Source organism: Callorhinchus milii, unplaced genomic scaffold (genome assembly GCF_018977255.1).
Source record: "Callorhinchus milii isolate IMCB2004 unplaced genomic scaffold, IMCB_Cmil_1.0 Scaffold1, whole genome shotgun sequence".
Classification (NCBI taxonomy): domain Eukaryota; kingdom Metazoa; phylum Chordata; class Chondrichthyes; order Chimaeriformes; family Callorhinchidae; genus Callorhinchus; species Callorhinchus milii.
Window position 1 is genome coordinate 83,870,052 of NW_024704742.1, and position 144,179 is coordinate 84,014,230.

The following is a 144,179-nucleotide window of genomic DNA, read 5'->3' on the forward strand; positions in this document are numbered from 1 at the left end:
TAACTCGGGCTTGTTGTGAGCCCTTGATCTCTCTGTGTCACCATCAGCAACCGAACTTTCAGATTCTGTGCTCCTAACTTCTGGAACTCCCTCTCCCCTTTCCCCCTCTCTATCTGTCCTACCGTAAAATGTATCTATTTGACCATATCAGTGGTCGTCTCTCCTGCCTGCTTGTTATTGCAAAGTGCTCCAAGAAGTCCTACATGAAGTAACAACAACAACAAAACGTCGGGAGGATGATCCAAGGTGCTGGACAGTCAGTGTTTTGGACCCGAGCTGGGGGTCAGGATCTGGGAGGGTTGAGGGTAGTGGGGGAAGGAGGGTGATCGAAGTTAAGGTCGAAGAGGAGAGTCTTGAGACAGATCTTGAAGGAGGCAAGGACGGGGGTGGGGAGGCCAGGGAGAGGGACTGCGGGATGGAGTTCCAGAGGGTGGGGGCAGAGTAGCTGAAGGTCTGCCCGCCAGTGGTGGGGTGGGTGAGGTAGGGGATGTGAAGCAGGCCGGAGGGAGCGGGCAGGTTGGTAGGGGAGTCAGATTTTGAGTTGAGTGAACCACCTTGAATGTGCTACATCTGCCCAGTAGAAGACCACAATTGCCCTTAATGTCCCTAAGGAGAGATGAAATGGATTAGTTTCCTGCTCCTGATGGTTATCTATTGACTATTGAGGTGTGTGGGTTAGGACAGAATGGATTAAGCATTGATGGCCATCGGTTAAATTCATTACTGACGCGTGCTGCACATCGAATGTGGTTGCTTTTCAGAGCTAGAAAAAGTTCCTGCTATGTTTGAACACACTATACACTACACAGTTGCCAGAATGAGGAAGGGCACTGTAACAAAAGAATGGGAGCTGATGCAAGGTTGGTGTTCGATAAACTACCATATGGACTGGAGGTCAGTGAAGAGGAAATGAGGGAAGGACAGAGTTTAGTTGGGCAGTGATACACTTGCTGTGTTTTGCTCCTACTGAGTGACTCGGCTGTAAACAGCTATGGATTATTAGCTTTGTATTGAATATAATGAATTATACATCAAAACTTCTCATGTTTCACATTTTTTGGTAACGAATGACTAATTTGTGACCAGCAAAGTCCCAAAACAACCATGGAGTGTGACAAATTTTTCTGGAAGATAGTTTGCTAGGACACTGGAGAGAAACACTTTTTGAACAGTACCATGAGATCTTTAATGGCCACTCGAACAGGCAGTTGGACCTTGGGTAAAAATTGCATTGGAAGGACTCTTGACTGCAAGTGCTGCATTGCAGTTTAACCTAAGACTATGAGCTCAAAGTCCCAAAGCGGGGCTTAAAACCACAATCTTATAACTCCGAGGCAAGAGCTCAACCATCTGAACCAGACTGTTGTTATCTGACTTCTGTTTCTTGCACAATTTTACTGTTTAAATTAATGCCAAAAGTGAATGAATAAATCAAAAGCTGACTTCTAAAGGGTAGTGTAAGTTGTATTAAACATATTTACAGTATTCTATTTTTTAGGTTCCATAATGTCAGATCGCATGTTGGATTTTTTAAAGAAATGGTGCATTCCCTACTTCTGAACCATAAATCGTACAACTTTATGCTTCAGAAGTAGGGAATCCATTGTAAGGATTGGGAATTCTATGTTTTGACATGAAATAATAATCTTTGCATTTGATTTAACACCTGCCTGAGCTTCACTTCACAAGAAATTACTGGCAAGTACTTGTAGGGAAATGAGACAGGTAATTACCTATAACAATGCCCCACAAATAGCCATGAAGTAAATGACCAATTTATGTAGAGAATTGCGGGCCAGAATATTGGTAGAAACTACCTTTCGTTTTTTTTGTCATGGGACCTTTAACATTTGCTTGAATAGGTAGTGGGACCTTAGTTTAGCATTTCATACAGCATCTCTCTGATGAAGAACCTAGACTGTGAGTTCAAAGTACCAATGTGGGGCTTGAGCCCCACACCACCACTTTCCAACCCAGAGGTGTACTAGTATTAGTAAATGATACTAACTGAACCAAGCTAAATTGTGCTTTTTTTCATCACTGCAGTAACAATTTACATTATGCAGAAGAGCACCCTCTACTTTTATATTTCCCATATAAACTTTTCTCTAGGACCTTTGAGGTTGGTAGTTCGAAGTCTTTGATTAAGACAGTTTTGTGGTGTTCACTTTGAGGTTGCTAAATCAGACCAAATGGTCTATTTTCTGAGTTTAAGGGGCCGAGTGGATCTCCATAAAATTTTTTCAACATAGTGTGTATGTTGTTATCTTATATTCTGCCCACAATAATAATAATCCTTGCATTTGATATAGTTCCCTATCATCTCATTGAGATGTCTCAAAGTGCTTCGCAGGATATACTATAAAGTAGATTGTTCTTCCTATAATTGCCTTTGTTGCTCATTGATTCATTTCCATAAAATGGTGGTATTACCAATAACCTTATTTAGTAAGATGGCAGATGTACTGAGGGAAACAAAAGCAGGCTTCAGCTTTCTAAAAAAGCAATCCATGTCTTGAATCGTGAGCTTGTCTCACAGAATATATCCATTTCTTGTATTAATCGTATCAAGTTCCACCAGCACAGACACCTGTTCAAATGAACCTTACCTGTAAGTTAGTCGTTTAACCTTTTGAATTTTATGTGAATTTTCAACTCAAAACATCTGCACCATCTGAACTCAACCTGACTTATTTTGTTCCCACATACGTCATTCACTCTACGAGATAAATTCTGCAAGTACCCATCGGGCTTCTTCATGTTTTCAGTTTCTAGCTAAGCGATGGCAAAATTCTCAAGCCGGGCAATTAAAACATTGTTTATAGAACTGCCACATTTGCAACTTAAAAGTGTCAACAACAGTTTCTTTTTATAGTTCTCGTTTAATGTCTCTAGTAAAGGGGCACTGATTATTTCACTTCAATTGTGATATTGCTTTAATCCAAATGATTTTAGCTTATCAAATCCCCTCAGTTGCTGCTTTCCTTTTCAAGCAGAGTTCATCCTCTCACTGAAGATACCTGTTTGGTTGCTTCTAGAATATCTTGTTGGCACAGAGAAGTTGAGCCAAATGTCTGTTTCCGTACCATATCATTCTGTGTAACTCTTTGTTCCAACTGTGAAAGGGGACTTAGAGCAGTCTTTACTTTGGTTGCAAACATTCTGCTGTATGAAGTGGATTTGAGAACATTTAAGAAAGTGATTGCTGATGGAGATTGAATGGTAGAGTGCACAAAAGTTCCCATTTGCCTCTGGAACCAAGGTTGTCAGGGGAAAAAAATCGTCTTTAAGAGAGATGTATGTGTCAGCCTGGCTCAGTTGATCTCCTGCCTCTGAGTCAGAAGGTTGTGGGATCAAGACCCATTAGGACTTGGAACAAATGTAATGTCTACTGACACTCCAATGTTGGAGGTGGGCCACATTGATGGAGTTGCCATCCTACGAATGAGACATTAAATCGTGGTCCCAGGTACCTGTTCAAATGGAATTTAACAATTCCTTGGCTTTATTCAAAAGAGAAGGGAGTTTTTCTCAGTGTCCTGACCAGCAACCCCCAGATAAAATTGGTCATTCATTTCATAGCTGTTTGTGGAATATTGATCTGAACAAACTGGTTCAGACACAAAATACACATTTAATCCACTTTACAGTATATAATGTGAAGCATTCGAGGTGTCTACAACATGATGAAACCCTGTATCAAATGCAAGGGTTATTATTTTGAAAATCCATAAAAATAGAAAATGTGGAGGACCCTATACTTGGAAATGGTTCTGATAATCCTTTGATTCTGCTTCAGAATCGGAATAGAATCATGTTGCCAATTAAGCTTGTTTTGTCTGAAATAATGGTTGAGCTGGAGTTTATGCAAAACTGATTGAATTATACTGAAACTTGGTACATTTTAGTCAACATTTCATACATTGGACTGTCCCCAAATATGCTTTATTCATATTTTTCTACTTGCATTTTGTTTGTCTCCTGTATTTTTAGTTTCTGTCATATATATTTTGTATGTTTTGCCCACTGAAGCGCTTTGAGACATTGTGACACGTGATAAGCCCCTATATCAAATGCTAGGGTTATTATTATCATAACCTGTAAAGCACGAGTTTATTGTATTTGTGGAAACTAATACAGTATGTGTTTTGGTATACATTCTTTGGGTTCTGAAATTTAGTAGGATTTGGAAAGATTTGAAAGTTTTCTTTGGTGCAAGAAAAATCGAGTTTGGTAGGATACTGGTGAAACAGCAACATTGAGATTTGGCTGCTCCAGCCTTGTATAGTTCCCAATTTATTCAGATGATTGGAATTTCCCTCCTTGAGCTTATTGTTCGTCTCATGGATGCTTCTCTTTTTAATTTTGATACCAAGTATTTATTTACTCTACAAAAACATTCCATTTCCATGCAAGCTATAAAAGTGGAATGTGAAGTGCATTTGAGCAGTCTCAATCTAGTTCCAATATTATACACAACTCCACAACATAAATCTGTTCATACTTTTCACTGATTGCCATTTCTCAGGGAGGTTAAGGATGGTTGGTTTGGGGAATGGAAGCATTGGCACTGTTGTACTATACTACAGCTGAAGTAAGTTAAACCTTTTGAGCAGCATGGATAAGCATACTCGGTTGGACAATTTGTTGAAGGTTGTCTGCTGACAGCCCTACTTTACTATCATAGCCAAGATATAACCTACCAATCATCAGAGTATGGACTTTTTATTGTATTGCAAACCTGGCGTTTAAAGGAAAATGAAAACGGAGTAGGAGGACGAAGAGCCAAATGACCTCTTTCTGTGCTACAAATTTCTAAGAAGAGTAAATAGGCTTTAAAGTTTGAAACAAAGTTTTAAGTGCAGGTTCAAAGTAAAAACAGGGAGAAAAATAAGGGATAGGAAACCATTGCATTGAATGCAGATGAAGTATTCACATTTTTATTTCAGCTTTAAGGTCTTATTTAAGTAGTGAACATATGGTATTATTTGAATATCGATTAATTTGTTAGAGGGGTTTTCGATGTAAGGTGAAAGCTTAGAAATTGGTCAGGCTATGGAGAAAGGAGTTTCTATAGATCTGCTGGCAGTCTTAGGATTAAAATGTTTTTGTATTAGTATATTGTTCAATGTCCTTTGACATCCAGCTGGCCAAAGGACAGCTGATGCAGGAGTGCTTGATGAGTGGACTGGGTTCGTGAAATGAAAGTGTTCCATTCTGTGATCCGTCACTCACCTTGCTGAGCATTTAAAAATGTACAACATACAACAGGACAGGGAACGTCAAAGTGTATTTCTATTTCTTTAAATTATAATTGTTTTAACACTGCTGTTTCTTGAATCAAGACAGTCACTGATGTGATAAAGCTCTTTCTTATAAGGCGCATTGCTTGTTCATTATTGCCTAATTATATCCTTGAGTTCTCTTCCATGTGGGCTATTATGTGGTCTGTGTAATATTATGTACGATGTTCTCCTGCAAAATAAGGTGACTCGGGTGTGTGTAAGTAAGTGAATAGTCAAAAATTGCTGCCTCGGGCTACAGAAAGTCTGTTGAAATATTCTCAGCCTCAAAAATAGTTCATAGAAGAGCTTGTAAAGCTCTCTGAGATGTTATCGTTTTTGAAAGAAGCTATATAAAAAGTTGTGTTCTTGTCAGACACTATTGCTCATGGTAAAACACTAGTTCATAAGTAGTCCTGCAGCTAATTGTCACACCTCATGATTTCCCTGGCTGAGATTAGCAAACACAGTCTATTTCAACAATCTGGGTGGTTTAGTACCACATTTCATCATGGTATATTTACATATTTTCTGAACCATCGAGAAAGCCTCCTTTGTCCCTATTTTACGTGCAAGATTTTTTTGTCTGTTAGCTTTCCTGTTCTATGTACAATCATATCATATTTGTCTCTTTAAATTCTTGCTGTGTTTGTGACTTTTGGTAGCTATGAAAACAAATAAACTGGCAATAAACTGAAGTGTTTCACCTAACCAGTGAGGAGAATGGTGAACTAGCTCTGATAAATGAGTAGCGAGCATACATAAAGCATAAATGGTTTGAGAGGACAGAAGAACAGAAAATAGACTTTGCATTTTCTCCTAATTTTCTTTGCTCCCTTGAAGGTGTCTGATTTATTTTTGCTTGTACTACTGTTATATTCCATGAATACTGGGAATCCTTTTAATTCCTTGTCCAAACAGCTATTTTCATTGTGTTTGGGAGTGGGTGTTGGCAGTTTGGGGGATTCAACTTTAGGTGCATCATAGCCAAGTCTAGTTTTGCCCATAAAAGGGTACCTTCCAGAGGGAGATTCCTGGATAGCAATTGAACCAGAGTAGGAACCCTGTCGATTGCAGCTTCCTGACCCAGTGCCTCAAATGCTTTCTTCTGCAATCAACTAGCTCAAGAACCTGTGACATTTTATGTGTGGCCTAATGTAGATACTTTTTGAATTGGGATAGTAATTTTCTTACTGTGAAAATTGTGTTTTCATAGAGGTAGAACATGTATGTTAAAGAATTGCAGAGCTGCACATTATACAAATGCCTTTGATGACTGGAAAATGGAATGAAGATGCTTGTGTTTTTCTCTATCATTGGTTATTTTCTTTTGTATGTTTTTAGGGCATTAAGAGAGAAAACATCGATAGCAGTAACTTCAAAGGGCCGTTATGGTCTGGAGGAGGAGAGGGCGACAGTATGTACCTCTACCCGTCGGCGATCTCTGCCCCGGAACCTGGGTGGTCTGACGACAGGAGTTACTGAGTCCATCATGATTCAGGCTTTAAGACAAGAAGAACAACAGCGAGCAAGGGAAGAAAAGAGGTGAGATGACTGGTAGCACTTTCCAACTGAACTATTTTAGCATAAAAGATGGAGTGGATAAATGCCTTATTCAGAAGAGTATCGCTTATACTTTTAGTATGGCGTAATTTGTAGGGTAGTGTAATTATGAATGATATATTGTGGACTGGTAATACAGAGGTGTTAGCACTTGTCTTAGTAGGAAAATTCAGACCATACTGATGCCATATAAATTTCCTCACAAACCTGAGCAGGGTTCTGAGCCCAACAATTCTTATGATCCAAAGATTATCTGTAATTTGATGCTAAATTGAAACCCATTGAGAGAAGTTACAAGAATAATTATGGAATATTACAATGGTCAAGTAAGGGTTTTCATTCAGTTTTATTAGAATTACAGTGTTGAAGTATTGGCTGTGCTATACCAATCTAGGCTCATCGTACTTCTTAACCTCTCTGCCGCCTTTGACACTCTCGATATTCGCCGCCTTTGACACTCTCGATATTCTATTCTCCACCGCCTTTCCTCTCAGCTCCACCTTCACGGTTGCCTTTGCCTGGTTTCATTCTTGCCTGGCCTAACGTCTCCACTTCATATTTGCCAATGGCTTCTCCTTCCACTGCACTGTCACATGCAGTGTTCCTTCTGGCTCTATCCTTGGTCCTCTCTGAGATGTCATTCGTAGGCATGGAGTTAACTTCTACATGTATGTGGATGACACCCAACCCTATTCATCTCAGGCACTGACAGCATCACTATATATGGATGCACACTTCACCTCACAAAGTCAGTGAGGAACCTTGGTGTCTTGTTCGACTCACAGCTGTCCTGTAAACCCGTGCCTTGACCTGTTCAGCTTTCTTCCAACTTTGTAACATTGCCCACCTCCACCATTACCTCTCCCCTTGGGCCACTGAGACTCTAATCCATACTTCTATCTTATTATTATTATTATCTTGTCAGGCTTGATTGCAGCAACTCTTTGCTCCCAGACTTCCCACCTCCACAATCTGCAAACCACTTAGAACTCTGTGCGCTCTCCCGCATTAGGCTTTGCGAGTTTATCGCCTCCATCCATGCCGAGCTCCACTGGCTCCCAATCCCCCAGAGGATCGAGTTCAGTATCTTCATACTCACTTCAAAATCCAATCAAAGTCTTGTCGCACACAACTTCTGTGACCTTCTAAAACCCGCCCTACCATGGGCAGTCGGGCCTCCAGCCCTTCTTCCCCCACTCTCGGAACTCCATCTCGGAGTCCCTTCGCCTCGCCCCCTTACCTTGCCTCCTTCAAGGTCCACCTCAAGACCTTCCTCTTCGACCGCACCTTCGGTCATCTTCCCGGCCCCACCCTTCCCGAATCCAGCCCCAGCTTGGATGCAAACCCTTGACTGTCTGGTGCCTTGGATTTCCTTCCTACGTGAGAGGTGTTATATAAATGCAATTTCTTGTTGTTGACAATGTTCAATGCTGACACTGGGTGGAAATTATTCCCATTCTCCTTCATTAGTTTCTTTCACATTGACAAGAATGTGTTCACCAACATATCTATTGCTTTGCTTTGACTGTACTGTTTTGGGAATTTCCATGATTTTACCACAAAACGTGCAATATAAATCGGGTTGAGTTGGCATGAATTTTGCTGGCAAGTATCCTTGGCTGCAGGGTAAATGTGATGGCTGTGAATTCACAATTTGCTTACCGGTTTCCTTTAAAAATCTCAGGCAGTCAATTGAACCATTCTGGAACCTTTAAGAGACATTTTTATTGTTGAAGAGCAAATCCCATGGCCAGTTCTTCATAATAACCACGATACAAATACCCAATTTCTGCAGAACACAGTGTACACAGTGTAAAGATATGTGCACCTGTCGAACTAGGACCATTTGTGGAGTCCTGTAACTTAGTGATTAGAGCACTCGCCTCACAAGCAAGAGGACCCCGGTTCTCTTCCTGGGCAGGACAAAATGTTGAGCAACTTTCCTTACTGGACATGCCCCTATTTACCTAGCAGTAAGTTGGAAACGGTTGTTAGTCGATTGGCGAATCGCTTTTCCGGGGGTAATAATCCCTTCAAAAATAATAATAATGTGGTCACTCAATCCACGATTGTTTGATGGACACTGCTGTGCGCAATTGGCTGTGGCATTTTGCACAGAATGTACAATCAATTCACCTTACAGTATGTTCGGTGAATCGCTTTGAGATGCCTTGAAGACGTGATAAGGTGAAATATCAAATGCAAGGATTATTATTATACCAGTTAGTGCTTTAGCTCACAGAATTGAGGGGATGTCTACACCTCAAAGCTCAGTTGACATGTTAAACATGCTGATCAATCATTAAAAGTTAATTGAATTAATATGGGACCTACCTGCCTTTGTTTTGCCAGGAGTGCCTCCTTGGAGGCAGATCAGCTACAGAATATCTCCTCTTGTTCCTCTTGGAATATGTATTTTAGACATGATGCTCATTATATCGACCTTACAAGTGAAAGACTGAATAAATTCATTGGGAATTTAACCTGGAATATTCTGGTCACCTTTCTAGTGTTTGACAGTGCTTGGAAAAATGTTATTGCATAAAACTTTCATTGAATATCACAGTTTAAACTGTCCCCGGATAGTGATAAATTCTTTGTAATTTCACATATTTCATCGTGTGGGTGCCACCGAGTCCAGGTACCTTCCATACTTGTTTTTTACTGAATATCATCACGTCTGAATAAGGCATCTTATTAGACATTGTAAAAACTTTCTTTCATGTCAGCTCGAACTTTTCAAGTAGTCAGGCAGCATCTATGGAGAAAGGAAAGTGAGTCAACATTTTGGATCCACAACTCTTTGTCAGAACTTCATCAGGTTCTGACAAAGGGTCGTGGACCCAAAACGTTGACTCACTTTCCTTTCACCATAGATGCTGCCTGACCTGCTGAGCGTTCCCAGCGACTTCTGTTTTTGTATCAGATTTCCAGCATCTGCAGCATTTTGCATTTTGAACTATTGAAATGTTGTTTTGAAGTTATGTATCACTTTTTTTTATGGGTTTTAACTTTGCAGTCTTAACAAAATTGATGGACATATTTATAAAAGTTTTCAGTGTTTGCCAATTGGCTATGATCACGAAGGTGCAATATTTGTTGAGTATGAGAACAAAGCTGAGTATAGTTCCATAGAGCCCTGATAGTGAGGATTGGCAGGCTGGACAGCAATCGGGGAGGGGGTTGCCGCATTGCACAGTTTTCGCGAAGGGGGGATGGGATTCGCTGATTAATGATGAGGAGCAGCAACTCTGACTGATTTTGTTCCCATAGCTTTCTGGTGGCGAGGCAACATTTAGCAGTCTTTCCTGCTACTCAGTTATGAATGGCAAGCTACAGTGCCTGAGAACGTCAGGGTCTGTATGGCTCCATCGCACACCAGGCTGTGGCTTTACAAACAAAACCATACGAAGAGAAGCTTAGTCTGCTAATTAAAAAAAACTCATCATGCCCTTCAGAGCCAGTGCTTCTCTACTCGACACCTTCCCAGATGATCCAGTTGAGAATTAATGTGCCATCTGGGGAAACCATCACTATCGCACTGTGCAGTTGTACAGATTTATGTCTGTCTTATTGGGTGTCAGAAAAAACAGTTGAAATTAGTTTTTTCCTAACATTTAGGAGGATAATATAAGATACACTGCTCTGTTTTATATTTTAATTGCTGATCGCGAGGTACTAGCTATTTTATTAGAATTGAAAACATCTCTTGCCGTGAATTGCCCTTATTCTGAGCAGCTCAATAAACAGACACGGAAGGGAAAAAGCTGCTATAAAAGCTCATTAGTGCCATATTTGCCAGTTTTAATGCCTTAGAAACTGCATACTAAGGAGGTACACAAAACAATGGGGCATTTTGGGTTTCTTCTGAAGCAGATTGCATTTGTTAATTTTGTGCTTCATCAAATGTCATACATTTCCCAATTTGAGAAAGTTGAGTTCTATTTTTAATAACTTAGGGCAGTGATGGGCAAAAGATTAGAGGGGCTTGACACTGTCAGGTGGTGGGAGGGGTTTTACGGCAGAGAAGTAAATAAAATATCCTTGCTTTTGATATAGTGTCTTGATCGTTAAAGTGTTAAAGAACTTCACAGTTAGTGGCTTTCAAGAGTAGTGATTGAGTGTGGCTAGGTCACACAGATCACCATAAAGTGAAGGACCAAGTTAGTGGGTGGGGGATTGGCCAGCATACAGTGAGAAATTCCCTTCTTTTTGAAGTGTCACAGGATCTTTAACTTCCTCTTGAATAAACAGACAGGACTTTGGTTTAACATCTCATCCGAAGGATGGCACCTCTGACAATACAGTATTTCCCCAGTATAACACTAGAGTGTCTGTCAGGAGTGAGCTCAACATCGCAATTTGAGGATGACAAGCTGACGAGAGGTAAAATATTCCTCGCGAGAGAGAGAGTGTGTGTGTGTTGGTGAGAGATACACAAACATCACATACGGGAAACTAATTCTTGACTTCTATTTCAGAAACTGCAAGAGAGGCTGGTAATTTGGAAGAGTGTAAATGACAAGTTTGTGGGGTGTTGCTCTCCTTTGTTCCCACCAGATTTTCAGGGTTCAGGTTCAGGGAGCTTGTGATGTTCTTTGATTCTTTTTCATTAATTCAAATCATGATGAAATCAATGCTAGGCATTAAGCAAGACAGATGCATAGTTTTAATTATGAAACAATTGCATAAAAAATGAAAGGTTAAATGTAATTATTTTTGTGGATAATTGCGTTACACAGCCCAGTGGAACTCTTAGTTCAGTGGGGATAGATGGATTAGAACACTGTGTCAGATGCACATCTGTCTAGCATGCCACTCACTGTTGGATTTTAACAGTTGTGGCAAGAAGTCCTGCTTAGATATACATTTATGCTAGTCAAGCAAGCCTTTAGTCAGAATTAATTACAGTTTTATTATGTATGGTTTTCAGTTTATTGGAACATAATGCATTATGGAACTTGCCGAGTTTCCATAATATCAGGTTAGAAACTCTCAAATTGTATAAAGTATTTAAATGCAAAATGGAACACGGGGCTTTGTTTTCTTGCTTTTTGAAATTTTCATGGGGATCTCGATTTCTCCTATTATTGTTCTTCATGAATGCAAGACGACAGTGGCGCAAACTGCTCAAATGACATCTAGTGGTAGAATTACGTAGTGGTAGTTTTGTTCTGTTTGCCATCCAAGGCGTATCCTTTTGATTACAAAAATTGTAACCAATCACAAATTTTTTTGATTCTTGGGATGTCCTCCCGACTTGAAAGGCGCTCTATAAATGTAATTTTGTTGTTGTTGTTGTTATCTCTCTCAGTACTTATAAGCTGGGCCAATAGAAAAGTGTGGAAGTATTTGCTGAAAATCGGGAGGAAGTTTAGCAAATTTTGCAGGAAATTGCAGGGCTGGTTGGTGCTGTTGAGGTACATTTTATTGCCAACCTACATTTTTTCACCTTATTGATGAAAGCTAAACATGAGGAAATAGCAAAATAGATTGTTGCAAAAAAATATTAATTTCTTCTTTAACAAAAACTGGTGGCCTGGAGATCCACCAAAAAACAGATACTCAGGATCAGTGTCCTGACTATGTGGCTACAGGAGCTGATCACATCCTGACTCTCATGGCACAGCAGCGCACACCGAGAGCCAGAGAGAGATACGCAGACACTCAGAGACACTCACAGACAGAGACCACACATTCTCAGAGACACACACACACACTCATAGACACAGAGACGTACATACACAAACAGAGGAGAGAGAGATACACAGACACTCACAAATGCATAGAGAGAGAGAGACACAGATAATCTCAACAGTGGGGCCACCGAGTGGAGCGAAGCCCATTTCCCGTTTCCCATTTCCAGCGTCTGGAACCTCCTCGCCCACAGTTGAGTCAGGAAAAGAGCCAGCAGAGGCCAGGGGCCAGAAAGTTACTTTATTAGTGGGTTTATAGGGGATGGCAGTGTTTATAACAGATTCCGCAAAAAAAAGCGGCCTTGTTTTTCTATTGACCCAGCTCATCAATACCCTTTTTCTTGGTCACTACCAACTTCAGTTACACTCAGCTTTACTCCTTCTGAGTCTATTCTGTGGCATGCACTGTTTACATGGGTAAAAATGATCAACAACAACTTGGATTTATATAGCGCCCTCCATGCCGGATGGCAACTCAGAGTGCTTTACAGTAACAGATCCCGGGGCTGAGCCGGGGGAGGGGGAGGAAGGTGACCAAAGGCGTGGTCGAAAAGAAAGACCTGAAAATAGGAAGAGAGGAGGGCGCGAGGCGAAGGGAGAGAGGAAGGGAATTCCAGAGAGCCTCGGGGCATAGTGGCTGAAGGCACGGCCGCCGAGGGTGGAGCGGAGGACTCGGGGGACAAGGAGGAGGCCAAACCCGGAGGAACGAAAGCAATGGGCATTGTTCTGAGGAGAGAGGAGGTCAGAGAGTTAGGGGGCTGTGGAGGAATGGAGGGATTTGAAGACAAGGGTGAGGATCTTGAAATCAATCCTCTCTGGGACAGGGAGCCAGTGCAGTCTGGTGAGGACTGGGGTATCGGGGAGCGGAGTTTGGTGCAGGTGAGAATGCGGGCGGCAGAGTCCTGTAGCTCAGTGGTTAGAGCACTCGCTTTGCAAGTGAGAAACCTGAGTTCAATTCCAGGCAGAGGGCGAAACCTTGGGCAAGTTTCCTTACTCCACACGCCTAATAATAATCCCTCCAAAACAAAAAACAATAATAAATTGGTCATTTTCAATCTACGACTGTTTGTGGGACATTGCTGTGCGCAATTGGCTGCCGCGTTCGCCCACAAATATACAGTCAATTCACTTTACAGTGTGTTCTGTGAAGCGCTTTGGGACGTCCTCCCGACGTGAAAAGCGCTATATCAAATGCAAGGATTATTATTATTATTATTATTATAATAATAATAATCCTTGCATTTGATATAGCGCTTTTTACATCTTCTTGACGTCTCAAAGCGCTTCACAGAATAGGCTGTAAAGTTTTGAATAATCTGGATTTTATGGATGGTAGTGGAGGGGAGGCCGGCGAGGAGGGCATTTGAATAGTCCAGCTGGGAGGTGACAAAGGCATGGACCAGGGTTTCAGCGGCTTTTGGAGTGAGGTATTGGCAAAGGTGGGCGATGCATCGGAGGTGGAAGAAAGCGGTGCTGGTGAGGGACCGGATGTGGGGGAGGAAGGATAATTGGGGGTCAAACCTGATTTCAGGGGGACAAGGGAGTTGAAGGTGGAGGAGAGGCGATCATGGAGCAGCTGGACGGCTGCTTCAGGATCTCCCTGGGTGGAATGCCAGAGAGATAGGATGTTTGATGATGTTAGGGCCTTTGTGAGGGTCTCAGGGGGAAGCCTTTTCCAAGGACGGTAGAGGATGGTTGAGGACTTGGTGGAGGAGAGAGGGATGTGAGAGGAGAAGGAGATGAGGAAGTGGTCCGAGATGGCCTTGTCCACTATTCTAAGGTCGGAAATGTCAAGGCTGTGGGTGATAACACGGTCAAGGGCATGACCACGGTTGTGGGTGGGTAAATTTATGTGGAGGGTGAGATTTAGGGAGGAGGAGAAGAAGGCAGTGAAGTCGGCAGAAGTAGTGCAAGGGGAGTTTAGGTGGAAGTTGAAATCGCCCATTATGAGCAGGTGTTCGGAGCAGAGGGACAGGGATCAAGCTCATACTAGCCCAGAGCAACAATAAACAACAAAAAAAATTACATTTGAGAGGTATGAGGGTGGCTGAAAGCACGGTTGAAAAGAAGGGCCTTGAGTCGTGCCTTGAAGGAGACAAGGGAGGGAGCAAGGCGAGAGGATTGTGGGATGGAGTTCCAGTGGGTGGGTGGGGGCAGAGAGGTTGAAAGCCCGGCCGGCGATGGTAGGGCAGGTTGGGCGGGAGACATGGAGTAGGCTGAAGCCCGCTGAACGGATGAAGCAGACAGGTTGATAGGGGGTCAGCAGGTCAGAGATGTAGGAGGGGGAAAGGCCATGGAGGGTCTTGAAAGTGGGGACAAGGATTTTGAATTCTATCCTCTGAAGGATGGGGAGCCAGTGGAGCCGGGCGAGGGTGGGGGTGATGGGGGGTCATGGAGACTGGTGCGAGAGAGGACACAAGCTGCAGAGTTCTGGATGATCTGCATCTTGTGGAGGGAAGAGTTGGGGAGGTCGACAAGGAGGGAGATTCCATAGTCGAGCTTGCGGTGACAAAGGCGTGTACGAGGGTTTTGGCGGCTTGAGGGTTAAGGCAGTGGTGGAGTCGGACAATATTGCGGAGGTAGGGGAAGACAGAGCGGGTCATGGCATGGATATGAGGGAGAAGGGACAGTTGAGGGTCGAACGAAACGCCAAGGTTCCTGACTGGCTTGGTGAGGTGGGGTGTGCATCCGTGGATGTTGATGCTGCCGATGGCTGAGATGCAGAGGCGCTGGCGTAAGCCAATCAGGAGGGCCTCGGTCTTGTTGACATTCATCTGTAGAAAGTTGGCTCTCATCCAGGACTTGGTGTCCAACAGACGGTCTGTCAGGACATCAGTTGTCCTGGCATCGATGGTGGAGGCAGAGATAGAGTTGGGTGTCATCCGCATACATGTGGAAGTTGACCCCATGTCTGCGGATGATGTCACCGAGGGGGAGCATGTAGAGGTTGAAGAGGAGGGGACCGAGGACAGAGCCCTGAGGAACACCACACAAGACTGTGCGGGGGCTGGAAGAGAAACTGTTGGCAGAGACAAATTGGAGATGATGTGAGAGATAAGACCTGAACCATTCAAGGACAGAACCTTGAAGGTTGAGATGAGGGGAAAGCTGGTGGAGGAGGATGGAGTGGTCCAAGGTATCGAAGGCAGCAGAGAGGACGAGGAGGAAACGCCTGGAATCACTCTTCAGTCTCCCACAAAATAAAATTTTAAAAAGCGTTTAATTCCTCCCTCCGCTCAATGGACACCAGCCTGCTTCATGTCACCTGCCCTGCCCACCCCACCATAGGAGGTCGACTTTCAGTGTATCCGCTCTGACTCTCTGAAATTTCATCCCTTTGACTTGCTCCCTACTCTCATTTCCTTCAAGGTCTGCCTCAAGACCTTCCTCTTTGACCACACTATTGGCCATTTCCCCCATTTGCCCCCACCCTATCTTTGGGGCATCCTCCTGCCGTGAAAGGCTCTATATACATGTAAAATTGTATTGTATCTTAGACTGCTATTGATTCCTCTGACTGCTAGATATTTTTTATATACGTATAGTGGCTTGATTGACAGCTTTGATTTTTTAAAAATTATAGCATAATCATCTGAAGTCCACAATTGATTGTATGTGCTGTTTGAGTAAGGCTGTAGTTGGTACAACTGAATAAATATTGCTAATGGAATTTCTGCGCGGTTTGCTGTAAATTGAGCTCAGTCTTACTAATAAGGAAAGAAACTGAAGCATTGTTATTTGTAATGGAGTCTTTTTCTCAATTAGAATCCAAAATCCCATTTGCAGTTTTCCTGTTTGTTAGTCTCATTGGTATCAATACATTATAAAATTGGAAAGCTTTTTCTAATTTAAAAAAACCCACTGAGATATAGAGGATATGTTGCCAAATAAAGCTATGTGAAGTTCTATGAATAAGGAAAACAAGTTACTGGGATTATTCAATAGAAAGCTACGTATTTAAATCTAAATACACTGGAAGCCGCTTAAGCCGGACACATCAGAGCTTAAGCGGCGTCCATGGCGAATCAAAGTTCTTCCCACCCAGCAGAGGAGCTGCAGTGGTGCCTCCTCCCTCCCATTGCCATTCCTGTTCCTCCGCCCTTCACTGATTTACAGTCTTTACCTGCTTGTGAATGTCTGGAGTCTGCTGTCAATCATTCACAACGTGACTCCTCCCATCTCCATCCCAGAGCCGCTTGTGGTGAGTGAGTAAACACAGCGGCGACCAGTGCGGCATTTTGTCCGAATTAATCAGATTTTTATACAAATTAACCGGCATATTTAAAACGGGTAAGAGTACTAATGGGTCGGGTGTCTTGTCCTATTTAACCGGTATCTGGGGTTAACTGTCATCCAACCGAAGTGACTTCCACTGTATACACAGAAGATGTTAGAGGTTTACTCTATTTTCACTAACATCGCAAACGGCATTTGCAAAATGTAGCACTACAATACACTTTAAAAACACATGTTCTGTTTGTAGTAACACCACTTCCATACATTACAATATCTACATTCAAAAGCAAATTTTCTCAATGAACTCAGACTTGTCTCATAAACTATCCAATGACAAGTTCCTTCCTTTACACATATACATTTATAGTGTACGCTTCAAAAATTATCACATTTAAAATAAAAATGATAAATGTGGTTTTGAATGTGGAAGCAGTTGATACTGCAATAATGTACAGAAGTGATGTTACTACGTAAAAGGCGCTGTATAAATTTGTAAATAGTACTATTCAGAGCTAATGCACTGTTTTCTGAACCTAGGCTCTTGATTTTATTATGTGTTTAAATTATTTGCGTGAAGCATGTAAGATTTGGAAAATTGACACAGAAAAAATGTTATATAATCAAGTATATGGGTAATTATAAATTTCTAATTTCAAATTAAAACTAAAACTTCAATCCATAAACTTTTTGACAGTGATGTTCATCGTGCATGCCTTTCAGAGTCCTACAGTTGAATTTCTGAAACAGATTTTCTGATTTAAAAACAAAATAGACGATGGCAAAGTAAGTGAAGCTGTTGTTGTCCACAAAAGTTTTACATCTTCTCTTGACAACTTGGCCATGAGTGGAAGTAGCTTCTAGGAAGGGAGTGCCCTATCAGTTTATTCATTGGTGGTTTTCTGACTATAGATATTAAATGTTAATTACAAAACCCACACTGAACCAATTCTGCCATGCTTGTAGACTCAATGTAGATGAGATTTATTTGTTGTGCATTTTTAAGTGCTTGGCAGCTTTTGACATTTAAATTTAAATGACACAGCTTGAAGTGCACAAATATTCACATCCAGTGTCGCTGGTAATGAGTGATCTACTTCACCGGGCATTCCACTCCACCGTAAAGATTTTGCTTAGTCTACTTTCATTTATTTCTTAGTTTTGTACTTTTCATTGCAATACTGCAAATAGTTGGGTTCACGTCACAAGAGAGGTTTGGATAAGAAGGCCCTTCAGAATACCCACCCTATGTCGTCTTGTTACAGGAGAGGCCCCCGTACCCCCACCCCCATGTCCTCAGCCCGTGTCCTCAGCCCCGTGCCTTGTGCTCCCTAGACCCAGCATTGTGCACCCCATTACCCTGTGCAGCGAGCACCACAGACTTCGAAACTACACTTTCTGATAGTCTGTTACAGTCATTCCTGCTCTAATTGCACAACTATATACCTGTGAAGCCCAAGCATATTGTGGTGGCTGGAATGATACACACTCCTCCAGGTTCAGCCAAACCAGAGGACTCTACTGGAGATCTGGAAAGAAGTGATTTGGCAGAGTAGCTTAACATCCTGTTTGCTTTGTTTAAAAGTGTCAGTCTGGCTTAGTTGGAAGCACTCTCGTTTCTGAGTCCGAAGGTTATGAGTTCAAGTAACCATATTGGGAACATAAGCTCATATTCTAAACCAGAGTTGGCCAACTTGTGGCCTTTGAGCTGCATTACTCATGCGTAAAATAGTTATGTGAGTGTCTGAGGTCTTCGGGCTGCAAGTTGGCCATCCCTGTTCTAAGATGACTCTTCAATGCTAAATAGAGGTCCCGTCTATCTGTTCAGGTAGATGTTCAAGATTCCATAGACCATCCCATTCAAAAAGAGAAGGGAGGTTCTCCTTGTGTCCTGGCTAACAATCTCCCAGGTAAAATTGGGCATTGACTTCATGCCTGTTTGTGGGTCATTGCTGGGTGTAAATTGGCTGCCACATTTGCCTACAAATAAACGTTTACTACATTTTAAAATGAATTCTGTGAAGCCTTAGATCTTTTGATGATGTGATAAGGTGCCATTTATAAGCTCTTTCTGTTACGCGCTCAATTTTTCTGCTTAAAATTTTCTTGTTGGTTTGTATCTCACCTTATTACCTTCAGTAATTGCATTAAATATACACAATGGGGTTCTCTGGTTTAATGAAAAATATAACACTGATGCATTACGGCTTCTGTGTATTTGATAGATATATTCTGTGTATGTGCATTATATACTTTATTTCTAAACTACTGAGCTTTGTTTTGTATCTTCTAAATAATTCCACTGTGGCAGTTTTCATTCATAAGTAGGCAGGCAAATGTAATTTTTTAAAACTCGCTTTGGGAGTGTAATCCGAATACTGATCAAATATTGTTGCCGCGAGCGAATATTGCTTTGAATTCCTTAAGGGATTGCACATCCAAGTGTAATACAAATCCTCAATGTTATCTTGATGGAAATGCAAAATGGTATGTAGGTTAGGAACCAGGAGTTTTTTAAAAATCCTTAGAATCTTTAGTTTGTATTTTCACTCCTTGACCAGTAAGTGAAATGATTGTAAGAAACTTGTTTTGTAGATGAGTAGCAATCTCCATTAGTTTATTTATATAATGTGGGTGTTTCTGCATTTCTAGATTACGTGAACAAGAAAGGAAGGAGGCAGAAGAGGCTGTCCAAAAGGAGATAGAAGAATGGGAAAAGAACCTGCGAGCCCAGGCTGAGCCCAATCGCATGGAAACACTATGGGAAATCCCATCCATTGGTCATTTCCTTTGTTTGGCTCAGCAGATCCTTAATTTACCCGAAATTGTTTATTTTGATCTTGAACGCTGCCTTCTACTGCCACAGTGCAGTTCTTTCCTTGCTAAGATAATGACGTCTTTACTGGGCCCTCACCATCGCCGAGCAACTTTACACCGGAGGCCACCTTTGTCTTACAAAATGTGGGAGGTGGCTCTGAAACAAAGAGTCCAACATTGGTATGTAATGGTTAGCCATGCAGAAAATCCCAATCTGCAGGCTGAGAAACTTGGCCTTAGTCCTCAGTTTTTTCAGGTCCTTGGAGAAACTAGTCCTTTGGAGGTCAAAGCTTTCCACGAGCTAAACTTTTACAAGCGTGTTTGGTTGCTAAAGGGCTTGAGTGATTATGTGTATGAAACCCAGAAAGAGGTACAAGATGCAGTTTTAGGCCAGCCCATCCATGAATGCAGGGAGGTGGTGCTTGGGTATGATTCTCACGAGAATGCCTATGTCCATTTCCCACAGTTCTGTGGTGCAGACTTGAGAATTTACAAACAATCTCCTCTTCCACCCCCACAATTTCCTATTCCGCCTATCAAAATATACAGGACGTCACAATGGGCATCGGGGGAAGTCAAAAGTGGTGTGCTGTCACAATGCCACCCAAAAGATGTCAAAAAGGAGGCCCGAAATACTTCTCCTGGCAAAAGAACACATTGCTGTAAGAAAGCCAATAAAGGTGTTACCTCCAGTGATAGAGAAGATTTCAGTGTAAAGGTGGAATCTGACACCCAGTTTGTTTCTCAAGAAGGTAAAGAAGAAATAAAATTAAACTGTGAATGTAAAAACCATAGAACTTCTGGTGTGAAGAAGGAAAATGGTGGCTCTTGTAAGGAAAACGTGGTGAAACCTGCAAGTCCTGGAGAAGTTCTAGGATACGGAGAGCCTCTCAGCCCAGGAGAGATTAGGATAACGGAGAATGGGGAATTCTGCACTGATGACCCCGGACTAAGGAAAGGTATGAGACCATTGAAAGAAAAAGCAATCAAAAGCTGCAAAGCGCTTGTTAATGGAAGCCATACTGAAATTCTTGATGTAAGCTGCCTGGTTGGTAAAATAAATAATATTTCCACAAAACATTTCTTGGGAAAAACCGAGGATCTTGATATGGTAAAACTGCATGTGAAGAAAAAGAAGAAGAAGAAAAAGAAACTGAAAGATTCACAGTCAAGGTCAGGCATGGTTTGTCAAAATCCATCAAAGATTCAGAAGTCAGGAATCAAGAATAAGTCGTTACTGATAAAGAAAACAAAACACAAAAAGCACAAATCTGGTTAGTGATATCTCTTTTTCCCCTTTAAGATACTTTCTTTTCCAAAAGTAAATTAAATTAACAAATTTAAATAGTTTGAAGTATTTTTATTAAAAAAACTTGAATGCCTGGCAAATGAGTCTGGTGCATTCGTTGTCTGCAACTGCGCCTATCTTTCATATAAATTGCGCAGGTAAAGAATATAGATATAGAGGACAGACCATTGAATTTGATATTTATTTAGATATTCATTTGAGTTGCCCCAGCAGTGCATACATTACACCTGCGAATCCACGTTGATCTTTAACAAATGATGTATGTCTCTGTGAATTATTGCATAGATAAATGAATAATTCATATTAAAATTGACTGATTCAGCTTGAAACGGAGACCTGGTTAAGATGACATCACTGGAATTTGCATTGCTTAAAGTTAGTGTCCAGTCGAGCCTTTTTGGTGTTTTGCAGTGGCTATTATTGCTGCGGCAGTAAAGTGCAGGTGCTGATACTCAATCGCTAAGTTTTCACTTTGCAGACTTTCATTCCGCACTTCTGAATGGGCGGAGGAGAGGGCGGGTGTGTTCAGTTCAGTGCATTCCAAAGAACGTTTCATCATCCAAGTAACACTTACAATAGTAATAATAATGAAAATAATACAAGTAGCGAGATAATGTCAATGTATCACGTAAACATCAGAGACTTGTATTTGCAGTCACACCAAACGATGACATTGAAAATTGGAAGATGTGCCTGAATATCAGATGACTTTGCTCCTGACCATTGCTCGTATTTCAATACCAGCCCAGTGATTAGCAAAGCATATGTCAGAAATATTTGCGCTGATCTCATTTTCACTACAGTGGAAATGTTACTGGTTGCAGCATAATGGATAGAGCTTGGGAGATAAATGAGTCAGCCAGGGTTCCCACACTTCATTGCTACCTGTTGCGTATTTTTTACCTCAGAAACTGCAGTGCATACATCTGTTTGTAGACATCTGGAAATAACTGTGTCGAGCTCAATTGTGGTGGAATAACTTATTGACATTATCAAGGATTATACTTGAAGAATGGCCACTTGTTTCAGATACTGAAGTACTAACGGCAAGCATGAAATAGTAGTACAAGTCCTGTTCCCACACTTTTTTTCCTGCTTCAGTGTACTAACCAATAACTAAAACACGTGTAAGAATGATGAAAATTGTATTTAGAAGTGCTTAATTGTATTCAGTACAAATGTTTAACTGTATTTAGACGTCCAGAGAATCGATGTATGTGAGCGCCATCATTTTAATGGCAGATAATGATCCGCCACCTTGTTCAGTGCAACATCTTCCATAGCATGGATGGAGTGACAAGTGAAATGCATCTTTAACAGCTTGCTTCAGCTTCTCCGTAGTCTCATATCACTTTTTTGTAATGGCATAAGAGGACTTTGTGGACACCTTATATATCAGCATCAGACAGAAAGTGAGAAAATGGGAGGGGGAATTCCTTAGGATAAAGCAGTATTAGATAACTAGGAAATTCAATATATTTCAAATATTTAAGCACATTACATGTGATTTGCAGGCCTACTTAATGCTGTAGTGATTTGTTAGAGAAATTTTGGATCAGTGGTGCTGAAGCAAAGTCATATTTGTATGAAAATCACTTTAAATGGTCTAGAGGCAGGAAATAACATAGCTCCCATTAGTAAACTGACATATTTGTCAGGTAGAAACGTTTTTGCTTTATAAGATTGAACAGCAGATGGACAACAAATGTTTTCTTAAATGTTCAAACCATTTTTTTCTATTGTCAGTTAAATAATCAGACTTTTAGTAGTGTAGTTACAGTAATGTTTTAGTGTGGCTCTTGATTTTCAGCTATTCACATGAGGTGCCAAAGATATAGGGGTATTTCCAGCGCCTTGGGTCATCCTCCCAATGTGAGAGGCCCTGTATAAATGCAACTTTGTTGTTGTTTTGTAAATTCCAGGGTGGAAACACAAAAGCAGATGAACTGTTTTAGTTGTAAACTAAATAACCTGGTCATTAATCAGGTATTTTTGTATAGAACAACCTTGAACAGAATGTACAGTAATAAAAATAAATGCAGAGTTTAAGTTGGGCAATAAAGAGATCTAATTCTGCAGTGTTCATTTTAACCCAGCAGGTGGCAAAATAGTCCATCTGCATGTGTGACTAGGGCATCAGAGGATGTGTATTGAGTACTGCACTTTCTATTGCTTCCCTGTTTTCCTTTACAGTGAAAATACTTGTTTGAAGTTGATTAAATTTGTTTTTATAAATTAAAACAAAACAGAGTTACATAGTATGATACGGCAAAGAACCAGGCAGTTAATATTTTTGGCCAGCTGCATGTCCAGACGTTATGAAAGATACTAATAGCAGTCACCAGTACAAACTGCAGACTATTCAGCAAGGCTGACACTCCAGTGCAATGCTGGAGGGCATGCTGCATTGTTGGAGGTGCCGTCCTTCAGATGAGACATTAAACCGAGGTCTTGCATGCCTGTTCAGGTAGACTTTAAAGAATCCATGGCACTATTCGAAAAGAGAATCGAGTTTCTCCTGCTGTCCTGGTATTCTTTTCATTTCATGGCTGTTTGTAGCACATTGCTGTGAGCATATTAGCTGCTGTGTTCGCCTACTAAATGCAGTCACAACACTTCACAGTATATCTTGTGAAACAATTTGAGATGTCCTGACATGAAACGCAGTATATCAAATGACAAGATTTTTATTATTATTTACTCATTCTTATGGCTTTGATATCAACATCTGGGGATGAATTATTGCCACCATTTGATTCTTATATAGGAACATCTTCGCCTTCATCTTTCCTCCGTCCACTGCTATAAGAAAGCCACCCCCTGCTCCCATTCCCACACAGCTGTCGTCTGCCCTGCTGCTGCTTCTCACTCCTCTCCTCCGATCGCTACCTCATGTTGAAAAGTACATTATAAATGCAAGTTGTTGTTGTTGCAAACCTGTGTTATCAATCTTCGGCACGATACTCTCCTTTCCTAAACATTGTCACTACCCACCTTGTTGAAAATAAACTCTTCACTTGAGTTCTGACGAAGGGTCGTGGACCCGAAACATTGACTCACTTTCCTTTCCCCATGGGTGCTGCCTGACCTGCTGAGTTTTCCCAGCTCTCTCTGTTTTTGTTTCAGAGTCCAGCATCTGCAGTATTTTGTGTTTTCTTCACTTAGAGTCCCATCTCTAATTTGTACTTCTCCAAGGTGCTGGAATGCGTTATCACCTCCAAGTTCCATTCCTTCCTCGCCCATCATTCCCTATATGAATGCATCACTCTGGCTTCTGGCTTGCCCACAGCACCAAAACAGCCTTGATCAGAGTCGCACACACCATCCTTTCTTATTTGCGGTGATCAGGACTACCTCCTTATCCTCCTCAATCTCTCTCCTTTTCACACTGTAGATCACTCCATCCCTCTCCACCATCTCTGCTCCTGGTACATCTTCATAGCTCTGCACTTTCTGGTTTAACAATCCCAGTGTTTTAGCTTTGTCTCATTTATTATGGCTTTTCCTCCTGCCCTTGCATTCTCACATGCCCCAGAGTATCCTCTGTCCCCTTGTTTACCTAATCAACATGCTTCTCCTAGGTGACATTTTCTGCTGCCACTTCCATATTTACATTGGTATCTAACCCTGTCTTTCTGCCTCTACTGGACCGCCTGCAGCCTTGCACAGCTTCTCATTTCATCATCTGTGGAGTCCTGTAGCGTAGTGGTCAGCGCTCTCACCTTGCAAGCGAGAGGACCTGGGTTCGATTCCCGGGCAGGGAGAAACATTGGGAAAGTTACCTGACTCTACACACCTCTGTTTACCTTGCAGTAAATAGGAACCCGGTTATTAGTCGATTGGCGGATCGCTTTTCTGGGGGAATAATTCTTTCAAATACAAACCCCAAAAAAAATTTGGTCACTCAATCCACGACTGTTTGTGGGACACTGCTGTGCGCAATTGGCTGCCGCATTTTGCCCACAAAATATACAGTCAATTCCTTTTACAGTATATTCTGTGAAGTGCTTTGAGATGTCTCAAATACATGATAAGGTATATCAAATGCAAGGATTATTATTATTAACCTCAACTTCATTACTGTTCTGACAGACTACCTATTTGACGTCCGAGTCCTGGAAAAACCTTAACTTTCTCCAATTAATCATGCTTTAAGTTGTTCTTCCTATGTGAAAGGCACTATATCAGTGTCCCAAATCTGTCCCCTGAATGTGGACAAGTTCTACCTGACTTCTTGTTCATCTTGGGCACATGCAGCGACAATATTAACACTACACGATTAAGTACTCTCTCACAGAGAAATCATAGTTCCGGTCTAACTGAGGCTGTTGTAATTACGAAGACAGAATCGGTCGGTGGTTTTCCACTGGATTTTTAATTACAGAGTCCGAAGGTAATCACAGAGATGGTAGGTTTTACAATCAGTGCAAATTGTTTTCTTGTATAAGTGTTTGTTTCAATCATTTTCTTTTGGAAAATGCACTGTGTGTATCTGTATCATTTAATTAAATTATGCAAACGAGTCTTCATTTTTATGTACGATGGATGCCGGAATATTCTAGACATTTTATAATTAGTCTTTCTGGTTGTTAGGAAGTATGTGTGTCTCCATGACCTCACCCCTCCCCATCTCTGCGATTTCTTCAACCCCACCACCATGGCTTCTCCTTCTGCATAGCCTAATTCATGTCCTCAGTCCTGATCTGAGCTTTCAGCTTATCTCTCTTCCTCTCCAAACCCCTCCCTCTGGAACTCTATCCTGGAATCCATTCATGTATCCCACTCCCTTTCCACCTTTAAAGCTCAGCTGAAGGCCTGTCTTTCGATCACCTTGACCCCACATCCCCAAGGTCAGCTTTCCAATCAGCTATGTAAAGCACTTTGAGACATCCTCATATTGTGCAAGGTGTTATATAAATGTAAACTGTTGTTGGAAACTTTGATCCTATCATTATATTTACAGGAATAATTTGTGACTAAAAATGTATATCGTAGAAATTGAGAGCTCCGGTTAGCTGAATGTTCTTGCTTTTGTCGATCTTCCCAGGAAAGAAGCCAGATTCCGAAAAGACGGATGAAAAAAAGAAAAAAGTGATGCCACCACCACTGCCTACAACCCCACAGTTTCAGGTGTGTGTACCAGCAATAAGAATAATCCACAAATGAATGTTTAAACTTGAAACCTTTAGGGTGTATTTTTGTGGCAATGGAATTAAGTCTCCATGTGACACACCACACCCCAAACGAAAACAAATCTTGTTGGCGGGTGAATTACTTTTACTGTACTGGCCTTAAACTGGCCCACACCAATTATTCTGCCTGCAAAATGATGCTGTTGACAGAGAGAAGGTGTGTGTCTGGGGAGCGCGGGGGAAGAGGTGCATGTGCTTTGAACCTTTGACAAACTCTTAAGAGAGCTCTCAGTGATCTGCTCCCATTATTTAGTTTGAGAAACTAGGTTCTGCACATCAATTTGCATACTTTTCCAGGCATACAATTTAATTGTGTTTATCAAGGACTGATTGCCCCGCTAGTGTGGATCAAAGCACGGGGCAGGGGTTGTAAGGTGAGGCAACTGGGTGAAGTACAATGCTGCACTAATGCCGCATTGAGTCAAATGTTACTTTATCTGCAGCGGCAGACACAAGCGGACACTGGCAGTAATCACAAATGTAGATTCCTTATATTGAAAACAATACAATCCCAATATGCCTTTGTACATAAATTCTGTATCACTGTCCTGAGCAATGATGTCACACCTTTGTTTCCTCAAAAGCTTACTTTCTCATTGTCTTGGTGGTTTTATGCAACATTACATGAAGCTTCAGTTATATAACATCCTTCTTTCCACCCCTACCCCAATTTTTGTGGCTGCAGGAATTGATTGCACAAAACCAGGAAAGTATAAGTGTTGATGTGAAAAAGTTTACCTTTCTCCTAATGCGTCATCCATAGAATCCTGCCAACTTTCCGATTCTATGAATTGTGCAGTTCGAGCAAGGCAGAGAGAGAGAGCTGTTGCTTGCTTCACATTAACACTTATTTTCCTTCCAAAAGACTATTTGCACTGCTCGCTGTCCATCATATCCCTGTTCATATGGATTGACTCCAAACAACATGATTCGCAATTGCATCTTAGACTTTTCTTCCCATTCGTGCCTGAGAAAATATGCATACAAAATGTTATATCTTTACTGATTATTATTAAAGAAACGAGCAGTGTTTTGGGGTTTGGCTAGGAACTTGATTATTCATGGAACAATAACAAAATTAAGTATTTTTTCCTATAGCTTGTTTGCACTAGTCTTGATGAACTCAGGGAACTCATTGCCAAAATGGATGTGGAGCTCAAAGAAATGGAAACTAATAAGAAGAAATCTGTAAGTAGCCAATTTTCCCTGGCCTTAACCATAGGTCAAAACTTTTTCCAAATCTTTTTGAAAGTTCTACTTCAAATTAGATTGTGGAAAATGATTTTTTTGTTGTGTGGTCATTGTATTGGAGTGAATCGTATAAGTAGGTCAGCGTGAGATTTAAAAATTCAGTTGTGCCATGCAACATATTTCTCCGAATAATTTTCCATTTAATTCCAAATCCGTTGTGGATGTTATTAGAGACAGCCAAAACTGTGTTACATGCAAATAATAGTATTAACTCGAGTGGACGTTTTCAAGATCCACAAATCCTTTGTTGTGCCACTCCACTTTAAAATATATCCTGTGCAATGCTTTAGGACATCCTCCTAATCTGAAAAACGTTATATCAAATGTAAGGATTATTTATGATTATTATTAATTTCCATGAGCACTGGTACTGTATCAAACCCAGAATATCCTTTGCGTGTTGATTACGAACTTCAGTTGTAGCACTTAAAGATAACTTTGTGTGTAACTTTTGTAACTTCATATATAAAGCACCGTTTTTCTGCATGTTGTCTTCTGTTTTCATTGTGATAAATTATTTCTGTTGTACTATATGAATTAAATCAGGGTTTTCTATGTATCCTTGGTAACTAAGTCGACACATAAATGTTCTGCATTTTGAATCACAGTGAATGCAATTGGCCTTTCACTCTTTGAGATTGATAAAATGAATACAAGTTGAAGCTGCTCTGGCCAAGTTTATGCGAATTTAGGCCAAGACCTTTATCCATTAGGCCTCTGGAGAAGTTCTTGCAAATGTTTCATGCATAGTTCTATTTTGAATAACAAAGTCTTGTGTACAGTACCACAGATTATTGAGAGTCAAACTTAGTAACAACGCAGCACTTTCATAGACATCTGCAGGTACATAGATGACCAAACTTGGGAGTCGGCTGTAATTGTGATGGAATGCTATATTCTGATCAGTTGTTGGTATTACTTTGTTGGTATATACAGATATTGTTTGTTTTTATTTTTGTTTTTAAACCACAGGAGAAATGGTTTTACCGAAGACAAGCTGTAAAAGAGCTACATAATACATTGGGACGATTGTTAAATGAATTGTTGCCGTGGGAACAAAAGTTGATCAAGGCATACCTGAGAAATAGGTAATCAGTTTACAAGGCTGTTTTTCCTTTTACCTCAGATGTGATACGGTTCCACGGCCGCCCCTCTAGTACCTCGTTCAAGTGATCATTCTTCATTGGTGAACCTACAACAACAAACAACAAAATTACATTTGTAAAGTGCCTTTCAAGTCGGGAGGAGGTCCCAAGAAACTTAGTTAGCGAGTGTGGATGGGCTTTTAAACAATGGGCACGACAGCCAGCCTAAACCATTTTCCGCAAGCACACTTTTTAGCAGAAAACAGTGGTTCATGCGTTGGTGTTTTATCCACTGAGCCATTGATGTTTTTAAGCATGACAATACTTAGCAAGGAAAAAGTATATGATGAGAAGCTTGTTTAGGCCTATGAATAAAATACCTACACCAGACTTAAGTATTTCTATTTATTGAATGTGTGATTATTTGTGGAAAATAGACTTTTTGTGGTATTTAATATACTTGAGCTAAAAAAAAATTTGATAAGGTGAGAAACAATTTCAGGAGGTGCTTTATTTAAAATCCACTTAATTTAAAAATAGCAATTTTCATTTGGGATGTTGGCACCTCAGTCCTAACGTTCAAGCATTGCCTGCAAAATGCAGTCACAACACTTTGCAGTATATCCTGTGAAGTGCTTTGAAGACATTCTCTAATGTGAAAGCCGTTATATCAAATGCAAGGATTATTAACAATGATAAGTAGCAATAGTTTCCAGTGTGCTATTCAGGTGGTATCTGGCAGGCAGTGAGCATTGCATAGGTGTTAAATAGAGGCTCACTATTGGAATGAGATGATTAGTCCGTTGGCATAACCAACCAGGTAAAGTGATCAGAACTCTTGCGAGTTTTCCCCTGTATATCTTTTGTTTGAATCAAGATGATATAATTGAAGAATGACTTTGGGGAACTAATGAGCTAAGAACTATGAGGGAATTGAATCACGGTACACACAGCTGAAACTGCCAGTTGTTAATGGTAACAATTTGATGTTAGTTCAGCTCCTTTATGCTATTGTCAGCAAATTCTCTGAATCATTACCCTAATGGTAAAAGCACGTGTTGTTCAAATAATAATACTCCCATTACAAAGAATTTCAATCATTCAAGTTTATCATATTCTTTATAAACACTTGTTTTTAATCAAACCAAATGAGGAGTTTAATAGAGATCTGCATCTTGGCAGGAGAAAAACAGGTGGTAGTATTGGGTGTACAGGAGGACTGAGTTAGAGTGGGATTAGGGAATAGAAATTAACCCAGTACAACACATTAGGTGAATTTGACTGAATGCTTAATAGGTTAACAGATCATACTTCAAGAGCAATATAAAGTCTTTGTGTATACTGCCAGTCAGGAATCAACTTGCACAAATAACAGGATTTATAAATGATTTCTTTCTTTTCTAGGGCTCGAATGAAGAAAGACTTTGATGATTTTAAGAAACAGCCTGATCATGATGTGTTTGTTCGAGAAACCTGGCCGATTGAGGAACTGGATGGAGAGCTTATGAAAGATGTGTCTCCAAATGAAACTGGGTCCCCTACATTTGCAGACCTTCCTGATTTGATGAAGAGAGAGTACTCAGAAATGGGTAACTTTTTTAAAAAAAATTAGCCATTGCAGTGCTATATAAGTTGTATTCATCATGTATTCTCTTTCTTACCTTCTAAGTGGTAAGCACACTGGCATTCCTCCGCCACCCTCCCGTTTGCTAAACATAAGGAGAAAATACTAATGAACATTTTTTTTTGCCATCTTGTATCCTTTTAATTGGGTAAAACAATGACTATCATTTCAGTGGAGCCTGTTCTCTTAAGACTAATAGGAGTTGGTATGACGACATAAATGTAATCTGATGCTTATCTACTTTACTGTACACTATGCAAGTTATTTATGATTGATGTCAGGACTAAAAGTGTGCTTAAATTCCATTCATATTTATCATTAAACCTATTTGATATCTTTCAGATGACATAATGCAGTTAGACATGGAGCTATCTACAGGAAGAGCAAGACCTATAAGAAGAGAAAGTTCCAGCAAAGAAACAGCGAGACAAGTTTCTAAGAATCTTAAACGGCAAACTAAACAGTGTAATGATCCTGATGAATGTTGGAAAGAACCTTTTCCTAGAAAAAAGACCAAACTAAGCACAAGTGAAACTACTGCAGACCATAACGCAGGGGACGTCGCATTTGGCTCAGAGTCTAGAAACCAACCGATTGAATTAAAATCTCCAGGGGTAGAGCTTCCAGCTGAACCAGGTAACTCAAGCAAACCAGCTGAACGGTGCATCAAACCAGAGACTTTTAGAGGAGAAGTGACGAACGTATCCAGATCAACTGTACAGAAAGGGACCAAACCCATTCAAGCCTTACTCGCAAAACATAACGGGAACAAAGTGACCTTAACCAATCAGATGTCCTCCTCTGTGAGTGAGGAGGTGGCCAACTCTCAAGAAAAAAATCCAGTTACGTTGCAGTCAAGTCCAGCAAAATCTCCATTACCAGCACTTGTTTCTACAAAAGCCCCTTTGCAGATGCTTTACAAATTGCCCGATGGATCCTGTGTGCCAATCGATCTCAGTAACAGTCAGATTAAGCTTGCAATGCAACCTATTATTGACCCGAAGACTGGAGAGAGGATTATGCAGCAAGTACTCATTGTGCCCAAAAACTTCCTAGCCCAGCGGCAAGACAGCAAATTGGTTGAAAAAGAAAGTCAACCAAAGGCACTAAGGGATACGGAAAAACAAACTTCACTTGGCTTTCAAACTGTTAATATATGTCAGTCTCCTTCAGCAGACCTTCAGGCTCCATCAGCTTTTAAAGCTCAATTACAGACAGCTAATTTAATACAGAGTAGGGGCATTGCCAGTATAGGAGCAGTAACAAGCTCTCTTAGTCGCCCAATAACAGCCGTATCATCATCCACGCCATGTAACTTTTTGGCATCATCAGCAACCATAGTACCACAGGGTAGGATGGAAACACCTCAAGTTATGGCATCTTCGGTTACTAGCTCAAATACAAGATGTGGTCAACCAGTAGCTATTCAGGCAGTAAATATACCCAGGCCAGTGAGCAGTACTAGTTCAGCTCAGACCTTCAAGCCACAGCAGCTGATTGAGTCAACTGAAACAAAGCAAGAACTTAAAACCGTGTGCATAAGGGACTCTCAGTCTATTTTAGTTATGACACGTGGTGGTAACACAGGTGTTGTTCAGGTTCGAAACAACTGTGACCAAACCTCACCTAATGCTGTTACTCCAAGGCCAATATTTACTTTTTTACCAGATGTTCAGAATTTTGTTTTGTCAAAGACTACATCGCCCTCGTCATTGCCATCTCTTCTTGTTCCAGGACAATCTTCCTTGACAAATTTTTCTCAAGTTCCAGTTTCCAGTCCCATTCCATCAGTTCCATTGGGCCTAAAACAATTGACTGGGGAAGGAATTAAAGTAGTGGGACCTTGCAAGTCAGTAAATCCGAGAGGAGCTGTACAACTGGTAAATGCATCTGTACACAGGCCTATTCCTTCTGGATTGTCAACTGCTTCAGAGAGTTCAAACATGACCATGCACAGCAGTACTTATAACACCATGAATTTAACAGCTGGTCCTTCGTGTGCATTATCAACTGAAGGCCTGGTCCAAAATAAGGTAGCAGGGACTCAAGCGCCAACGTTGCAAATCTCACTTGATACCGCAAGCGGAAAGCAACTATTCTTGACCCAGCCAGAACGCAGTAAGCCTGTAGGGAGCACTTTCTTGAGCGCAACTACAATACCCAAACTTTTGTTGGTTAATAATCCCTCTGTTGTTGCTCCCTGTAACACAAGTCCAGTCAGCATGACAGCTCCTTTGACATGTACAACTGCTCAACCTCAAAAGTTAGTCTTTGTGAATCCAACAGTAACTGCAATACCCACATCGCCCACTTTAACATTATCAACAAAGTCGCCCCAATTCCAGCATACACCATCGAACACAACACAGATATCACTGAAAAACACAGAGCAATGCCAGTTAATGCTTGTGCCCTACACCGGCGATTCCCCAATTAAGGCTGTTTCGGCACCTCAGGTAAAGGTTGCTCCTAAAGGATCAAATCCCAGCCAGGTTGTGAGAAACAGCATCCAGAAAGCCCCAGGAATCAGTGTTGTGCCAAATACATCTGCAAAAGGGGGAGAAAGGTTATCTGCAAAGAATATAGTATTACCAGCAACTTGTATTTGCAGTTCAGTAGCAGTCCCTTCCGTTGCAATAGGAAATCAAAGTGTTTCATCTTTTACGACAGGAATCCGAATGTGCGTGAGAAATCCATACACAGTGACAACTGCTACAGGTGCAACTCCTTCAACGACTACTTTTGCAACATTTGGTTCACTTCCCACGGTTGTGCTTAAGGGAAACGAAAGCGTGCCTGGGACTAATCGGGGAACATTAAATCGGCTTCCTTTTGCTATTTCTACAGTGAAAGCAGAGCATCTTGCTTCCTCGGTCCTTTTTGCATCTGCACAGCCAAAGAACTCACAACAGTCACCGACTCCTCTCTCGTTACCAATCACAACTGCTTTACCAAACCCAATCACAGTCAGTTCAAAGATGGTACCAGCGAGCACTCACACAATAGGTACATCTTTCCCCCCACAAAACGCACTTGTTATGAAAGACAGCAGTCAAACAGTTATTCGATTTCAGAATCCAAACACCACAGGTCCATCACTAACAAATACAGTTGCAAGGTTTCCATCTGTGCAGGGAACTCCTCGTCTGAGTGCACCAGCTTCCTCCAATCTAATGTGTGCTGCAGGTTTAGGGTCAACAAAAGCACGTCCAACAATGGTACACAACATGACAAAACCTCCGATAACGACTAATACGGTCCCTGCAGCTTCAGCTTTGATGTATCCTGCAGGTACAATACCAACTTCTGTCACCAAAGTTTCCGAACCATTAAATGAATCTTGCATACGGCAGAAAATAGTCATCAATACGAGTACCCCCTTGGCTCCAGGAACTCAGATAGTCATTAACAATCATAGATTTGTTGTTCCACCACAGGGCCTTGGATCTGGTAGTCATGTCCTGTTGATTTCCAATACACTAAAACCGAATACAACCCAATCAGTAAATCTCAATCCAGGATCTCAGGCAGGAACTGATGTTACATCTGCATGCCAGAAGGGCGTTGCCATGTCTGGTGGAGCAGACCGTTCTTTGTCCACTCTGCCTCCTTGTGTTCTTCCACCCGAAAAGTTGCATCAAAACATGTGTGTTCAGAGTGGGGCACAAGCAGTGGCAGTTTCTAAATCTGTTCAGCTTGCAACATCATCAACAATGATCAATGTCCCTGTGGCAAGACCTTCACTTCAGACTACAGTAGACAAAGTCCAAGCTCCTACAATCCAGAGTACTACAAACCCTATGTCAGGGAGTTCTACAGTTCTTCCATTAGGCACTTCCTTCAGTAAATTGCTAGTGAGCCCTGAGGGTGCAGTTTTAAATTCTATTAATACTGTGGTTAATCCCATTGCAAATGTGGTGTCTCCATCTTCTCTGACCCAAGTTTCAGGGAGTCTAAGCACAAGTTCTGCTGCAGTCTTCTCTACATATAAAGCATCTGAAGTACTCGACCCTTCTAGAACTGTTTCAGCAGCTTCCAAAGCTTAAATGACACCCAGCACATATCCAAACTATGGGGACTGAGAACCTTGAAAGGAACTGCATCCATTCTTTGATTATGCCTTGGTTTTAGAAAGTTGTGACCTAGGTTTAAAATAAAGCTGTTGAGATGTCTGAGAGGCACAAATATTTATTTAGTTTGTTTACCATTGTTAATTTCATGTTGAAAGGATGCTTTTTTTGTGTCGTACCCGTGAGATCTGTGTAGTTCAGTGTACAGAAACAATGTTGAAAACTGTAAGGCAGCACATTTGAAAGGACTTGTAAATTTCCCTCAGTTTATAATTTCAAGAAAAGCATAGCAATTTTAGTTATTGCTTCTTGTGCACTCAAAGCTTCTTGCACATTTACAGCACCACCTGTATCAATGTCTACATCTTTGGTATGCTACAATATTGTACTTATGTGATTTTTAAGAAATGTGTAGTCCAGAAAAATGAACATAAGACTTGTTTATATGCTATTGCTTTCTTTTTTAAATATTTAACATAGAAAACTTCTGCAGTCTGTTGTACAGTTGTAAATACTTTTGAACCCCAGCAAGTTGTACTAAAGTGAATGTACAAAACATTTTGCTAATTTATTTGTTTCTTGTTTATATAATGTATAGGTTTTTAAGCCATTTAGTAGCTTTTAAGGACCAGTGTTTAGGAAAATGCAGAAAAGTCTGCATGATTAAAAATGTGTGCAATTGTTATTTATGTGCCTCGTACATTGTTTTATTCTAACATTTTTTATCAATTTTAATTCTATTCAGAATTAATTCTGTAGAAATAATCGGTAACATACAGTTCAACTATTTGGTAGGTTGGGTTATGTATATCCCTTGTTTCCTTAATAGTTGAATATTGGAGAAAGGTTGCTAAAGCTTATGACAAAGCTGTACTTTTAATCGTGTAAATGCAGTATCTCCAGAAGTGCCTGCACTTAGGTACAGGAAACCAGTCAATGAAATGTGCTGAGCATGGCATATAGGAAATTTTTTTGCCAAGGAGTGCCCATCAGATTTGATAAAAATATAATGATACCAGATAAAAATTGTGTATTCATTGATTGAACCTTGTAAATAATATAGCTCATTTTCCTCGCAAGCGAAAGGACCTGGGTTTGATTCCCAAGCAGGGCAAATCATTAGGCACGTTTCCTTTATACACCTATGTTTACCTAGCAGTAAGTAAGAACTTGTTTGTAAGTTGATTGGCGGATTGCTTTTCTGGGGGAAATAAACCCTTCATAAATAAAAATAATAATAATTTGGTCACTCAATCCACAACTGTTTGTGGGACACTGCTGTGCGCAATTGGCTGCCGCCTTTCACCCACAATATATATAATCAATTCACTTTACAGTATATTCTGTGAAGCGATTTGTGACATCTCGAAGTGATAAAGCACTATTTCAAATGCAAGGATCATATTATAATAAATTGCAGTGGATCAACTCTGAAGGTACTGTTCTGACACAGACAGTTTGCTGCTCGGCTATATTCTCGCTACTTTTCTTATCTTGGCACCACTGGAGACAAATGCTGAATAGATGTATACTTTCTGCAGCTAATCATAAAGTAACAAAGTCTGATTTGCGGGTTGTGCTAACCATATGCAAGTTTACATACCAAGGGAATAATAGTAATTATTATGTAACTAACCCAAAGGAAAGGATTACAGGTGATCAAGACATCCTAGTGTCTTATTTTAAAAAAAGGAACATCTACATTTGAAAGCTGACAATTGTTTTCTGCTGTGCTGTCATAAACACAATTTTCTCTCACTATTTTAGTTCAAGCAGTTTTGGTTTTGCAGTTGGTTTTGTTTGCTCTTCTGTCGTCTGATACAACTCAGCAACCTTTGTTGTAATAATGTTTCTTCACTCAGAAGTGCACCTCCTACTGCTCTCTAGTAAATTGTTTCATTTGATTCCAGTCATTTATGAGATGCCAAATTGGGAACGTTTTGTTGGTGAGCTCACGGTGACTTGGAACTTGGTGGAGACTTCTCAAGATAATTTCACCTAGAACTGTTAGGAACTTTCATCCCAATATTTGGTGCTTGATGAATCTGATTTCCAGATAGAAATCAACCTCAAATGCACTGTACAACCCAATTATTTTCAGGCTTGCTTTGATTTGATTTCCCTCTTGTACCTAGGGCTTGTGACTTCTGCTGGTTGATGCCAAACTAATTTAATTCACCCTAGCGCAGAAAGACTTCTGAATGCAACAAGTAGAAGACAATTGTAGATGCATGTCAATGTCATACTACAGTGTGTGAGACCTAGATGTTTACTGGATATTGGACTTGGATGTATAAATTAAGATGTTCAGCAGGGGAATTCAAGTGAAGGCTTTGCTTCTAGATTTAATATGTTAGCATGCATCCCATTCACAATTTTTTTAAAAAAAACTGACTTAAGTACAACTAAAACTATTGCTGTACTCCAGTCAATTTCTCCATAATTTCCAGTAAAATCTCGACAGTTTAAATGATCTGTTAAACCATTTTATTTGAAGAGAAAGGATGGCCTTGATTGTCCACTCAACGTCAGCGACAATGTAATATAATAAAGCAAAGCAAACTTGCTGAGATGTCACCCATAATCAATGGATAATTTGCATTAACAATACAAAACGGTCCTCAACTTTGTATTTTCTATCTAGTTAACCAGGTTCGAGGAAACTATTGGTTGCCACTTAGTTTAATAATGCTATATCTATCACTTTTGTTCCTAGTTTGTGAGTAAGCACATTAATTCAGAGCTGGAATTCGCTGAAGTTTCATAAAATTTGCAAAATTTTCGTAAAAGTCAGCCTTCTTGGTACCCTTGTCTGCAATGAAGTATGTTAACAAATCCCATTGTCGAAAGTCACCATAGACTAAGTAATGTGCAAATCAGTAAAACATTTACTTGATTTAGGTTTATTTTAGCATACACAGATGTAGAGTGGCGTGGGAAGAGTCGAGAATATTGTTTAACAATAATATATCTACTATTAAGCTGTAGGACACTTAAAATTGTAATGAAGGCTGTGTTGGATTAGTGCCCATTGACAATTTAAGGTGAGTATGGTGGAGGCAATAGTTCTGGAGTATTTTTCTCATAAGCAGGAGGGGCATCTGGAGTCTGTTAAGAGAAGAAATTAAATTGTAAATTAAATGATCAGAGACTAAATCAATTTGTTATACTGCTAGGTTAAATGTTGTCTTTTGCAATTGATGTATAGCCATTGTTAATTAGCATAAATGTAGGATTTGGCAAGTAGATTATTAATGCAAAACAATAATGGAAACTATTGCACAGCTAAACTCATACATACATGACTAAACCATTTATAAAACACGACTACTTAAGTTGTTACAATGTATTATAATAATACCATACAACTGATTTAACTGATAAATATGTGAGCTGGACATATGAAAAGACTTAAAACGTGAGGGAGGCATGTTTCTCTTTTGTGATAAAAGGTTTTTCACTCATCTCAGATTTTGAAAGAATCCTGCAGATTAAGCACAGTACATGCTTACAACCCATCCATCGCTGATAGAATGATTTTAATTCTCTTGAGAATCCATACAAAACTTCCTTCATAGAATATGATTAGTAGACTCCAATTATTTGTAACCACGTACTGCATATTCACAAGATCGTGAAAGGAGTCTCCTCTGGCAGGATAAAGTGTACCATTTCTCATATTGTGCATAATATTATCGATTTGCAATGTCCCTAGAAAATGCACAGTTTATTTTGCACAAGTGATTTGTAAACCTGATTTCTGCACTAAAAGTGACTTCTGATTTGTAAATGAAGTTGCAGGATTTGCCAACAAATTCACTGAAGAATTTGCAAAAGAAGTGTGAGAAAAGACTCCCATGTCTGACGAAAGGTCAAAAAGTAAATCACCTGCTACAAAATTGCATTTACTGGGATTCAAAGTCTCAATTTTTTTTGTGAATTTTTGTCAACAAATTTGCCTTTTTGCACGATGTTTGAGAATACCCCATTTTAGACTTCATTATAAAGTAAATAGTTTCTGTGGAAGAATATAAATTCATTCATCAGGTGAATTGGAAAGAAAAGTTACCAATTTACCAGATTCAGATCAGTGTACTCATTCAGAAGGGCTTTGGGTTCCAGAGTGGTTGCTTCTTGATTGTGGTTGCTGGGTACCACCAACGATCTGATGGCATTGTCCGACATGAGTTGGTTCTGCAAACAAACGTTTCACCTGAGAACATATTGCAATTTAAATTCTTCCCTGTGTGTGTTTTCCACCTTGGATTACAGAAGCATAATTGGTGCCACTTTACAGTAGCTGGATCTACAAAGGCAGCAAAACTTAAGTTATAGAAATTAGCACAAAAGGAGGACATTTGGTCCATGAAGCTCATGCTATTTAAATGTTATGGTCTCAGCTCAGGACATTTTTTAAGTCATTCTGGTTGAGTTTCACACTTGGTAATGGTATTACTACCTAAAAACACAGTGCTGCCACTGTCCCAGATGAGTAACTAACTTTGCACAGATCAGTGATTAAGGCTAGTTATCTTTTTGAGTAAGTAATTCATTTTAACAATGGATAACGGTTTTACCAACCTGGGGGGTGAGAAGGTTTTTTATCTAGGGCCAGGTGCCTTACACACAGGGAAATTCATCAACGTGCTTGTATGAAACCAGACAGTTTTATACATGGTAATTTCTGTTGTGCGGAAATGGATTGCAGACTCTATCCTTGGAGGGAAACACTCATCTTAACTAATTCCAGAAAGTGTTAGTTATGTTGGGGTACTGCTGGAGTTTAACCAGCCGCTTTCCCCATTTACCACAATTTCATCTCACTGGTTGGATCTGGATGTCACAAATGGGCCAAAGAAAACCCCTCTGCTACATGCCAGAGAGCTATGAACCATCAAATGGTCACCAATAAGGCCTAGATGTATGTTTATAATTTCTGATTTGTTTTGGACCCGTTACATGACAATTGCAGGTCACAAAGAAGAAAATAATAACCAATAATAATAGGACCTATGTAAGAAATGGGTTCCATAGTTTTAGAGCCTATTTGCTGTATGAATAATATCAAGCTATCCGGGATGCTACCCTGGGTGAAGGGTCCTATATAAATGCAAGTTGTTTTCCATCCCCATGTCCTTAAAATAGGCCTTGATGTATTTCACTGGAGAGCAACAATAGAAGTAATGCACTGCAATTTTGTGACCATTCACACAGATAGGGAAGCTGTATAGGGACATCAAACAGCAAGTTTATAAATGACGGGGTCACCAGCAGGGCCCTGAGCACTGTAAATACCACCTCCTTGCAATTATTTTTATTGAAGCCATAGTCAAAAGGCTGCGTACCATCAAGGTTTGAAAGAGTTGCAATTAAACATGAAATGTCAGAAGAGTCTAGAAGTAGTTAAAAGATGATAAGCCTAGAGTTTTCAGAGGGAAAAGAATGAAGCAGGTAAGTTTTACTGTCCTGGAAGTTGTGGAAAGGATCAGGGAAATATGGGTAAAATGAAGAAATTAGTCATTTCTGTCCAGTGATAGAAAGAATGCACTAGGCTCTTTTGCACATTCTTGAACAGAATCCGCAGCTGCTTTTAGTCAAACAGAACAGATACTCGACTGTAGTATCAAATGTAATATAAAACATATATTACCTGAAGCATCATATATCCATTACGTCTTTTGTAGTACCAGCATCCGATTATCAGCAGAATTGCAAGGATTAGAACAAGAAGACCAATGCCAATAGCCCTGCAAAAGAAAAAGGTCAACAATAATTTAAATGTATTAATCTTGAACTTCATCCATATTTATCTCAGAGTGTAAGCATCCCAATTACTGAATCCAATCGAATGGACCCTGAATTTCCAGCCACTTATTCAAGGAATGACTGGAGCCTCATACTGATTGAGAACGCTCCCCTGCTGATAATGAATTCAATGAGACAATACTCAAGCTTGCTAAACAAGTCACGGAAAAGGAATAATTTAACTGAGAATCTCGTAACAAGGATTCAGAGATAGATAAATAATCCTTGCATTTGAGATAGCGCTTTTCATATCTTCTAGACATCTCAAAGCGCTTCACAGAATATACTGTAAAGTGAATTTACTATTTGTGGGCGAAATGCGGCAGCCAATTGAGCACAGCAGTGTCCCACAAACAGTCGTGGATTGAAGTAACCAATTTTTTTTTGCTCTTCTCTGGTCATGCAAGTGTGTGTGTGTATGGTGGAGACATATTCAGACCTGAAACATTAATTTACCCAGAAGAGATAAACCAGTTTTCATGTGCTTCAATTTAAGGATATTCAGCATACCAGCATGAGTCTGTCCACGATGTTATGTTATCTCTAGTAATTCATATTTCCTAATCAGCTATTTGAAGTTTAGCTTACAATTTTAAGGCATATTCACTCATATGAAATTATATAAGTTGCCTGCAATTTGGCAACTGCGGAGTATAATTAATTCAAAATATAATTTAAAATAGGTCTCTTGTCAGGACAAGTGCACTAACAAGGGCACTTTCTGTAACAGAATATCAAAGATTTCTACCCTTCCCCTCAAAAAGATTAAAAACTCTTTAATAATAGATAATATGTAATTGATGTAGCGTTTATTATGTCAACATATCTCAAAGTGCTTCACATGTTTTTCTATCCAGTGGCTATGTATATTTGTTTGTGAATATTTAATCAACAACTCCAGATTAATTCCTGAGTAAAATCATTATTGAAATTGTTTGGTAACCGTGTTATAGCCTGGGGTGCAGACAGACTCTGGAGATTTTTATCCCATTACCTCCAGTTGACTGGTTAAGCAGATGCAAAATAGGACAACATGCAATGAACAAACCTCTATTGGCTTCTACCACAAATGCTTATAAATGGAGTGCTGAATACAGTCAAAGTGGTTAGAATGGCTTGAAGCTATGTTGCTGTTGAGATAATTTCACTTGTGACCAGTGTACTTTCCACCTCTAGTCTAATTTATGGATTGGTCACAAGATCACAAGAGAAAATTGGATGCCCATTTGATCTCAATCAACACTACTGTCATCCCATTAGAGGATCAAGCTGTGTTATGGCTACAACCATCATTCCCAGTAAACTATTCCAGTTGTTCATTAACCTCAGTGTAAATAAATATTCTGTGGTGTCTGAGCTAAAATTGACCATCACAATCCTTAACCTGTGCCCTCTTATCCTGCTGCCCACAGCACGGAAACAGCCCTGGTCAAAGTCACTAATGACATTCTGGGATTAGAGCTTGACTCTTTCTTTTATGGCCTGGGCAGCTCCATTTGTCACAATTACTAGAATTGCAAGCAAAATTTAAGGTCAACTTTAGCAGAGCAATGTACAGCTTCTGAACTAAACTGATTTGGCACTGTAGCCCAGCTTCTGTGTTTATTCCTGGCTTCCCTTCTTTGGACATGATGAGTAACAATTGGACTAACGTCATAGGTCTCCTTCAATGCTCAATCCCAATGGCAATTTCTATGCCATCCATTAGAGAAAATGTGTCTCTTATTTTTACTTCCATTATGCAGCACCTACAATTTGTCTGTAATGACCTTCATTTATTTACCAGTGATGATTCCAGGTGCATAACTTTAGAGAACTCTGACAGATATTGGCTGCTTTAAGTTGGTATGATCACCTTACACTGAATCTATGAGTCTGGATCATCATGTATACATGAACAGGAGAGATTTCAAGATGAGCTTGTAGGGGGTCTCATTCAATACTTACCCTGTTTTTTCAGTTCTACATACCAGGCTTCAAATCAAAGACAAAACATGAGCTGTTTTGCAACAAAGTGCTGTGATTTCACCCCACTGGATTTAATACCATATTTGCTTGAGTTACTTCTAGTACCAATAGTTTTTAATTTGCATTTAGAATCGAGGTAAAGTTATATAAAAGCAATAGATAGGATTTTTAAAAAAATCTAAATATGCATTCTCTTTGACAAAGAACAGTATATCCTCCCAAGTTTCCAGTGTTAAAAAGGTTTGAGAGTTCGCTTTGACATGCAAATAAACAAAATCAGATTTTAGTTGAGCGTTGCACCGCTTGATATTTAAACCAAGTTTAGAGGATTATTAAAATGGTGAATGGATAATGATGACCATGTCTAAGCAACCACTGTTATAATCTTCATTAAATTTAGAGCAACACAGTTTAATGCTCGATTAGAGGAGGGAAGGGAAGTGTTATGTATACATTTATGTCCAAATACTTACTCTTCTGCTCTGAGGTAAGGGCCATCTCTTCCAAGACCAAAAACTCCTTGCAGAGTGAAATCTTGTTTTGGCATTTTTGCAGTTTAGTATCAGTTAACTAGGGTGGGGGGTGACAGAGCAAGAAACGCACAAACACGTTACATTTCACGTTAATGAAAATACTAATTATCCTTACATTTAATATAGTGCCTTATCACGTCTTCGAGAGGTTTCAAAGCACTTCACAGAATATACTGTAAAGTGAATTGACTGAATATTTTGTGGGCGAAACGCAGCAGCCAATTACCCACAGCAGTATCCCACAAACAGTCGTGGATTGAGTGACCAATTTTTAATTTTTTTTAACTAAAATTTCTTCCAACATTAATCTGGCTATCTATTCCACATCCGTGCTGTTACCCGCTCTTTTCCTCACCAACTTTTCCTCACCTTCATTGTCTGCTTTTTCTACTACCTCTCCCCTTGGGCCCCAGAGACTCTAATCCATGCATTCAGCATATTCTGGCTTGATTATGCAAACTTGCTGCTCGCCGGGCTACTCAGCTGTTGCCTACACAGGCTGAAGACTATTGAGAACTCTATAGCCTGTGTCCTCTCCCGCTCAGGCACTGTAAGCTTATTAACCTCATCCTCGCTTAGCTGCATTGACTTCCCATCCCCCAACGGATTGAATTCAAGATTCACATTTTCATCGATAAATCCGTCCATGATCTCACCCATCCTACCTCCTCAACCTCCTTCAACCCTACTGACCTGCCCACTCAGCAAACAGTAGCCTGCTTTATGTCCCCCATCCCACCTGTCCTATCGTTAGCTAACAGGCTTTCAGTTATTCTGCCCCTGCTTTCTGGAGATCCATCCCAAAGTCCCTCCATCTCGCAACCCTCTCTCACCTCATTCAAGATCCGTCTCAAGTTGTACCTGTTTAAGCACTTTTTCAGTCATCTTTGCTTCCCCATCCTCTTCAGCTCCCACCCCCAGATCTAGCACCCAGCAAGCAGTATTAAACACTTTCAGATCTCCTCCTGATGTGAAAGATGCTACATAGTCTAAATGTAAATAATATTATTGCTGTGAACATTACAACAGCACTCAGTTAATTGTATGCCCACAAGTTATTATTTTAAATTAAAAGTAATAAAATGCCTATTACATTTATATAACATTTGGAATCACCCACTCATAAAACAGCTGCAAACATTATTTTGTACACAGTACAATTATTTTATTGAATTAAAAGTAAAAGTAAATCTTACTAAACTAATTTGCTTGAACCAATAATGAGCAGCAATCACTTACCAACGTTTGGAGCTGGCCCTGATGTTTGGTAGCAATGGTGAAGTGCATTGGAATTACTCAGAGCTTTTTTGTGTGTGTGTTTTTTCGGTGAGCTGAATTCTCATGACTATCACGAGATGGAGTCCATGACTCCCAGACATTCATTAGTTCTAATTGGCGTGAAAAACGCAGCTAACCAGCAGTTAATTTAAGAAAACCTTCCGCATGGTCTCTTTAGATTCAGTCTTCTGCTTCTTCCAAGTGATGCCAGATAGACATAAGATTGAAGTTCAAACAGCGCTTTTCTGTTGCAATTTTCTGCATGTGACTGTCTCAATTGCCATTTGATTTGCTATAAGAGGGTCAACCACAATTTGGTTTTATATAGTGCTCTTAATGTAAGATGAAGTCTCTTTACAAGGTTTTGGATACTTGAGCAACAAAGAAGGGGTGGGAGGCAGGCAAATGTAAACTTTTTGAAAAGATTTTGAAGTCAGACTTAAGACAGAATGACAAGATGTAAGATGGAGAGATAAAGAGAGGGAGTTCCATAGGAAGGTACAGAGAGGGCTGGGATGGGCAACAAACCCAAATTATATAATAATAATAATAATAATAATCCTTGCATTTGATATAGCGCTTTTCACGTCGGGAGGACGTCCCAAAGCGCTTCACAGAACACACTGTAAAGTGAATTGACTGTATATTTGTGGGCGAACGCGGCAGCCAATTGCGCACAGCAATGTCCCACAAACAGTCGTAGATTAAAAATGACCAATTTATTATTGTTTTTGGTTTTTGGAGGGATTATTATTAGGCGTGTGGAGTAAGGAAACTTGCCCAAGGTTTCGCCCTCTGCCTGGAATTGAACTCAGGTCTATCACTTGCAAAGCGAGTGCTCTAACCACTGAGCTACAGGACTCCACAGTCAAATTAGTTGAGTGAAGGGGGCGAATGAAGGAGTAGCGCAGAAGATCGGAGGGATAATGACAGGCTAGGGTGTGTAGGTGAGAGTGGCACCTTAAAATTGAGCTTATAGCAGATAGGGAGCTAGTGGAACCTAATGAGGATCGGGATGATGGCCGTGCAGAGTTTAGTATGGGTGACATAGCAATGTCCCACAAACAGCTATGGAATGAGTTCCCAATTTTGGGGGGAATTGGTGGCTAGGACACCAGGAAAAACTCCCTTCTCTTTTTGAATAGTGCCATGGGATTTTTAACATTCATCTGAACAGGCAGACAGGACCTCAGTTTAACATCCAATGATACTGTTGGAAAAGAGAAGGGTATTTCCTGGTGTCCTGACCAACATTCCTGCAGATAAATTGGTCACTCCCTTCATGGCTGTTCATAAGCTATTGTTGTACACATATTGATTAGCATGTGTGTCTACAAATACCCAGTCACTTGCACTAAACAGCAACTTTCCCGTGAAGCTCTTTGAGATGCTGGATATTATAGCTGCTGTATCAAATGCTATATGAATTAATATTATTATTATATAAAAAGATGTTTTTAGAACAGGGTACATTGACCTAAAGTTTATCAGGACGTAGGTTTCCCCACTTCCCCGCCCCCATTCATTAGTAAATGAAGCAATCTAGTCTTTCACTTTCAAATTGGACTTTGGAAACAAATTATTGTATTCAATGTTCTTATCTGCGTGGGAAGATATTAACCATTATCATGGAGATATTTAGATCCAAAGTACAAATGACAAGTTTGATGCTCATGCACGAGTGTCAGAACCCATTTGTAATATGAATATTGTGGTCTTGCTTTCAATTCAGTCTTAATTTGGAAGCACCTTAAACTCCAGTTGTATCCAGTTTTATGATTTATATTTTTTTACTGTTGAAATTAACAGTAAACGGGAATCAAATATTGGCCAAATTTATGCCCTGTAGACTTCTTTTCTCTCAACAACAACGAATTACATTTGTAGTGTCTTTCACATCAGGAGGAGGTCCCAAGGTCCTGGATAGTTGAGGAGTTTTTATATACTCTCCATTTTGTACCTAATTTTTGCAAAGACTGCAATATTGGTCCAGTACTTGGCAGTTTATATTTTTCTGCTTAGTATAAAGTAGGCTATGTGGGATCTTAGCTGCCTCAGCTATTTTGTAATGATTTATATTTTGAATCGCTATCATACACCAATATAAAAATCTTAATGTAATCAGAACTTCACTCCTTCACACACTACTGCTAGTGTTCACATTTTTTCATAATAATCCTTGCATTTGACACAGAACTTAATCACATCTTTGAAACCTCTCAGAATTTGCCAAATTCTGGACACTGTAAATGCTACATAATTGAGTAACTTTGGAAACGTGTGGAAGTTCAGTGGAGTCCTTATCACTCCGTGGAGTCCTGTAGCTCAGTGGTTAGAAATTTGTGATACAGAAGATATGCTTCCAGATAGGAGGATAATTTGCCAATCTGATAACAACAACAAGCACCGTTCATGTAGGACACGAACAGTAGCTGAGCCTGAGAGAGATGAGTGTAAGTAAGGCCGAAGAGGAAGGTCTTCGGGCTTGATCTGAAAATGGGAAAGGAGGAGGCAGGGCAGAGGGATTGAAGAAGGTTCCAAAGTTTTGGGGTGTAGTGACTGAAAGTATGCCCGCTGATGGTGGAGTGGGGATCAAGCAGGAGGCTGGAGCCAGCCAAGCGAAGGCAGCGGTTTGTGGTGTTAGGAGTAAGCAGGTCAGAGAGGTAAGGATATGCCAGGGTATGAAGGGATTTGTAGACCAGTTTGAGGATCTTGAAGCTAATCTGTTCTGTGATAGGGAGTCAGTGAAGCCTATGGAAGCCTGAAGTGATAGGTGCACAGAGTTTAGAGTAGGTGAGTGTACTAGTGGTGGAGGCAGTGTGTGTGTGGCACTTTTATGTGGTGAAATTTACAACTTGGGAGCAAAATAAATGAGGAATTTGAAAAAGGGGAATTTGAAAAAGTAAGTTACAATTTAAAAAAATTGTTGTTGGGGAAACATATTTCTGAAAGACGAGTTCCAAACTACACAAATGTACTGCAGTCAGCTAACCAAACACAACCACAAGAAGTATTATAAGGGGAAATGAGAACATTGTGAAATCAACATCCAGCATTCTTGCTTTTGTCAGCATTGAGAAGATTTGACATTTTAGTATTGCAGCACAGTTTCACAGTGACTTCCTATTCTCTCTTCAACCTCAAATAGTTCAGGTTGCTGTTGCAAGAGGCTGATATCTTCAGTGTTTGCTTTCCAACGATGTTCTTTCCATGCAATTTTATTTATTGGTGCATTGGTCAATTAGAGAAATATTGGAGGAGGTGGGGAGAAGATATTAAAACAATTGCTAAACTTTTTACAACAATATTTTTACATTTATCATTTATGTAGTCAGGAGGACACCAGGAGAACGTCTTAAACACATCTCCATAGCTGACTGGGAGCCTGAGCCTGGGATAGAGAAATGAGGAGAGTGGGGTGGGGAGGTGGAAAAAAGATGACCCAAAATGCTGTCGGAAAGATTGGTCTTAAGGCAAACTTCAAAGACACGAAGGGAGGGGGTGAGTCAGAGAATCTACGAGATGGAGTTATAGACAGTGGGGACAGATTGGCTGAAATGATTGGGTGGATTGGGCTGAGGATATGAAGCAGGCCAGTGTTTGCTGAGTGGAGGGCACAGTTGGAACAGTCGGGTTACAGGAGGTCTCAGAAGTGGGATAGGGCAAGGCCGTGGAGGGATTTGAATGTGAAGACCAGGATCTTTAACTTGATCCACTGCGGGATGGGGAGCCAATGGTGTTCAGTGATGGTGGGTGTGGTTGGCTCATAAAGCCTGGTTTAGGAGAGGCCAGGGACTGCAGGATAATATGCAGCTTGAGTCGTGAAGAACCTGGGGAGTGCATCAAGCAGGGCATTGGAATAATCAAGTCTTGATGTAATGAAACTGTGGGTGAGGGTCTTGGCTGTGTGGGGGAGGGGGCAGGAAGATATATTGGAAAAGGTGGGTGATAAGGGAAAGCCGAATGAGTGAGAGCCTGGAATGTACAACAACAACAACAAAATTACATTTGTATAACGCCTTTCATGTCAGGAGGATGTCCCAAGGCACTGGACAATCAAAGTTTCGGACCCGTGCTGGGAGTCCGGATCGGGGAGGACGGAGGGGGCGAGGGACGAACAGGATGCCGGAGCTGGCCAAGCAGAGGCAGGGTGGTGGCGTGGTGGGTTAGCAAATTGGATAGTAGAGAGGTGCGAGGACATGAAGTGATATGAAAACGCATGAGAGGATCTTGAAGTCGATCCGTTCGGTAATTGGGAGCCAATGCAGCATGGCAAGGACTGATGTGATTTAAATACAATTAGCGGAGGGAGCGGGCAGGATATTAGGGGGTTAGGAGGTCACAGAGGTAGCGGGGAGCCCATGGAGGGCTTTGAACTGTATCCTCTGTGTGATAGGAAGCCAATGGAGTTGGGTGTAGATAGGGATGATAGGATCACGGAGCCTGGTGCAGGAGAGGACACGGGCTGCAGAGTTCTGGATGATCTGTAGCCTATGGAGGGAGGAGTTGGGGGGGCCGGTAAGCAAGGAGTTTGAATAGTCGAGCTTCGATGTAATAAAAGCATGTATGAGGGCTTTGGCGGCCTGCAATGTGAGGCGGAGCCGGGCGATGTTGCAGAGGTGGGGGAAAGCAGAGCGGATCATGGCACAGATTTGGGGTAGAAAGGATAGTTGAGGGTCAAAAAAGACCCCGAGTATCCGGACTGCCTTAGTAAGATGGAGTGTGCAACCATGGATGATGATGCTGTCAGCACCTCGGTCTTTTTGACATTTAACTGAAGAAAATTAGCTCTCATCTAGGACTTGATGTCTGACAGACATTCTGTCAGGACAACAAGAATGAGGCTCTCCTGATTGACTTTCATCAGCGCCTCCTCATCTCATATATTATATATATATACATATGCAAGTTGTTGTTTTTGTTGTTTTATTATCTACAAATGTTTTATTTGAATGTTCCTATTTCCTTCCCTAATTTTATTGTATTTTTCTTGCAGTGGGAGATGGATACAAATGTGTGAATTATTTAAGAGTTAAAGGGGGATGTTAAAAGTCCACTTAAGTGTCTCAGTTATCAAGGGAGATACTTGTAGCCTTATACTTTACACAGCTGTCAGTTGGAGGAAACCTGAGAGCAGACAAAAACAACAACAAAATTACATTTGTAAAGCGCCTTTCACATCGGGAGGACATCCCAAGGTGCTGAACAGTCGGGGGATCAGGACCCGAGCGTGGGAGGGCAGGGTTGGGATGAGGGAAGTCAGAGAGGTGGGAGGGCGGCTGAAGGCACGGTCGAAAAGGAGGGTCTTGAGTCGTGCCTTGAAGGAGGCAAGGGAGGGAGCAAGGCGAAGGGATTGTGTGATGATTTCCAGAGGGTGGGGGCAGAGAGGCTGAAAGCCCGACCGCCGATGGTTGGGGGGGTCGGGCTGGAGACATGGAGCAGGCCGGAGCCTGCTGAACGGAGGGAGCGGGCAGGTTGATAGGGAGTTAGTGGGTCAGAGATGTAGGAGGGGGCAAGGCCATGGAGGGCCTTGAAAGTGACGATGAGGATTTTGAATTCTATCCTCTGAGGGATGGAGAGCCAGTGGAGCCGGGCGATGGTGGGGGTGATGGAGTCATGGAGCCTGGTGCAGGAGAGGACATGAGTTGCAGAGTTCTGGATGATCTGCAGCTTGTGGATGGTGGTTGAGGGTTGAACAGGATGCCTAGGTTCCTGACTGGATTGGTGAGATGGAATGTGATTCCGTGGATCCTGATGTTGCCAGTGCCTGAGGTGCGGAGGTGCTGGTGAGAGCCAATCAGGAGGGCCTCGGTCTTGCTGACATTCAGCTGTAGAAAGTTGGCTCTCATCCAGGACTTGATATCAGACAGACAGTCTGTCAGGGCGTCAATTGTCCTGGAATCAAGGGTGGAGGCAGAGAGATAGAGTTGGGTGTCAGGCAAGTGAGTACAGTACTGCTCTTATAGCCTTCGCTCACCACACGATCAGGCATGCTTACCATCCCCCCTCGCTCTCCACGTGATCTGGTGACACTCTTTCCTTTCTCAGTTGCAGGATTATTAATAAGATTAGTGCGGATACATTTAAGTGGATTGAAGAGGAAATTCAACGGGAATTGGGCAGACACACGTCTTAGGCGATCATAATTTATACAGGTCAGACTTATGCGAGTTTTACTGTATGTTCATCACTCCATCTTCCCCACTATCTTATCTTTGTTTCCATGACTCATCTGGAAAAAGCTCAACATTTTGCAAACTGAATTTCAACTATAACTGAGCCAATTTCCAGTTGGGGGCAATTCTATCAGTAGCTTTCCTAAGAACCTTCAAAATTCACTCTAACAATGTAAATTATTGAGCCACATGATTTGGTAGAAGTTTAATTTGAAATGCCTAGCGCTGTTAATCCCTTCAAAGAAATTGAATATAATGGTAAAAATCTTCACTTTTTTGTTCCTTTATTCTCAACTCCAGATTTCTTTTCATGTCCTGTGACTCGGAATATGTAGAGTCTTGTAGCTCAGTGGTTAGAGAACTCACCTTGCAAGCAAGAGACCTGGGTTCGATTCCCGGCAGGGTGAAACCTTGGACAAGTTTCCTTACTCCACACACCTAATAATAATCCCTCAAGACAAAACAAAACAATTACATTTGTCTGTTGGTGGGACACTGCTGTGCACAATTGGCTGCCGTGTTTCTCCCACAAATATACAGTCAATTTACTTTACAGTATATTCTGTGAAGCGCTTTGAGACGTCTAGAATACGTGAAAAGCACTGTATCAAATGCAAGGATTATTATTATTATTATATGTGGCTTCTAGGAAAATTCAGTGCGGAAAAATTTCAATGCTTTTAAGCTACTGATTTTGACCGACAACTCTGTTTGCTTTATACAGTAGTTTTAATTGTGTTTTGAATATTTGTGCTCAAGATTAGATGTTGAGTTCTCACCTTCAAAGCACTTCATGGTCTTGCTCCCCCTATCTCTCCAACCTCCTAACCCCATATCAGCCTGTCCACTCCCTCCACTCGGCAGACACCGGCCTGCTTCAGCTTCCTCACACTTCCCGCCTCACGATTGACGGTCGGGCATTCAGCGTCTCTGCCCCCACGCTCTGGAACTCTATTCCGCAATCCTTATGCCTCAACCCCTACCTTGCCTCCTTTGATTCCTGTCTAAAGACCTTCCTCTTCGACTGTGCCTTCAGCCACCTTCCCTCCCCCACCCCACTGCCCTCCACCCGTCCTGACCTTGCCTCCTTTGATTCCTGTCTAAAGACCTTCCTCTTCGACTGTGCCTTCAGCCACCCTCCCTCCCCCACCCCACTGCCCTCCACCCGTCCTGACCCCAACTCCCAACTCGGGTCCAAAAACCCCTGACTGTCCAGCGCCCTGGGATGTCTTTCTGACGTGATGGGTGCTATACAAGTGTAACTTGTTGTTGTTGTTGCAGTTTGGGAATGGAACAATTTTTGGGGGGATCCAAAACCAGGATTAAGCATTGCCCTCATCATACGTGACTGGATCAAATGCAGAATACATTTCTTCCTGAACCAATAATATGCCCTTGTCACAGACTCTAAAGCACTTCTGTGGTAACAGGATATCTTTCCTATTTCTCATACTTACAATTTTGTGTAGTGCGCTCACATTCACTTGGAATTGGATTGAGAAGGTCTCAGTATATGAGTATCAGACTCATACTTATAGTAAGCGAAAAGGAAACTTTCACCCATTCATTTGTAGGTAGGTGTGAAACCAGATCCTCATACTAAAAGGCATTGTGGCATCCAATCTTTTTATTTATATTAATAGTGTGGGGGTAGAGGGCAAATAACTGAAGAAATGTAAATTGAAAACTTCACGATATACAGAATTTTAGAATTTAGTCAATGAAATAAGAGCTTCATTTTAAGTCAATTTTACTATTTAAACTCTACATGCACACACGTGATTACTCATTGACAAAGTCATTATTCTTATAGATACTGATTGATGTACATGAGATATTTTTCCTACTACTGGGCTGGTCTTTTTTTTGTTCAGTTTTGCAGTTCCTTGTGAAAAAAAATTTGATATCGTTTTTATTTAGTTTAGCCTTAGCTATATTTGGGAGGGAGGGGGAGAATTTCATTCCCACACCAGGGGAGTGTTTAAGCAGTGGTAGAATACAAGTTTATTTTTGTTGTAGTCACGCAAGAAAAATTAAGTCAATGTCTGTGTTTGTCTGTCTCTCTCTCTGTATCTGTGTCCAGCTCTAACAAGAAAAACAGGAACCAGAGTCAACCAGATTCATTGCATTTCTAGCTTTAACATTCTCAACCCAACCAGTTGCCATACATTTAACCCTTCTTTGCAAGTAGTGTCTTTGCTTGACAGTCTCTGTACAGTTGTATTCAGATGCATGCACACACGTGATTATTCATTGAGGAAGTAATCACTCATATATATAACAGACCTACATGAAATACTGGGCTAGTTTTTTGTGGTTCAGTTGCTCTGTTTCTTGCGGAAAAAACCCTTTGGTTATAGTTCAGCGTTCTGAATGCTATTTGTTTTGGGTCAGCCAGGTGTCTGACACATGCAGTAACACAACAACAACTTGCATTTATATAGTGCCCTTCATACGGGATAGCCAAATGAATGTTCCCTTTTGCCCACCTATCTTCTGTTGCAGTTTAAGGTATTTGGCAAAACACTTTTTCAGGTTTTCTGATGTAATATTTTCCTCTCCTTTCCCCTTGTTTACATTGGGCTATGTTTCATTTATCCCGAACCAAAGGCCATTGACTACATCAAATCCCAACATACAACTGTCCTCCTCTCCATTTCCTTTCCTCACATACAAGTCCCTCCCAATACCCCACTTCCTGACCGCCTCACATCACTATTCTTACCCAACCATCACCGGCTGTGGTGAGTGTGTGTGAGAGTGTAACTCCACACAGGGCTGCAGTCTGTGCCCCACTGACACAGGGAGGACACCACATCACTGAGCCTGACTCTGCTTTCTCTTCACACACACACAGACACACACACACAGACACACACACACACACAGAGACAGAGACACACACACACAGAGACACACACACAGAGACACACACAGAGACAGACACACACACACAGAGACACACACACAGAGACACACACACACACAGAGACACACACACACACACAGAGACACACACACAGAGACACACACACACACAGACACACACACAACACACACAGAGACACACACACAGAGACACACACACACAGAGACACACACACACACAGAGACAGACACACACACACACACAGAGACAGACACACACACACACACAGAGACACACACACAGAGACACACACACACACAGAGACACACACACACACACACACAGAGACACACACACACACACAGAGACACACACACACAGAGACAGACACACACACACACACAGAGACACACACACACACACACACACACACACACACAGAGAACACACACACACACACACACACAGACACACACACACACACACACACACACACACACACACAGAGACACACACACACACAGAGACACACACACACACAGAGACACACACACACACACACACACACAGAGAGAGACACACACACACACACACACACAGAGACACACACACACACAGAGACACACACACACACACACACACACAGAGAGACACACACACACACACACACACAGACAACACACACACAGAGACACACACACAGACACACACACAAACACACACACAGAGACACACACACACACACAGAGACACACACACACAGAGACACACACACACAGAGACACACACACAGAGACACACACACACACAGACACACACACACACACACAGAGACACACACACACACAGAGACACACACACACACACAGAGACACACACACAGAGACACACACACACACAGACACACACACACACACACAGAGACACACACACACACAGACACACACACACACAGAGACACACACACACAGAGACACACACACACAGAGACACACACACACACAGAGACACACACACACACAGAGACACACACACACAGAGACACACACAGAGACACACACACACACAGACACACACACACACAGAGACACACACACACAGAGACACCCACAGACACACACACAGAGACACACACAGAGATACAGAGTCACCAGTAACACACAGCCAGTGTGTGTGTGTGTGTGAGGGGTGAGGGGTCAGTGGGGGGTGTGTGGGTGAGGGGTCAGTGAGGGGGGTGTGGGGGTGAGGGGTCAGTGAGGGGTGAGGGGTCAGTGGGGGTGTGGGGTGAGGGGTCAGTGGGGTGGGGGTGATGGCTGGGGCTGGAGGCGGGGGGGGAGAGCTGTACTCGGGGATGCGGGTCCGCAGTGGCCGCTCGGCTGCGGGAGGGGAGCGGGGGCCGGGGCGGGGGCCGGGTCCAGGCCGGGGCCGGGGCCGGGAGAGGGGCGGTGAGCTGAGGGCGGGGGGTGTGGGTGTGGGTGTGGGTCCCGGGGCCGAGCTGTGGGTGTCGGGGCTGGTGCTGGTGTATGTGCTGGGGGTCCGGGGCCTGGTGCAGGTCTCACTGCAGCAGCTGCTGCTGAGCAACAGCGACAACGACAACAGCAGCCACTTCAGCGCGGGCCGCGCCAGGTACAGCCACCACCACAACAACAACAACACCGCCGTCACCCGCGCTTTGTTTCAATAACATTTTTTTTATTGCAAAATAGGTCCCTTCCCCCCCCCCCCCACACCCTAAAATAATAATAAATCAACCTTAAAAAAGGCCGAAGAAAATCAAAACCTTGGCTTTTTTTTTCCTGCACCTCTTCCCCCCCCCCCCCCACCACCACCACCACTGAACAAATTTTGCAAAAAAAAAAACAAAAATATTATTATTATTTACTTGTCCAGGCCTGCACAAGTAAATAATAATAATAATAATAATAATCCTTGCATTTGATATAGCGCTTTTCACGTCGGGAGGACGTCCCAAAGCGCTTCACAGAACACACTGTAAAGTGAATTGACTGTATATTTGTGGGCGAACGCGGCAGCCAATTGCGCACAGCAATGTCCCACAAACAGTCGTGGATTGAAAATGACCAATTTATTATTGTTTTTGGTTTTGGAGGGATTATTATTAGGCTCTGTGTGGAGTAAGGAAACTTGCCCAGGGTTTCGCCCTCTGCCTGGAATTGAACTCAGGTCTCTCACTTGCAAAGCGAGTGCTCTAACCACTGAGCTACAGGACTCCACGAGTTGCCCCCCACCCCCCCCCCCCAAAAAAAGCGAAAAGTTTTAAAAAGAGCAAAACAAAACCCTGTTTTTTTTTCTCTCTCTGACGGGAAAAACTTAAAACAAAATGCAGAAGAGATATTAAATTTTTCTGAAAAATGTGAAAGATCTACAGTGTTCTAAAAAGGCGCAAATGGTCGTAGTTTGGGATATGTGAAGTTATTGCGGTTTTATTCCTTTGATTTGCAAGTCAAGTTGAATATCTAAGAAATCGAGGCAACACGGTCAGTACACTTCACTGTAAAATTCTGTGAAGCGCTTTGAGACATCTTCTCGACGTGAAAGGATACTAGAAAATGCAAAGATTATTATAAATCCTCATTTGTAGATACTGCACTTTTCCATGTGTTTCTATGTATTGTGGGTTTCCTTTTTGCTTCCTCGTCGTACCCATTGCAGTTACACTTGCAACCAAAGGATCCAATATGGAATGTAGATTTCAGTATTAATATACTTTATAATAGATTATTATACTTTATGTTGTTATACTTTATATTATACTTTATATTAGATTATTATACTTTATTATACTTTATATTACATTTTATATCAGATTATTATATTTAATATTGGATTATTATTCTCAATAATCAAGGCTTGGGGGCCCACAGAGTGTGCATTCGGGTATTGCTGAGGTCTAACCATTTAAAACTGCATAACTTGCTATTGATATCACTGTCTGGCAAGCTTTCAAGCGCCTTGGGACGTCCTCCCGACATGAAAGGGGCTAAACAAATCTAATTTGTTGTTGTTGTTGTCCAGCTAGGACCATCCCACCATTCAGGCTTTGGTTTTCAAGCTTAACGGGAAGCCGAGTGGAATGACCGTGGCAAAACCGTCTGTTCTTGGCACGGCTGCCCTGTCTGTGGGCTTGTGTGTATAATAAGGAGGGTCAGTGACCTCAGTGCCCGGTGCTTCTATCCTAACTGAGACACCTGCTTTATCATGTATGCCTGGCTCAGTGGTAGCGCTCTCGCCTCTGAGTCAGGAGGGTGTGGGTTCAAAGCCCCACGTTGGGACTCAGGATCACATAGTTTAAGCTGACATTCCAATGCAGCCCCGGGCTGCGGGAGCGCTGTAATGTCAGAGAGGCCGACCTTTGGATGAGACATCCTTGAAAACCTGCCAGACAGTAATATCAATAGCAAGTTATGCAATTTTAAATGGTTAGATCTCAGCAGTACCCCAACACACACTCTGTGGGCCCCTAAGCCTTGAGTATAATAATCTAATATTAAATATAATAATCTAGTATAAATGGGACTTTGTGGAATTCCATAGCATAGTGGTTAGCGATCTCACCCTGCAAGCCAGCGGACTCGGTGGAGCAAACCCTGAGGCAAGTTTCCTTACTCCACACGCCTCTGATTACCTGGCAGTAAGTAGAAACCCAGTTATTAGCTGATTGCAGATTGCTTTCTGGTGATGATAACCCCTCCCCCTCCACCGCCCCCCCAAAATAAATGTGGTCACTCAATCCACACTGTTTGTGAGACATTGCTGTGCGCAGTTGGCTACTGTGTTTTGCCCACAGTCAATCCACTTTAAAATATATTCTGTGAAGCAATTTGAGATTCTCAACAACGTGATAAGGTGCTGTATCAAAAGCAAGAATTATTATTATGTCTCGCCAAAATGCTTTACGGATATATTGTAAAGTGTAGGCAAACAAGACGGTCAATTTGCGCAATGCCCTACAAACAGCAATGAAGTGAGTGACCAATTTTATTTGGGAGATTGTTGGCCAGATGCTGGGAGAAACTCGTTTGTGATCTTTTGTCATCCACCTGAACAGGCAGACAGGGCTTTGGTTTAATGTCTCACCGAAGGATGGCACCTCTGACAATGTAGAGTTTCACCGGCACATTCGTGGAGTATCGTGCTACTGACTTGCTCGGGTGATTGTGAAGACATTGTTCAGGTCCGCATTGTCCTTTAACAATTTGGGGCCTAGAAGAGTTTGGGGGGGATTGGTGCTTGTCTGCGGGGACAACCCTTGTTCCTTGGACAACGCATTCGGTCTAATTCATTTAATGGGGGTGAGCAGGTCTAACCTCGCTCACCAGTATATAACTAAAAATTAGGCTGCATGAGCTCAAAGGCGTGGGATGCAGGTATTAAACCCACAATCTTCTGACCCAGATGCTAGAGTGCTAACAACTGACCAAGCTGACACTCCATATACATTTTGACCCTACTTTTGCTGACTTCTTGAAGGAGGAAGAAATCTGAAAAGTGAAAGTTTGGCCCTGCCAGAAATGATTCTGTAAATATTGAGAAACGGTTTTCTCCCCATCTGAAATCTATGTGAAACATTCCCAAAATAGAGAGCTAAAAGTGTTGATTCCCTTTTGTTAAGGAATAGGAGGAGATCATTCAGCCTAGCGAGCCAGTTCTGTCTGTTTTTGCTAATCTTTTAATCCCACTTTCCCTTTTTAATAACGAAAACAGAAGTCGCTGGGAACACTCAGCAAGTAAGGCAGCATCTATGGAGAAAGCAAAGTGAGTTAACGCTTCGGGTCCACAAAACTTCGTCAGAACGTTCGAAACGTTGACTCACTTTCCTTTCTCCATAGCCGCTGCCTGACCTGCTGAGAGTTCCAGTGACTTCTGTTTTTGTTTCAGATTTCCAGCATCTGTAGTATTTTGTATTATGATTCTTAAAGGGCTGGATAAAGTAGACACTGAGGGTCTGTTTCCCCTCGTAGGAGAATCTATAACCAGGGGTCACAGTCTTAAAATTAAGGGTCAGCCTTTTAGAACAGAGTTGAGGAAACATTTCTTCACTCAGAGGGTAGTGAATTTATGGAATTGACTACTCCAGAAGGCTCAGTCCTTGACCATCTTCAAGGCTGAGACTGATAGATTTTTTAAAAATAGAGGGATTAGGGGATATGGGGATAGGGCAGGTAATTAGAGTTAGGTCAGAAGATCAGCCATGATCTTATCGAATAGCGGGGCAGGCTCGAGGGGCTGAATGGCCTATTCCTGCTCCTAATTCTTATGTTTTTATGTTTCCCCTTTTTAATAATCCTGGAATGTTTGTGTTTATTGAAGGGTTGAATCCTATTGAGTGTCTGTGTCTTTTTCAGAGAACACCTTCAACACATCACAGAATTGGGTCCCAGACCCTCTGGGAGTCCTGCTAATGAAATCCTGACCGTCAACTATCTTTTGGAACAAGTACAGAAGATGAAAGAAGGAGGTGGGGCAGCGCACCAAATCACAGTGGACGTGCAGAGACCGACAGGCTCCTTCAGCATTGACTTTCTGGGGGGATTCGGCAGTTATTACGATAACATCAGTAATGTGGTAGTAAAACTGGAACCAAAGCACGGGGCAAAGCACGCAGTGCTCGCAAACTGTCATTTCGACTCAGTAGCCAACAGTCCAGGTATGATTATTTCTCCCCTCTTCCCCCTCCACCGTTCTTCCAAATATACTCACTTTCTCCTTTTTATGTGAACTATCCAGTGCCACTAGGAATCCAGTGAAGTCAAGTGCTAAGATTGTGAATTTATTTTTACTTCAACTGACATTGAAAAAAAAACAACCGTAGTACATTGGTGGATTTTTCCTTTCATGTATGTATCTAGAGAAAGCATTGTGAATGATATACACTAAAGACTGGTGGTGGGAACAATTTTAGGTGAGGAATGACATGAATGAAGTCCTTAACAAATTTCATACTTCTCTTACTAGAATTGTCCTTACTCTAATTTTCCTTTTTCTCTGTCTATTTTCTCTTTCCTTTCTCACTCTTTTCTGCGTCTTCTTGATTTCCTCTTCTCTTTTTGCTTGTGTTCTTCTATTTCATATAATATCTGTTAGTTGAGAAAATATGGATTTATAGGATGATTGGGTAACTTGCCTTATTTCATCTGATTACATTTGTTGCATTACTTGTCTCAGGCCTCCACACCACACATCATTTTATTGATAACATTTCTTCTTTAGTTTAGATCCATTCACCTGGACTCTGTGATTGCTGATAACATTCCTTTTCCAGCATTTACATATGCACTCCACAAATGTAATGAGGGTCGTCTCTTTCCAACTGGTGTGACTTGGTTGGCAGGTCTGGCTATCCTTAAGATTCACCTTTGAGTTAGTCACACTGGGTGGTGACAATGAGGTGTTTTTTCTCTCTCACTTACACATCATGTACCCACAAATATTTGCAGTTGAGTAACTTTACTAAACTCTGTGTACAATTTTATACAGGTTTTTTTTATATAGGCAAACCTTACAGATTTCTCAGAGCTGTCCTACAACACCCCCCACCCCCAATCAGGATTAATAAATTATCTGTATCAAAGTTGAATCTTTTCCTGTACAAGGGTAGGTAATGCCAAAGCCTGTAGCTGCCTGCCAACTTGAGTGTGAATTACCAGTTTTTTGGATGTCTCCTTTTCCCCCTCCCCCTGGGAATTCAGTGCTTTAAGCAGCTTTCCTGTTATGTAGCTTGTGGAGTCCTGCAGTGTATTGGTTAGAGCACTCGCCTTGCAAGTGCGAGGACCTGGGTTTGATTCCCGGGCAGGGCGAAACCTTAGGCAAGTTTTCTTATCCACATACCTCTTGTTTACGTACTAGTAAGTAAGCACCCTGTTGTTAGTCGATTGGCAGATTGCTTTCTGGGGGTAATAATACCTCCAAAACCCCCCCAACAATTTGGTCACTCAATCCACGACTGTTTGTGATACATGGCTGTGAGCAATTGGATGCCACATTTCGCCCACAGAATATGCAGACAATTCACTTTACAGTATATTCTATGAAAAGCTTTGAGACGTCTCAACAACGTGATAAGGCGCTATATCAAATGCAAGGATAATTATTATTATCTTCTCTCATTTAATTTCTAAAAGCCCCAATCCCAATCCTGCCTTGTGATCTTCAAGGTGCTCTCCCGGAGAAACGTCATATCTTTGAATCTCTTCCGAATGAAATGAAACGTCAGAGATGTTATTCCAGTTGAAGTCTTTGGAGTATGATTTTATTTTTTTATATATGAAATCCGATACGTCTCAATTGTCCTTTATCATGTTGTGGCAGGTGCCAGTGATGATGCAGTGAGCTGTGCAGTGATGCTGGAGGTTCTGAATTCCCTGTCCCATCTGTCCACCCCCCTCCACCACGCCGTCATATTTCTCTTCAATGGAGCAGAGGAGAATGTTTTACAAGTAAGTTAAACCATTGACCTGCAAATCGAAAGAAATGAAAGCTTTTTTTAAAACAAATTACTAAAAGTGGAACAATTTATTTGTGAATTTTCCCCAGTTTCATATATTGTTGTAAAATATTCATTTAAAACTTGTAAAGAGCAGATATTTATTTTATTGGGCATTGCATTCCGATATTTTTTTCTGATTTTGCTCAGATTGCAATGTGGTTTTGAAAATCAGTAGAACACAAGGGAGGACGTTTCCTTTTTTTCTTGCTCTATTTTTTCTTCCTTCTCCTGCATCTTAGCCAAGTAACCATTATTTAATACACAACTCTTAACAGGAAGAGCTATTTGACCTTGGGGTACATCGCGGGCAAATGTGATCCTCCCTGACTTGACATCAGCAACCTTTTCATTCCAGTGGGAGTCGCTTGATATCTTCTAGGAATGGGGAATTCAATTCTTTTTTCTCTTCATATCTCATGGGTGCTGAGGCTCAGTGAGGCTTGTTACATTTGGTCTGACTGAGAATAAGCCACTTGTCACAGACACAGAACAAACAGGACTGTTGACTGTAGTGTGCCAATTCTGTATTTAACAACACCATCAACTTGTGTTTATATAGAGCCCTTCATGTGGGGTTGAGTCCCGGAGAGCTTGACAATGGTATAGTCTGTCCCCGAGCCAAGCGAAGAGGGAGCGGGGAGGTGACAATAAGCATGATCAAAAAGGAAGGTCTTTAGGAGTGAGTTGAAAGTGTGAAGGGAGGGGGCAAGGCGGAGGGTCTGAGGGAGGGAGTTCCAGAGCTTTGGGTGTAGTGACTGAAAAGCACGGCTCCAATGGTAGAGTGGAGGGGGCGAGGGACAAACAGGATGCCGGAGCTGGACCAGCGGAGGCAGGGTGGTGGCGTGGTGGGTAAGCAAATTGGATAGTGAAGAGGTGCAAGGACATGAAGTGATTTGAAAACATGTGAGAGGATCTTGAAGTCGATCCGTTCGGTAATTGAGAGCCAATGCAGCCTGGCAAGGACTAGTGTGATTTAGATACAATTACATGAATTTAATTTAATTGGTAACTCAGAAATTTGTGAGTGTGGTTCAAAACTCTTGAGACGATCAAGCTCACGCAGACAGGTGACAATTAATTGCACAGCTTTTATAGTGCGGTGTGCATGATACAGAAAGGTATACAACAACAACAACAAAATTAGATTTGTATAGCGCCTTTCACTTTGGGAGAATGTCCCAAGGCGCATTTTGTCAGCACAACAGTGGTCCTGGAGTCAAGGGTGGAGGCAGAGAGGTAGAGTTGAGTGTCATGTTTCATGATGGCAAACCCATAGCAATAACATTTACGCATCATTCCAATCCTATTCTAATGGTTTTGACTACAAGGGTGATAATGTTACTCAGCTATCGTACCTTATTTGTCCTCGTTCACCCAGAACTGCGCTCACAAGAATTCATCGCTCATCACAATCACAATTCAGCAAAACAGCTTAAGCAAAATTAAATTAAAATGAACTCTTAACATACCAATCTAAAATAAAATTTTTACCAAATGCTGCGGGACCCATTTCTTCGACCGTCCCTATGTTGACCTCCCCCATCCACCTTCTCCCTTGCTTGGTGTCCATCCCTCCACTGCAAAGCACTCCGAGACGCTATCCTGTGTGAAGCATGCTATGTAAATACAAGTTGTTGATACTGTTCCTCGTCTGTGGTTCACCTGTTTCACTGGAGGTGGGGAAGGACTCCCTGAGGGAAGGTGTTTGAGAGAAATGTAATGCAGCATTAACCCTTTTGACTGTTAATGAAAGTAGTCCCTTGTTTCTGTTTGACAGGCCAGCCATGGATTTATTACACAGCATCCTTGGGCTAAGTTGATAAGGGCATTTATTAACCTAGAGGCTGCTGGCGTGGGAGGGAAGGAGCTTGTTTTCCAAACAGGTAAAACCCATTGTTTTAAGTGATCGAGTTGGTTTGGAGTATTATAGGGTGGTTATGCATATCCAGTGAGATGATGAGCACTAAATTGTGGACAACAGCAGGATGTTAAAATTTATTTTCCTCTTCAACTTGCTCTGTGTGATCTTAAAGACCAGGCACTTGGAGCTGGGCAGTGTAAGGAGCTGCAGTGGTAAAGTCAGAGGAAGTATGAAATGTGTACTAGAACGGGCCATTGAAGTATTTGCAAAATAAAAACCCAGATATTTTTTGTTGTGTGAAAAAAATACCCTTTGTACTTGCTAATTGTATGCTTTTGGAAACCGAAAGGGGTGGCGTGCGATCATTTAGAAGCTCTTTAAAAGGCAGTATCCTGGCAATAGAATAGCAAATGGTGTTCCTGTAAAGCAACAGTATTTGGTCTTTAGAGAATTAATTTCTGTGAGCTAAAAAATTCTCCTTGTGTTTTCTTTCGTTATTTCTGAAGGGCCTGAAAATCCTTGGTTGGTTCAGGCATATGTCCGTGCAGCCAAACACCCGTTTGCATCAGTTGTTGGTCAAGAGATATTTCAGAGTGGGGTTATTCCCGCTGACACCGATTTCCGAATCTATCGGGATTTTGGCAATATTCCAGGTCAGTAAGTCCCTCTTTTGGGACAGTTTGCTGTTTGCATTGCAATTTCTTCATCGGACTTGACATTCCTTTGATATTTTTGAACATTTTCACAAAGTTTTTAATAAAAAGGTAAAACACTCGGATCTTCTTTATTTGATTGTGTTTTTGTAAATATCGGCAAAACACAAATTTATCAATGTCACTGAGTAGATGGCAGCGTCTTGTGACCTGGTACCTCCGTCTTTTCTTTTCCAGGGATCGATCTGGCTTTCATTGAAAATGGCTACATTTATCACACAAAGTACGACACAGCAGATCGAATTTCTTTAGATTCCATTCAGAGGGCAGGTGGGTGAGATGTAAATGTCTTTGGAACAGTAAACACTTTCTGTACAGCTAGCTGTAGGAATGTGACTTTTTAATAAAAACTCTTTAAACAATAATAATCCTTAGATTTGCTATCACACCTTTCGTGTCGGGGGATGTCCCAAAGCACTTCACAGAATATACTGGTTGACTCGAAGGTGTAAAGTTGTGTGACTGTGTTTTGTGAGCAAATGCAGGTGTCAATTTGGTACAGCAATATCCCATAAATACCCATGAAGTGAATGACCAATTTTTTAATTTGAGAGATTGTTGGCTAGTACACAGGGAGAAACACCTTTCCTTTTTTGAATAGTGCCAATGGGATCTTTTAACATTCACCTGAACAGGAAGACAGGGCCTCGGTTTAATATCTCTTCCGAACGATGGCACCTCCAACGATGCAGCCTCACTCCCAGCACTGTATTGGAGGGTCAGTTTGGACTATGAGTTCCAAGTCCCTGATGTGGGACTTGAATTCATGATCTTCTGACTCGAGGCATGAGTGCTACCAACTGAGTGTTACCAACCTGATGCACCTTATCATGGTTTCAGCTCCAACTGAGCTGCATTTGAACTAATATTTTGCATTTGGCCCAGCTTTGTGATTTGGTGCAATCGTTAAATACTTTTTATTTTGTTGAGGAATGAGGCATCACTGGATTCATTCAGCCTTCTTGATGTAATGATGTAATCATGGTCCACTCTGATTTGCTGCTTGACAATGTGCTATTCTGCGCTTTCTCTTAAGATGGCTAAGATAGTTTAATAACCTGCAAAACTCATTTTTAATTAAAACAAAGTAATCTGTGGCGACAATTTAAACATGAAATGCAATTTCTCTCCAACAATTTTCAGTGTGTTTTCCAAACTATAAATCTAAACCCTTTTCTGTTGACCCCAGGTGACAATATCCTGGCTGTGCTGCAATATCTAGCCACGTCTGTGGAGCTGGCTGACTCGAAGGCATATCGTCACGGAACCATGGTGTTCTTTGACGTGCTGGGATTGTTTGTGGTGGCCTACCCCGCCAGGATTGGTGCAATCATCAACTATTTGGTGGCCGCAGCAGCTATAGTGTACCTGGCCAAAAAATTCTCCGTGTCCAAAGGCCTTGGTGAGTCTGACCAAACCTCAAACCCATTTCAACGTTCAGAATAATGCATAATACGTTAATGACCAAATACATTACTTAATCCTTCACATGAAATCTCTGCGGATTTATGTATGAAGGCCAATTAGGTGTTGGTATCGGAGGGGAGCTAATGCCCATGAAACTGTATCTCTGTAAAAGGAATAAGAAATGAAATGCCATCAAGGGAGTAAAAGTGGAGATAGAAAAATAATTATATCTGTTTTAAGATGTACATTGATTATTTTACTGACTCTTGCACTATATTCTGGGATGGTCATTGCTGTATTTTTTGTGCTTTTTAATAGGTTGCAACTATTTGAAGGATCTGCTTTACGCCATTGGAATCACAGTCATATGTTGGTTTACCATCTTTTTCACCATCCTCATTGTTGCAGTGTTTGTCTCTCTCATTGGGCAGTCGATGTCTTGGTACACCCATTTCTATGTGTCCATTGTCTTTTATGGATCAATAGCCCTTATCAAGTTGATACTGATTCATACACTAGCAAAAAATCTCTTCTATGGAGTAAGTATAATTGTGTGGTTTGTTTGACATGTTTAAAACAGTATTATCTCAGAATAGTTTTATTGGGTAAATGGTCTTATTTCTGATTTAACAGCAGCTCCTTTGTCATGTTGCTGCAATTGATTGCAATTTCAATCCCTATCTCGTTCCACTTTCAGCCACTACACTCTGAAACTCTGGAACACTCTTCCTCTATCCCTCCGCCTTGCCCTTCCCCATCTTCAGGTCGCGCCTGAAGACCTTCCTCCTCGACCGTGCCTAAGGTCCCCTCCCCCGGCTTAGAGTCGTGCTCCACCACTGTCAAGCACTCTGGGATGCTACTCTGCATGAGGGGTGCTATATAAATGATCTGCCTTATAAATTGTCTTAAATTAGGACTATTTACTGTGTGTGGCATTCGGGGAATATCCATAGTTACATTTGCACTTGTCCAAAAGCGTATTAAATAGGCCAGATGGATTGCTTCTTCAATCTCTGATCTTTGGCCAACGGTGTGTACATTTTAACTTTACTACTGCAAAGAGAAGACTCTGCATATGTGGAGTCCTGTAGTTCAGTGGTTAGAGCACTCGCTTTGCAAGCGAGAGACCTGAGTTCAATTCCAGGCAGGGCGAAACCAAGTTTCCTTACTCCACACGCCTAATAATAATCCCTCCAAAAAAACAAAAACAATTATAAATTGGTCATTTTCAATCCACGACTGTTTGTGGGACATTGCTGTGCGCAATTGGCTGCTGGGTTTCGCCCACAAATATAGTCAATTCACTTTACAGTTTATTCTGTGAAGCGCTTTGGGATGTCTAGAAGACGTGAAAAGCGCTATATCAAATGCAAGGATTATTATTATTATTAAGTCCAACCACTGTGGACATACTACTGAAGTCTTAGTAAATTGTGATCTGAATTGTTTAAAACAGAGAGTGAACCTGCTGTTGCTGGCAGAGCTGTATTATGATGCGACGCTGACCATCTGGTGTTGCGTCTTGCTTTACTTCACCCATCGAGACTTATGTTCAGCCTATGTGGCTGGACTCTGGGTTGCCTTTCCTCTGCTTACAAGGCTACTAATTGGAAACAAGCTGAAGCAAAATGGTAAGCCTGTACCGTCCGATCTTCACTTCAATGCGCTGTAACTCTGACAACCAGTGTAAGATTAAGAACATTACCCGCAGTAACGTGTGCTTGCGTCCCATACTTCTGTTGGGAGTAGGCTCGAGGCGCAGGTGAACATTTAATTAAAGCTAGATGTGGTTGAATTATGGAGAGAAGACAGGGAAATGAGATTAAAAAATCTGCCATGATTTAATAAAGTGGCCCGATTCGGCTCATTGTTCTCATTTTGTTCCTGTATTTATGAAATGTGGTTAACCCACAATCTGAGAAATTCAGAGTGATAGACAGCAGAATAATAGTTATTGATTTTAGTTACAGTACTAAGGGAGGAGTTAATGCTGTTTTTAATCTACCAAATCTGTTAAAGCCAGTAAGTAGCATAATAACCACTCTTAACCATTCACGTAAAAAAAGAAAGAGCTCCTTTAAATAATTTATGTCCATGGATTTCCACTGTTCAAATCTCAAGTGCTGACATTGAGTGTGAGTCCTGTGCTTGGATCACAAATGCAGAGAATACAAACACTGCACTTCATGAAGGAACAAGAATGATTGATTCTTGATGTCTCCACTGTTTTCCATGTCTAGTGAGGTACGGGTTAGACAGAACCTCTCATTAGTTAATGTTTCTCCTCAACAATTTACACTCCTCGTGTTCTGAGAGCAGTGATTTGTGAAGAGGTATGTTTCCATTGGCCTATTGGGAAATGGTGAAGGATGCTTTTACACTGCATTTAGTCATCCTGTTCCTCACCTGGCAAAATATTTTATGCTAAAAGTGTTGGCAAGGTTGTGATGGCATTGTGGTGACATCTCAACAATTGATACGCTATATCAAATGCTAGGATTATTATGATTATTATTATTATGACGTTCCAGTGTTGCACAAGTATTCAAATACTCCAGATATGATGTGAAGGTGCAGGTCTTCCCCAGCACGTGGAGCCAAAGAGCACCACATACCATTCCATAGGCAGACCACTGGAGGGAGTCTGAGGTGTACTTGAGGTTAAGGAGAACAAAGCACCTCAATGGTCTTTTCAATGCTGGATACGCATTTCACTTAGACACCTCCAACTTAAAAAATGCCATTATTGCAGTACATAATAATAGCCTCATTTATCCTGGGTTCGATTCCCAGCAGGGCAAAATGTTGGGCAAGTTTCCTTACTCTACACGCCTCTGTTTACCTAACAATATGTAGGAACACAGTTGTTAGTTGATTGGCGGATCACTTTTCCGGGGATAAAATGTCCTTCAAAAAAATAAATAATAATAATAAGTTGGTCACTTAATCCACAACTGTTTTTTGTAATTGGCTGCTGTGTTTCGTCCACAAAATATGCAGTCAATTAACTTTACAGCATATTCTGTGAAGCCCTTTGAGATGTCTCGAAGATGTGATAAGGCTCAATATCAAATGCAAAGATTATTATTGTCTACACATGTTATTCTTGTAAATTAGTTATTCTTTTACGTGAATATACAGCTACAATTTGCACTTGTATAGCGCCTCTCTCATAGGATAGTGTCCTTAAAGCACTTCACAGAGACTGAGTGGGAGCCTGAGCATCATCTGAGAGAAACTGTTGCTAATCTGATAGCATTTTGTGACACTTTAATTTCTAATTGTTTGTGCTTTAATCCTAGGTTCTATGGTGAAACCTACAGCCATTTATTTTCTGGGACTATTTGTTCCTTATCTACTTACTATGTACCTGATGTGGAGTGCGTTTGAAATGTTCACCCCCATCCTGGGTCGAAGTGGTACTGAGATACCACCTGATATTGTGCTGGCCTCTATTATTGCTGGGTGCACCATTATTCTCACTGCTTATTTTGTAAGTATTAATGTTTAGAATGGAGGGGAAAAACAAGGGGAGAGAGAGGGAGGCAGGATAAAGATGTAGTTTGTTGTGGTTAGCTAAAAATTGGCTGTCGCATTTTTCCCACAAAATATACAGTATTAATTCACTTTATAGTATATCTGTGAAGTGCTTTGAGCCATCTCGAACACATGATAAGGGGCTCTATATCAAATGGAAGGATTATTATTAAAATGGGGTTGTGGCTTAAAGGAGCAATTACACATTAAATGCAGTTAACTCCTGATAACAAGACAAAACTCTTGATAATTACTATTGTCACGACCGCTTAAGTGGCCATGCTTGCCAATATGCCGGTTGCTTCCCAAAAATGTTAATAAGGAACACCACTTTGCTTGTCACTAAACTTAACGCATAACTCAACACCTTCTAGAAATTCTTGTATGTAACGACAATGCAAAATTAATCAGATAACTTGTCTTATAATATGGCGTCTTGCATCCAAAGGCCTCTTGCCCTTTCCTGTGACTGGTGTGGGGGCTTGGTGGAGGTTGGGTTCACACGCTCAGATGCTTCACAGAGGCCTCTGGTCTATTGGAGGAACACACCTAGGCCTCCTGTCGCGCCCTGTGCCCTATTCTATGACAGGACAGGGTGAGAGGCCACAGCACCACCCTTCAATAGACCAGAGGCCTCTGCAATACATCTAAGCATGTGACCCCAACCTCTGCTGAGCCCCCACCGCAGTCACAGTACCTGCTTGTGGCCTGGGAGGACCTATGAGTAACTATCCATTCCGGATCACTAGTTACCGAGCTCTTTTCCCTTGGAGTGATGAGTTATCAGGAGTTTACTGTAGATGAATCAGTAGTCGCTTTCCAACAAATGTATAAATAAAATTGTGGAGGTATTCCTGTTGCATGTTACCTACTGACTTTAAGCTGTGTACAATAGCTTAATGTACAATAAAGATTGGGTATTGAAGGCGTTACTTCTGTGCTGGAGTGTGCAGGTTGCAAGGAACATTTGTCATGTTGTGTTAAATATATCCAAGAAGCATTTACAAGGAAAGAAAGGGCTTGATTTTTTTTACCATGGAAATGTGTAATGGAAACCAAGACTATCCAATATCAATCTAATATTCTAATAACATAATAAAGAATAGTCAGCACGGATTTCAAAAAGAAAGGTCATGCTTGACCAACCTCAATGAATTCTTTGAAGGGGTAACAGAAAGAGTAGACAAGGATAATGCGGTAGATGTAACATATTTAGATTTCCAAAAGGCGTTCGATAAGGTACCATGTAATAGACTAACGAATAATAATAATAATATAATAATAATCCTTGCATTTGATATAGCGCTTTTCACGTCGGGAGGACGTCCCAAAGCGCTTCACAGAATATACTGTAAAGTGAGTTGACTGTATATTTGTGGGCGAACGCGGCAGCCAATTGCGCACAGCAATGTCCCACAAACAGTCATAGATTGAAAATGACCAATTTAATTATTGTTTTTGTTTTTTGGAGGGATTATTATTAGGCTCTGTGTGGAGTAAGGAAACTTGCCCAAGGTTTCGCCCTCTGCCTGGAATTGAACTCAGGTCTCTCGCTTGCAAAGCGAGTGCTCTAACCACTGAGCTACAGGGAATAAGGTCAGAACATGTGGAGTCGGCGATAAATAGCACAACGGAGAGCAAGCTGGCTACAAAACAGAAAGCAGAGAGTAGGGGTAAAGGGTAGCTACTCAGACTGGCAGGGGATGGGCAATGGTGTTCCACAAGGATCAGTATTGGGACCACTGCTGTTCAAAATATACATCAATGATTTGGACTCGGGAATCAGTAGTACAATTTCAAAAGTTGCGGACGACACCAAATTGGGGGGAGTAGTTAATACAGAGGAGGACTGCGACAAATTACAGCAAGACATTAATAAACTTGCTGAATGGGCATTTCAATGGTACATTTTGGTAGAAGGAATAAGGAAGTCACATACATCCTGGAAAATAAAAACCTAAATGGGGTAGAGGAGCAAAGGGATCTAGGGGTACACATACACAATTCACTAAAAGTAGCAACGCAGGTTAATAAGGCCATAAAAAAAGCAAACCAGGAATTGGGTTTCATTTCTAGAGGGATAGAAATGAAAAGCAGGGAAGTTATGGTAAACATCTACAGAACCTCGGTTAGACCACACTTAGAATACTGTGTGCAGTTCTGGTCCCCACATTATAGAAGGGGTGTAGAGCCACTGAAGAGGGTGCAAAGGAGATTCACAAGGATGATCCCAGAACTGAGAGGTTATACCTATCAGGAAAGGCTGAACATGCTTGGACTCTTTTCTCTTGAAAAGATGAGGGTAAGGGGTGACCTGATAGAAGTCTAAAATGATGAAAGGTTTTGATAGGGTAGACATAGGGAAGATGTTTCCATTTGTGGGAGAGACCAAAACCAGGGCCATCACAAATAGGCCATCACAAAGTAGTCACAAATAGATCAAATAGAAATTTCTTCACACAGAGAGGAGTAGGAATGTGGAACATGCTGCCACAAGGAGTTGTTGAGGCAAATAGCATAGATGTATTTATGGGAAAACTAGATAGGTACTTGAGGGAGAAAAGAATAGAAGGTTATGCTTGAAGGTTTAGTTGAGGAAGAGCAGGAGGAGGCTCATGTGGAGCATAAACATTGGCATAGACCAGTTGAGCCAAATGGCCTGTTTCTGTGCTGTATATTCTAATGTATCAATAGTGAAATATTCTTGTGAGTACAAGAGAATTGGATCGACTCCTGAGAAATATGATTGAAGGTCGTTCAGGTCAACTCACTTGACCTTTTGTCTAGGTTTCGGACCTATGTTACATCCAGGGATAGTCCCCAAAAATACAGTTCCCCTCCCACCCTGAGCCAAAGCAATACTGAGATATCCCTTGATGTTATATTGGCCTCTGTGATGGATCATTATTCTCACTGCTTGCTTATTTTGTAAGTGGTCATGTTTCATGGTGTTAAAAGTATGTGAATATTAATACTCAGTGGGAAGGGGATAGAGAGTGAGGGGGTGCAGGAGTTCAGCTAACTATTTATCAACAGTTTTTATTCCAAACCAACATCCCTGCCACCTATCGAATAAGGAGTTAAGATATTTTACCTTTTGAATACTTCAGGAGAGTTTATTCCTCCAGTTTGTTTTTCACACCTCATATCTATTGTGGAGCACTTTCCACCTGTGGAATATTGAAGGTAAATTGCAGCATAACTTCATGATATGCAGTCATTTTGTGTTCTTGGCTGTAGCTTTTTCACCGCATATCTGTTATTTTCAGGTCGGACTGATTTACCTGTGCAGGAGTACGAAACGCACACTGTTGACTTTGGGTTCTGTGTTTATTGCTGCAGCCGTTCTTGTGTGCAGTGGAGCATGTTTTCCCTATTCCTCTAACCCCGATAGTCCCCACCCAAAGCGTGTCTATCTTCAGGTAAGAGAAGCTCAGCTTGTCCGAAAGTAGTTGCTTCCTTTTTAAAGTAATTTAATGTGTAGGAGAATAAAACTATTGGGTATAAATTGAAATTATTCATTTTTAGTTCCACCACACTACTGAATACAGGGCAATTGAGCTGATAATTCTATGAATTGTTAGACTGATCCTACATTACTCTGTAGACCTGTTGATAAAGCTCTCTTTATTATTATGTATTTATTATTGGGGTTTGAAGATTCAAACCCAAGCGATCATAAGATCTGTTTGGATGAAGAAGTCCCTTCGGCCCATTTACAATACAAAATTATATTTGTAAAGCGCCTTTCATGTTGGGAGGACGTCCCAAGGGCACTGGACAGTCAGGGATTTGGACCCAAGCTGGGGGGTGTGGGGATCTGGGAGGGTGGAGGGCAGGGAGTGTAGGAGGGTGGCTGAAGGAAGAGGAGCGTTTTGAGACATTTGATCGTATTGTTCCAACCCACCCACCATCCTCACATAGCATCAAGCTGTTTCTTCAATGAATCCAGTGTTCTGACCTTAATTACCCATCCTGATTACCCATTTCAGTTGTTTAAGTACCCTTTGGGTAAAGAGATACTGATGTCTGTTCCAGAAGTTGCCCTTTGCAATCTTGAACCCGTGCCCCCTTATTCTGCTGCCCTGGCATATCTGAAAGTAGTTCCTCAACATTAGATTTGGATTGGATCAAATCAGAGCTACACAAATCTACCTGCTTAAAGCTATAGGAAGGAAAACAGGCCTCAAAATGAGGCACTGATTCTTTTAAGGATTTTCCTGTTGGTGAACTATACATTTTGTTTCAGTCCCTAATAAATGAGCATGGTGACAGCAGTTCTTAATGAACTGGAAATAACAAGTCAACTCATGAAGAAGTGCTTGACAATAGTGATTGCGGGAATGGGCACTTTTCTAATCACTATCTTTGAGATCCTCTGCAGGTGGTTTGAGGTGAGCACATTCAAGTTGATAAATTGAGACCTAATAATTAAATAAATAAGCAAGCAAGCACACAGTGCTTACTTGTCCTGGTGCCACAGAGAGATTTTGTTTCTAAATTCACTTAAACAGTTCTAACCTGATTTACTGCCCTATTCCTTTAATCAGTTCCTTCAAACCATTAAACCAAACAGCTCATGCTAATTCCACTTCAAACTGAATTATACCATTTCTAGACACCGAGATGTTAGTTCTTGCCCTCGAGGAACACCTAACTATGGATTTCCTGGGACAACATCGCAACCCCAATCAACACATCTACTCGCATTTATTTTAATTATTGGTTGTATTTAATTACTTTTTAGAAACGGGGAAATTTGCCGACAGAATACAGTCAATTAACTTTACAGTATATCCTGTGAAGTGCTTTGAGACGTTTTGACGACCTGATAAGGTGCTATATGAAATGCAAGGATTGTTGTTCATTATAAATTTCATAAGGACATATTTCAGGACCTAAGCGGAGGAAATAGATCAAACATAATCAGTAGATCAAAGGTACAACATGTGAACTTGATCAAAAGCAGACAAGAATAGTTTACTGCATTTCAGGATAACAAATAGTTCCAATCTTTTCTCACACCGATGTCATCCAGAGTGGGGGTTGTGACAAGTGATATGAAGGCCTTTCTTTTTAGTAGTTTCCAGTAATTTGCTTTCTCGTTGTTTCTCTCCCCCCTTCCTTTCTCCACTTTAGCACACAACAAGGACATTCCGAGACCTTGGTGGGGAAATTATCAAGAGAGATTCTGGAATATGGATTAATGCATTTGATTACACTCTCATGTCCCATGTTACCCCACATATACCGGAAATAAATAGTACAATAAGAACCTCATGTGAGAATGCCCCTTTTTGTGGATTTCCTTGGTATCTGCCTGTTCAAAACCTCATCAGGTGAGAGATATTTTTGTCAATTCCTTTTTTTTAATCCTCCTCTCCTAAAGTTGAAAGGCTAGATTGAGTGTTTGTTGGGTGGGAGTGTTGGGTGTGCTGTTGATCATGGTGGATGGGGACTTAGAGGGGGAGTTTTTTTCCTGTGCTGGTCATGAGGCTGAATGAGTCTGGCTGACTTTTTTGTTGCTTTTCAAACCCATGGCTCTGCTCTGTGTTCAATTTTGAGGTCTTTCTTTCCTTGTCAAACCAAACTGCGTCAGTCAGTTAGCAATGAGTCATTACTAGGGGGTCTTGGTTTTATTGGTTACAGCAGTAGCACCAGCCTCTTCTGTTCAGCCTCCACAATCAGTTGGTTGTGGTAAACCTGCCTAAATCTACCGCCATAACCAAAGTCTACTGTCAGTCTGGGCACAAGTTTTTGATTTTGGGTAATATTTTTGTTGCTTTTCAAAGGTCAGTCAGATTTGTGGAAGTACAGATGTGATGTTATTGTGAGTAATGATGAGCAATGTTTGATTCTGCTTCCTGAGGAAATGTTTCCTTCAAACCTATTTGCTGGTTTTATTCTGTCATTCAGGAAAAACTGGTACTTACCTGCTTCTGAAGTTTCACCCAAGACCCCTGTTGTTTTCAAACTGGTTTCCAAGCAAGTGATGCCTTGGGACTCCACAAAATTAATCTTTGAGGTCACAGGTATGATGTACCACCCAATTTTTGAGAGTCCATTTCTGTGGATAGTCCATTTTATATTTGTGAAAGTTTATTGTGCATCAAGGAAAAGCAAACACTGTGGAAATGTTTGCATTTTGTAAATCTGTGTACAAAAAAGTAATAATAATGATTTGCTGTTTTATAGCATTTTTCAAGTAAAATAAACCTCTTGATCAAGCGCTTTATAAAATAAAATTGATTTTAAAAATGAAGAATCCGTTTTATAGACAAAAGTGGTGTCTACTCTGTTACAGCAATTTTCCATAAACAAACAATGAATTGGGTGCATTTGAAGTAACTAAAAGTTTGGGAAAATTGAGGAGGGAGAGGAAGGAGTAGAAAGTAAAAATAGGGGGCAAATAAAATAGACAACCGAGTTGGGAGATCAGGTCTGGAGAAACAGCCAACACACGTGTGGGAAGAAGGTTATAGAGGGCCGAATCACGCACAGTCCTACCTGGTAAAAGCACCAGTTCATCTTCAGTATTTGCCTGAGGAAAATTGTTCTCGGATAATAATAATCCTTGCATTTGATATAGTGCCTCATCACATTTGAGACGTCTCAAAGTGCTTCACGGAATATACTGTAAAGTGAATTGACTGTATTTTGTGGGCGAAACGTGACAGCCAATTGTGCACAGCTTCCCTAAGTGGCACATTTTCACTTGTGTGTGTCAAGACTATTCTGTCCTTGCGGACTGAGTACTTGTGCTTTACGACAGGGTCTTTGGGGATACTCAGGAGTAGAAATTGTGTCTATTACTGTCAACTTCTCTAACCCAAAGGTACGGAGGTCACCTGTTATGCCCCAATTACCACCTGGCCTTAGCTTAACTAATTCAGCACAAGACGAGATTCAAACTGGGCGTGGACTTTCCTATTTATTATGGCTTAATTTTTTGCTGGACCATCGCTTAACCTACTGATAAAGGCTTGACTGACAGGCTAAAAGAATTGAGCGCTCCAGGCCTTGATCGAGTGCACTCGAGGGTACTTAAGAAAGCGACGGATGAAATTGGTCACTTGTAATGAAAGTGAAATTGTATTGGCAGGTATGTTTAGACTCCTATTGAAAACTGGTGTTGTACCTTAGGATTCGAGAACCGGGAACATAATACTAATTTACCAAAAAAGGGTAAAAATCCCAAGCAATGAACTGCAGGCTGAAGAGGCTGACATCAAAGGCCCACAATTCCACCCCGTCTTAGCTTATGGAACTATTTTGTCTTCAAATTTAAGACTACGCAGAATTGGAACATTCTCAGATTCAGTCTCAATTTGGAAGTCAGATTTCCGCAGTTCTAAACGAAAACCAGCTTCTCGGTTGAGTCTTAATTTAAGAATTCTACACAATTCTGTGCAACTTTAAAGAAACAATGTTAAGAAACATTGTTAAGAAACATTAGCGTTGTAGACTAAAACTAGGTGCAGTTTCAGACAGGAGTGCAGGTGTCTCAAAGACAAACATCAAATTGTAAGTGAGACTCAGCACGTCTTTATGATGAAGGCATCTACTGGAATTTTTTTTAAAGAGATAACTTGTGGATAAGGGGAACTGGATGGCTAATCAATGGAAGCCGCTTAAACTGGACACATTGGAGCCGACCGTTTTGTCCGGCTTAAGTGACTGTCCCTACTATATCTAAATTCCAGCAAAGCTTTTGACACAGTGTTGCACAGGAAATTATTTCACAATTCTTAAAAAAAACAGGGAGTCGAAGAAGCTCCAAAAGTGGACTGGAAATTGGCTCGATTGATACGCACTTGCTGCTCTGCTCTCATTGTTCAGAAGTCAGGGGAAGGTGTGGGAAGGCTGCTCAGTAAATCATCATTTGATATTGTAATTTGATTAGAGTTCTCTCTGCTGAACTCTTGAGACATTAGACTCACAACAGTATTACATAAGCATAATATGCCACTGTTGAGTCAGATGTTCACTATAGACAGAAAGGTAGCCGTTGTACCTCCCCCTTCCCTCTCTTGGTATTTCCTCACAGCAGCATTGGTAAGAATCAACATTCCACCAATCTCTGTGGCCTTGCACTTTAGTCCTATAGCGTGCTGTGTCAGTGTGCTTTCATATGATATTCACATTGTACCGTGCCTAAGGCTCAAAAATCTCTTGTGGTCTTCAGTCTCGGCTTTAAACAATGTTAAATATTGGATGATTCTTAAATTCAGTCTTTAATTTCAAAGATTTTTTCAAACTGAGACTGCATTTCAGAATTTTCCAAAAGTTCTAAATGGCCTTACATTTTAAGACTGTAGTCTTGAGACTTTAAATGATTTCAGGGTTTTAAATGTCATTATGTTTTGTTAAAACAAAGTGAATTCCTTTTTTGTGAATATTGCTTGAAACCTGTTTGAATTTTGTGGAAACATAGCTTCCTTTTTACGGGAATTGTTTGATTTTGAATAACCACTGGTAAGGGAGTCAGTGACCAGAGGACATAAATTGAATAAAGATAGTGAGAGGAGAGCTCAGGAGAATTATTTTTCACTTGGAGAGTTATTGGGAAGCGAATGGGTCGCTGAGCCCACTTGAAACGAAAGGGCTCTGCATGTTTTGAAAAACATGTTTTAAACAAAGTTTCTCAATAAAGCGTGTTGCAACTCATTTTAAGCGCTCTGAGACATATATAAATGAAAGTTGTAGTTGTAAATATACAGTCAATTCACTTTACAGTATATTCGGTGAAACACTTTGAGATGTTGCAATGATGTAATAAGCACAATATCAAATGCAAGTATTATATAACGACTACTGTAATTGCCGGCTTTCTGCGATTCTTCTCCCAGAACATGGCCTCTCTCTGACTTCAACGTTGTGTTTGATTCTCCCATGTTGTGTTTGGAAAATGAACATTAAATTGTGTTCAAAGTTTATTTTGGAAAAGCAAGTGATGTGTAGGTACATGTTGTGATTATTAACTACTGTTCTTCTCTAACTCCCCCCCCCCCCCCCCCCCCCCCCGACTCACATAGGCCCGTGTCATATGACACTATACATTCGGCCACATGAAGGAACCTCGATGGTCGGCTGGTCTTTTGGAGACGGGGATCCTATGTACAGCAACGAAGGAGAATATTTTGTGTTCTATTCCCACGGACTTCAGGCGGCAGCGTGGCAGTTTTGGTTAGAGTTGCAGGTAATGATGGCATTTCCCAAACAGCCCTGTATTACCATAATAATATAATAATCCTTGCGTTTGATATAGCACCTTATCACGTCTTCGAGACATTTTAAAGCGCTTCACAGAATGTACTGTAAAGTATGTTTGTTGGTGAAACGCGGCAGACAAATTGTGCACAGCAATGTCCCACAAATAATCGTGGATTAAGTGACCATATTATTAGTACTGTTTATTATTATTTATGGAGATAAAAGGAATCATCTCAATTTTTGGTAATGTGAAAAAAAGAAGTTGTGGGATAATTTTCAAACAAAAAATTAAATTAAAAATCCCCCAGATTCCTCCCCACTGTCACGGGAGTTGATATTAGCTTGTGGCCATTAAACCAGGAGGACAGCAATGAACTGTTCTGGTCCTGCTGTGCACCCTAACGATTACATTCTACCTCTCTTCCCAAAGCTGTTTTTGTTTTTTTAACATTGATTTATGTCAGGGTGGTCCAATCTTTTGTTTTAATTTATGACTGTTACTCTCCTCTTTTAGAATGAATGGACAAAGTTGAGCTCAGGTATTAATTGAAAAAACAAGTCACAAAAGTTAGCTTGAACCAAAACCATCCATCTGTATATAGTCTGACACATGGAAATGCAACACAACCACTACACTGAGCTATTGTTTTTAAAGAAATTTGGGCACATGTGGAAACCCATCACTATATTGAAATATATATCAAACTACTTCCATGTGCATGATAAGTTCCATTTGTTTGGCGTAGACTGTGCATTCTCTCCCCTGAGGGATGCTCCCTGCTTATCTAATCCTGGAAAGTATTATATGCAGTTGGCGAGAGTGAAGGCTTGAGGACCCCGGAGTTTGCATTGAGGGTAATACTGGAGTTTAACCAGCAAAAATTGATTTGATTCAGATATTCAGGTACTGTCACGTGGAGCCAGCTCAGCCCCAAAGAGATCCCACAATCTCGTTATAATAAATATTCCTCCTCAGCTGCAAAACTCAGGTGTCTGGTCACTATACAAAGTGTTTTTAGATACCCTCCCGATTTGAAACCACCATATGAATGGAAATTATATCTTTCAGTAAAGGATGTCTGAATCTCTTCAGTTTGATTCAGTACCACTGTTCAATAGCCCAGCCATTTCAGACTGTCTGACTTTTCATTTGATTTGCCACAGACTCCTGAGCCAACACCTAATGGCACGGTCAGTGTTGCTATAGCTTCTCATCACCTCTTTGGAGAAGATCAGTGGACAGCAGAACTGACAGCTCTGGAGAGGAGATTTCCAGAATGGACCTTCCCATCCAGCTGGGTCAGCACCTATGATCTCTTTGTCTTCTAATTTGATCATAGACGAGTGGATCCATTTATTGAATGAAGTACTGGATGTGGGATAGGTCAGAGATTATGTACTCGCATACTGTGCATTATTCATGGTGTCCATAAAGTCCTGTCACCCCATGTTTTTGTTTCTACAGTGCACTGACCAACAACTGAAACACGTAGAAGAATGATGATCATTGTATTTAGAAGTACTTAATTGTATTCATTACAAGTGTTTAACTATTTAGATGTACAGAGGATCGGTGTGAGTGAGCGCCAACATTTTCATGACAGATTTTCATCACCACGTTCGGTTCTACATCTTCTATAACATGATGGGGTGAGGAGGTGAAATGCATCTCTGACAGCTTTTTCAGCTCCTCCATAGTCTCGTATCACTGTTTTGTAACAGGATTTTGTGAACACCCTGTATGAGATCTCAGCACATTAACACCAGGAAAATGCAAATACTTAACAAATGAATGAGGTCTGTGAAGATTGCATTCAATTAATGAATGGCTCTTAACCAAACAGGTTTAAGGAAGTTTAAATGAAGTGATATTTTAAAAAAATAAGTGCAATTCAAAAAGTTTTTTGCAGCGTTTCACATGTAAAGAAATAGAATAATTCACAAATGCGAAACACCAGACTCACCACCAAGAGGCAGTGTTTGAACTAAGAGCATTATCTATCATTGCAGACCACAGGAAACATTGCACATCTGCCTGTTACTACACATTTCTTGAATGTTCATTATTTTTGATAATGTTGGTGAAGTTAAAGAATGAATGCCATCTATCTGGGCGACAGGTTGTGCAAGGGATTCCATGTGAGACACTGGGCTAACTCACACTTGCGTGCTAAGATTACTGTATTTGCCACGCTGCTCTGATGAGAAATGCTGTGTACCTGCTTGTGTGTGTACACAGTCAGAAGCATTTGAATAAACTGGGTATTCTCTCCTTTGGTTTCCATGCACTGTAATAGGTATTTAACAAGTAGGTTTTGAAGCATTTTATAGTTGGAACTATTTGGAAATGAACACTGGAATTTTGTAAGTGTAAATACTTGCTGAACAATTAAGTGAAATGGACTTGTAACTTGTGTTCACTCCCATATAATGAATGCTTATTTGGTTATTCATACATCTTCACTTTCCATTTGTTCTTAAAAGCAAATTTACATTCAAAATGCCCCAGATGGTCACAAGATGAATTCCCCCGATATTCAGTTAGTGCTGATGGATTGATTCTTGCTGAGAGATGAAGTTTTTGATTTATGGTGTTATTAAATGTACAGTTGATGCTTTTAAAATATGTAGGTGTGAAATTGGACATCTCCTTGTGAATAGCTATTGTTCATTGGATGGCTTACCAATTCACTGTGATGTGCCATAATAGCCATCCCTAGCTACAATTAATGCCAGCTTGCAATCACGGACTTATTTTACCATTCAGTGCTTTGTGCCAGTGATGGTTATTACAAGGAATCCCGTAAATTTCACCCTCTACTGCTAAAAATGCCATTGATTTTATTAAATCATTGATTTTATTAAATCAATAAAAGGTATTGTGTTTATTAAATATTAAAATTTCAGACATGTTTGCAAGTCAGATTCATATGGGTGCCAAAGTGTCCAAATCAACTTATCTATTTCTCTGTTAATGTAACCCAAGCTTGGCAATGATACAATTCCAACAATGTTTCTTGAATGGTCTTTATAATAATAACTGGCTGTACCTGTTGCAGCTTCGCTTGCAACCAAAGGATCCAATATAGAATGTAGATTGACACCCAGACAGACATGCAGACAGATATTTCGTCTTTATCTATACTCCTTGTTGGGAGGACTCCTTGTTGGAGTGCATACATGTGTGATGAGCTTGCAGGTCATAGCTTTGTCGCTAATTTGTTGCAGAATATATTGGTATAAATGTATTTCTAGAAGGGTGTGTGATTTCCTCAGTCACTACTTTGTTGCAGAGTACCATGCATATTTTGGGGCTTAATTAAAGCATTTTTAAAATATAACTCATCATTGATAGGAGATCCCCGAAAAATATATACAATGACGCTCCCCATAGCAAGACCTTTCCGATTAGGTATAAATCATGTCTCTACATCAATCGGTTATTGCGTTCTTGGCGGGCAGACACATTTTGTCTTTATTAGTATAGATTAGTATTGATAATGATCCTTGCCCTTTGATATAACAAGAAATTATGTTTGTTTAGTGCTTTATCACATCTTTAAGATGTCTCAAAGCGCTTCACAGAATATACAGTAAAGTGAATTGACTGTTTTATCCCTGCAGTAGGCGGTAAATTCCTTACTTTTCTACCTTATATTTCTTTCCCTTAATTTGTTTCTCCAGCACTATTCATTAAACTGTGCCTCAAGAAATCAAAACCTCACTTTTGCCATTGCTTGGAGGTCATCACTGGTGGATTTGACTGTCAGGGAAGCCACAGCCTCCTCTGAAATGAGACTTGACCTTTGTTAAACATTAGTAAACGGGGCTGCACGGATCTCACTGTCTAGTGTTCTCTCTCCAGAGAATAGCGACTTAGTTCCTTGGTGCAGTGAAAGTACTTTTATTCTTAACATTGTCATCTGGAATATTTGGGGGGAGTGCGGGGAAGTGGGAGAGAATATTGGTTGCTGGACTGGAACCTAATTTGGAGGATTTCTTAATGGGATTCCTGGAAGTTGTTCAAAATTGTTCAGGTGTGTTTGTGTTGGGGGGGGGGGGGGGGGGGGAGATTGCGGAGGTCTCCTGGTAATTGCAATTGCATCACAACATCCCATAACAACTTCACTCCCATTTGATCAACTTCCAGAGAACAAGAAATTTCATGAGTTTGACTGGAATCTAAGGAAATGCTGCAAATACAGTCTGAAATTATTTGTTTTCTAAAAATAGGCCAGTAAGATTATCAATTATTGTGAAACTGACCAAAGGCACAGATGCAAAGCAACGACTGTGTGCCGGCTTTCACTGTTTGTGTGGCAATGCTGCAGAGCACAAGGCTGTGTGGGCATGGACGTACCAATATATTCTTGCTGGACAAACACCTTTTATTATCTGAGGATTTTTGTAATGATATTTTTTTTAATGTGAACAATATTTTGCACTGTTTCTCTCCCTTCCATCCCCAAACATATACCCTTCCCAAGTCCAGCATCAAGTATTTTTACAATTAGTAAGTGGAGCCCAGTAATGCTTAACAAATGCACTGATCCGTTAATCGTTCTGTTTAACAACTCAGGTTAAAATAGTGTTAACTCAATTTATTTGTTACTTAGTTTTGTTAGGGATATGTATATATATATATATATAAATATATATATAAATATATACATGCACAACGACAAACTTGAAGGGACTGAAAAGCTGGGCAGCTTCTGTGTTGGACTTGGTTTTGCTTCTGTTTCAATAATTTTTAAACATTTAATGAAGGGAATGTGGTGCAATGGATCTTGATTTTTGTGCATTTGTTTTATGTGAACTACATTTTCCATTGTTTTGTCTTTGTTTGAAATGGTTGCTTTTTGCTGATGGTTAAAGGAACTTCAGAAGTGTTATAAACTAAAACCTGGCTGAAACGTTTTGGTTATATTGGTGCGTTTGCAAACTTTACTGAATAAAAGCTGATGATATCACAATGTCTTCTCTACTTCATTTGTTTGTAATTAAATACATTTTAGTACCTGTTAATGTATTCACTTGCCTCAGACCATTGTATAAACTTACTGATACAGATCAATGCAATACAATTTAATAACTATAATAATAATCGTTATAGTTTTGGTTGGGAGGATGTCCCAAAGTGTTTCACAGGATTTATTGTCAAATGTAATGACTATTTTTAGCAGCCAAGCAATTTAGCAGCATAGCAATGTCCCAGAAACAGCCATGAAGTGAATGACCAATTTTTTGATTTGGGAGATTGTTGGCCAGGAGACTCCCTTTTCTTTTTGAATGTTGCCGTGGGATCTTTAAGGTCTTTAAGGTCCACTGAACAGGCAGTTGGAAGCTCTGTTTAACATCTCATCCAAAGGATTTATACTTACACTAATGTACATAAGCTCCAGTTCAGAACTTTGCAATCCATCTCCTGTCTGTAATAGGCTCCATGTGCTCATGACCCCATCTCCCCCACTCTTGACTTCAAGATCCTCTTTCTGATTTTCAAGTCCCTCTGCATTTTTGCTCCTCAATATTTCTGCAATCTCCAACCTATAGCTGGGAATGTTACATGATGATGGTGGTGGTGGTGGTAGAGGTAATGACTGTGATCTTGCACAATATAGTCCGGGAACATCTGTGATAGAAAATGAGAGATATATTAGCAGTTATAGAACAGTATGTGTTCCCATCACCTCACTTATGCACTGGTCTATTGATGTAGTAAAATTAGTGTTCCTTGTCTTATCAACACAAGGAAAATGTTAAGGAATATCATAATTTGTTCCCCAATTAGACTTGGCTCCCTGCTGCTGACTGTGAGGATCAGAGACTCGGTGCAGTGTGCACATTACTGAGGTAATTGGGGAAACTTCACATCAAGTCTAAAGTGTTCCTTGTGGTAATTAAGAAGGGAACGTGTTAAGGAACAGTTTTATCACTAGATTTCCGCTAGCGAGGAGATCTTTGAGATGTTAAACTGAAGTACGGTCTGCCTGTTCAAGTGAATGTTAAAGATCCTGTAGGACTATGCAAAAAGAGAAGGGAGTTTATCCCAATGTCCTGACCAACAATGCCCCAGATAAAATAGTTTTTTCACCCACAATTATCTGACACGTTCCCCTTCGAAATACACGGTTACTGCGCTTTATTGTACATCTGTGCACTTTAACTTTTTCTAAGACATGCTGAGCACGATTTTAGAGTTTATCTCAAGCTACAGCCCAAATGTCTTATTTTCATTATAGATCTGATTATTATAATAGATCAGACTGAAAATTACAGTCCTGTAGGAAAGGGGAGGCCAGTTACTGCCACTGTTTCGCCCACAAAATATAGTCAATTCACTTTACAGTATATTCTGTGAAATGTCTCTAAAGATGTGACGAGGGACATTGGTGTGGGTAAATTGGCTGCTGCGTTTGCCTACAAAACTTGAATTGTTAACCCAGAACTGCTAAAGAATCAATTTATTATTCCCAACATAGATTTTTAACTAGCTTTTGGAATGTTACATCTCAACTGAGATATGATAGAAGCAAAAATAATAGCGTGAATAACTTCAGATTCTCCAGTTGGCTCTACACTTCATAGTAAAATGCAGTGGAGGGGTTTGTGGTGTAACAAAGACATGACTAAGGTGCTCTATCAAATGCAATGATTATTATCTCACTGCATGTGTTGATGTAAAGGCAACAAGGGGAGAGCAATTGTTGAGCATAGGGGTTGTTGAGTACAATCTCTTCTTCCCTCTGACTCAATTTTAAAAAAACCCTGCCAGCTGCGGCAGTTACTGAAATCTATCAGCTGAGTATTACATACAAAGACAAAAATGTCCCATGTGAATCTTCTGTCACACAGGGTAACTGCATTATCCATTAGCTATTTCCTCTTTCACTGTATTGGAAGCTGCTACCTTGAAAAGTTAACCCAGAAACGCAAAAAAATTGATTCATTATTCCCAGCATAGTTTTTAAACTAACTTTTGGTGTTACATCTCAGCCGAGATATGATGTAAGACGAAAATAATAGCATGAATAACTAAATTCAGATTTTCCAGTTGGCTCTGCAATGCACATGAGAAAATAAATCAGCCAAACTGTATGTGGCGTGAATCAACCTCCATCTGCTGCACATGCCTTCTCTGTTCCAGAATTAGTGTTGTACTACTTCAGAAATTTTGGAACTATTTCACCTTAGACAAATACGAAAAGTAGCATGCTGTGGCTCTGTAGCACTTACTGTAGCGTTTACACAAAGCCTTTAGCTTACAGTGTAGACTCACGCTCCAAAACAGAGTGTGGGCAGCCCTGAATTGCCAGGCTTGAGTGACAAAGCCAAATAGGTCTTTATTTGGGGCCCAGTGGACCCGGTTAATGCAGGGAACTACATTCTACAAGGAAAGACTTTGAGAAGACCCTGAAGTGAAAAATGTGTCATTGAATGTCATCAGCATGATCAATGCTAGTTATTGTCGAGTGTGGAAGGTAGGTCGGATATGCAAATACAAGGATTATTGGCATAATTGTTAACTGGGTGAAAATTACATTTAAATACTGACAGGTTGGAGAGTGAACGCTCCATTATCCCAACCCGCCTCACTCCCCTCCACCCCGTTTAATCTCATCACAGTGGTTGTTTCGAAGTCTCTTTCGAAAACTATTTGTTCACCAGCTTGGAGTGGACACCAAATTGGTTTTAATCCGCTTCTGAGGCAGCTTCTAAAGGTTTGAGTTCTGCCTCATTGGCATCCTAGTTGAATTAAGCTGCGATCCTATTTTTAGCCGCATGTCCCAAAGGGGAAAAGTAAAGGCTGAGCCACCCTGGAGTACTCAGACACACACACGTACACACACACCTCCCAGCTGCTGGTTACAGACAATGGCCCAGGAAAAAAAGATGAGAGGATTAAAAATGTAACCAATTAATCATATTTTGGTGAGACACGACAATAACTTACACAATTGCAAATGATCCAATTGCTTTCTATTAAACCACTCATAGTTCTAGGGAGAAATAATATGTGCTTATGGAAGTTAATGAAAGCTAATAAGGTTGTTTCAAATTGCTTAATTTATCCCTATTCACTTACAATTTCAAATAATTGTGAAGAAAACATTTCCCAAACTTTACAGTAATTTGCCAAATAAACATATTTTTGACATGAAATGACATGACATGAAGACTCAACCACAAGTCTTCAAAAAGATTATTTTTTTCTGGTTGGAATTATACCTTTGTTGCAACGTCAATGGTTTTTGCAGATATGCAGCACAGATATCACAAAGTCCTTGCTGAACTTAACCCATATCTTGGAACATCCTTTTTTTTGCTTACTCTGCCTTAACCTAGCATTCCTAGAATAATATTCAGTGAGAGAGGATCAAACGAATCAACATAGGCCTCTAAAGGAATATCGAAACCAAAGTTGAAAATGTAATTCTACTTTAGCCCAGAGGCTGTAGAGTGAGCTAAACTAGATCCAGTGACTTCCTGACTTTAAAACAAAACATAAGGGCTGGAACAATAACAAACTTGGGGTTTGTTTGAACTCACTATTCCTTTCATTTTAAAATAAATAACACACATTGTGTGAAAATGCCTGCGGGACATTATAATGAAGCACTGTTCTTCCCCGCTGAAGAAAAATAAGGGCTTCCAAAGACCATGAATTACATGGTTCACCTATAAAAGGAAATATAATTATAACGCTTTAGCAAGCCTGGGCAGAGATGCTTCTTACACTGGGTGTAGATAGTCAGGTCAAGTAAACTAGTGCTTGGGAGGTCAAATGTTGTTTGGGTGCTGAATAGCTAAACCTTTCCATCCAAGCTTCCAATATTTCTGCCTTCTACACCAGAAAGTGATGTGATTCTGCTGTTACTTGTTGCCAGGTGGAAAATGGTTATTCAATACCATGAAGTAATAGGAAAGTGTGTGTGAGGGGAAGGTAGGAACAAGTTGTGAAAAAGATCTGGATAAGCTAAGCAGCTTTCTCATTCTTATGTTGCTAAAGTTTGTGCCATCGCTTACACTGTTATGGCACAAGTGACATTCCTAAGTTTTATTTGCAGTTGAATTCCTTGAAAGCAACACCGTATAGAAGAATTTATTTTGGCAATTGATGGTGGATTTTGTATTAAAACACATGAGTGAACTACATTAATGGTTAATTAATTAATTAATGATGAAATGGTTAACCTTCTGCAGCACCTAGGAGAGTGGTGACAGTAGTGATGAGTGGTTAACATTTGTCTGGATAGTTCCCTGATCTGCAGAGATGAAGACCTAGTTCCATCAATTGCTTTATGTGGAGTCTTGTAGCTCAGTGGTAAAAGCACTCGCTTTGCAAGGAGAATCTGGGTTCGATTCCTGGCAGGGTGAAACCTTGGGCAAGTTTCCTTACTCCACACACCTGATAATAGTCCCTCAAAAAAAAACAATAAATTGGTCATTTCAATTCACGACTGTTTGTGGGACACTGCTGTGCGCAATTGGCTGCCGCATTTCCCCCACAAAATATACAGTCAATTCACTTTACAGTCTATTCTGTGAAGCGCTTTGAGACGTCTAGAAGACATGAAAAGCGCTATATCAAATACAAGGATTATTATTATTCTAACAGTGGCTGTGTTTCAAATGTCGAATTCTGCAAAGTACACAATGATTGGTACCAGAGGTAATCTGATACTAATCTTTGTGTTCAAAAAAGGCTCAGAAGTAAAACTGCTGGGGATTGTCGATATCAATAGCTTTACATCTAGACCAGGGTTAAATGTCTATCTGTTATAAACAATACAAATCAAAATCAATTACTGAGTGTATTGCCAGCAATTTTGCTAGGTTTCCCCTATTAATGGAGAACACAACACTTTGTGCACACTAGGCCAAACCAACTGGAAAGTTCAAATCAGTCTGAGTTAAGTTCACCCATTCCAATTCACAAAATCACAAGATTGCAAGAGTGGTATGAATGGAGAAGGCCCTTTAACCCATTTGATCTCATCCTTCCAAACCAATACGCCACTTGTCAACTCGCATGCTAACATGCTCTATAAAGACCTCAGAGGTGAGGAATGGCCACTTGGGGTCTGCACCCCCATCACCCCAGTCCTTGCTAGTCTCCACTGGCTCCCTATCGCAGAACACATTGATTTCAAGATCTTCCACAATTACTTAAAGATCATTGAATTCCCTGGCAACTTCTCGCCTTTCTGACCTTCTTACATCACACTCTGCTTGCTACCCATCCCCCTTGCTCAACTGCCTTCAGCCTTCTAGGTCTTGAGGCAAACCTTGAACAAGAGTCAGAGGGATTCTGACATGGTATTCCAAAGAGCAGGGATAAGTAGACTGAGTTAACACGGAAGGGAATCAGAAGGGTAGTGACATGGGAGAACACCCCTCAACAGATTTAAGCTGTCAACCAAGTCTCTCTAATCCTGAAATGCGTCTTTCACAGAACCCATCACAGTTGCAAACAAAAGTCATGAAGATTACTGAAAGAACGCTGCTGTAAAAACTACAGCAAGAATGTTTGATTTGCTTACTTGTCACTGAAAGCCTTGTAATTAAATCAGTCACCACATTCAAGACTCAAATTGGTTAGAGCACTCTCCTCGCAAGCGAGAGGACCTGGTTCGATTCCCGGCAGGGCGAAAGGTTTCCTTACTCCACATTTCTGTTTACCTAGCAGTAAGTAGGAACTTGGTTGTTAGTCAATTGGAGGATCACTTTTCCAGGGATAATAATCCCTCAAAACAAAACAATAATAAATTGGTCACTTCAATCCAAGACTGTGTGTAGGACACTACTGTGCGTTTCGCCCACAAAATATACAGTCAATTCACTTTACAGTATATTCTGTGAAGCGCTTTGAGATGTCTAGAAGACATGAAAAGTGCTATATCAAGGATTATATAAACACAGTTACATCTCAGTGTTTTGAGATATCTGAAGTGCTTTTCTGTTTTACGTTTCTCACAAACCATTTTAATGAAGCGAAGGCAGCAGAATTATTACATAGAACTGGGGTGAATGGAAGTAATTCTCGGTTTTTAACATGTCTAATATTGCAATATAATATTATTTAATGGTGCATTTCTCAGAAGCACAACATGACAATTAGCCTTGAGGTGTATTCATGAGGTCTGTAACAGCATATTACTCACAGATCAAATGTTGTCGAGTGCTTCTGAGAAATGTAGCCAACTATTTCAAAGACAGACTTGCAAAAAAACATACTTTTTTTTAAACAAAATAAAGAAATCTCACAAAGCAAATTGAAGTTTGAAGGAAATAAAGACTGCACCAGCATTTATGCCACAGGAGGTGGCGTCATTTAGCCACTGGACCTCAAGATAATGTGAAATATCAGTTGTAATAATAAATCTCAGCTGTTGGTGTCATCTTGTATTAATCAGCACATTGGAGGAAATTTACCTTTAAGGGTGGAATGATTATTTTTGGAACTAAAAACTCACAATTTTTTTTCCCCTATTTTTAAGGAATTTATGATTTTTTTTCCGCTAAACCATATTTGGATGGCAAATGTTTTTCATTTAGTGGATTCAAAACAGCAACTAACCTGATTTTGTTTGAGTGGGCATCCAATTAACCCAGGCACATTGTATATGTATGTACATGACACACAAGCCTTTGTGAGAGTATATTGAGGTATCTGCTGGAGGACCTTCGAGCAATAATTCTGCTCTTCTGCTGTTCTGTCACACAGGTCTGGATTTTGTTCCCAATAAATTCCATCTTTTTCATAATGTTGCCACAGACTGAGGACCTACTGACTTTTCACTTCCTTAGCTTTTGTAACTGCATCTCAGACAGATTTCCCATCTGGTCTATACACTTGGCCAGTTATTCCCACATCTCAGACATCACTTGAACCACATCCCACTGAGCCCTGTCAATTGCTTTCACTGCCCAAGAGGTGGATTTCCTTACAGTCTCCCACCACAGGTCAACATTTCAGAAACTGGTTTGCAAAAACTCTCTGTTTGATGTTTAAATATTTGTCCTAATTGACGTTCAGCCCTGGCACACTGTTGTATAAAAGGCATCCCATACAAAGGAGCATCTGTTATATGACCCATGCCACCGAGACTTTAATTTGCAGCAATATACATCCCGGCTTTTTCAGTACAATGATAGCACACAAGAGGAAGGCAAGTTGACTTGAGCAGTGATACTTGGTACTTACATGGATAACTTTGCTGTTGTGTTTGTACCCCATCAGGAAGTTTAATGAATGCTAGCTGCCCCTGGCTGTTGCATTATTCTCCTATCAAGTATTGTTATCAGTTATAGAGGCAATAATTATTGAGCTATATCACCCAGTAATTTTGAGGCAGATTGTTTTGAAAACTTATTGTGTAGTATATTTAATATAGACAAATTTGAAAATTTGTCTATGAAAGAATAGACTGACTGATTTAAATTGTCTGTGTTTTTCGCCTCTGTCAACTCTTGCCATTTATGCAGTTTGTAATGCAAAGGATGGAGGAAGGGCTGGTGGAATTTGTAATATTATTGACTTGGATTCAATAGGAGGATAATTAATACAGAGGGTAGTCATGGCTGGAACAGGCTACCAGCATGGGAGGTTGAGGCCAAGACCGTAGACTCATTTAAGAAACAGCTTGATTTAAGGATGGGAAAATGGGCATTCTGGTAGGGTAAGTATTCTGGTAGGATGAGATCAAATGGAATAAATTACCTTCTTCACAAGATGACAAAAGGTCACAACTTCTTTTGTAACCTTGTGAACCTACTGCCATCAGAATGGGAAGTACCTGAACCAAACCTAGGTTGTGTGGCTGATAACATGTCTTGCCTAGGAGAAAGCTATTCAATGGCGAGTACAAAGGACAGTGATGTATGGACATCAATAACAGGACCAACACTAGCCCTCTGAAAATACCCTCTTTTTAATTGTGCTGGTATCATCCCTATGTCCACTGGAGTAGCAAGGTGACTTGATCTAAATTTTGCCAAGTTATTGAGACCAAGGCAAAACTCAAGGGTTAGGAGACTGAAAGGGGAATTTGAGTAATATTTTCAAAGAGGAAAAAAAAGCTGAAGCCAAGCCACTCATGGGTAATGAGCTCGGGAGGAACTATCATTTTCTTTCAGTTTATCAGGTGTGTATTTGACTCGTGTCTCAGTCGCTCACCTCTGCAAGTTGGTTGGAAGAGAAAGAACGACAACCAGCGATAGACTGGTGCACAGTTATTGTTGGTGTGAAATCAGTCAATGAGACAGTATTTAAAGTGCAGTCAGTGAATGTCAACAAAGGCTGAAGGACTCGGTCATGTTGGACCTGTATTGTAACTTTCCTTCTGTAAAATGATCATCTGCTGAGTCCTGAGTTTACAATGTGGATCACTAGGTGTCTGATTTCTATCCAATTACACTGGAGCTTTCAGTCTCATAGCAAAAAAACACACCATTGAAGGTATCAAGTAAAATCACCCAAATAAAGTCCTGCCACTGGGGGTCTAGGTTGTCCAAGACATCTGGACATTTCCTTTCCAACTCAGAAAATCCAGGCCAGGAAGTTGAATGAAAGTCTTACAGTGAATACTGAAAGGATCCAGGCTAAGGGCAGACAGCTCCCCCAATGGTCTCTATCCTACAATCAGTGTGGCATCAAGTCACAGAGAGCAGAATGTTGAATGGCTCATTTCCCCATTTGCTGTTCTTACCTGGGAGTGCTACAATTAGCCTCAGTGATCCCAAGGCGAGAGAAGGGAAAAGCATAATAGCTCACCTGTTTCTTCCAGCGAACTAGAAGGGCCTGTTTTAAAGTCTATATGTGTGGACTTCAGTTGAAAGAAAAAAGAATAAAAATGGGCAGTCTCATTCAGAAAACCCAGAAGGATGGTCGGTGTGGGAAATTGAAGTCTTTTTCGGAGGCTTCAGCAAAGGCATGTTGTTAGAGCATTTTACAAGAGAGTCTATAGGGTATCAGCCTTTGCTGTGTCTGATCAGGAAGAACTTGAAGCTAGGTCTATTACATGCAAATCGCTGATTTAACCCATTGGCGCTTGATACATCATGCTGTCATGGTGGTGGTGGGGGGTGGGGGGTGCACGAGTGGTGAAGTGGGGAAGAGAAAGGATCATATGATAACATTTGCAGTATTCCTTATTTAACATTAGCATAAATTATTGCCACCAGGTGGCAGTAGATCTCTCTAGGTGGGTGCTTGCTTCCTTTTCAGGTTGCAGTGCCTGCCATTTTGTTTTGAATCTCAGAAGGTGATTTTTATTTGGTGTATTTTTAGGCCTTACACCAGGCTCTAAGTGTTTTATTTCTGTGCCATCGTTGATCTGCCAAAGAGGGCTGAAATCCATGCTCTCCTCAGCCAAATGACAACTTATAATCGAATTATAGGGTTAGTCCCTAGGCCTCCTGATTGCTAAAAGTTTTACTCACTTTAAACTCAGAACAAATTGATTAGTAAATGTTAGGAAGATTTTAGACCAGTGGTGGCCAACCCATGGCCTCGGGGCTGTCAAGAAGTGGCCTGCTGAACACGCGCATTAGTCCAGGTGAGTGGCTTAAATCAATGTTTTTTTTCCAAGTTTTTTCTTGGTTGAATGTTTCTTGATTTTTATGGCATGTTCAAGAAGTATTCAATCAAGAAAATGTATTTTGTTGGCCGACCAAAAAAGGTTGTCCATCACTGACTTAAGATTGCCTGAAGTGGAAAACTGAAATGATATACACCACCTGCAGTGTGTGTGGGAGGGTGTAGGAGAGGGAGAGATTGCATTATGGAGCGCACTGTTTGGGGATGTTAAACTGAGCTCCCATCTGTTACTCAGTTGAATATTAAAGATTCCATGAAACTATTTAAAAGGAGGAAGTAGTTACTCCCATTACCCTGGCCCACAATTCTACAGATGAATCGGTCATTTACCTCAAGGCTGCTCATGAGGCTTGCAAATTGCTGCCGGGTTTGTCTACGAAAACAGTCACTACACTTGACAGTAAATAACCTGCGAAGTGCTTTGAGATGTTTTGATGTAATAAGATGCTACGAAAATGCAAGTTCTTTGTTTCTTACCACTGACCTCTTACCTTTTACATTCACTTGAGGGATCTTTTTCCTGAAAAAACATTTCACTTTGAACAGAATATATATTTCTTTTGCCGAGGACAAAGGGCTACATTTATAACCTGTGGCTCAATCTTGTGGCAAGGATGTTTTATACGCTGGAAGGAAACGCAAAGCAGCAGAGAATGATTGGCTCACAAAGGGTTACAGACATTTGAACGAAAAAAAGGAAAAAAAGTTAAATGATCTTACAAGGTGTCCAGAATGTGGCAAACAAACGTGGCTTTGTCAAAAAAAAAGTTTGCTTTAAGAAGTTACATTTCTAAACTGGAGAGAAGCCAAACAAAAAAGTTATTCATCTCTGGATAAACATCAGAGCGGAAGAGTGTGTTGCACGCAAGTTGGCTGGTCTGAACTCCCTACGCCCACCCTCCCCCCAATGCATGTTCTAGTTCACAGCTCTTTTAAACAGGTCCAGCTGTAGAGTTTCAGGATCCCGCCACTGCTCCATCAAAGCCGCACCATCATTGCTTGCCCCTGGAGCTGTCTCTGTAATTTATATCTGACCCATGACTGCTGAGGCTCGGGTTTGGCCACTTTTAGCTGGTCCAGCCAGCAGGCAACATCTTCTGTTCACTTCCTGAGTACTTAAAGCTCATGTGTTCTTCACATAAACCACTCACAGCAAGAGTGAGTGCCTCCTAACAAAGAACGCGTGAAAGTTACAGTGGAAGTGGTTTTATTTTATCCCCTCTCTCGTCTCATATACACAAATTTGTTTTTAGTTGCGCTTCTCACGTTGTCAGGGACGTTTCTTAGGTTTTACCCTTGTTGCATTGTGCATATTGTTAACTAAACGCCTGTCCGAATGGGAGCTTGGATTTTCTGCCTGTGGAACTATAAGTTAATTAGGAAAATGTACAACATTTAGAGATTGACTCAATAATGATTTGTGGCATTCTCTTGCATTGGGGACCAACATACAGTTTGAATTTAGAGATTCTTTAAGTATTGAGTATGTTATGTGTCAGCCTGGCTCAGGGCTGGCACTCTGGGGAGGACAAGTTTGCAGGGCTATGGGGAGAGAGCAGGGGAGTGGGATTGATTTGGATAGTTCTTTTCAAAGAGCCAGCAGACACTATGGGCCAAATGGCCTCCTTCTGTGCTGTATAATTCATGATTCTTACCCGAGTCAGAAGTTTGTAGGTTTAAAGCTCATGTTGGGCCTTGGAATCACATAGTCTAAGATGCAGTGCTGGGGTGTGTTGCATTGTGGTGTCCTCCAGATGAAACATTAAACCAAGGTCCCGTCTGCCTGTTCAAGTGGATGTAAAGATCCCATGGCACTATTTGAAGCGAGAAGGAATTTCTCCAGGCGTTCTGGACAACAAATCTCCCAAATAAAAATTGGTCACTTGCTCCATGGCTGTTTGTGGGTAATTGCTGTGTCAAACTGGCTCCTGTGTTTCATCCACAAAATACACAGTCAAATCGCTTTACAGTATATGCTTTGAATCACTTTGGGACATCTCAATGACGTGATAAGGTGCTATATTGAATATAAGGTTCACCCTTCAATCAAATGTGTCCTAACGGGTTCTTGTTCTAATTTAAATTTGATCTTGATCTGAAAAAAGTCTGACAGATTATGTGATGATCAGATCAAACTGCCTGGGAGATCTGTGTTTTTATTTCCATCTTTGGTTCTGTTGTTGGCAAAAGGCAATATAATTCAATGCGTTGTTGGCCATCATTTGGTGATTCAGTTGTCACCTGTGTTAACTCTTTTACACCTCATCCAGTGAATAGATGTGTTATATACACAGCCGAGAAGGAAAGGGAAATCTTTGTGGACCTGGCTGATTCTAGGCCGGGTGGCAATAGAGTACATGTATTGCACTTGGTTCATTGACCCACAACTGAGTGAGGAGACGGTCATGTTTAGTTACAACACAACCCTTTTCTCAAATTATCTTGACTCTCGTCGTGGAGGTTCACACGTGAACTATGGCCACTTTAGTGGGAGCGGCTGGTGCCGGTAGAAATACCCCAATGGTAGGAAAAAGAAATCAGATTCCACCCGGGAAGGGTGGGGAAGCAGTAACATCCCACAATACGTATAAACACCCAAATTTTCCTACTTTATGTGGCTTGAATAAAGGTATATTTTTCAACTAAGAATTTGTATGAAAATGAACAGATAATAAACAAATAACATAAACAGATAGTTAATTCTGATTGTGGCCAGGGCCTGATTTCATGCCTACAATATGTCTCTTCTGAAGAAGTGTTGATCGCAATTTGTTTGTTACTTTTCAAAAAAAAATTAAAGTTGATTTTTTGAATTGTGCTCAATAGCGATGAATTGAGGCCATCATTTTCTGTTTTTTTAAAAAAAATCTCTCATACTTTCCGCCTCTTTAGTGCTAACTTGTGTTGCCACAGTCATGACCTTTCAATGGATTTGTTGGCTTTAGATGTTGAATGTAATGAGGAATATTAGGTCTAACACTTCCAGCCTTTAAGCACTCAATGACATCATCAACCAATTCCAGCAACACCACAGTATGAGTTGAATACAGAGCAAAGACAACACTTCCCCCAAACAATGTGCTTTAAACCTAACTGCAGTTGAACATCCCCACAAGTGAGTAGAGTGGAGTAAGTGGCTTGTGGAGTATAAATGCAGGCATGGACTTGTTGGGTAGAATGGCCTGTTTCCAAAGGGGTGGGGAGGAATACATTGCATAGAGGGTACAGACTTGTTTCCATGCTGTACCCTCTATGCATTGTATTCCTCCCCACCCCTTTTCTCAATCATGATGCTTCAAAACATTCACCTTTTTAAAAAATATATATTGGAAGATAGACCAGGGGCTGTTCACAAGAGTGTTTGGGTTAATCATAATAATGATAATCCTTGCATTTGATATAGCATCTTATCATGTCTTCAAGTCTCAATGCTCTTCACAGGATTTACTCTAAAGTGAATTGACTATGTATTTTGAGGCCGAACCGTGGCAGCCAATTGCGCACAACAGTGTCCCACAAACAATCGTGGATTGAGTGACCACATTTTTTTTTGGAAGGGATTATAACTAATATCACTCTCTCACTGAATCTTATTTAATCAGTCGCTCCACGCAAGTGCACGTCAAGTGTATAATAGCAGTGCCCAGTAGATATCCTCACAGATTAAACTGAACAACTAAATAGCTCTGACCCACAAACAGGTCGTGTAACTGACACAGCAAGGAAATTTTGCTTCCCGTTTCAGACATGGTCATCATTGCCCTTTAGTGCTCGGTCATCTTGGCAGCCTCGGCTCTGATCAGAGTGATCAGGTCCTGCTTGATCAGGAACACGAAGTGAAGGTCAGCGATCTTCACCACCAGGTTATTATTCAGTTTCACTTGTTGCTGGCTGCCATCCCTCATTAGAGATGAAGAAGTCTCCGTTGTTTTTCAGTTTGTCTTCTGGAGATTTGTCTTGAGATGACCCTTGGCCTGTTAGATCTCATCCTTCCAGAATATCCACCTTTCTTTCCATCAAGCTTCCTGTTAACTGAGTCCAGCAACCTGGCATCAATCACCTTTCCTGGTAACCTGTTCCAGTGGTTAATTATCATTGTAATAACAATAACAACTTGCAATTATATAGCTCCCTTCACAGGGGGTAGTGTCTCAGAGCACTTAACAGCGTCGGAACCTGACTCCGAACAGGGTTGTGGGGAGGTGACAGTAAGTACAGTCAAAAAGGAAGCTTTTCAGGCGTGACTTGAAAAAGGGGAGCGAGGGGACAAGGTGGAGGGATTGATGGAGAGTGTTCCAGAGTTTCGGGGCGTAGTGGTTGAAAGCGCGACCTCCATGGTGGGGCGGAGGATGCGAGGGACAAACAGGAGAGCAGTGTCAGTCGAGTGGAGGAACCGGGCAGTAGATTGAGGAGTGAGGAGGTTGGAGAGGTTGGGAGGTGCCAGAGAGTGAAGGGATTTGAACACGAGTGTGAGGATCTTGAAGTCGATCTGTTCAGTGATGGGGAGCCAGTGGAACCTGGCCAGAACTGAGGAGATATGTGTACAGAGTTTGGTTCGGGTCAGTATGTTGACAGGAGAGTTCTGAATGAGCTGGATTTTTTTGATAGTGAAGCTGGGGAGACTGGCAAGGAGTGCATTGGAGTAATCCAGGCGGGAGGTGACAAACGCATGCATGAGGGGGTAAGGTATGAGGCAGGCAATGTGGCAGAGGTGGAGGAAGGCCTGGTCCTGGTCAGGGACTGGATGTGGGGGAGGAAGGACAGCTGGGGGTTGAAACAGATGCCTAGATTGCGCACTGGTTCGGTGAGTCTGAGGGAGAGCCCAGGCAGGTTGAGGAGTTCAGATCCGCAGGAGTGAAGACATTGATGGGAATCAAGGAGTATGGCTTCTATCTTGTCCACATTCAGCTGCAGGAAGTTTGCACTCATCCAGGCCCTGATGTCTGCCAGACAAGCTGATAGAACATTGGTGGACCTGGAGTCGATGATGGAGGAGGCAAAGTAGATTTGTGTGTCATCCGCATACATGTGGAAGTTTAGTCCGTGTCTGCGGATGATATCGCCAAGAGGGAGCATATGGATGAGGAAAAGAAGGGGCCAAGGATGGAGCTCTGGGGTAGCCCGCAGGTGACCGGGCAGGCGGGAGGAGAAACCATTTGCCGAGAGCTTCCTGGTGTGTGTAAAGAACTTCCTTGTGTGTGACCTAAAATTGTCCATTTACAACCCTGAACCTGTGCCCTCTTAGTCTGCTGCATTGGTGTATCTGAAAGAATTGTTCTGGGTTTACCTTCTCATTCCCATTTAAAATCTCTATAAGGTCTCTTCTGAAAAGTCTCTTTTTTAGCTGCAAATCTCTGGCTTATGTAGTTGTTCCCTCAGGCCTCTAACATTGCAGATCAGCCAACACTCCCTAGTCCTTAATACTTTGTTCCCCATAAACGTTGTGCTTATTAAGATCAGGGGTTTTACTGCTGGGCAATGGAACACTTCCCCTTTTTTGGCATACAATGTCAGCAAATGTGTTCAGGTCAGGCAAAGCACAGTCAAATGTAAAATAGAAGGTGGTCTATTGTCATGACAAATCAACAGTCAAATTTGCACAAGGCCAATATCTAACAAATAGCCATGATATGAGTAATTAATTTCTCTGGAGGATTGTTGGTTAGGACACAGAAATAAACTCCCTCAAGGCTGGACTATGGGAACTCTCTCCTCGCCGGCCTTCCCGCCACCTCCCTCCACAAGCTGCAGGTCATTCAGAACTCTGCAGCTCGTGTACTGTCCCGCACCAGGCTTCACGACCACATCACTCCCACCCTCGCTCGCCTCCACTGGCTCCCCATCCCCAGAGGATTGATTTCAAGATCCTCATCCTCACCTACAAGGCCATTCACGGCCTTGCTTCCCTCCTACCTCTCCAACCTACTATCCCCCTACCTACCTGCCCGTACCCTCCGTTCCTCTGGCTCCGGTCTGCTCCACGTCCCCCGCCCCAACCGCCCTACCATCGGTGGTCGGGCCTTCAGCCTCTCAGCCCCGAGGCTCTGGAACTCCATCCCCCAGTGCCTTCGCCGCCTCCTCCCTTTCCTCCTTCAAGGCCGGTCTCAAAACCTTTCTCTTTGACCGTGCCTTCAGCTCCCCTCTCGACTCTCTACCCCTCCTCGCTCCCTCCCTTCCCTCCCCTCACCCTGACCATTTCCCCCCTCCTCGCTCCCTCCCTTCCCTCCCCTCACCCTGACCATTTCCCCCCTGCTCGGGTCATGACCCAACTGTGCAGCGCCTTGGGACGTCCTCCTGACGTGAAAGGCGCTTTATAAATTGAATCTTGTTGTTGTTGTTGTTGTTAGTCAACATGAGATCTAATGTCTACCTGAACAGGCAGACTGGACCTTGTTTAATGTCAAATCCACTTCTGACAATGCAGCACTTCCCTTCTATTCTTCCCTGTGGTAGAGTACCAGGCAGGACTGTGAGCTCAACAGGGAACTTGAACCCACAACCTTTGGACTCAGAAGCAGGTCTCTTAGATGGCTAATGCAGACCATTACTATGCTGAACTGAAAGCAGGTTATTGCTTTTGTCGGCTTTCTCTCAGAGAGAAGCAGGAAACAAAAGCAGAAAAAAAAGGCACTGACTATCGAGGGGTTAACAAACTGAAACAGAAGGTACCCTTTACAATAGCATCCTATTTTAATAAAGCTTGGTCTGACGTTTTCTAACAGTGTATTTGGGAACGGGATGAATGTAAATATTGATGAACCTCAAGAAGCTCTAACTTCAGTCACTCACAACTTCCAGATGTTACTACTGCCTCAGCTCTGTGTACATTGGCTTGCAAATACCTTATTCCCTGATATGTAAGGGAACCTGGTTTCCTCTCTGTATTCCCATATACAAATGTGAGTACACAAACATGTGCAGAGGGATCTCTGAGTTACAACAGTGTGCTTAGTATGAATTATTACTTGTGTGTGCAACTTATGCGACGAACAGATTTATATTGACTGGATGTGCTTTTGCTGCAGACTTTGTCTCTCACCCTCCTCCACAACACCCTCTCCTCCACACTCGACACTCTTGCCCCCATCACCTCCTACTCTCGCTCCTCCCCCTGGTTCACCACCCACCTCCGCTCACTGAAAAGCCAGGTGCGGGCCGCTGAACGCACCTGCTTCAAATCTGGCCTAACGGTCCACCGACAAATCTGGCTGGACCTCCTCAAAATCTACCGCTCCACTCTAGCCTCGGCCAAGTCATCCTTCTACTGTCCCTCAGGGCTCTGTCCTCGGTCCCCTCCTCTTCACCCTCTATACGCTCCCCCTCGGTGACATCATCCGCAGACATGGGGTTAACTTCCACATGTATGCGGATGACACCCAACTCTACCTTTCCTCCTCTACCCTCAACTCCACGACCACCGATGTCCTGACAGCTGCCTGTCCGACATCGAGTCCTGGACGAGAGACAACTTTCTTCAGCTCAACATGTGCAAAACTGAGGCCTTCTTGATTGGCTCACGTCAGCGCCTCCGCACCTCAGGCGCTGACACCATCAGCATCCAAGGCTGCACTCTCCACCTCTCAAAGCCAGTCAGGAACCTCGGGGTTCTGTTTGGCCCTGAGCTGTCCTTTCTCCCTCATATCCGCACCACAACTGGCACCGCCTTCCACCACCTCCGGAACATCGCCAGACTACGGCACTACCTTACCCCTCACGCTGCTGAAACTCTGGTCCACGCCTTTATCACCTCAAGGCTGGACTATGGGAACTCTCTCCTCGTTGGCCTTCCCGACACCTCCCTCCACAAGCTGCAGGTCATTCAGAACTCTGCAGCTCGTGTACTGTCCCGCACCAGGCTTCACGACCACATCACTCCCACCCTCGCTCACCTCCACTGGCTCCCCATCCCCCAGAGGATCAAATTCAAGATCCTCATCCTCACCTACAAGGCCATTCACGGCCTCGCTCCCTCCTACCTCTCCGACCTACTATCCCCCTACTTAGCTGCCCGTACCCTTCGTTCTTCTGGCTCCGGTCTGCTCCGCATCCCCCGCCCCAACTGCCCTATCATCGGTGGCCGGGCCTTCAGCCTCTCAGCCCCGGCTTTTCCTCCAGCCCCCGCACTGTCTCGTGCGGTGTCCCTCAGGGCTCTGTCCTCGGTTCCCTCCTCTTCACCCTCTGTATGCTCCCCCTTGGTGACATCATCCGCAGACTCTGGAACTCTATCCCCCAGTGCCTTCGCCTTGCTTCCTCCCTTTCCTCCTTCAAGGCCGGTCTCAAGACCTTTCTCTTTGACTGTGCCTTCAGCTCCCCTCTCGACTCTCTACCCTCTCCTCGCTCCCTCCCTTCCCTCCTTCCCTCACCCTGACCATTTCCCCCCTGCTCGGGTCCTGACCCAATTGTCCAGCGCCTTGGGACGTCCTCCCGACGTGAAAGGCGCTCTATAAATGATATCTTATTGTTGTTGTTGTTTGTCATGGTCTGCCAATGCAAAACGAAGCTGTCCTGATAGGTCTTGAATTCGGTGAATTGATCATTGTGTGGGGGCGGGGAGGAGGGAAGAGAGACTCCTATTCCAATATGGTTAAGAAAAGTGGCCAGTTCTAATAATAATAATAATCCTTGCATTTGATATAGAACTTTTCACATCTGCTGGACGTCTCAAAGCGCTTCACAGAATAGACTGTAAAGTGAATTGACTATGTTTGTGGATGAAATGCGGCAGCCAGTTGCACAGAGCAGTGTCCCACAAACAGTCGTGGATTGAAATGACCAATTTATTATTACTTTTTTTTCTTGAGGGATTATTATCAGGCGTGCGGAGTAGGGAAACTTGCCCAAGGTTTCACCCTGCTGGGAAATGTAAGAACACCACTCGGATTCTGATCAATGGCAATCTCTTGCTGGCCAATATAAACTTCCTTTGGTTGAAATCTCTGGAACTTCTGAATTCAGTAAATTATGCCATTTGGTGCAACTTGTGCATCTGCTCCTGAATCCTAAATGTCTTCAGGGCTGAGATCAATATAATCCCTTCTCACAATGAAAAACCTATTGCTACATTTTACTCGTCAAGTACAATTTCTCATTAGCTTTTCCTAATTAATCACACTCTTGTCTCTGAGTCAGAAGGTTATGGATTTCAGACCCAAATAGGGATTTTGATCTTACAGTCTGGGCTGGCCCTCCAATGCAGTTTTAGGAGAGCACTTTGGATAAGATGTTTAAACCAAGGTTCCTGTCTGCCTGTTCAGATGAACTGGAAAGATCCCATAACACAATTGGAAAAGCGAAAGCAGTTTCTCCTGGTTTCCTAGCTAACAATCCTCCAGATAAAATGACCACTCACTTTGTGACTGTTTGTGGCACCTTGCAATGTGCAAATTATCTGTTGTGTTTGGCTACAAATATACAATTCCCACATTCAACAGTGACCACTTTAAGCACTTTAAGATGTTTCAACGTTGAAGCCACTATATCAAATGCAAGGGCTATTTTTTACTCACGATTCTTACACAATAATTGTTTTCAGCTTTGGAACCAGCTGGTGAACATTCACAAATGTTTTTCTCAGTAAGTTATTGTCCCACATGTTCCTCCCTAAATCCTTACCATGTTGAAACCAAGGCTCATTTGATCATTTCTTACACAATCTCGTTATTTCACAGGACATGGAATTTCCTCCCTCCCACAACAATAATCCTTGCATTTTAACAGAGCACTTCTCATATTGAAACTTTTCACAGAGATTTCTGTAAAGTGTAGTGACTGTCTATTTTTTAAGCAAAACACAGCAGCAAATTTGCACACAGTGATGCCCCACAAATAGCCATGAAATGAATGACCTTTTTTTTAATCTAGTAGATTGTTGGCCAGGACACCATGAGAGACTCCTTTCCCTTTTCAAAATGTGCCAGAGAAAGGTCAATGAGATGGATCTTGATCAGAGTGAGGGGAAGGAGTGAATTGGAGGGACCCTGGGTTGGAGTTCCAGAGAGTGGGGGCTTTAATTGTTAATTATTAGGGTCTTTAATTCAGGGAAATCCTTTGGTCGAGATGATAAATGTTAGTTTAACCAAAGGTCTGCATTTCCGACAATGCAATCTCCCTCTTTACTCCCACCCACCCACAAAGTAGTACTCTAGAAGGTCAGAATGCGTGATGAGATTGGGACTTGTACACAATTTGACCCAGAGGCAAGAGTGCTACTGACTAAGCCAAGGCCAAAAGTCCAACTATGCACCAGCTGATATTATAAAATAACCCCTGAATATTGAAAGGCAATTACAACCCTCTTTCATTTATATAAGATGCGTAACTCAGATTTTATTCACTGACTTGTAATAATTGGCGACATGCTTAGAACCAAACACCTTTTGATTCACAGCTAAAACCCCTAGAATCTTGTAGCAAGAATCCCATTGCAGTTCTTAAAGGATTAATGGGTTTTTCTGCACGTTTGAATGTGGTGCTCGAATAGATTGAACAGATTGCTAAATCTACAACACCAGGCAATTCTCAATTTATAGCAGCATGATTCTCCAGACTCTTTATTAACTTAAAAGACATATTTTCACTTTTCTGTTGCCAGCTTGAAAAGATAAGGCCGATGAAGTTCTAAGGCTGAATGTTCGTCTGGCTGAATGGAGCACTTACAGTTTCCACTGTTGGCCTTGAGCAAATCCCTTGCAAGAGAAAATCCATGGGTCTCATCCAGCTCGTATGCCAAGCAGCACGAACTCTGTAGTTAATATAAATGAAATACAATATAAATGAAGATAAATTAAATTGAACCATTTAAAGTGAGACAATCAACGTCCGTCCATTTACAGACCTAGAATGTCAGCAGGCTGAACCCAAATATTGTTTTTTGAGAGAAACCTTCAAACCCTAAAGAGGGTGTTCTATATCCTGCCGGTCTGAGACCAGATACTGTATTGAAAAGAATAGCAATGAACAGGCAAAGCAAGGTTCCCAGACATATTTACACGTCTTGCTTCTAGAGCATCCTATGCAGCAATACCCTTGACATGCTCACACAAGTGGGGATCCTTATCTCTGCCCATGGTCTGGAGAAATGGAAACAACAACAACTTGCATTTCTATAGCACCTTCACAGGGTAGCGTATCTGAGCACTTCGAAAAAAGGGTTAAAGAAAGGCTGTTTCTGAATTGAGGGGATTGGGTGGGATGGGAGGCCGTGAAAGCTGCTCAGAACTGAATGAGTTAAAATCTGATTTGCAGTGAAAAGGTTAAGGAGTCCTGCAGCTGTAGTACCAATAAAATCAAGGGGGCCACGTTTTTATTTTTCACCTGCAATGATTTAAATTGTAAATTACAAGACAGGAAATGAGATTCATTTAGTGCTGAACGAGCTCTGTGCATGTATTGTGTGGGTTCGAATGCCAAGCTCTTTCTTCTGCTTTCTGTGGGAAGTTATTGCACTAAAAGCTGTTTTGCTCATACTACAGTGTTTGACTATAGTGTACAGTGCTGTGTGTGCGTACGTGTTTCTGTTCGTGCGTGCGTACATTTATGCGTGTATGTTCAGGGAGAAAGAGAGGAGACAGACAACAGAAGCAAAGAACATCTTTTAATTTACAGCCAAAAACCTGGAGCCTTGGAACTGGAATGCCATTGTACAGGCTGTTCACTAAGTCCTGTTACCCCCTGTTTTTTTTCCCTACAGTGCACTGACCAACAACTGAAACATGTGGCAGGATCATGATAATTGTATTTAGAAGTACTTAGTTGTATGCAGTATACACGGGGACGCTGCCCACATGAAGGGTGCTATATAAATGCAAGTTGTTGTTGTTCTTCAACTGTATTTAAATGTCCAGAGAATTGGTGTGAGCGTCTTCATTTTCATGGCAGATAATGATCCGTCTCCATGTTCAATGTAACATCATCTGTAACGTGATGGAGTGACGAGACAAAATGCATCTCTGACAGCTCAGCTCCTCCATCGACTCATATCATTATTTTGTAACCGCGGATAAGAGGCCTTTGTAGACACCTCGTATTCCTGTCATCCTTACAAATAATCCCTAAAACTAAGTGCATTTCCGAAAGCAAGATATACAGTGAAATAAATGGCATTGGGGGAAGGGAGGAATTATCAAGGATGATAATTATCACGTTCTCCACTCCTTGCTCTTCTCCCTGATTTCTTTTGAAGGGTCATAGTTCTGAGGATAGGCTTGAAAAATTGGGCTGTTTTCACTGGAATAGAAAAGGTTAACCAGTAAATATTATACCCTTTGCTTTTCCCAGCTGATGACAGTACAGCCAGTCTGGCTCATCGGCAGGACCTAAAGGGACAAACCAATTACTGGGGGCAGGATATCCTCCCACACAGCCCCTGCAAGCCAAAGCCCTAAAGGGAAGGATGGTCCAGCTAGTTATACAGCGGGAAAGCTTGCCAGACAGTGATATCAATGTCAAGTTATGTGGTTTTAACTGGCTAGACTTCAGCAGTTACCCCAACACACAATCTGGAGTCCCCAAGCCTTGGCTATTACCAACCTGCGCCTAATACTTTCCGGAATTAGGTAAGCAAGATGCGTCCCTCTACGGAGAGAGTGCACATTCTTTTCCAACAATCTATTTCTGGGATTTCTTATGTGTAGGTGGGATGCATGAAAACTTTAGTTTGGTTTGGATACTCTTAAGCATGGTGATCGGTTTCCGCATGTGTCAGACACCTGGTTGACCAAAAAAAAGTGACTCATTCAAGTGGGACTCTTTCTGGTAATCGTAGTACATCCCTCCTATCCATGGAAAGTCAGCTGCAAGTCTAGTGACTTCGAGAGCAGAGTTCCCAGGAATTCTGTCAGGATTCATTCTTTGTAAAAACTGCTAAATGCACTCCAAGATGAAAATATTACTATCTTTAGTGATCAGGGTTTGGTAGATTCTACCTTTGACTTCATTTTTACACTCACTGAATGGCTGGTCATTTCAATACTGATTTATTGCCATACAATGAACAGGAGCCCATGTATTTTATCATGTTTGAGTCGTAATTCTGCCTATCTGCAAATTCTGCAATGTTTTAACACTTCTGGTTTTTTTAACCTTCTGGTTAATCACTAGAAGGGTAAAATCACCAATGTATCCAATGCCTCTCCCCTCCCCCAGCTCTGACTCAGATCTCAGAGTAATTATTTTTGCATTTGTTATAGCACCTTTCATGTCAGGTGGATGTCTTAAAGTGCTTCACAGGATTTACTGTCGCTAACATGGTAGCCAATTTGCACACAAAAATGTTCTACAAACAGCCATAAAGTGAATGACAAATATTATTCAGGGGATTGTTGGGCACCGGGAGAAACTTCCTTCTCTTTTCAAGTAGTGCCATGGGATCTAAAACTCCCACCTGAAAAGGCAGACAGGACATCAGTTTAACATCTCATCCAAAGGATGGCACCTTCAACAATGCAGCGACCCCCACTACTATATTGGAACAACAGGTCAGAATATGAGCACTGATATAGGGCTGAGAGAGATGCCATTTGTCCTCAGGTGAACTTTTAACATCCCATCATACTATTTGAAGAAAGAAAGGAGTTTCTTTCAGCATCCAGGCTAACAACCTTCCAGATTAATTGGTCATTCATCTGATGGTTATTTGTGGGACCTTCCTTTATGCAAATTAATTGCAGAATTTACCAAAACAAAAAGCAATTACTACTTTTGATGGTAATTGCTTGTGAAGCCTATTGAGATGTTTAACGTGATAAAATGCTTTAAAAAGCAATCTAATTATAATCTTTTGAGCTTTATTCTAATATAATCCTTGATGGTTGTCACTGCAAAAAAAACTAATCTCAATATCGAATATGGTTTTGATTTTTAACATATAACTACTGGGGAAGCAAACTATTCATCCTCAGTGGATTGTAGTGTGCTCCTGCTATTGTATCCATCAGCACCAGAAAGTGAGAGAATAGGTAGGTGCTGGACCCAGAGTATGACTCAAGTTCTAAGAGGCTTGCTAATAAATTTGTTTCCCTGCCCGCTCTGTCCCACTATGGAAGGCTGAGCCTTCAATTACTATGCCCCCAGCCTCTGGAACTCCCTCCATACCTCACCCTGGCATCTTGCCCGGTCTGTGCCTCTTGTTACCTTCTTCCTCCCCTTCCCTGATCCTTCATCCTCCCTGCTCTGTGTCCGATACTGTATCAATAAAGTGCTCCTAGATATTATTCTCCATGAAAGATGCTATACAAATCAAAGGTGTTGTTGTTGTGTGACTTTCAACATGGGACCTGAATCATGACTTTAGAATGCTGAGAGGTATATGTAGACAATGTATGCATATGCATTTTTTTTACTAGAATTGAACACAGAAAATTTGGTTTAATGTTAACAAATTTGCAAGCCTGTAGTCAGCCTGGAGACAAGAAACACACCCTCCCCCAAAGAAAAGGGGATATATAGAATAAAAGCAGTTGATCCTGCGTCAAATATCTCATTCATAAAATGAGCTGTTTATTCAATCACATTTTCCTGCCTTCTCTCCATACCTCTTAAATTTTCTATCCTTCATATACCTGTCTAGTTCAATGGACTTCACAATGAACTCTGCCTCTACCACCTTACTCACATCCCAATAACTGAGTGAAAAACAATTGCCTAAACTCCTCTTTCGCTCTTCTTTGTACTTTCATATAATTATAATTATATAACTCTCCTACTTGTAAGATGGACGGCCAATACATTGATTTAGGAGTAATTTGAACCATGCTTTGACTCTTCACTCGGGTGCATATATAAACAAGGAATAATTGATACTAATGGAGATTAATGCACAAATTCACTTGTTTGGCAATGGCAGCTATTGCGTCATTAGGGTGACACAGATAGCAGTGATAAATAGCTTTCAGACTCCTCCACTGGACTTATGTTTTTTCTGAAAACAATTCTCCTTGTTAAACAAGTGCCTGCCTTGCCAGGATCAATTCTGTTTCATTTCTGGGCTCCATGATGTCTCGATTAGGAAGTAATGTTGCTGCTCTGCATCGTGGTCCTCAGCTTGTTCCACAGGTCGCAATGCAATTTACAGTTACAGTGCCTTTCATGTCAGGAAGACATCTCAAAGCGCTAAACGCTGCTCAATGGGCACCCGAGCTGTGGTGTGTTGTGGGGAAAGATGACCAAAAGTGTGGTCAAAGTGGTACATTTTGAGACTGTCTTGAAAGAGGGGAGGGTGGGGAGCAACTTGGAGGGACTCTGAGATGGAGAGTGGTGGCAGAATGGCTGAAAGCCCATCCGCCGATGCTGGGGTGGATAGGGCGGGGGATATGAAGAAGGCCTGTATTCACTGAGTGAAGGGAGCGGCTGAATTGGTGAGATCGAAGAACTTATTGTGCAAAAACGTAAGTGCAGTGTGGACTCAGTGTAAGTGAGTATAAACCATGGAGAGTTGGAAGAGTCAATCTAGTTTTGAAGTCCACAGTGGTATATCTTTTGGTACAACGTCAACTCTGAATTGTTCAGTAAGCCTCCTCAACATGTGACATTGAGCGGAATTGAGGAAGACTGAAAACTATTACATTCATCAAGCAATGCTTTCTGCTTCTTACAAGATTTTATATAGTGGAGCCAGAGACATATGGCAATACCGACCTAACATCATAGGAAGTCAACATGTGAAATTGTGTTTGACTCCAGGGACTTCTTGGCAGGCGTTGAAAGTGCAAGGATCATTGGCAGAATGAAGTCCAGACTTTCAAAGGAGCTGAGCAGAGAAGCAAAGAGAGACTGTGGCAACTCTCCATCGTTGGTATGACGAGAGGGATCAGAAGCAGTGTGGAGATCCCGGCTACAGTTACACGACACTCAACGTGAAGGACAATTAATGGAGTTTTTAGAAATAGCCTTGAGCATGTTGTTGCGATTCAGGATGGGTCAAGGCTGGTATGACTGTCTGTGGCTAGAGTGAGCAAATTCTTGGTGCAGGGCCAAGTTTACACTGTATTATAGCAGGCGTATTAGACACTGCCTTATGAGTCACTGAACCACATCTTTACTTGCATGCTATATTACAAGGATAACAGAGGACAATGGTGAGCACATATGTTCGGTAATACGGTATTGGTGTCTTATTTTTAGCCAACATCACATATAAATAGTGGAATTCAAATGGGATATCATTTATATAGTCAGGCACATAATTGGACTCTTTGGTGATATGCTTTCCTCCATCCTTTGTCCTTGTGTAGTGCAGCTAGTTTGTCCTAAAGGTACAGCTCACCTCAGGTTTTGTTTCATAGATCTTTCTCAAGGGCTATCTTCACTCTTACCACATTTGTAATAAAATCAAGAAGCTTACTGCACTCTTTTTCTCCTCCACTTTGTCCCATTGATTTTTACTCTTTACGTTCCTTCCTCTGTCGTGATCTCTCCTGTGAAGAGTTCCACATACAGATATCCTATGCGACATGAATAGCGCAGTACAAATGGAAGTTATTGTTGCTTTATTGTAAAATGGCTGTTTTTCCTGTTTCGGGTTCTGGTAAGACTTGACCCTGAGACTGACCTCCTATTGCCTCTCACACAGGAGTTTGACTTGATAATGAAAAGATTGTTTAAAAAATAAAAATAAATAAAAAATAAGTTGGAGCATGTGGGCCTGGCAACATTCCACTCCTTTTGACATCATCTTGCAAGTTGGGAAGCACTGCATTAATTTGAAGCAAAATCTGCCTATAAATACACAGTCACTACACTTGGCAGCAATTACCTTTGAAGTGTTTTATGACACTTTGATGTTGTAGGTTCTATATCAAAAGCATGGATTATCTATTTGTGTAAGTGAATGGTTGAATGGTTTCCAGGGTGTACGGCTGACCAATGCAGCTTGGAAAGGTAGACCTGTCTTCAATCCTAAGCCTAATGGGTAGGAACATAGGAACAGGAGTAGGCCATTCAGCCCCTCTAGCTTGTTTTGCAATTCCATTAGGTCATGGCTAATCTGCATCTCAACTCCATTTACCACCATTGCTTCATATCCCTTGATACCCTTACTTAACAAATATCTATCAACCTCTGTCTTGAAAATTTCAATTGATCCAGCATCCACAGCATTTTGGGGGAATAGAGTTCCAGATTTCCACTGGAAAGAATTAATGTTGTAATGCATGCAATGTCCAACCAGAATCACCCTCGTTTTCACTGAGAATACCCTTTGATCAAGGCTCCTTGTGATCCCCCAGTCAGCACACTGAACTCACATTCATTTGGATTGAGATAGGTAGCAAATTCTTCTTACTGCTATTTATGATCCAAAGGACATAAATCACAGGGCTTATGTCTATTTACTTGTAATAACAGCCATGAATCCTAACAGTGGCTACAATAACTACCAGCTCCTCATCTCAGGATTATTTATGGCAAGTTCAGTGTTTGTAAGCATTCATTTTACACAGTGACCGAAGGGCCATGTGAGAAGGCAGCTTCCTAATCAGGCCCTATTTCATTCAGTATTTATAACCTGTTATTGTTTGTTCACCAGAGTCCGTATGGGGAAGGGGGAGGTGTCTGCTTAAACCAGTGGTCTGCTTCAATACATCTGAAGGATTCTGCCGAACAAGCACCAGTTTAAAGCAGGATGAAAAGAACAGGATTTAGACATTTAGTTCCTCTTCAGCTCTCCCCTCCCCTCAGGGCTCGGGTGCCCAGCCAGGTGTGTAAAGTGGTTTGTGATGGTCTCCCCGACGTGAAAGACACAATACACAGTAAATGTAAACCGCATTTGTGCGTAACACATGCATTGAAGGTGACAGGGTGGCCAATGCCAGGTGAGATGTGTAGGTAAAGATTGTAGTGGTGGAGTGAGGCCAGGAAAGGTGGTGTGTCCTCTGGCACCAAACTTGATGGGCCAGAGGGTCTTTTTCTATCACAAAGCCCTTCCCCACTAGAATGATTACTAAAAAAAACTTAGAAACTAACTCTACAGAGGGATTTAAACTATAATAACACAATAATATTAATATTAATCCTTGCATTTTATATTTCATACTAAATAGGAACAGAATATATTTAAGATGGCTGCAATTCTGATCGCATCCTGCAAGAACAGGAGTAAGCCATTCACTGTGTAAAATGAATGCTTACAAATACTGAACTTGCCATAAATAACTCCTTACAAAGAACCTCTATAAATGGATTCTGGAAGGTTGCACACCATTCTGTAATTGTGCACCCAGCAACAGTAGTCGTACGGGCAGTGAGAACATTAATCACTATCACCGAACACTGAAAATGGTTGAATTCCACATGCAATGGATCGTTGCTGGATTTAGAATTGCACAGATGACCGCCAGGAAGAATCAGGCATTTGCTTGTGGTGAGACACTTTGGTTGCAGCTTACACTCACTGTTGCTAAGGGTGACTGCACGTGCCTCTCATTCGGGTGTGTTGTGAACTGAAGGGAGCTTGCGAGTACGGAGTTTCAATTGGGTTGTCACCTCACATTCATGGAGTAAATGTAATTTGCGCACTCACAAAAATAACCATTTATCACATGTTTTATGGTTCATGTACTTTGTGTGAATACTTTCCCACCAGAAGCCAGTTAATGATCTCTATGTCTGGTGACCGAAGCTACACCCAATTTAATAAATCGTAGCTGGAAGTTTGATACCTTAATGTTACGAGGTTACAAAAATAACTTTGAAAACTCGCAATTATGCATTAAATTCAACTTTACAGCATAATACAGCATCAGACAAAAAGAGATTTTTTTTGGACACATGCAGAAGCCCATGAGCATGCTTAAGAGTATCTAAACAAAGCTATGAGTTCAATGCATCCAACCTACACGTAGAAATTCCCATGTATTGGAATAGAATGCGCACTCTCTCCCTGAAGGGGCACATCCTGCTTACCTAATTCTGTGAATCAAAAGGTTGTGGGTTCAAGACTTGGATCTCGTAATATAAGATGACACTTCAATGCAGTGCTGGATTGTGCTGTATTGTTGGAGGTGTTGTCTAATTAGACATTAAACTGAGGCTCCATCTGCTTGATCAAGTAACATTAAAGATTCCATGGCACTGTTCAAAATGAGAAGGTAGTTTCTCCCGATGTCCTAGCCAACAATAATAATCCTTGCATTTGATATAGCACCTTATCACATCTTTGAGATGTCTTAAAGAGCTTCACAGAATATACTGTAAAATGAATTGACTGTGTATTTTGTGGACAAAACGCGGCAGCAAGTTGCGCACAGCAGTGTCCCACAAACAGTGATCAATGTTTTTTATTTTTTTATTTTGGGTGGATTATTGACCAAGACACCAGGAGAAACTCCCTTCTATTGTCGAATATTGCTATCAGATCTTTAACATTAACCTCAACAAGCAGATAGGGCTTCGGTATAATGCCTCATATGAAGGAATGCCACCTCCGACAATGCAACACATTTCCAGCTCCACATTGGAGTGTTAGCCTAGCCTATGTGATTCCAATCACGATGTGGGCTTGAACAATTCCCCAAATAAAATTGGTCATTCTTTTCATGGTTGTTTGTGGGACATAATTACAAAAGGCAATTCTGTTTGAAAGAAAAATATTCCTTGGGTTTTATTTAATTTGTAATTTTTGCTTTCCCCAGGTCTGTATTGGTACATTAGTCACGGTTCTTTACAGGCAAAGACCAAATAAATGATGGCGTTCAGTTAGGTCATCTGTAATGTCTCAGCTCTCAGCCAGCCATTGAATAAGTGGCAGGCTGCCCAACTCAAAACAAATGGGATGTAACAAATGACAACAACTTGGCAATGAAAAACTGTTTGTGATGCAGCAAGACCAGATTTGAGGTTGAACTGATTCTTGAATAGCTCATTTGGAATTTGTTCACTTTTGTAAATGTTGCCTCTGAACTCTGAGACAAAAAGGGAAGTGACACATGGTCAGGACTATTGCAGCACAATTAGAGTTTTGTTCGTATTTTCTTGCTGACATAATAGTCCCATATTTCCTTTCTCTAAACCTTTCTAAGATAATGCATAGTTATGTTTCTTGATGTCTCTGTCTGCAACTATTTCCACTATAGAAGCTAGGAAACTTTTTTCTTAAGAGGTATTTATTTTTAATAATAATAATAATAATAATCCTTGCATTTGATATAGCGCTTTTCACGTCGGGAGGACGTCCCAAAGCGCTTCACAGAACACACTGTAAAGTGAATTGACTGTATATTTGTGGGCGAATGCGGCAGCCAATTGCGCACAGCAATGTCCCACAAACAGTCGTAGATTGAAAATGACCAATTTATTACTGTTTTTGGTTCTGGAGGGATTATTATCAGTCGTGTGGAGTAAGGAAACTTGCCCAAGGTTTCGCCCTTAAAGATACTTAGGTTACACTTTAGAAAACTCAATGCAATTGTTTTGTCAAGACTTTGTCTTAAATTTCAGTATAAGAACTGCAGTCTGAGACGTAAATTCTTGTTTCTTGGCCAATCTGTTTGTAAGATCCGAAGGTTAGAATATTTGCAAAGTCAAAGATCTGAGCCTAATCCCGCTGGATAGGGTACAAGTCTCCTTGGACAACCCTGGAACAGACAAACATCTGCTCTCTGTCTCTATGCTTTTGGAACATACGAGTCTATATCCACTTCCACATCACTGAGTATCAGGTGCAGATCTTTTTCTCCTTCTTCAATTTTCCTCTGACTTCCACACATGCCCCTTCTCTTTCCAAGATATACAGTTCCAATGGATAGATGGAGGCTGGTATTTTTGTTATTTCACCCAAGTGGCAGATAGTAATTCTTTATATATGACTATGGACAATAAGAGCTGGGAGGTTACTCAAAACAACCCAGCCTGACACTGTCCTCATATCTACAAATGCATCCTTTCAACAAGGGTCACAAGATAACAAGATCCACAAGAGAGGTTTGGATGAAGAAGGCCCTTCAGCCTATTTGATCTCATCCTTTCTGGAAACCCACTGGAGAACAATCAGAGATCTGGAATTCCACTGGTTTAACTTTACAACAATTTGCATTTATACAGTGCCCTTCATGTAGAGTAATGTCTCTGAGCGTTTTACAGGGACGGGATTGGACACCAAGCAAGGGACAGGGTGGCAGGGCTGGGGGCTGGGGGCCACAGTTACATTCAAAGAGGTAGGATTTTAGATGGGATTTAAAAACAAAGAAAGATAGAGCAAGATGGAATGGCAAAGGAAGTGAGTTCCAGAGGTCAGGGGCTTAGGAAGTGAAGCCTCAGCCTACCTACAAATACCCAGTCACTGGACTTTACAAAAAACTGGGAAGTGTAGGGTATACTATAGATGTAGAGATGTTTCAATATTTCAGATACTCTGTTCAAATGCAAGGATTATCTCGAACTTTTTCTGCACTTTCCTCCATTGATCTCTGATGATACATTTCCCAACCACATCTACGGAATTGTTAAACAGCGATTTTGGGGGCCTGGCTGCTCATAGTGTGGCTTATTGCAGTGTGAACCTATCCAAGCTTTGCAAATTCCTTGCAGTACGCTTGTATGTTATATAACTTCATCATTCAGAGCAGCAGCCACCTAGACACCAAGCCAAATATTTCTTATAATAATAACAAATGTAAAATTATGCGCCATTTCCTCCAGCTGAAAATGGTGTCAGGAAAACAAGTTCACATCGGGGTGGTTGAGGGGGGGGGGGAGTTAGGAATTCCACATGCTTTGGGACTTACTCTATTTTCTTAGTATTTCAGACTGTGCAGAAGTTGGCAAATTCTTAAATACAGTCTTAATTTTGAGGCTGGTTTGCTGCAGTAATAATAATAATCCTTGCATTTGACATAGTGCCTTATCACATTGTTGAGATGTCTCAAAGCGCTTCACAGAATACACTGAAAAGTGAATTGTCTGTATTTGTAGACGAAATGCCCACAGCACTTAAAAGAGGCTGCAGAAAATTAAGACTGTATTGAAGAATTTGGAAATTTCTTCATACTCTGAAATGCTAGGAAAATAGTGTAACACAAAAACCATGGGGAATTTCTCCCCCCTGTGCTCCACAGCCTGTTTGGAGGTATTGAAATGGAAGTTTTCACCAATGGTTAGTGGAAATCGGTAACTCTCTCCCCCAAAAGGCTGTGGATGCTGTATCCATTCACATCTTCAAGACTGAGGTGGATAGCTATTTGTTTGGTCAAGGTATTAAGGGATATGGGGCAAAAGCAGATAATTGGACTTAAGGTACAGATCAGCCATGATCTTATAGAATGGCAGAACAGGCTTGAGGGGCTGAATGGCCTACTCCTGTTTCTATGTTTCTATTTCACATCATCAAAATGTCTCAAAGTGCTTCACAGGATTTTATATAATGTGTAGTGACTGTGTATTTGCAAATGAATGCAGCAGGCAATTTGTGCGCAGCATTGTTCCACAGAACAGCCATGAATATATGAATGATGAGTTTAAACTGTGGGATTGTTGGCAGGGACACTGAGAGAAATTCCTTTCATAATATGCTTCATTATAATGACAAGTTTAGCAAATCTAACTGGAGTAATAATGTGATATTTCAAAATGGATTGAATAATTATCAAATGTGTTATTGACTCTGTTTTGGACCATTATATTTTTACTCCAATATGTCAATAAGGTTAATAAATAATGCATCACAATTTACATTTATACAGTGTCTTTCACGTCAGGAGAATTTATGTCACACAAATCCTGAAAACAGCAATTGCATTGTAAAGATGCAGGTAAAAGATTACTATTTTGATCAATTCCTGTATTTGGAAATTGAAATAAATGTAAATTGTATTTATAAATTGAAATAATAAAGAAATAGAGATCATCATCGTGAACAGTTAACTGGTTATCAATGTGAAAATCCTTATAAGTAGTCTTGTGAGTGCACTTCACTATTTGAATATTCCACATGGGGCTTTGACTGTGACTTCAGTCACTTGCCTCCTACCATCCCCACTTTTAACCTCTGTAAAGCTCTTTTGAAACATTTTTCTTTATTGAAAAGCACTCTATATGTGTAAGTTGTTAAATAATATAATTATCCTTGCAATTGTTAAAGTACCTTTCGCGTCGGGTGGTCATCTCAATGCGCTTCACAGGATACATGGTAAAGTGTAGTTACTATGTAATTTGTGGATGAACACCCACTTTGTTGTGTGTAAATATTAAATACTTGCACTCCATGCAGTGTAATGATAAGCTATGATGCACTGCTTAAACTACAGCAGTTGCCCAAGTACACTGTGGAGTCCCCAAACCCTGGCTCTTGCCAACCTGCACCTAATACCTTTTGGAAAGAGAGTAAGCAGGGTAGCAGGGTGCATCCCTCCAAGGAGAGAATATGTATCCCATTCCAGACATAGGGAAATTTCCATGTGTAGGTGGTGTGTATATATGGAACTCTCAGTCTGGTTTGGATGCTCCAAAGCATGGTGATGGGTTTCCGCATGTGTCAAACAGGCTGACCAAAATAACATTGAAGTGCTCCTTTTGGTCGCAAGTATGGAGACCAAAATTCCAAACTCACCAGCTGCCATTATTATTATGAATTTCTGCTGTAGAAATGCGTTCAGCGAACCATCTGAGATACCAATTATTTTCCAGGAAAAAAAATCAACTTGCAGCAATGTTTTACCAATTTATACTTCCAGCTTGACATAGGCTGTGCAGTGCATTGCAGTGCCACCGGGTAGATTGTAAAATTGTACATCAATTAGTGCGTCAAGAAAGGTTTTTATATGGCATCTCTTGTGTAATTTCATCCTTCAGTTCTTGAGGCAGAACAGGAAGCAATTCACAGGGCATTCGAATCTCGACATCTGGAAACAACATGTCTAAGATCCTTTGAGAGGCCAGAGAGGACATCGATTGGAGTGGGGAGAGACAGGGCAACCAAGGGGCACAAGGTGATGCAACAGCACTCGTTGTTCGATTTGCCAAAATACTGATGGAGTGAGACCCAATGAAACTTATAAAGCACTCTGCTGTAATCATTAACTTACATGTGAACGTGTCTTCCAGACCTACAAAAAATACTGGCAACAGACCTGCACAAAATCCTGGCAATTCCCTATTTCCTACTGCCTGGCCTTTTGCAGTGCTCCTCAATTTATTAAAAAGGTTTCAGGACTGAAACATCTTTGTTCAGGGCAAGAGAAAGGGAGCAAAAATAAATTGCTTCAAGCCCTGGGGTTTTAATGCAGGACTTTTTACTCACATCTTTCTATGTGTCGTGACATGAAAGGAGCAATATAAACGTAAATTGAATTTTAGGGAGAAACCTTAAGCAAGTTTTCCTACTCCATATGCATCTGTTTACCAAGCAGTATGTAGGAACCTGGTTGTTAGTCGATTGGCAGATCATTTTTCTGGGAGTAATAATCCCTTCAAAAAATAATAACAATAATAATTTGGTCAATCAATCCATGACTGTTTGTGGGACACTGCTGTGCGCAATTGGCCGCCATGGCTTGCCCACAAAAAATACAGTCAATTTATTTAGTGTTTTCTGTGCAGTGCTTTGAAACATCTTCAAAGGGATTATTATTATTACTGTATTGTATCAATAGAAAAGGAAATTATTTTACCATTTTTATTAGTGTCAATTTTCTGCGTTAAGCAGCTGCTTCTCCATGGTTGCTGGCTGCCCTCGTAAATTGTCCAAGTTACCATTAGTTGTGTGTGAATCCGGCCAGCCGCTTGTGCAGAAAAGAAGCACCACAGCTGAGCCCGATGCTGCCTTCACCCGACATTCACTCACATGCACGTGGAGCCCTGAAGTACATTGGTTAGAGCTCTCGCCTAGCAAGCGAGAGACCTGGGTTTGATTCCCAGCAGGGCAAAAAGTTAGTCAAGTTTCCTTACTCCACACGTCTCTGTTTACCTAGCATTAAATAGGAACCCGGTTGTTAGGTGCATGGCAGATTGCTATCTGGTGATAGTAATTCCTCTAAAAATAAAAAATTCTCATTCAATTCACGACTGTTTGTAGGGCACTGCTGTGCACAATTGGTTGCTGGGTTTCACTCACAAAATGTACAGTTAATTCACTTTACAGTATATTCTGTGAAGCGCTTTGAGATGATTCAACAACGTGATAAGGTGCAACATCAAATGCAAGGATTATTATGCACTATCCAGCAGAGGTCACTCAAGAGTGGTTAGATGGGCATCAACTTTTTTTCTGATCGTCTGAACATGTGAAAACCCATCATCATGCTTAAGAGTATCCAAATTTACAGTGAATTCCACATATGTATGCCACCCACTCAGGAGATTTCTCCATGGCTCCAGCTAATTTAGCACAGATTGGGGACGAAATTTGAGGCGTTCTGAATCTACGTGGCTGAGTCATAAATTGGTACATCTACCAACTGTGCCCTCATGTGTTCCTGGTGTCAATGTCATTTTTGTGCCACCTAAGGCGCTCCTCACTTATGCGTATATATTATATATATAGGTGAAAAGGTTTCTCAAGCAAACCTTTTTGAGTGTCAATGTGACCAGAGACTGAATTCACAGTCTCAGTCGAGTGCTTCTCTATAACTCAGGCAGTATATACACTGAGTTATGTTTATCACGAAAAACAGCCATCATTTCTAATAGGAAAATATATTGTGCAATTTACAATCATGAGAAGTTTGGATGAAGAAGGCCCCTTGGCCCATTTGATCTCAGTATTTCAAAATAGCAACCCTCAACAGCACCAAGCAGATCAATGACCTCACCTCCTGGCCTCAATCATTTTTTCTCATCACCCATTCCAGCCTTTGACTGCCGTCTGTTTTAAAGAAATGCTTTCTGATGTCTATCTCAAGCTTAAGTTTCACCCACAAAATACAGAGTGAATCTCAATCCACTTTGCAATATATTCTGTGACGCGCTTTGAGACGTTTCCATGACAAAATCAGGCGGTATATAAAATGCAAGGATTATTATTATTATATTGCCCTTTACAATCCTGAACTTTCGTCCTCTGGCCTGTGACCTTGTCCTGTCTGAAAGTTTATTTTCAGTCCCATCAAACATCTCAACCACTATGAAGTCTCCCCTGAGACGCGGCTTTTCAAGGCTGAATTGGATTGTGTGCTGGCTACTGTATCTCTACACATGTGAAGATGATAACACCTTACACTCCAGGGAAGCCAGCAGTTGCATAAAAGATCAGCTTCTGATGTCTGGGAAGAGCCAGTAGCTAAAAAAAAAGCTGCTGTCACTTTTACAGCCACAAGCAGCATGTAACTAATGTCCCATTAAAATCACTTTCCATAGCTTTGTGCCATCTGCAAATGTAACTATCTTGTATTGAGTCAGTGATTCCAAGCCATTAATGTATACTAAGAAAAGGAGGGTCCCTACACAGACTCCTGAGATGCACCACTCAATACTTCCCTGTTTAGACCCAGCTCCTGTTACAATAACCACCTGCTTCCTTTCCTTCAACTTGGTCACTAATCCATTTCCATGTCTATGTCTTACTCTTGATACCAGAGACATCAGTTAGTAAACTATTCTCTTGTGTGATGATTTGTCAAAGGCCTTTTGGAATTCTTATGCCGTATGGCATTGCCATAATCAAATTGGGATGGCACCATCTCTTAGATGTCTATGAGGTTAGTCAAGCAAGAACTACCACTTCTGAACCAGTGCTGGCTATTGTTTATTAGGCTATTTTATACAAGGAATCTTCCATTTTTTTTCTGATGACTGACGCCTTCCTTTTTCCAAGTATTGAGTTTCGTTTTTAATGGTTCTATTGTTGCCAAGTTCAGTTCTGTCATCTTGAATGCTGGAATCAGATTAGTTCCATTTTAGTCTATTGGAATCTCCCCAATGAGGACTTCCTCAAAGTATCTATCAGTGCTTCCTGAATCTATTCTCTTGTCTTTCGAAGTATCTTGGATGTAGTTCACCTGTCCTGGAGGATTGTTGTTTAGCAGCCCCTTGAGCCCAGCTAGAAACTCTGCCTTGCATCGTCCTTAAGTTCTTAGCCCACAGTGCTCCATAAGAACATAATAACATAAGAATTAGGAGCAGGAGTAGGCCATTCGCCTCTTGAGCCTGCCCCACCATTCGATAAGATCATGGCTGATCTTCTGACCTAACTCTAATTATCTGCCCTATCCCCATATCCACATATCCCCTAATCCCTTTATTTTTAAAAAATCTATCAGTCTCAGCCTTGAAAATGTTCAAGGACTGAGCATCTACAGCCTTCTGGGGTAATCAATTCCATGAATTCACTACCTTCTGAGTGAATAAATGTTTCCTCAACTCTGTTCTAAAAGGCTGACCCTTAATTTTAAGACTGTGACCCCTGGTTAGAGATTCTCCTACCAGGGGAAACAGACCCTCAGTGTCTACTTTATCCAGCCCTTTAAGAATGTTATATGTTTCAATAAGATCTCCCTAATTCTTCTGTACTCTGGAGAATACAGCCCTAGTTTATTCAGCTTATCCTCATAGGTCAGTCCCCTCATCCTAGGAACTAACCAAGTGAATCTACGCTGCACCCCCTCTAAGGCAAGTATGTCTTTTTTTAAATAAGGAGACCAAAACTGCACACAATATTCTAGGTGCGGTCTCACCAAGGCCCTATACAGTTGCAGCAAGACTTCCCTTCTCTTGTACTCTAAAGCTTTTGCAATGAACACTAACATGCCGTTCGCCTTCTTAGTTGCTTGCTGCACCTGCAAACTAACTTTTTGAGACTAGTGTACAAGGACACCCAAGTCCCTCTGAACACTAACACTATCTAATCTCTCCCCCTCTAGAAAATAATCTGTTTTTCTATTTTTTCTACCTAGGTGAATAACTTCACACTTCCCTACATTAAATTCCATCTGCCACCTACTCGCCCACTCCCCTAGCCTATCTATATCCTGTTGCAATCTTTTTGCATCATCCTCAGAGCTTACCTAGTTTAGTGTCATCTGCGAATTTAGATACGTTGCATTCAATGTCCTCGTCTAGATCATTGATGTAAATTGTAAATAGCTGAGGCCCAAGCACTGATCCTTGTGGCACTCCACTAGTCACATCCTGAGTGACTGCAATAAGCACCTTCCTGATGAAATCCATGTGGGTGAGGTTGTACATCTCCCTGTTACACACAGTGGGTAGTGCATGTGGAGGCCAGTTTTTACAGTGAAATGAGGGGCATGGTAGCCAGTAAATTTAAAGCCATCGGTTCTTTACAATTAGATTTACAACACACACTCTCACTGACAAACCCCTATCTTTATAGAGCAGCGGAGAATATGATGCCCTTGCTGGACAAGGCCTGTAATTGTATGGGACACCAGGCCTTGAGATGCACTAAAATACCTTTCCTGTTCCTAGACAGCAGTCTGCCAGTCACCCTCATCCCCTCCTACACATGTTTAACTGATGGGAAGACCTCTCTCTCAATTGTCCACCCCCCTTCATTATTGTCATTGCCATTAAATTTAAGGCCCTTGGTTCTTTACAATGGTATTTCCAACTCACAACTCAGACTGGCAAAATCCTAACTTTATAAAGCAGCGGAGAATATGCCCTTCCCCTTCATTATTGTCATTCTTTACATAGCAGTAAGTAGGAACCCGGGTGTTAGACAATTGATAGATTGCTCTCTAGGAGTAATATTCACTCCCAAAAAATTGCAGTCACTCAATCCACGACTGTTTGTTGGCCAAAACACAAAATACTGCAGATGCTAGAAATCTAAAATAAAAACAGAGAGAGCTGGGAAAACTCAGCAGGTCAGGCAGCACCTATGGAGAAACGAAAGTGAGTCAACGTTTCGTGTTCTGACGAAGGGTTGTGGAACCGAAACGTTGATTCACTTTCCTTTCTCCATAGATGCTGCCTGGCCTGCTGAGTTTTCCCAGCTCTTTCTATTTTTGTTTGTGGGACAATTGTCTGCCATATCTACTACAAAATATACAGTCAATTCACTTTACAGTATATTCTGTGAAGCGCTTTGAGATGCCTCAGTGACCTAATAATGCACTATATTCAATGCAAGGATTACTATTATTATGATTATTAGGACAGGCAGCAGGGGAGCCTGGTCAGAACCCAACCCGCCCTGTCCATTGCTCTCTGGGAGACTTCTTATTGAGCTCTGGTGATAGACTAATAACCCTGGCCAATGTATTAATGCTGTACTTTTGCCACATGGGGCCGGGATGGGCCGGAGGGCTTTAAATGACACAATTGGTTCTGTGGCAAAGGTGTTTATGAAACTGGCCAGGCACGAAATGGTGCAGATCTAAATATTTGCAAAAGAAATAAACAAACAAAAAAAAGCCCAGCATAAAGTCAGACGGCTGGTATTTTTTTTCACCCTTATTTTTTCTTGCCCCTTTCACAGCCTCAGCGTATTCCTCCCTGCCCCTGTATTGGCCTGTTTGCCTTCCTTTACTCAGACGAGCTGGTTTGTTTGATTTATTATTGAGTCACTAGGGGACTCAGATTACAGCTTTGAACTGCAGAATGACTGCTGGATGCTTGGCATGCACACACTTCCCCTACATAAGCCAGAGCAACTGCTGCCCATTTAAAGAAGGGGCCCTTGTCTGCCTCGTTGGGATACTGGGAGGAATGAATGAGCTTAAACTTTGCAGTCTGAGGCACACACGTACACACACATGTTGACTCATTGTCTGTCTTATCCTTGTGGATTCTCTCTCTCTTTCATTTTCTAATGCAACTTTTAATAATAATGATGAAAGTAATAATAATAACTTTTAATCAAGCACAAGGCCTGTCAGAATAGTGTGCACGCGTACATTTTTTTTGCACTGCCTCAAGTTCCACATGTGGTCCCTGAACGCTCAGAGGTTAACAAAGGCAATTTTAAAAAAAAGATTTAAATGTAGTACAGCTGTTCCATTTTGATGTTGTCCTTAAAAATGACTCTGTGAACTTAAACAAAAAGAATTTCTGCAGTCTCGCAGACACACTGCGCACACTCATACACGAGCGCTCACACACTCACACTTACAACTCTCTCATACACAAGGTCACACACACTCTCTCCTACATATACACACTCACTCACTCTACGTATAGTTATGTATACACACACATTCTCTCACACATACACTCGCATACACACACACTTTTTCACTTACATTTAGATACACATACACTCACACATTCCCACACTCACCCATACACTCACACATACATACACTCACACATACCCTCACAATCTCTCACAGACATTCACTCATTGCCTCCCTCACACACACATTCTCTTTCTTACACACGCAATGCTTTCTACTAATGGGTGCCAGTAATTTTTTTATCGTCTGCCCTTTCAGATTTAGTGCAAGTAAAATATAGTAGACTAATTCAATCTACACTAAAGGTAGCTTGTGTGATCACTCAAAACATAAAATACTGTAGGACATAAAACCTTCACAGCACACAGGGCTGGGATGTGTGGGCCTCTAGGTGAACAGTGAACTCTTGCTCCAGTACCTTATGTTTCCTTTATACGTTTTCTAACATTCATTCATTCCTTGTGGAAATATGTCTGGAACACCAGAGTACTGTTGTTAAGTTGCACGTTTCTGGTGTTAGTTGGGGAGGTCTCCTTCCTTTGAGAATGTTGACCAAAGATTTACTTACATGCAGCAGAACTGCAGTAAGTTCTTCAGGGCAAGGAAGCTGAGAGCTCTGAACATATGGCCAAATGCTCCTGGCTCATTATGTATGTGAATTTTTAAAACAAAATCTTGGTGTTTTATCTCTCAGCAGAAGGTTGTGGGTTGGAATCCATCCAGTCTCAGCTGACACTCCAGTGCAGTGTTGGGGATTGCTGTATTGTTCGAGATGCCGTCCTTTGGATGAGACATTAAACCTGTCTGCTGTCTGCCTGTCTAGCTGGACGTTAAAGGTGTTTGAAAAGAGAAAGAGTTTCTCCTAGCCAACTACCCCCCAAATAAAAAAATAGTCATTCGCTCCATGGCTGTTTGTGAGACATTGTTGTAGGCAAATTGGCTCCTATATTTGCCCATAAATGATCCACACAGTCACACCACTTTACAGCATAACCTGTGAGAAAGGGAGCACAACATTATCAGCGGTCCATCATTTGGGTCAGACATTAAATATTGGAAGTCCTGTGTGCCTGTTCATATGGATGTCAAACATTCCAAGACACGAATGGAAAAGAGAAGGGAGTTTCAGCCTGTGTCCTGCCCACCAATTTGCCAGGAATCTAGATAAAATTGATCATTCACTTCACGGTTGTTAGTGGGACATTGCTGTGCGCAAATTGGCTGCTGGGTTTACCTGGAAACTACACAGTTATTACACTTGTGTAAAATCCTGTGAATCCTGAGATGTTTTGATGATGTGATAAGACACTGTAACAGATGCAAGCATTATTGTTATATAAAACAGCCCCAAATTCTTTTGTTTCTCCTCATAAAGCAATGCCTCTGAACTCTGGTATAATCCAAGCAAATCATTACTCATTTTTAGTGCAGTAGAAGTATCCGTAAACATGATTAGTTTTAATAATTCAGAAGGCGAGACAAAGTCTTTTTGTCTGAAAACAAATGAAAACAGCCCAACTTGATTTTTTTTCTTGGAACAAAATGGTGCAGAGAGTATTGGCGCTGAGCCATGCAGAAAAAGGGGAAGGATGTTTGTGGAAAATGTAATACTGGTGTAACAGAATTAGCTTGTTCCTGCACTGATTTTTTGGTCCCTGTTAACACTCTTATACCGTAATAAAAACACACCAGCTGAAGCAGCAGCATCTGTGACTGGCAAGGCTCTGTTTCCCATTTCCAAACCCTTTGATAGGAACATAGGAATGTACAGGACCGGAAAAGATCATTGCTCTCCATCTGGTCGGTACCAAATTTAAACAAAAGTATACTGCTCTGCGTCTCACACCCCTCAATCCACTTTGTTGTTAAATAGCTAGTCAATTTCGTTCTTGAATTTGGACACAATATTGTAGTTTAAAGCCCCACCTTTATTGCGGTGCTGGGGGAGTGTTGCATTGTCAGAGGTGCCGTCCTTCGGATGAGACCTTAAACCGAGGTACCATCTGCCTGCTCAGGTGGACGGTAAAGATCCCGTGACACTCTTTAAAAAGAGAAGCAAGTTTCTTCTGGTTGCCTGGCCAACATACCCTCCAAATAAAATTGGTCATTCTCTTTGTGGCTTTTTATGAATCATTGCTATGCACAAATTAACTGCTGCGTTTAGGTACAAAAACACCATCACGCCACATTATAGAAACTTTGTAAGGCAAATGCAAGGCTTCTTTTATTTTTTTATTTTTTTGAATTTGCCGACATGAATCTGCCTCCTCAGCCTCCAAGAGCAGTCAATTGCACTCATTCACCACTCTCTGTATAGAATGGTTATAATAATAATAATAATAACAATCCTTGCATTTGATATAGCATATTATCACCTTGTTGAGATGTCTCAAAACCTTCACAGGATATACTGTAAAGCTGATTGACTGTGTATTTTGTGGGCAAACAGTTACATGAAAACAGATTTATATTTTCTCTCTTCTATGTTTGAGTTCATGACCTCTTATATCATTTCATCTTGCAGGAAGTAAGAAGTAAGTAGATGACCTACTGCAATTGAAGGGGGATAAATTCAGAACAAATCTACAAAAACACAATTTCAGTCTGCGAATAATGAACCTGTGGAACAGACTCCCTTAGGGAGATGGTTGAAGCAGGAAATGTTGAATTTTTCAAACGCAGATTAGATAGTTTTCTTTTAGGAAATAACATTATTGGATATAGTACATAGGTAGTTCGGGACATGTGCATGCGACCGGCCGGAAGATGGAAGGCGAACTAGATGGACCTTGGTCTTTTTTCATCTAGCGTTACTTATGTTCTTATGACCTCAACTTCTGCAAAGTGCAACAATGACAGCTCCTGGAAATATGCATACTGCAGATATGGCATCCATTTTGGAGGAGGATCATTTTACAATGAAATCGGTTTTGTATGCAGAGCATGATGTTCTGGAACTCCATCCCCGGAGTCCCTATGACTTGGCACCTCCCTCAACTCTTTCAAGTCCATTTCAGGCCTTCCTTTTAGACTGTGCTTTGAGTCATCTTTACCCTACCCACCCAGCCAATTTGGCTGCCAAGCTAGGACTATCAAGCACCTTGGGAAATATACCCAATGGGAGAGGTGCTGTATAAATATAAATTTGTATTGTATGATACCACTTGACTCCACAACTCATGTAAAGGGGGATTGAGAGATATGGAGAAGACAATAGGAGATTGGATTTCAAGATCTGCCATTACCTAATGCAGGACAACACTGTTATAACTTTCTCCTGGAGAACATGGCTTTGCTTATACTGGTTGTGTCCTTGGACTTATGCTGATCAGAAACATGATAACACTGGTTTAAGTGACCGATTGGTTGGCTTTCCACTGTAAAAACATCACTGACTTCTGAGTAATTAGGTCAATACTGATGCCACTTCCTGATAGGTCATTTGGCATAGCATTGCAGGACCCGACTTGAGCAACACACCAGGAAGTGAGGTCAGCATTCATTCTTTTACCCTTTGTTGATAATGCTAAGATATTGGACCCAGGTGACTGCACTTTAACAAGGTTGCCCTGTTAAATGGTGGAACAAGCTCGACTGGTCCTATGTTCTTATGTGAAACGTTTCTGGAACATTCAATCTGGGATTCGAGGTGACTGCTGATACTCAAATAAAGTAAACAGATTGCTGCTGATTAGTGGGGAGCACTTTTTATTCCTTCTCCTGTGTCAGCAGGCTCGCTGTCAATCATCAGCTGGAATTAGTGTCTGCGTGGACTCCACTGTTCCTACAGGAAATTGCCCAGAGTCTAGGGATTAAGATACTGTAGTTTTGCAGTCTAGGCTGACACTCTAGTCCAGAATTAAAATCGTTGATTTTAATTTTTTTTAAAAAAATACCAAGAGACCACAAGTTGCAAGAATTGCAGTCTTTTCATTTCACTTTTTTTTTAGCTAAAAAGGCAATAAAGAAACTATTAAAGTGTTTAGCGTGAGGGTGATCTGAGAACAGTAATAATAATAATAATAATAATCCTTGCATTTGATATAGCACTTTTCACATCTTCTAGACGTCTCAAAGTGCTTCACAGAATATGCTGTAAAGTGATTGTATATTTGTGGGCGAAATGCGGCAGCCAATTGCAACGTCTTACAATATTTCAAAGCACAGAATTATTACATTGAATCTGTCATGAAATGGTGTATTTTTCATCATTTTATCTTTGATAACAATAATAATATGAATAATAATCCTTGAATCCATGGCACCTATAACATCCAAACATCTCAAAGCACTTGATATGGTAATTGCTATCAAGTTTAGTAACTGTACATTTGTAGGTGAACGTTGCAGCCAAGTTGCAAACAGCATTGCCCCCCCAATGCCCCCCCAAACAAGTTAATGTGAATGAACAATTTATCAAGAGATTTGTTGGTCAGGACACTGTGAGAAACTCCCTTTTTTTCGAGTAGTGCCATGGGATCTTTAACATCCAATTGAACAGGGAACTTGGTTCAACATCTTACCTGAATGATGGCACTTCTGATAATGAGCTGGACTAGAGTGTCAGCCTAGACTGCAAAACTACAGTATCTTTTCTTTAAAAGGAAATAATTTTATGAACGGCAAGATGAATTTCGTTATGAAAAGAGAGTTACAAGAAAATCGTTTCCTTTCCATATTTCTAACATTCACTTTCCTTTCTGTAACTCATGCTACATTCTTCTGCTCAGCTTGTATCTCTGTGTGCTCATCACTTCTGGTTGGAAAGTTAACAGTTCTTGACGGCTACTTTTGTAATCCCTTAAAGGAAACAAATCCATCTCAATACCTCTCCTTGAGGACACGAGTGACTTTGTGGCATTTGCTGAATTTCTCTTCCTCTCACTCTCTCAGACAAGGAGTCTCAGAAATAGTGCTTTATTGCGATCCGAACTCAGCAATCACACAATGAACCTTATCTACCAATGTCAACTCAGACATATTGATCAGGTTTGTTGTTTTGTTGCAAATTTTAGACTTTATCAGGGAGCTTTATGGTAAAATTTGCAGTGTTTCCTAATAGATTTGATCGACTCGTATTGATTGTGTTCTGAGGACATCAGCCTAGCTCAGTTGATAGCACTCTCACCTCTTTGTCAGAAGGTTGTGTTTCAAGCCCCACATCAGGACTTTAAACTCCCATAAACTTGGCTGACCCTTCATGTTGTTGGAGGTGACTTCCTTTGGTTGAGACTTTAAACTGAGGACCTGCCTGCCTGTCAGGTAGACATTAAAGATGTTGTAACACTACTCGAGAAGGAAAGCTACTCACAATGTCCTGGTCAACAATCCTCCAAAATTGGTCATTCACTTCATGGCTGTTTGTGGGGCATTGCTACACATTACTTGGCTGCTGCGTTGATCGACATAGATACAAAATACACAGTTATTATACTTTATAGTATATCCTGTGAAGCGCTTTGTGATCTTATCCCAACATGCAGGGCATTTATATCAAATGTAAGAATTTTTTGTTACGAACCGTCAGAAATTTTACCCCAACGTCTGTGACTATTTTAATGCATGAGTCAAACAAAATGCAAGCAAGTAACCCGTGCTGTCACTGCAAGAAATCAGGGTAATTGAAGCCACATTTTATCACAATTGCATAATTGCGCTTGAACATAAGTAAACCACTCGTGCAAGCTTTGTGATCCATGTTTGGTTAGGTTTTGAAATCTCAAATAGAAAACTTGCTGAACTGAATCAGCAGTCATAATCCATTCTGTCTGTTGCAATCCTGTATTTGATTTGTGCGGGGGCATCAGACCCTTTTTAAGCGTGACAATACCTTGCCCTATGAAGTATTTTCCTCCTTTTCCAGCAATCAGAAATAGGAATGCTAGCTGATTTTACCTCCTCTTCTTCCTCCCTTTCCCCCCAGGTCAGGAAAACTGAGGCCAATTGATGTGCCTCACCAATGCTCTGGCTGAGATCAGCTAACTCAACACAGACATAAACTATATCCCCAGGAACCTTCCTTCACAACCGTTTCTTGTTCCCATTATTAGGTTCCATCTAACTCACAAGCAGCTATTTCTGCATAAAATCAAAAGCAAAACCCTTGAAAGCAAGAATGTTGAACAAGCAAATATAATGTAATGTAAGTGACTATATCACAGCCTAGTGGGAGCTTCTGCATGAAGTCATTTGTAAACTTCTACTTTGGAAATCATGAAGTGTGGATCTCGATGGCTAATATTCTGTGAAGTATACAGAGTAGCTAGCAGGATAGCAGAAACAATACATAACTCCCGAGATTCATGGTGACCTGGATACAAAATTCTTATGCTCAAGTTTATACCAAAATCATTTTAAAAAAATCATATGGAGATTTTTTTATCTCCATATATAACTATATGAAGATATACTGTACTTGATCTAAAAGTACTGTGGGGGTAGTTTAAAGAACATGTGAGAATCTTGTTTGGTTATTATGGACAGCGCATGTATCATACCTCTGACTCTTTTACCTGGGAGTGCTGGTTAGGCAGCATGGATAGAATGTTTATTATACCTGCTTTGAGTGGTAGGGTTTATAATTTTGGTTGGTGTGAGAGGAGGAGGTGAAGAAGTGTTTCCAAGACCATTGCACATACCCTCTGGCAATGCTCTCAAGCTTCCAGCTCACTGGATGCTTATGAAATAGAGCTGACATTGTCCAAGTAATATCTCCCTGTAGACAATAGTGCATGCTGTAGGGATACCTAAAAGAGAGTAAATACATTTTTTTTAAAAAAAGGAAAAAAACATTGTTTATGGAAGATTAAACTTTAACAGACTTAATGTAATTATGTCAGTAAAATAATACTTTTTTAAAAAAAATAGGATTAGTACAGTACTATTGTAGTTTAATACTTACTTTTATGGGGGCATAAATATAAGCTATCCTAAGCAGACTTCAAAAAGGGAATCTAGGATGAACTTCATGCAGAGTCTGGTGAGGATGTGGAACTTACTGCCGGAAACTGTTTTTGATGCAAATAGAGTCTACATATTTAAGAGGAAGTGTTATCTATCAAGAGAGGGAAGGGAATATAGGGTTAAAGGAGAAGGATATTAGGAGAAGAAGCGGCTAATGTGGAGTAACAACAACACCCACATATTTATATAACGCCTTTCACATAGGGTAGCATCCCACATCAATAACAACAAATTTACATAGTGCTTGTCACATCAGGGGGACATCCCAAGGTGCTAGACAGTTCAGAGTTTGCACCCGAGCTGCAGGTGGGAGCCGAAGCGGTGAAGGGTGTGAAGGAGAAATGATTGAAGGTGTAATCAAAAAGGAAGGTCTTGAGGTAGACTTTGAGTCTGAGATGGTGAGGAGTAGTTGTGGACATGGATGATAGGGTTAATGTGCAGGGACAGGTTGAGAAAGGAGAGAAGGAAGGAGAAATCAGCAGAGGAGGAACAAGCATGGGTGAAGTGGAGGTTGAAGTCACCCAGGATGAGGAGGTGTTTGGAGTAGAGGCTGAGGGGAAATAAAAAGGAGAAGATGTCCGAGAGGAAAGAGATAAAAGGTTTGGGAGGAGACAATAGATGATGAGAATTTTTAGGGAGAGATTGGAGGGATGATGAATTGTAAAATGTTCAAAAAGGGGGAAAATTCCAGAGGACTAAGGGAATAGATCAGTGGAGACCTGCAGCTGAAAGCACTGCCACGAGGTTGGGGAGTGGGATATGATGGAAGGTGAAGCTTGCCTCACTGAGAGTAAAGGTGTCACTGGGGGTGAGCCAGATATCAGTCAGTGCAACATTATAAATGTTGTCATTCAGGATGAGGTCGTGGACAGTTTGAGTGTTTCGGTAGGCGATGTGAAGGGGACAAGCATGTGAAGGACAAGGGGGGAAGAGGAGGATGAGGGGTATTAAGAGGAAGGGTGGGGATATGGATGAGTGAAAAGAGATTCACTCCCAGGGGTTTGAACTGGGAGATGGGGCAGAAATGATTCCGGTGGGGAAAGAAGGCAGGGAGGGCAGTAGGAGAGAAGTGAGTGGGAGTAATGAAGGATAGGGGACAAAAATAGAGGCATATTTGGGAGGAGGGCAGGTCGGGTGAGGGACAGCTGCCAAAACGGATTAGTCGGGCTTGTTTTGATGCTGTAATGCTCTAAGCGAATTTATATATTACAGTTCTAGTCACCATAAAGTAAGGGGAGCTGGCCGTGTCCTAGAGGGAGAGGAGAGTAACCAGTTTGATCCCCAGTGTTAAATGAAGACAATAAAGAACAAGCTAGGACCCTTCAAATTTTAAAAGTAATATTCACAAGGAACCTTCTCGTGATATACAGATGTTAAATGGAATAGAAGAATTAAACCTGAACAATTTCAGATATACCAAGACAGCAAAACAAGACAACATCAAGAACAACTTGCATTTATATGGTGCCCTTCCTGTGAGGTAGCATCTTAAAGTGCTTAACAGTGGCAAAGCTTGGCACCAAGCCAGGGAGAGGGGGGAGGTGACTGTAGGCATGGTTGAAGAGGAGTGATCTGAGGGCTGACAAGGAGGAGGCAAGGTGGAGGGATTCAGGCAGAGTGTTCCAGAGTCTCGGGGCATAATGGATGAATGCACACCTGCCAATGGTGAAACGGAGGGGCTGAGGGATATGCAGGAGGCTGGAGCCAGCTGAGTGAAGGGGATGGATAGAGGAATGGGTGTAAGTAAATCAAAGAGGTAGGAAGGTGCCAGAGGATGAAATGATTTGTACGCGAGTACACAGGTTCTGGGTGATGAGTGCCAAGTTTAGGACAGACACCAAAAAGTATTTCATTATACAGTCAATAGCGGGAATGAGTTACCAAGCAGGGTGCAAAAGACTAAGCAGAGGCCGGGATACTGGACTCATTTGCAAAACAACTTGAGGCTTTGATGGTAATGCGGTGGGGTTTTGTATTCTGGAAGGATGAGATCATTATAAGGTCTTCTTCACCTAAACCTCTCTTGTGATCTTACAAAAAAGGTTTAGGTGAAGAAGAAGGTTAGGTTAGCCTGATTCTAGATATTACTTACAATATAAATATTGTATATATATATTTGTATATATACAAATGAAATATAGCCTGATAATAACCCCTCAAAAAAAACAATAATAAATTGGTCACTTCAATTCACGATTGTTTGTGGGACACTGCTGTGCGCAATTGGCTGCCGCATTTAGCCCACAATTATACAGTCAATTCACTTTATAGTCTATTCTGTGAAGCGCTTTGAGACATCTAGAAGATGTGAAAAGCGCTATATCAACTGCAAGGATTATTATTACTATTATTATATGCAGTAATTCACAAATAATATCTAATATAATATATATTATTTGCCAATTATATAAACATGCTCTTCTTGAAACACAGAGTAGACATTTGGTTGCTTTGGCATAAATATAATGCACATGCCTTTGCCATTTTAAGTGTACAGAAATGTTAATCCCTTCCGGCAGTTTTGGCTCCATCACCCCTACTAATAACCTAACCATCAGCCTTTCTATGTAGCAGAACTGTCTTAGCCTAAGAATTGGACAATTGCAGTTCCTTTTGAATTAAATGATAGATTTACTGGAATGAAATGCAATCAAGACATAATCGGATTGACATAGAGATTGATTGGGAACACATTTTAAGAAAGCAGGACATTTAAAGTATTGAAATTTTTCTTCAACCATATCTGCATGACCTTTCCACAATTTTCTCTTAAAAGATCTGATAGTGAAATATTTGTTTAATGTTCATGTAGGTTTACTGTTCCATATACTGTTGCAGCCTACACATTGACTTGGTTTTCTTGTCTTTGCCCCCATGGTGTTCTGTGCTTCTCCATCACTTTTTGACTTTTGGAAAAGAAATCCCTCTTGTTGCCAAGTGTGCGGTGACTTTGAGGACGTGACTTTTAATGGGAATAAATGAAAATATTTTTTTCCCCTAAAAGGCATAGTGAAAAAAATGTCATTCAAAACATCAGAGCAACTACCTTAATAGAAAAATCACCAATAAATACTGCTAAACAATAAATAAAAGTCTTTGTTAAAAAAAATTAGCGTGTTCAGGTGGATGTTAAATATCCCATTGCATTGCTTGAAAAGAGTAGGGAGTATCTCAATCCTCACCAACAATCCCCAAATTGGAGCTTCGCTTAACACTATAATAATTAAATCAGGATCTGAAATGCAATGAGGCAAAGGGACAGTAGGGAGGGATTATTTACTGACAGTGGAACGTATTGCTAAGTAATGTTGGGTGGGAATCTGTGGAACTGAGGCGAAAAGGGAGATGTGTCATGTGATAATCACTACATCTCCAAAACAATGGTTAAAAAAACAGTTTTAAACTAAAGAATGACGGTGTGTCGATATCACAGGGTGTGACTCCCCCCATGTCAGCAGCACAATGGCCTGTCCCCAAAGCCGCTAGAGGTCAGGACTTGTCACGGATCCCGGTTTAACTCAGACTTGGGGATAATTATCATATCAAACGTCCAGAGACTGCCTTATTTTGTAGGAATATTACCCAAAAAAGGATCAGGAAATTTTCCAAACATATTAGAGAATTGGTGCTAGGGAAACTGTTAGCATTAAAAAGTGACACATCCCCTGGTCTGGATGGCTTGCATCCCAGGGTTTTAAAAGAGGTATCTTATGAGATAGTGGAGGCCTTATGTCTGATCTTCCAAAATTCCTTGGATTCTGGAACAGTCCCCATGGATTGGAAGATCGCAAATGTCAAACCCCTATTTAAAAAAGGTGGAAAGGAAAAGATGGGGAACTGTAGGCCAGTTAGTCTCACATCAGTGATAGGAAAATTTTAGAATCATTGATTAAGGATGTGGTAGTGCGGTACTTAGAGGAGCACAATATAATTAGGCCAAGTCAACATGGCTTTACAAAAGGGAAGTCATGTTTGACAAATCTCATAGACATTTTTGAGGATATTTTGAGTAAACTAGATAAGGGTGGATCAGTGGAAGTGATTTATTTGGACTTCCAGAAGGCATTCGATAAGGTGTCGCATAAAAGGTTAGTCCAAAAGATAAGGGCCCATGGAATTGGGGGGAGCATATTAACGTGGATTGGGGAATGGTTAACGGGTAGGAAACAAAGAGTAGGGATAAACGGGTCCTTTTCAGATTGGCGGGATGTGACTAGTGGAGTGCCACAAGGATCAGTCCTTGGGCCTCAGCTATTTACCATCTACATCAACGATCTATATGAGGACATCAAAGTTAATATATCTAAGTTCGCGGATGACACAAAACTAGAAGGAAGTGTCAACATAGAGGACGACATTAAAAAAATGCAGCGCGATATAGGTAGATTAGGGGCAGGTAGGTGGCAGATGAAGTATAATGTAGGGAAAAAAAATTGTCAAAAGATTAGAATGTGTTAGCGTCCAGAGGGACTTGGGTGTCCTTGTACACCAATCACAGAAAGTTAGTCTGCAGGTGCAGCAGCAATTAGGAAGGCGAACGGTATGTTAGCATTCATTATGAAAGGAGTATAAGAGTAGGGAAGTCTTGCTGCAACTGTATAGGGCTCTGGTGAGACCACACCTGGAATACTGTGTGCAGTTTTGGTCTCCTTATTTAAGGAAGGATGTACTTGCCTTGGAGGGGGTGCACGTAGATTTACTAGGTTAGTGCCAGGGATGAAGGAGATGAGTTACGAGGATAGGCTGACCAATTTGGACCTATATTCTCTAGAATATAGAAGAATTAGATGGGATCTTATAGAAACCTATAAGATCGTCAAAGGGCATGATAGAGTAGATAGTGGGAGATTGTTTTCCCTGGTTGGAGAAACTAAAACCAGGGGCCACAACCTTAAAATCAGAGGCCAGCCCTTTCGCACTGAGTTGAGGAAGAACTTCTTCACTCAAAGGGTGGTGAATGTATGGAACTCACTACCCCAAAGGGCTGTTAACGCTCAGTCCTTGAATATATTCAAGACTGAGATAGATATATTTCTTATTGCAAAAGGAATTAAGGGATATGGGGATAAGGCAGGGTTATGGTATTAGCTGGAGTTAGATTAGAAGATCAGCCATGATTGAATGGCAGGGCAGGCTCGAAGGGCCGAATGGCCTACTCCTGCTCCTACATGTTATGTTATGTTATGTTATGTTATGTTATGTTATGTTATGTTATGTTATGTTATGTTATGTTATGTTATGTTATGAGGTCGGCGGTTTGGGTTCAATATTCTTACACATGGTGATAGGTTTCCCATGTGTGTCAGACACCCGGCTGACGAAAGCAAAAAAAAAGGGGATCTGGGCAAGATTTTGCATTTCTACTGATGTCCATGGGATGTTTGGCAACAGCTCATATTCAGATTGAAAGCAGGTACCAGGTCACGCTGGCATGATCTATAAATAGATCACATTTGCTAAAGTGCCTACATGAAGCAAGGTGACAAACCATGGAACTGTGGGTCAGCAATGTCAGTGAGAAGGGAATAAATGCTCAGGGGGAAGAGGAAGAGGAGCGATCAACTACTTCAGGTTCTTCTCTGGTTTGTGCCCTGGATACTGGGAATAACAAGGAATTGGCCTGTGTCTACCATTCACTTTGGTTGTGAAGGCATATAGACCCCAAAACAAAATCGAGATGCCAGGGCGAAGTGACAAAATAGAATCAAATTGGGCCAACGATTGGAGCTTAGCAGAGTTTATACTGATATCATTATTATTATTATATCTCAGTATTCATTAAGTTGTATGAATAATAATAATAATAATCCTTGCATTTGATATAGCGCTTTTCACGTCGGGAGGACGTCCCAAAGCGCTTCACAGAACACACTGTAAAGTGAATTGACTGTATATTTGTGGGCGAACACGGCAGCCAATTGCGCACAGCAATGTCCCACAAACAGTCGTAGATTGAAAATGACCAATTTATTATTGTTTTTGGTTTTGGAGGGATTATTATTAGGCTCTGTGTGGAGTAAGGAAACTTGCCCAAGGTTTCGCCCTCTGCCTGGAATTGAACTCAGGTCTCTCACTTGCAAAGCGAGTGCTCTAACCACTGAGCTACAGGACTCATGGAGATGTTATGCAACGCTATGCCTTAGATAGGTAGAGCACAGTGTAAACTTTTCTAAAGATCTAACCCCTACTATGCTTGTCCTGGAATAATTTCAGGTCCTTAAGACAAATTCATCCATTTGTTCAGTGAGCACCAGCTTGCTTCACCCGCCTACCCGCCCCAACATTGGTGTGCAAGCTTTCAGCCTATCTGCTAGAACTCTATCCCAGAGTCCCCCAAATTTATTTCCCTCCCACACCTCATTCAAGATCTGTCTCAAGATCTGCTTCTTTGACTGCACTTTCAATCTTTACCCTTACACAACTCCTTGGTTGTCACCCTCAGCTCAGGTGTCAAATCAGAACTTTTAAATGTTTTGGACGTCCTCCTAACATGAAAGGCGCTAGATGCATTTAACGGGAAGCTAGATATGTACATGAGGGAGAAAGGAATAGAAGGTTATGTTTGAAGGCTTAGTTGAGGAAGGATAGGAGGAGGCTCATGTAGAGCATAAATGCTGGCATAGACCAGTTGAGCCAAGGGACCTGTTTCTGTGCTGTATATTCTATGTAAGTCCATGTAATCATGTAAATTTGTATTGTATTCACTGCTGTGGGCACATCTTACTATAAAACATGGTTTAAAGCTTCTATTGATGACCTATATCTATCTATTGACGCCTTGCACTGCCTTAAGAGGAGTGGCAAACAAATGTAGCTTCACTGAATGATTTGTGGGTTTAGTGGCACAGGCTTGTGAAAAAATGCCAAACAAGGAGAATCAACTTCCACCGAGAACATTAATCTCAGCTGAAGGAGGGTATCGCAGGACACCCTTCAAACTGCAGTTCAGGCCTGTACCAGACAGAGCTGAGACAATCATCAGTCATCATTTCAGAGTTGTTCTTGGTAATGGAAGGGAGACACAAACCTATTCTTTCCACAGGGAAACAACTTGAAGCCAAGAACAAGCAACAGCCACAAGGAAACAAAATGAAACGTTCAGCTTTGTTTTGTTCTTGAATTATACCCTTTCTGTGTACCAGTTTTCTTGCAACAAAAAGGACTAGAGACAAAAAACTTCCTGTTGCCATTTTGTGTGATTTGACTTTTTGATGGTGTCAGCTTGGCTCAGATAATAGCACTTTCACCTCAGGGTCAGAAGGTTATGGGATTCAGCTTCATGTCATGGCTGAAGCTCATAATGATAGAGCAAGGTCCCGTTTGTCTGTCCGGATACACATTAAAGATCCCATAGCACAATTCCAAAATAGAAGGCAGTTTCCCCCAATGTCTTAGCTTTTGCCTGTTGCTTTAAGGCTAAATTGACAATTGGACATTGACAACAACAACAAAATGACATTTGTATAGCACCTTTCACATTGGGAGGACGTCCCAAGGCAATGAGAAGCAAGCAGAAAGCATAAAATAATTCTGGGAAAGGGACTGAGCAGAGTGTTGAAGAGACTTGAAGTGTATGGTTGAAATAAAGGATCACTGAAGTTAAACTGTGTTGTGGATTGATAAATTATACCTTAGCCAACAATCCACCAGATAAAATTGGTCATTCACTTCATGGCTGCTTTGTGGGACATTGCTGTGTGCAACGTGGCTTACTAAAAAAATACAGTCAGTCCACTTTACAGCAAAAATACTGTAACAAATGCTGTGAACTTTCTTTCTTTCTTTTCTTTCTTTCTTTCTTTCTTTCTTTCTTTCTTTCTTTCTTTCTTTCTTTCTTTCTTTCTTTCTTTCTTTCTTTCTTTCTTTCTTTCTTTCTTTCTTTCTTTCTTTCTTTCCTTCCTTCCTTCCTTCCTTTCTGCACTTAAACAACCTGAAGAATTTCACCCCATAGATGTCCTAGAAAGGTTTGTCTCCTGTTTGCAAAGTTCATATAAGGTTGAATCCAATTTCACTGCATTGAAGAAACATCTTCAATACATTAGAGAAAGAGTATGAAAGCCAACACCTGCTTCTTCATGACATTGTATTCTGCAATGCAGATTATAAAGAACTGGAGGAGAATGGAGAAGAGCAAATAGCTTCCAGCTTTCTGCTTTTATTTGTTGCATATTCCCAATAATTTGCAAAGAATCTGCCTCTCTTGAACCGAGGGGGAACAAAAGATTCAAAAGGACTGCAAGCCTCACAAAAATAAAAGATTGATTCCAGAGGGAAGTGTTTGTACTTGTCTCACTCACTCTGGGTATGTAGGAACACTCAGACTCAATCAAGGAGAAGATGGAGCATCAAATCCTGAATTAATGATTGCTTCATTGATCGCTGTATCGGGGTAAGAATTAATGGGAAAAAAATGTCTCAATACTGAGTTTGTTATAACTGGAGGCATCATAATAACCCGGGATCGTTACACTGAGGTTAGTCTTTATTCTATATTCTAGATTTACTTTATTGAGATGGTTGTGAAAATTCTGACTTTTTTTTCAAAGATGAAATAAGAACATAAGAGCATAAGAATTAGGAGCAGGAGTAGGCCATTCGGCCCCTCAAGCCTGCCCCGCCATTCGATAAGATCATGGCTGATCTTCTGACCTAAGTCTAATTACCTGCCCTGTCACCATATCCCCTAATCCCTCTATTTTTAAAAAATCTATCAGTCTCAGCCTTGAAAATGTTCAAGGACTGAGCATCTACAGCCTTCTGCGGTAGTCAATTCCATAAATTCACTACCCTCTGAGTGAAGAAATGTTTCCTCAACTCTGTTCTAAAAGGCTGACACTTAATTTTAAGACTGTGACCCCTGGTTATAGATTCTCCTACCAGGGGAAACAGACCCTCAGTGTCTACGTTATCCAGCCCTTTAAGAATCTTATATGTTTCAATAAGATCTCCACTAATTCTTCTATACTCTGGAGAAGTCTGTCTCTGTCCCTCTCTAGAAAATAATCTATTTTTCTATTTTTTCTACCTAGGTGAATAACTTCACACTTCCCGACATTAAAATCCATCTGCCACCTACTCGCCCACTCCCTTAGACTATCTATATCCTGTTGCAATCTTTTTGCATCATCTTCAGAGCTTGTGGAGTCTCCGACCTACTATCCCCCTACCTACCTGCCCGTACCCTCCGTTCCTCTGGCTCCGGTCTGCTCCACATCCCCCGCCCCAACCGCCCTACCATCGGTGGCCGTGCCTTCAGCCTCTCAGCTCCTAGGCTCTGGAACTCTATCTCCCAGTGCCTTCGCCGCCTCCTCCCTTTCCTCCTTCAAGGCCGGTCTCAAGACCTTTCTCTTTGACCGTGCCTTCAGCTCCCCTCTCGACTCTCTACCCCTTCCTCGCTCCCTCCCTTCCCTCCCCTCACCCTGACCATTTCCCCCCCTGCTTGGGTCCTGACCCAACTGTACAGCACCTTGGGACGTCCTCCCGATGTGAAAGGCGCTCTATAAATGGAATCTTGTTGTTGTTGTATAGCTCAGTGGTTAGGGCACTCGCCTTGCAAGTGAGACATCTGGGTTCAATTCCAGGCAGCGCGAAACCTTGGGCAAGTTTCCTTACTCCACACACCTAATAATAATCCCTCCAAAACAAAACAATAATAAATTGGTCATTTTCAATCCACAACTGTTTGTGGGACACTGCTGTGCGCAATTGGCTGCCGCGTTTCGCCCACAACTATACAGTCAATTCACTTTACAGTCTATTCTGTGAAGCACTTTGAGACGTCGAGAAGACGTGAAAAGCGCTATATCAAATGCAAGAATTATTATTATTATATTACTCTCCCACCTAGTTTAGTGTCATCCGCAAATTTAGATACGTTACATTCAATATCCTTGTCTAGATCATTGATGTAAATTGTAAATAGCTGAGGCCCAAGCACTGATCCTTGTGGCACTCCACTAGTCACATCCTGCCAATTCGAGAATGACACGTTTATCCCTACTCTCTGTTTTCTACCTGTTAGCCACTCTTCAATCCATGCTAATATGTTCCTATTAATCCCATGGGCCTTAACTTTGTGCAATAGCCTTTTGTGTGGCACTTTGTCAAATGTCTTCTTAAAATCTAAATATGCTACATCTACTGGTTTCCCCCTATCTAACCTGTTAGATACATCCTCAAAAAACTCTAAAAGATTAGTTAAGCATGACGTCCCTTTTGTAAAGCCATGTTGACTCTGCCTAATCTTGTTATGGTCTTCCAGGAATCCCATAACAACATCCTTAATTAACGACTCAAGAATTTTCCCTACCACTGATGTCAGACTGACTGGTCTATAGTTCCCCATCTTTTCTCTCCCACCCTTCTTAAATAGTGGTGTTACATTTGCAATCTTCCAATCAATGGGAACCGTTCCAGAATCCAGAGAATTTTGGAAGATCAAAGACAAGCCATCCAAGCCATCAAAATAACTTTTGATCACCTTTCCGGGGGTGATAATCCCTCCCCCCCAAAATAATAATTATTTGCTCAGTAAATCCACAACTGTTTATAGGACACTTCTGTGCGCAATTGGCTGCTGAGTTTCACAAAATACACAGTCACGACACCTTAGTAGTATATTGTGGGTATAACACTTGAGACATCTCAATTAAGTGATAAGGCACTATATCAAATGCAAGTAGTATTATTACTATAATTAGGTGATCTGTATTATTTATGGCCTAGTATTGATGTGAATTCTAGGGAAACAAAAAAAATCATAGACAAAGACAAAGTTTGATTTCCATCCTGTCCAAACTCACATCAGGGTTGCCTATTTTCCAGCAGATGTGGACCGGCATGGACTAATTGCGCTGACAGGCCTGTTTTTGTGCTCTAACATTTCGTGTAATTGAATTTTTTTGGTATATTTTTGTTGAGCATGAATGAAAACATCAGAGACTCCAAAACGCTCATGGTCTTAGCCTTAAGAGCATTGACTTAAAAGCTATGATTGTTTAGTATCTGGAAAAATACTTCAATTCACTTGGAAGCCGGTTTTCGTCACGATTTTGACAGTGATTCACCACAAAACGTGAAACCGGTATAAAAGCAGCAGGTATGAATGGTCAGTGGTCAATTCCCTGAGTTAAATGTTCTGGAAATGCTGAAAAGGCCATTTAATTTTTTTATTAAAATGCGCAATAATGTTCTTTGATAACATTACAGTAAAAAAAATTTTGCAGAACACTTGAAATGGGAGTTTGCTTTTTTTTCCAGCCTCGACTCAACGTGATCTGGAGCGTGAAGTATAAATCCTATTCTATTACACCATTGCCAAGATCTCCCGGCAGTATAAATGCAGGAAAGCCTCACAATGTGACACCCTATCTTTCTGACCTGTTTTGGCCCCACTCCACTACCAGCTGCCTCTGCTCGGCTGGCTCTGGCCTCCTGCATGTCCCTTGCCCTCTCCACTCCACCATCGTTGGCCCCTGGGGCTCACATCAGAGCCCACCATGGTCCTGTTGGGTTGGCAGCCCCAGCCTATGGGCCAATGCCATCCACCTGACCGCTCGCTCCCGGTCCCCGCGTGCGCACTATGGCTGCCGCTTTGACCCGAGCCCCCTCAGCCCCTCCCTCCCCCCTCCTCTCTCCCCCCAAACGCTTCACCCTCTGCATCTCTCCCGCTCTGTCCTCCTCTCTCTCCGTCCCTCTCGCCTTCTATCCCCACTTGACCCTCCCACAACCTCCCTCTGTTCCAGCCTGGGAATCCTCCGCCGGGCTCACCGTGGCACTCGGCGTTGGCTGTCCAGCAGCAGCCACACCGACTGCCCCATTCCCCACCACACTCGCCAGCCACCCCGGACACAGACCCGGGGAGCCAACCTCTCCTCCCTCATCCCCATTCCCCCACCCCTGCCTCACAACCTGGACCCCCCTCCCTCCCACACACCCTTCTGTCAACCGCTCCCTCCACATCGGACCACAAAACGTCCACTCTCTCTGTAACAAGGCCCTGGTCATCAACGATCTCATCCTTGATGAGAACGTTGATATCATGGCCTTAACGGAAACCTGGCTCACCCCAGGCGACACCTTCCCCCTCACGGAGGCCACACCACCCGGCTACACCTCCCACCACATCCCTCGCCCCAACCGCCGTGGCGGTGGTGTTGCCCTTATCTCAAGGACACCACTTGCCCTATCCCCCTACTCCTCTGGCTCTTTCCCCTCTTTGAGCACCTCACACTCTCCCACCCCTCCTTCCTCTCACTCAAAATCCTCCTCCTCTACCGGCCCCCTAAAACCTCTCCCACCTTCATCTCCGATATTTCAACACTTCTCACATCTCTCTGCCTCTGCTCTGATCGCCTCATCATCCTGGGCGACTTTAACCTGCACTTCACCCCCTCCTGCTCCATCTCCTCAGACTTCTCTTCCCTGCTCTCCTCACTCAACCTCTCCCTCCACATCAACTCCCCCACTCACAGTCACGGCCACCCACTCGACTTGGTGATCACCCGGGGCCTCAGTGTCTCGGATGTCACTATCACCGACAAGGCCGTCTCCGATCACCACTTCATCTCCTTCACCACCTCCACCCCCCTCCCCACCTCCACCAGACCCACCACCATCTTCTACCGCCCCTGGAAGAAGTTAACCCCACAATCCCTAACCGCTGCCTTGGAGTCCTCTGAACTCCTCTCCCTCTGGCCTTCAACCCTCACTGACCCCTCTTCTCCTCTCACCCTCCTCCACAACACCCTCTCCTCCACACTCGACACTCTTACCTCCATCACCTCCCATACTGTCTCCTACTCTCGCTCCTCCCCCTGGTTCACCACCCACCTCCGCTCACTGAAGAGCCAGGTGCGGGCCGTTGAACGGCCTAAATCTGGCCTAACGGTCCACCGACAAATCTGGCTGGACCTCCTCAAAATCTACCGCTCCACTCTAGCCTCGGCCAAGTCGTCCTTCTACTCCAGGATAATCCTGGAGGCGAAGAACAACCCCAGGCTACTGTTTTCTACCACATCCCGACTCCTCCGTCCCCCCCGCCACCACGCGCAGGTCATCTCCTCCAACCTTCACTGCGAGGAGATGCTGGATTTCCTTGAATCCAAAATCAAGGGAATCCGCTCCGCGGTCACTTCCCCTCCAACCTCCACCCATCCTCCACCCCTCCCTCCCACACTCCAACTCCTACCCATCCTCCCCTGCACACCTTCGAACCCGTTTCCTCACCCTCTGTCACCAAACTCATCCTTTCCCTGAAACCCACCACCCGCTCCCTTGACCCCATCCCCACTCCACTCCTTATCTCCCAGCTCCACCTCCTTGCCCCACATATCACAGACATTGTCAACCTGTCTCTCTCCTCTGGCTTTGTTCCCATTCCCCTAAAACTGCCACCATTACTCCACCTTGAAAAAACCCTCCCTTGATGCGTCGCAGCTATCAAGCCACCGGTCCATCTCCAACATCCCCTTCCTGTCCAAGGTCCTTGAAAGAGTTGTCGCCTCCCAGCTGCGCTCTTTCCTCTCCACCCATTCATTATTCGAACCCCTTCAGTCGGGTTTCCGTGCTGCCCATAGCACAGAAACTGCCCTGGTCAAGGTCACCAATGACATCCTGACCATCTGCGACCAGGGCTCCCTCTGCCTCCTCGTCCTCCTCGACCTATCGGCAGCATTCGATACGGTCGACCACGCTATCCTCCTCCACCGCTTGTCCTCCCACCTCAACCTTCAAGGCCCTGTCCTTGAGTGGTTTAGGTTGTACCTCTCCCACCCTCTTCACTTTGTTTCCACGAATGGTTTTTCCTCCGGCCCCCGCACTGTCTTGTGCGGTGTCCCTCAGGGCTCTGTCCTCGGTCCCCTCCTCTTCACCCTCTATATGCTCCCCCTTGGTGACATCATCCGCAGACATGGGGTTAACTTCCACATGTATGCGGATGACACCCAACTCTACCTTTCCTCCTCTACCCTCAACTCCACGACCACCGATGTCCTGACAGCTGCCTGTCCGACATCGAGTCCTGGACGAGAGACAACTTTCTTCAGCTCAACGTGCGTAAAACTGAGGCCCTCCTGATTGGCTCACGTCAGCGCCTCCGCACCTCAGGCGCTGACAGCATCAGCATCCAAGGCTGCACTCTCCACCTCTCAAAGCCAGTCAGGAACCTCGGGTTCTGTTCGACCCTGAGCTGTCCTTTCCCCCTCATATCCATGCCACAACTGGCACCGCCTTCCATCACCTCCGGAACATCGCCAGACTACGGCACTACCTCACCCCTCACGCTGCTGAAACTCTGGTCCACGCCTTTATCACCTCAAGGCTGGACTATGGGAACTCTCTCCTCGCCGGCCTTCCCGGCACCTCCCTCCACAAGCTGCAGGTCATTCAGAACTCTGCAGCTCGTGTACTGTCCCGCACCAGGCTTCGTGACCACATCACTCCCACCCTCGCTCGCCTCCACTGGCTCCCCACCCCCAGAGGATCGAATTCAAGATCCTCATCCTCACCTACAAGGCCATTCACGGCCTTGCTCCCTCCTACCTCTCCGACCTACTATCCCCCTACTTACCTGCCCGTACCCTCCGTTCCTCTGGCTCCGGTCTGCTCCACATCCCCCGCCCCAACTGCCCTACCATCGGTGGCCGGACCTTCAGCCTCTCAGCCCCTAGGCTCTGGAACTCTATCCCCCAGTGCCTTCACCGCCTCCTCCCTTTCCTCCTTCAAGGCCGGTCTCAAGACCTTTCTCTTTGACCATGCCTTCAGCTCCCCTCTCGACTCTCTACCCCCTCCTCGCTCCCTCCCTTCCCTCCCCTCACCCTGACCATTTCCCCTCTGCTCGGGTCCTGACCCAACTGTACAGCGCCTTGGGACGTCCTCCCGACGTGAAAGGCACTCAATAAATGGAATCTTGTTGTTGTTGTTGAGCTTCCAGCCACTACAACCCAAAGCTTTGGAACTCTTTCCCCCAATACATCCGCCTTGCCCCACACTTCCCCTCTTTTAGATCAGGACTGAACACCCTCCCCTTTGTCCGTACTTAGGATCACCTCCTCCCTCCCCCCCAGCTCAGCATCAAACTCTGCCACTGTTAAGCGTTCCGAGATGCTGCCCCATGTGAATGGGGCTATATAAATGCTGGTTGTTCAGGGAGTAGAAATAGCTGATCCACACGGTGACAGTGAACACAGCTCAATAACATTCAATTTGGTTTTGGAAACGGCACAGCCACAAAAAAACAAACTCTAATGTATAACTTTAGATGGGCAAACTTCAGGGGTATGAGAGCTGAGCTCAGATGTAAAGACTTGGAGAACGTTTTAAACGTCTACTTACAGAAAGTTCTCCCAGTATTTAACTCATTCTTTTGTAAGATTCATCGTTCTGGTGTGTATTTCTTGCTAGCTTTATATTATTCCATCTGTTTGTTAACAAATCAATTTGGTTCAATTCGCAAAAGTCCAAGTCACATCACATTGCTTCTGTCTTCTAATAGACACTGGAGAATAGCCAGAGACTTTGTGATATTTATTATCAAAAATGATTGCGTTAGATCTGGTGAA

The 144,179-nt window shown here is 41.6% G+C and overlaps 3 protein-coding genes across 3 annotated transcripts; 2 read left to right on the forward strand and 1 right to left on the reverse strand.

The window, feature by feature from the left end:
• Positions 1-488: 488 nt before the first annotated feature.
• Positions 489-34,678, forward strand: LOC103187157 (uncharacterized protein KIAA2026). Its single transcript, XM_042332593.1, has 8 exons — positions 489-860; positions 6,627-6,827; positions 19,427-20,865; positions 25,948-26,030; positions 27,191-27,280; positions 28,316-28,431; positions 29,833-30,017; positions 30,395-34,678. The coding sequence occupies exons 1-8, from the start codon at positions 844-846 to the stop codon at positions 34,096-34,098; spliced, it is 5,835 nt and encodes a 1,944-aa protein (XP_042188527.1). The 5' UTR covers positions 489-843; the 3' UTR covers positions 34,099-34,678.
• Positions 34,679-36,992: 2,314 nt separating this feature from the next.
• mlana (melan-A) lies at positions 36,993-42,458 on the reverse strand. Its single transcript, XM_007906535.2, has 4 exons — positions 42,369-42,458; positions 39,773-39,869; positions 38,200-38,316; positions 36,993-37,230 (listed from the first exon to the last, which is right to left on the reverse strand). The coding sequence occupies exons 1-4, from the start codon at positions 42,440-42,442 to the stop codon at positions 37,162-37,164; spliced, it is 357 nt and encodes a 118-aa protein (XP_007904726.2). The 5' UTR covers positions 42,443-42,458; the 3' UTR covers positions 36,993-37,161.
• Positions 42,459-54,102: 11,644 nt separating this feature from the next.
• On the forward strand, positions 54,103-78,496 carry LOC103187155 (endoplasmic reticulum metallopeptidase 1). Its single transcript, XM_042346027.1, has 15 exons — positions 54,103-54,377; positions 58,118-58,419; positions 60,081-60,208; positions 62,036-62,141; positions 62,626-62,772; positions 63,010-63,102; positions 64,022-64,234; positions 64,558-64,778; positions 65,696-65,870; positions 67,542-67,732; positions 71,046-71,198; positions 72,916-73,115; positions 73,693-73,808; positions 76,812-76,975; positions 78,154-78,496. Exons 1-15 carry the CDS (start codon positions 54,103-54,105, stop codon positions 78,316-78,318), a joined length of 2,649 nt encoding a protein of 882 aa, XP_042201961.1. The 3' UTR covers positions 78,319-78,496.
• The last annotated feature ends 65,683 nt before the right edge of the window (positions 78,497-144,179 follow it).

Coding starts and splice junctions, on each gene's coding strand:
- mlana (XM_007906535.2), bottom strand. CDS start 42,442: ATGCCAAAACAAGATTTCACTCTGCAAGGAGTTTTTGGTCTTGGAAGA. Junction 39,870..42,368: donor CCTTACCTCAGAGCAGAAGA/GTAAGTATTTGG, acceptor TTTCTTTTGCAG/GGCTATTGGCATTGGTCTTC. Junction 37,231..38,199: donor AGTACACTGATCTGAATCTG/GTAAATTGGTAA, acceptor TTCTCTTAACAG/ACTCCAGATGCCCCTCCTGC.
- LOC103187155 (XM_042346027.1), top strand. CDS start 54,103: ATGCGGGTCCGCAGTGGCCGCTCGGCTGCGGGAGGGGAGCGGGGGCCG. Junction 63,103..64,021: donor AGATTCCATTCAGAGGGCAG/GTGGGTGAGATG, acceptor TGTTGACCCCAG/GTGACAATATCCTGGCTGTG. Junction 71,199..72,915: donor CAAAGCGTGTCTATCTTCAG/GTAAGAGAAGCT, acceptor TCTCCACTTTAG/CACACAACAAGGACATTCCG.
- LOC103187157 (XM_042332593.1), top strand. Junction 6,828..19,426: donor CGAGCAAGGGAAGAAAAGAG/GTGAGATGACTG, acceptor CTGCATTTCTAG/ATTACGTGAACAAGAAAGGA. Junction 20,866..25,947: donor ACACAAAAAGCACAAATCTG/GTTAGTGATATC, acceptor CGATCTTCCCAG/GAAAGAAGCCAGATTCCGAA.